Source organism: Anoplopoma fimbria, chromosome 15 (genome assembly GCF_027596085.1).
Source record: "Anoplopoma fimbria isolate UVic2021 breed Golden Eagle Sablefish chromosome 15, Afim_UVic_2022, whole genome shotgun sequence".
NCBI lineage: Eukaryota > Metazoa > Chordata > Actinopteri > Perciformes > Anoplopomatidae > Anoplopoma > Anoplopoma fimbria.
Genome location: NC_072463.1, coordinates 2,878,622 through 3,003,537, shown reverse-complemented (window position 1 = coordinate 3,003,537; position 124,916 = coordinate 2,878,622). Strand labels below are relative to the sequence as shown.

Sequence of the window (124,916 nt, the reverse complement as noted above, 5' to 3'; positions counted from 1 at the left end):
GTAATTAATTCCACATTTCTTGTTACTTTAGTTTGTTTGACAAATACGCCCACATTAATATATCAATGATGGCTAATACCAGATAACAGCCAGTCCTTCCCTCCATCTCTAATCGTGATCTTTGCCGTTGCATGCCGTCTTTAAAGCGCCGTGTCAGGCTGATTTCCAGTCAGCTCCTCTCCCTCTGACCGCTCCTCTCTCCTCTGAAGGATTTTCAACGAGGCCTACGTGCCTCACGGTCTGAAGGTGGTGCGTGCCAGCGCCGAGCGGGGCCTTCAGGGCCTGATGGAGCTGGAGCGCCGCTGGAGGCAGCACTTCCTCGCGGCCATGCAGCCGCGCCACCTCCCTCCGCTCTGGGCCATCGACCACAACCACAGCAAGTTCCTCCGCAAATACGGAGAGGACCTGCCCATCAAACTCAACTGATCCACTGACCACAAGCTGCTACCGACCACCACAGGAAGCTACATTTTCCTCATCTGCCGGTTAAAGAGCCGGATGGATTTGAGACTCCTGCAGCCACTCCGTTAATTCTACAAGCCAAATCACTTCTTTTTTTTGTTGTGAGTGGATGAATGAACTATCTACCAGCATAAAAAAAACAAAGGAAACGTTACCAGCATGTTCAACTTCCCGAGATGAGTGCGTGTACGTGAATACACTATCTGTGTTGGACGACGTTTCACTCTTGTGTGTAGTGTGACGCTGCTAGGCTGCCTGGATCCTGAATGAACTTCAAGCAGAGACTTGTGGGGGGGGAAATCCAGTACTGAATCTGAAAAAAACAACATAATGTGATTGCATATGGACACTTTTTTTATCATGAAAAATGTATAATTATTTATGAAAAGTTAACACTATATTAAATTTATGAAATGATTTTTAGAAGAAGCTGCAGCCTGCTCTTAATATCCCCCGCCTCTACATTTAACTACCACCCCTCCCCCCACCCCCTCCTGCAGGTTTGCAGCTATCAGTCTGAGAATAAATGCTTTGCTTTGCATAAAGGGGTCATCTTAATAGGACCTTTAAATTATCTGGCGCTCCACTCTGCTTTCGTTTTCAGTCTATTGTCTGTTTTAAGTCGATAGATGAAAGTTTCCCAGAAGCGTCTTGAAATCAAACGTCGTCTCGTTTCCTATTTAAAGAGACGAGTTTTGGTCTCAAGGTGCCTTTTGCAGGGCGGAGACGAACGCTGATCACACTAGCGCCGGCTGCTCCGGTTCATCATGTCAAACTCCCGATTGTTTGCGTGGTGCTGCTGCTCCTCCCGACGGTTGGGACATCTTCCTGGCTCGTGTTTTAATGGGCCTCTTAATCCCCAAACCTGACCGGAGTCCCGCCGCAGCATCTCGTTCTCACTTTACAGCCGTTTCACCACGACGTCGTTTTACAGAATCCAAAAATGCACAGTGAAGAAAATAAGCCGACTCTAATGTGATTTTAGAAAGTTAAACCCCTTTTTTTGATTTATCTTTTTTGAGCTGATGATACATTTATTTACAATACAGCTGCTCTGTCTGCGTATTTTTCTGGATGTAAGCCCTGAAGCTGTTGTGTTTTCCTAAAATTGTGAATGATGCAAAAAATTAAAGTCATGTTTGTATTAATCTTCTGTGACTTGTTTTTTTTTGTTTTTTTTCACATGCAGTTAAAAGAAAAAAAACACAACATTCACTGTTTGTTTTTTTTATTTCTTACAAAATCACAGTTTAATAAATAGTCTGTAAAAATGAGTACAAAAGCGGATTTCTTAACATTTCATATATGAATCACTCGTGACTTTCAGGTCAAAGGAGTCTTTAGTTGGACTTTTTTTTTTTTTTTTTTTTTTTTTGTCAGGAATGACATTTATTATTATTTTTTTACAATCTAGTTTTGCTGAATTAAGGCCTCTTGATTTTGGCATCAGAACAATCTGTCAGTCAAATGTTTTGTATCTGAAGTTGAATTGGTGTAGAGTTATGAGCTCCCCTGGTTTCACAGTTCAGTCAGGAAAACAATAGATAAATAAACACATTTACAAATAAATACCAAAATGGCTCAACATGCAGATGTGATCCCTTTGTTCTAGAATGCTGACAAAACCAAGCACATTTCTAATGGTCAGTGTTGGACACTGCAGATAATAACAATGGCACATGAGGCTGCTTCATCCAAGGGGATTCCATCAACTTGAGAATTTTATTTGTTTTCCTTCTCGAGTGTCTTTTTTTTGTTTATTTTAAAGTGTTAAAGAGGAGAAATGTGTTGGGAAATACTTTCTAAAAAAAAAATCAACATTTTGGTGGAATTCCCCTTGTAAGAAGTTTGGCGGTGACGAGGAGTGCAATCCTGTGTTTGTGAAAGACACTCTGACATCTTTACTGCATTACAGCGAAACCTCTTTGGGTGGAAACACACACCAAGATCTAATGATTTATTTCAATATTTATTTCAGGACAAAATCGGTTAAAGGAATAGATGATTCTTTTGAAATAACTGGCTTTCTTGCCAATAGATGTCAAAGATTCATACCGCTCCTATGTCTGTTCAATGAGATGCTAACATTACAGCCTGTTGCTAGCTGGTTAGCTTAGCATAAAGACAGGAAACAGCTATTGGTAAATACAAATATTGATTATAGCCATTTAAAGGTATAGTGTGTTGCATTTAGGGGGATCTATTGGCAGATATGGAATATAATAAGTATGTATTAGTGGATAATCACTTGAAAATAAGAAATGTGTTTTCTTCAGATTAAAATGAGCTGTTTGTATCTACATACTGAGCAGATCTGCCACATTAACTCTAGATGGGGCTATTCATGTTTTCGTGACGGCCACCGTATAATTATAGGTGCTGGTTAGCAGATTTTGGGGGAGTTCTCTTCCCCATACTACTGTTTCATATGCCAGAAAATGATTTAGTATGTTCCGTAGGCAGTATTCCAAAACAATGCCGTGCATCTGGTCACATTTTGCAGTATGCAAGCCAGCATGCTGTTCTGGATAATCTGACCCACAATGCTCTGCACAGGGCAAGATGCATCCCATCGACTGAGCCAACGGAGTACGTACTGTACTTAGTAAGGGCAGCTGAAGTACTTGTAAAAAGAGAAAGTATGCACTTCCTTTGGACTGAGCATGGCGAGCAGTTTCAACCTGTTTCCGGTCTTTATGCTAAGCTAACTAGCTGCTAGCTCTGTGTCTAGCATGCAGACATGAGCGTGGTATCAGAGAGTTTACTTCCCAAAATATCAAACTAGTGCTTTTTTTTTTAAATCTCCTAGTGTGTGTGTCCACCCGAACTGCTGCAGAGGATTTCAACACTAATATTACTGCATATTATAACTCCTTTTGTTCGTTCCAACAAAAGACAATTTCACATATAAAAAAAATGACAATGCAATTCAAAGACATGAGAAGGCCTGTTTGATTTAGCCCCAAATCTCTGGAAGTTTTTTTTGTTCTTCTTTCCTTTTGAAGTGAGTCAGTTTCACATTTCAGAACACCAGATGTTACAGTATTTAAAAACATCACATCATGAATCTCTTCTTTGCAGATTCCACCTCCTTAAAGGTACACTGAATGAACAATAAGGCATATTCTAAACATTTCCAATTCGCAGGTCAAACCTTGACCGCTAACAGTAATCTTCAAAAGCTAAATTTTGAAGCACATTTTCAATTTATATTACAAAAATTAAAGACATTTTGCAGCTTTGAACTTTTTGACCTTCAAGGTTAAAAATCAGTCTACAAAGAATATTTTGCACAAGTTTCATGAGGGAGAGTCGTACATCTCAACTCTCTCTATTTTCATATGAACAGAATTCACATCTCCACACAGACCGATAAGATTGTCACATTAACGTAAGATGTTTGCAAAGAAATCATATTGCTCCACGATGGCTGCGTGAAAATAAATCTTCGGCTTTTGTAAAGCGAGCTTTCAAACCAATAAATAATAAATAAAGAGAATTTTAAACGTGAAGCGGATGATTCCTCTAGTCTTTTTTTTTTTTTTTTTTTTTGGTCAAAGGCTGTTTGATGATGCAGAGAGGCTGTTCTGTGAAAACAACTGCAGTTTTTTTCTTTCTCAAACTGGACATTTCTGCCGTTAAGTGACCTTCAGCCATGTTTGAAACACAATTTTCTAAACTACGCAGGCTTCAGTGACAAAACAAGCTTCTCTCTCTGCTGGAAAACAATCTTCCCGGCGATAAGCAAGACGGCAAAGATCTCCCTCCTCCTCCTCCTCCTCCTGCTCCTCCTCCTCCTCACTGCACCACTGCTCCTAACAACCCCAACTCATTATTGCTTGCATGTTAATACATAAAGTATGAGAAAAACATTCTCTGAAAACCAGAATAATTTCACAGTCTCTCCAGCACGAATGACAACAAGGGTCCAGAGTTAAAAAAAACACAACAAAAACAGCACGACTCTGCCTAATTTCTTTCTGCTTTTAACGAGGACAGACTCCAGTTTGTGGGAAGAGACGCGACGTGGACGTTTGCTGGTGTATTCAGGATGTAGCAAGTCACAAATTCTTTGGAGGTTTCATTCGATAAGCCGAGATGATGGAGCCTGCCGGGTCTTTATGTACCGTCCCGTCGCAGGATGCAATGTTTTCACTCACACACTCACTCGCTTCAGATCCAAATAAAGACACACACACACACTCACTCGTCGCACACACACACTCTTGCTGCCTTTCTCAATGCGAAACACAATTGGCACAGATTATCAAAATAAATACCCTGGAAGCTTGGCACTATGCAAAAAAGGAAACTTCACATTTTTTTTGAAAGAAATCTTATAAAAAACTATTGAATAATCTCAGTCTACTCCACGTTGTCGTTGTCCTCACTATTACTTATATACTATATGCTGATGAAGGTTACACCAGTGTCGTAAACCTCTGAATGACTCAACTACCACTGAAACAATATAGCTCCTATTCAAATAGATTTGATTTTTTTTTTCCACAAACGTACATCGAAATGAAGTATCTAACATCTATGGGACTACAGATAGTGCTGTGGTCTGGTATGCATCTCTTTATAGTGCCTCTTCTTTTTTTCCATTCAAACAATCAGTCCCTTAAAAGTAATCTCTGAAACCCAGAAACTAAATCTCCTTTAGTTCTGTTGAACAGATAAGATGTTTTTTTGTTTGTATCCCACCTCAGACAGATGTTTCTACATCTGTGCGGACGTCTGTCGGGACGGATTACCTCACAGGTGTCCCTCCAGGATGCTGGTGACAGCCTGGTCCAGTGAAGGGCCTGACGTGGCCCTGGTCGGGGCTGCAGAGGGGCCCTGCAGGCGCTGGAGCTCCAGGATGCTGTCGATGGCGCTCTGTAGATGCTCACTGAGCATGTTGTCCTCCTGGAGGTGGGGGGGCGGCGGGCTGAACCGACGCTCCGGCCGAGGCGACTCGTCCAGCCGGTAGCATTTCAGTTTGGGGGCGCTGACATCTCTGGGAGGAAACTCGAAGCAGCCAACCTGTGGCTCTGGCATAGAAAGAGGGCTTGGGGCTTTTATTTTGGAAAGGAGTTCTGTCTGTGGGACCTCCTCCGCAGCGTTACACAGCGGGGGCCCGTTGGAGCCCTCCTCGTCCCGCTGAGGACGCCGCGGGGCTCCGTTGGCGGCCTCAGGGTGGCGTTCGTTTGCAGCTCCGCCGCCGTTGGTCAGCTGACCCGTGTGGTCCCTCTTCAGTCCCGGGTCGCAGGCCGAGTTGTGGACCACCTTGCGGGAGCCGGACTCCTGCTTGATGGTGAGCCTGAGGGCCCCGCGGGAGCTGGAGCGGTACGTCTTCAGGCCCGGGGCCGGTCGGAGAGTCGGGTCCAGGCTGGTGGAGAAGAGGGGCTGACGGAGGAGCAGCGCTGCGAGGAGCCGGAGGTGAGGGCCCCGTGGGGGGAAGACGCTGATGTAGCCAAAGCTGTCATAAAAGACTCTGGAGAAAAAGAAAAAGGAACGAGCAGAAGATTAAACAACGTCACTTATTTTGAATGGTTGTGCAAACACGTTTTAAAAGCTAAAATGTGTTTGAAAAAGACACAAGATTATACAGAGAACATGTGTGATGGTGTCACACAGTGTGGACATTTTTTTTTTATTTAATACCGAAGCAACTTTAAAAGATACATTTAAGAGAAATCTGGGGAAGATGAAGACATAAATCTAATATTTATTATATATTTTAAAGTTTAAATATTTTCAAACACTACAAGAGCTAGTCGATAATTCAATATGATCATGTATAGCCTTTCTAGTGAATCATATTGTGATGAAATCAAATATTGAGATATCCTAATACACTATTACGTTGTGTAAATCGACAATAAGCACATAGTTACTCAAATTTCTGAGAAAATCTTATTATTTTTCCCTAAAGTTCTTAATAAAAGAAGAAACTGCTCAGTACTTTTCATTTGGTGAGTATTTAATCCACACAAAAAACGTGGTTATGTCATGTAGAGTATTTATTTATTGAATTACCAGAAAACATTTAAATATATATAATTATCAAGATATAAAATAACCTGTGGATGAGCATTAACTTGCCTCTAACAATGAGTCCTGGTCTTTTAGCATCTTGCTGTCAAATCCTATAATTTCCCCCCAAAATCTGTTATTTTTTATGTGCTATATTAGCATAACTATGTAACAAAAGAAACCCATTTGCACCCATGTTTATTAATGTGCACTGCTATTGAAATAAATAAATGTTTTTGTTTCAGCTGGCGTTAACTATTACTTGTGACTTGTATAATCATCGTTCCTTCAGACCTCCAGCAGCAGCTCAGTCTGACGTTTAACAGTTCACACCAGCCTCCTTCCCCTTTTCCAACTTTTTTTAATTAACATCACAGCCCTGCTTTAATTTGATCTTAACCTCACACATGTAATTTTCTCGTCACCATGCAGAGTCTCTCTCAGCACGACCCCCCCGCTCCACATTAACTCAGCTTAATTACACGTTCACACCTGGGAGCTATTCTGGAGCAAATATGGAGGTTAAGTGCCGCGCTCCGAGGCACAAATAAATTAATTCAGAGGAAAGAATGAAGGGGGAGTGCTGCTAATTCACTTTTTTTTTTCTTTCTGTCTCAGTCTTGGGATTTGAAACAGCATTCTTCTTGTCTTAAAAACACATTTACACACACACACACACACTTAAAGCAGTAGGTGTTGATGGTGGTCGACACTGACCTGGGTCTCTGCGGACTCTCCGTCTGTCCTCTGCTAAAGCACAGCGCTCAGCCTGGAGGAAGAGACGCTCCAGCATCACCATCTCTGCTGACGGACTCTCCTGCTGTGGAAACCAGTTCAATTACCATCAAACACACATAAACACACACACACGGATCTCCATCTGCTCCAAACGGTCCTGAATAAATGATGCTTCATAAACAAAAGAAGTCTGGTCTCAGAAGTAGTTTTACTGGACGGTTAGTGTATTCCGTTTCTCACCTGGGCTTCTCTCACCAGTAGCTGCCTGTATTTGTTGACCATGTCCTTGGTGCGTTTCAGCAGGAAACCGGACACGGAGTCAAACTCCTGGTCCACTGTGAGCAGAGAAACATCATCATCATCATCATCATCATCATCATCATCATTAACTGTTAGTGAAACAACCAAAATCATTTTTCAAGCAAAAATACCAAATATCTTCTTCTTAAATTTGAGGATTTGCAGCTTCTCTCCGTCAGATGTGATGGTGAATTAAATATACTTTTAGTTTAATTCCCATGTTCTGCATTAATCTTTAGATTTGACTTGTTTCCTTAACAGGTGTAATTACCACTTCATGGTTGTGTGCCTCTGCCATGTTTAGAGAGGTCACAGCGACCTTGAACACCAAAATGCTTTGAGTCTGCTTGAGTCCAAATTTGAGAAAGAATTCCCTCCATGCATTCAGACAGACAACCCGTAAACATAATACATACATAATACCTCTGGCCATGTCTATCGCCAGCGCGAAGGCATTTTATTGTTTGCAAAGTATGTCTCTTAGACAAGTGGACATTAAAACTCTGAGAATGATTTTAATCATAATCATTTAAAGCACATTTCAGTGCGTAATGCAGTGCATTCCATTATGTTCAGATGGCATTCTGTCTGTTACGTCACGGTGCAGCTTTTTTCTGTTTTCTTCTTCACATGGGTGACTCATGTTAAAAAAAAACCCATCAGGTTTATTCATTGGTGCCTCCATTGTGATGAATGTCTCTTTGAAGGTGAGTTTGTTGGGTCGTTTTTAGGTGTTGCTTTTAGTGGAACAGTCTATTTAGGCTTTAATAATTCAGTTTTGTGCAGCCACTTTGTCCTGTTTAGAGAACATCTTTTTGTGTCAGTGTTGATATTGTAATTCCTCTTCCACCATGTAGACGTAACACTATCCATCATATTTTAGAGGTGGACACGTTGACTGGCAACAAGTTTTAATTAAAAACTAGATATATTCTGTATCCAAGGTTACAATTGTTATTTGAAGTGTGTCTATAAATTGTTGTAAAATGTTCTTTTTTTAAATCAACAAAGCACTAAACTTGCTGCTGTCACTTGATTCAACAACAGATGTTTTTTTTTTTTTTAATAAATCTATTTATTCATAAATGCTTGTCAGTCATGAACCAGAGCTCACTAACCTATATTGAAGTCCTCCTGAGTGGGCAGGTGACCGGAGCAGCTGTGGTACGGCAGCAGGCGTCTCACGGCGTCCTTCAGCGTGTTGAAGGCCGGGCCGCTGACGGGGGTCTGAACCGCTGCGTGGTCCGAACAGATCTGCTGCTGGAACCTGGAGAACCACAACGAGAACACTCTGAGCTGCTACAGACGGGTAAGTCACTGATTAATATATGTTTTCACATGAATGTGTTGCATTTAAATTGTTTGGTTAGCTTCTACTTAAACTACGTTTCTACTCCTTCATGTCCATGACATCCATTTAAACTCACATTAATCAAATCAACATATTAAATGACATTATGTGAGTCTGAGACTGAACTGAAGTCTTGTTTTCTAGTCCACGGTTTCCTCCGACATCACAGAAGCTCTTACCTTTGCCGGCGTATTGCTGGTGTGAGCCTCTCCTCTCTCTGCTGCTCCAGAAGATCTGCCAGCTGGCAGCCGGAAAACATTTTGGGTGAGATCAAAGGATGGAGAGACAGGGGTGCGATTTTCAAATCATTAATAATTACATTTGCTGCGTTTAACAAATAATCATTTCAAAGCTCTGTTTTCAACACCGGAGCCAATTTAGTGTCATCCTGGAGGGAAATGATTTTGACTCATTAGAAACATTTTAACACCCGTTTATTCTCAGTGTAAGACAAAAGTTATATAATTAAGTTTTTTTATAATAGACGCAAAATGTACAGGTTTCAGCTTCTAAAGCGTGAAAATGTTCTGGTTTTCTTTGCTGTTTGTGATTGTAAATTTAATATCTTTGGGTTTTTTTGGTCGGACAAAGCTAGACACTTAAATATGTCAATTTAAGCTTTGGAAAATTGTAATAATAATAAATAATATATCTTTATATACAACATTTATAATATATAATATTTTCGATTACATAAAGATAAAGGACATCTTTTCCCACATCAAACAATTTTTTTAAATATATGATTACATTTTTGACATGCCAAAAAAAAAACCTTTTGTATTTCTCACCTTGGTGTTGGTGTTCTGGCTGGTCTGGATCTGGACGGGGGCCCGTGGACCTGGGCCCCCGGGGCTGCAGGAGAGGATGGATGGACATCGAGAGTAAACGCTTTACTCTCCACGACCAAGGCAGCTGTTGGCTCTGAAAAAGGGGGGACACAGTGAGAGATGATGATGATGATTGTATTGCAGATCATAATAATGATTACAGTGCTGGTGAAGTGATTATTGTTTGATTGAGTGCCATATTTTATTGGAGACTCACTGTTTTGTGTGTGCTGTTGAACAGCGGAGTCGTCTCCTCCTTTGGGGAGACAAACGGACGCAGCTGTGGGATCAGACTGCTGCTGAGGCACCGAGACACGCAGAGGGGGGGGGCTGCTGTGGACTGAAGCGGAGACAGAGGACTGAGGCTGGGGGACGGACGACTGGACCTGGACCTGGACCTGGACCTGGGGTGGAGGTGGATGCTGAGAGACCGACGGCTCTATCTGCACCTTGTTCTGGGCAAACAAGGCCTCTGGGACCTGGAGCTCATGAGGGACCTGGTACTGGACTTGGGGCTCGATTTGAGTCTGTGGAGCTGTGACTGAACCCTCAGGTCCGGGTGGAGGGATCTGAGGGGAGAAACTGGGTGGAGCTGGTCCATCTGGGTCCTGGGCGGGGGAGGGGGAGCAGATCAGCGGCGCGTCCACGGGGTCTGAGTGAAGCGGAGAAGCATCGACGCACTGGTCGGCGTCCTGACCCGAGACTTCCTGGGTCGTTGGTTGAGTCTCTCTCTCATTGGCTGACGGGGAGGAGAGCGACTCCAGCGGCACCACCGGCAGAGAGCCGACCAGCAGTTCAGACGTGATGGGAGGACTCAGGTCTTGCTGCTGTGGTAGAAATGATGAAGAAAGGTTTAACTTTATTCCACTTAAACCATTTTTCTTTAACCTCTATATCGTATTTCAAAGTGTTTTTTTTACTTTACTTACTAAAACCTTGCATTATATCTTTGTTTGGAAGTCTTGATAAGGATTACCTCGTATCAGTGGCAATAGTTGTTTCTCTTTTTAAGTTGTCATAGTTGGAAAAGCACAGTTGTTACTGTTAACACTAATGGTTCTGTTCAAGTGTCCCAGTGAGAGTATAAGTCAGCCAGCATGCACAATACCAGGGAGATGAAATCAAAGCAACTAAATGGAATTCAGCCTCATTCATTTAATTTACACCTGTGCTTTTCCTACTGTGACTTGTCAAAATGTCTTCTGCAGAAAAAAGGCCTTTTGTTATTTGTGGACATCTGGAAAGACTTATTACTACATAGGCCAATATGATTTAAACATTACGTTTCTGAAAAATAACTCTGCATGTCTTTTTTTTTCAAATAATGTTCAATGCAGTTAACTGTGTTTCACTGTCACGCATCATATTGGAGACAATTCTGCACCAGTGAAGTTTTATTGTCAGCTTTAAAGTGAACCTGTGAAGTTTCTGGTGTGGATATGGGGGGTGCAGCCTTAGCCCGGCCGGTGCTAGTGTTGTGAACAATACAACAATGCACAATAAGGAATTCAAATAAAGAATCACTTCATTTTGGTTTAAGGATGTACCTCAACGTGTTTAAAGAAAGGTTGCATCTAACTCAATCAATCACTCATTTAATGCACCACCCGGCAAAAAACGCTAAGTGACACAAATCAAACACACCCATGATGATGCGGGACCAACAGATGCATGCAATCATGCCAAATGCTGAAATGCTCCTGGTGATCCGTAGTTGTGATCTCTACATTTGATACGTCGCTGAGGGACTTCTACCTTCACTGAGGTGTGTAAGGACTTCCTACTTTTTCTTTCAAAGTTTTGACTGAAGAGTTGTAGTAATTTATTTCTAACTTTTGTTTACGGTATCTCATCATTTCTATTATTTAAACACTATAATTTAAGTTTCTTGGGGTTTTTAATCCAATAGGCCTACTTCACAGTTTGTTTCCATTCAACACTTCAAAAGCTAATAACCTTTATTAGAAGTGTGTTTAGTTTGCTGCATAGCTGTGAAACTGAACACATAGTGAGGGCTGAAGAAGGATCATATCTTCCTTATATGATATCTTACTGAAACCATTAGAAACACTAATGAAGAGCACTGTTGGCAACATATAAATGTAAACCATCATAAGCGCTTCAGCACTGAATCAGAATCTGAATCAGCAGAAATCTGCAGGAATATGTTTTAGCTCTGACCTGTTGCAGATGTTGTATAAAGGCCTCGTTGTGACTCATGGAGTGGGTCACCTCCTCCACTACCCGGGTCATGTCTGCTGGGGGCATCAGGAGTTTAGGGATCTCCACAGCTGGATCGGGGGCCAGAGGTGGATCAGGAGGAGGCTGCAGGACTGTGACCACAGGGGGAGAGGAGGACTGCAGCCCTGCAGAGGTGGGCTGCACCGAGACGTGCTGGAGGACATGTCCATAGGGCTGCAGCCGGAGAACGTAGAGACATCAGAGAAGAGGAGTTAAAGAGGAGTTCACACGCAAAATACCTGCAAACATCACAGATGGAGGTGTGGCCAACACTGAGGTTAAAGGACAGCCTGCCAAATCCACTGATGCACAGCCACCACCAGTATATTTAGTAAGATTTAGGTATTTAACTAGAAATTCAGTTTTTTTTCTGACCGTCTGTAAAGGCACCTTGTACAGGTTTAGAGTTTTTGGACATTCTTTTCTGCTATTCATACATACAAAAAACACTTAATTGACACTTGAAATTTGTTAATCCATCATAGTGGACATCAATTCTGCATGTTTAATATTTTTCAACATTGCATAATCATTGTTTGGATAATGAAGTTTAGGTGCAGACAGATTTGACAGGAGAACTTCAGCGATCTAGTATGGCACGATCATATCCTGACTTCCAGCTTTAGAAACGTTGGATCCTATATTTCCCATAATGCAACTCAAAAACATTTTTCCATTCATTTCTTACTGTTAAAAGCCGACGTCTCTCAAACACTATGTTCCCAGTTTGTAACAGACTTTCTGCTGAGTGTTTTTCTTCAAGCCAAAGTGAAGATGCCCCTGATATTATTATTGATTTTCTCAGATTCTGGATGGATTCCCTCTAGAGCTACAGATGACGCGATAAGACTGTTTTCATCGGTTATGTAGGATCGATCTTTATCTTCACGTACCTTACTCAATAATGTTATATTGACCGAAAATAAAGGCAGGGTTGTTAATCTTCCTCAAAAACACATTTTTGGGGAAAATCTCATCACATCCTGACAGCAACCAATGAATCAAATGCTCTGACAACAAAGAAAAGAAAAACTCTGGTATATCTGAGACTTTCGCAGGACTGTAATAAGACTGTCCAATCATTACATCCGACCTGAATGTAATGATTGGACAGCCTCCCTGTCTGTCTACCTGCTTATTTTATATGTGAACTCAATGCACGTCACTGGAGTAATGCCACAAGTTTATAGCTTGACCTCTGCGAGTCCTATAATAGCCACGTTTGTTGTTTACCTTCATAATGATGATATTTAGGGGCGTGGCTTTAGAAGGAGGCCTGAAGGGACGGACTGTCAGTGTTGGGAACTTTCTCGCTAGATTACATTTTTTGATCTAGTGAACTCTTGCTAGTTTCTCAGGATTACCAACCCTGCCTTTAATGCAGACTCCACTGATGTCCACTGTGATGGATTACATCATCAAAGCAAGTTTCATGCACAGAAATGAAAGTGTGCCTGCAACATTGAGCAAAATAGACCCCCCTCAAATAGCAGCATGGTCCGTTATCACCATGTAAAATAACACACTCTGTGATAGAAGATGGACAGACGTGGCAGCTCACCTGCGTTAGCTGGTGGAAGGTCTCCTCTGGACCGGCCCTCTCCTCCTGAACGGTTCTCTCTGGCAGCAGCACCACGGAGGCCTGATGGAGGCTCAGATGTCCGTCTGTCACTCTCGTCTGAGGAGCCGGAGCCCGGGTAGTGAAAGGCAGACCCTGAACCACGGAGGGCCCGTTGACGATCGAGATGGAAGTGAGATCTTGGGGCAGCACCCCTGAACTGTTGATCAAGGTGATGTGGTTTCCAAGGGCAGGACTGTGGACCAGGGTGGTGCGCTGCCCCTGCCCTCCTGGAGTGTAGGTTCCAGCCAGCTGTGCCGGCATCTGGAAGACAGTAGGGGGCGCTGACTGTAGCTGCAAAGGTCCAGAAAGCACGGTGGCCTGTCGGAGCGCTAGCTGCCCTGAAGGGGTGGTGAAGACGGGGCCGAAGTTCAGCTGTCTCTGGGGCACAGTCAGGATCTGAGAGCCTTCAACCAGCTGCCCGGTGGAGGGGTTCACGCCGTGGAGCGACGGGCCGTGGTGACTGGGGGTCAGCAGGGGTCGAGCTGCGCTGGCGGACTGGGAGATCGTAACAGGGGACTGGCCTGGAAGAAGGAACTGGTTTTGGCCTTGGAAGAGTCCCTGAGGCTGGAGCACAAAGGAGCCCCCCTGGTTGACCAGCTGCAGGCTGACCGGTTTGTGGAGATGCTGGTTGGACTGCGGCGGGGGAGCTGCAGGCTTTTGGCCTGGAGGCTGGGAGAGTAAGATATTTGGCGAGGCAGTCCCAGGGACAAATGTAAGACCTGGGGGGTGTTTTTGCCCAGAAGGCTTGGGGCTAATCTGAACCAGTCTGGGCTGAATGCTGATGGGCAGCTTGGGTTGGATGTGAAGAGGGGCCCGCTGCAGGACGAGGCCCGATGCTGCTGCTGCTGCTCTCAGGGTCGGGGTGATAAGGGGACGACTGGTCACACTGGGAACAGTCTTGTGGATGATCATACTGGACGCCTGGGCCGGACTCAGAGAGAAGGAGGTCTCCGGTGAAGCAGCGGGAAACACATTTCCAGGCAGGAGCCCCATCAGCTGAGGAGGAGCAGCGGGTTTTAGAGACGGGCAGCCCGGTCCGACGGCCAGGAGGGAGGGCTGGGGAGGCTCCACTGCTGCCTGGGTGTCTCTGGGCAACGCGTGGGCGATGGGCAAGGTCACGGATTTGGGTATGAATGGTACGGAGGGTGGGGGGAGGAGAGGGGCGGGTGAGTACAGGGACAGGCTGTCCCCGGGTCCGGACAGCCCTGCCTCCAGAGCCATGGTCTGCTCCGTGATCTCGGCCTCCTGCAGGCTCTGCTGCAGGATATCGCATGCCACCTCCGCCTCCTCCACCTCCCCTTTCTTTGCCTCGAATGCGGCCTCCACGGGCGTCCCACCCTGCACCACCTGTGGGTCTTCTCCGCCCTCCGGCGACGACAGGAGGGCCTCCTCCAGGAAGGACAGGTCCACGCACCCGGGCGGAGGCGTGTCTGGGGAATCCCTGCCGTCTCCCAGCAGAGAGACGGGGCTCTGGAGGAGATGGAGGGAGAGAGATGAAGAAGAGAGAGTTGTTTGATTAGCAGGAGATAACAGGAAGCAGTTTCAGGCACAGAAGGAGAGAGAGAATAAGGAATGGTTCTCCTGGGGGAAATAGCTGGTTGTTGTGACGCTGCTGGCTGTGGATCCAGACACTCACCGGGGCATCTGTGAAGAGGGAGGGCTCCCCAGAGGAGGAGCTAATGAGCAGGTCTTCAGTCTGCAGCTGTTGGGATGAAATCAGTGGATTTATATATTTTTAGGGTCGGGCTGACAAACGCAGTGTTACATTAGGACTCTGTCTTTCCACACTGTCAGCCCTCCTCAACTCATCTCACACCACTGTGTGCCAAGAAAGAAATTCCCATCTCGAATTTATCATTTGCAAATTATTTGAGTCCCTCTCTATTTAAGACTCTTTTGTTACCTCATTGGTCCCATGAAGGAAGTCGTTCAGGGCTTGGGGGTCACTGCGAAGACGGAGAGAAATCACAATTAAATTCAGTTAAATCCTTTTGAATTTTCCAAACCAAGTATTTTGAACATAAAACGGGACATTAGACCACTTTAAATCTAAGACCCTGTCCAGTTTATTTAATATAATAATTACTTCAGATCATGATGACAAAGTTTATTCTGTTGGATCCGAGTACGAGTCAAACGGACTCACCACAAAACATCAAGTAGACAAGTCCCATCTTCATCCTCCATGTCAACTAAGAGGAAGAGGAGGACAAATGCATTCGGGTTTAAATTACTGGGATGAAGGATGAATCGGTGAAGGGAAAACCAGACGTTTTTCATGGCCGCAACTACTTTCATCATCGATTAAATGATCTTTGTGTTGGTTATTATAGAGGGCGACTTTAATGAGAACTCGCAGTCTCTTGATTTAAGATCCTCTTCTTGGCGTACAGGCTCCTAAAGGTCTTCCTTTTTATAGTTCACATTAGACACCATCTTAGTTCAGAAACCCAGCAGATCTCTCAGGTCTCAGGGAATCTGAATCAGACTGCACTGGCACAGAGTTCATTTAAATACAACTCAAAGACCTTTTTATTTGGTTTAGCATTCTTCTAAAGCATCTTTTTTATGTATGTGTACGGAGGTTTGTGCAATATTTGCCTTTCTGTTCTGTTCTTTAATCCTGTAGACCTAAAGCTGAGATGATTTTATAGAAATTTCCTCATTCAATCAATCGTTTGATCTATAAAAAGACAGAAAGTTGTGAAAAATGTCCGTCACGTAGTTCCCAGAGTCAGAGGGGCATCTTTAGATAGCTTTTTGTGTCCGACCAACAGTCCAGAATCCAAATAAATTTGAATTTGCGACGATTTAAATCCGAGACAAATGGTAAATCCTCACGTTTGAGAGGCAGCAACTTATTGGCCTCTTATGCTTGATAAATTGACTAAGATGATAGATTGATTTATTATCAAAAAAAGAAACTGCTTCAGATCAGTGTCTCCCAATTTTTTTGACCTGCCTTTAAAATAACCTGTGACTCCTTATTACAACTACTGACTACTGCGTTGACATGAGTTGTTCAAAAGAGGGATTTTCTCTCTTACATTGTTTCATTTGAAGTATTTTAGATACCGGAAGAGGTGAATGTATATATCCAGTATTTTGCAAGAAATTTATATGAAAAATATAGATTTTTTTTAGTGTAAAAGAAGTCTGAAACTTGTCGGACCCAACCGACAGGATGGGAATCAGTGGATGTAACATTTAAAAGATAAAATGATGAATCAGATTGTCATCATCCTCTCTCCATGAGTGTCATTCATGTTTCCCACTCCCCCAGACCCCAACGTGAACCTACTTCATATGTGAGAGGCCCCATACAGAGCGGTCGAGCTGAGTGCTGCTGGTGGCTTCATGGGAAGTCGTGGCCGGGCTTCAGTGTCTGGAGGCGGGGGGGTGCTAGACCGAGGCGGCGGGACGGAGACTGGTCCTCCCTCTGCGGCCGGAGCATCGCTGCGTCTTCAACGTGGAGAGGCTGGAGGGTGAGGAGGAGGAGGAGGAGGAGGAGACACAAACACCACCACCACCACCACCACATGCTGTCAGGTCACTTGAGGTTACCAGCACCCAGAACACATTCACATCTCAGCAGTGAGACACGAGATCAATACATGATTCATCAGTTTTCTTCTCCTCAGCTGTGCAGCTTTACTACTACTGCTGCTGAAGGTGTGACAGGACATGTGGGGGAGTCTGTTTTACCAATAATGGCATCAATTATTGCCATATGATGATGATGATGATGATGATGATGATGATGATGGAGATGATGGGGATGGAGATGATGATGATGATGAAGGAAAAAATGGAAGCTATTGTTGTGGCCACAGCAGACATGAGGATGTGAAGGGCTCCCCCTGCGTCTTGGATGTGACTCCTCATGGCTGGGTGGAAAAAAAAAAGAAAAAAAAAAAAAGCCAAATTCTAACATTACTCACTGCTCAGCTTCCAGGGGAGGTGACCTCAGAATAAACCAGACCAACCCTCTGCCATCACACTGGCTTTATCATATCTGTGTTGTTGTTTACACCACGACAGCCCCGCATGAACAGCCCCGCATCAACAGCCCCGCATGAACCGCACCGCCCAATGAGATCCACGCAGACGACCCCCTTCATCTAAACCTGCAGCGGCAAAGTGCGCTCTGTTCTCCGGCCACAGCAGCTCCGGGAGGCACCGGTGCGTCTGCAGGTTACATAAGGTGAAAGTGTGCTCATGTGGAATGAATGTGATATATATTTAGTATTATTGTTATTTATTATTATTATTATTATTATTATTATTGTTATTTATTATTATTATTATTATTATTATTATTATTATTATTCCTCCTCCCTGGATGGGACCTGCAGCTGCTCTTCTGTAAATCATATCTCGGTAACAAAAGATGCCTTGTGTTTAAAAAAAAAATATCATTTTCCACACTGCCAGCCTCGAGCGATCCCCTTTATCCCGCTGCCATGAGGAGGAATCCCGCAAACCAGACACAGAAGAGAAAGAACCAAGAGGAGGGAGAAGAAGGAAGAAGGGAGGAGAAAAAAAAACTCACCCCTTCTTTGTGGTTTATTGTCCTGTCAAGCGGGCCTCTGCGCCATCGATTCTCACTCAGTGGTCTTTTCAGATGCTAAAAGGAGGAGAGGGGGTGGAGGAGGAGGGAGGGAGGGATGGAGGAGGAGGAGGAGGAGGGGTGAGGAGAGGAGGAGGGGTACTGGGGTGGGTGTGAGAAACAGACTGGGAGAGCCGATCACAACACAAAGGTGGAGAGAGAGAGAGAGGGAGAGAGAGGAGGAGAGAGGAGGGAAAAATACAACTGGGGAGAGGAGGAGGAGGAGGAGGAGGGAGGAGGAGAGGAGAGGAGGGGAGGAGGAGGGAGGAGAGAGAGGGGGAGAGGAGAGGAGAGGAGGAGGAGGAGGAGGGAGGAGGAGGAGAGGGGGGGAGGAGGGGGGAGGAGAGAGAGGAGGAGAGAGGAGAGGGAGGAGAGGGAGGAGAGGGGAGGAGGAGGAGGAGGGAGGGAGGAGGAGGAGGAGAGGGGAGGAGAGGGGAGGAGGAGAGGAGGGAGGGAGGAGGAGGAGGGGGAGGAGAGGAGAGGGAGGAGGAGGAGGAGGGGAGGAGAGGGGAGGAGGGAGGAGAGGGGGGAGGAGGAGAGGGGGGAGGGGGAGGAGAGGGGGGGAGGAGAGGAGGAGGAGGAGGGAGGAGGAGGAGGGGAGGAGGAGGGAGGGAGGAGGAGAGGGGGAGGAGAGGGAGAGGGAGAGGAGGAGGAGGAGGGAGGAGGAGAGGAGGAGGGAGGGAGGAGGGAGGGGGAGGAGGAGGGGAGGGGAGGGAGGAGAGAGGAGGAGAGGAGAGGAGGAGGAGAGGAGGAGGAGGAGGAGAGAGAGAGAGAGGAGAGGAGATACAGATGTTTTTTCTCCTCCTCTGTACATTGTATTGATTTCTCTGTGAATACTTTGAGAGGTAAAGAAACCCAAATCAATATTTGGAGACGCGCTAATTTGCCTCCGTCACTGCGCCTAAAGGAGGAGAACCACCATGTGGAGCACATTAGCATCCTAATAACTCTATAAACTGTTAAAGGGGAGGGGGGGGAATATGACACAGAAATGAGGAATAAAATAGTAAACAGGAAAAAATAAAAGATGGAGAAAAGGCAGCACAGAAAGAAAAATATTGAATATATTTTTTATGTTAATCCCACAAATGTCATCTATTTAGAGAGCTCAGGAAACCAAAGATTTCCAGGCAATCTACCACTTTATTCAGCATTTAAAGGCGGATTAATATGTGTTCTATATAAAGACAAACAGAAGCACTTTTATACAGAATAATTAGCCGATACTTGAAATACAAATATGAAGGAAAAAACAAACGACAGTGAAAAACTAAATATTCGTTCAAGGGAATTATAAAAAAAAAAAAAAGATTTCCAGACTTGCTTATTTATCACTGTTTTGAGTAAAAACTGCAAAGCAAAATCTTCTCCTCATTCACAGGTTTCTCTAGTCAGCACTTCACTGTCAAAAAGGAACAAAGGGTGAAAGAAAAAATAACAAAAGAGAAAAGACTGAAACCAAAAGAAAGAGAATTTCATTTGTGCTCTCATCACACAGACAGTCTGCTGTGATAGTCGAGGAAATTGAAAATATTTTACTAAGGCAGTTAGAGAAGAAAAAAAATAATCAATATTTGAGACGCGCTTGTTTGCTGCTGTATTGAGTGAAAAATGAGGAAATGTAGACAACAGCAAAGCAAATTTACATCCTCAGTAACTTATCTACAGTCAACAGCAGATTCTGAAGAGGGAGGAATAAAATGGGTTTAAAAAGAAAAGAGCAAAAGGAGGAAAGAGAGAACAGAAAGGAAACTGTGGAGGGAACATTTCAGGCTTTAGGTCAAATGTTCAGGGAACTGGAAAAAAAAATTCCCCAGGCAGTAAAATAAAATAATCAATATTTCAAGATGCTCGTTTTGAAAAACTAAAATGACCTTGAGCGAGACTGCAAAATAAATTGTCATCCTCGGAAGCAATTTTCTGCAGTCGACAGTGGAATTGGTGGAGAATGAAAAAAAATAATGAGAAAAGTAATAAAGAAATGAGGAAATGTCAAAAGAGAAAAAAACTCATTTGACAAGAAAAATAAAAGTTAGAAAGGAAACCGATGGAAGAAGCATCATTTCATTCCTACAAGGCCCAGCAGTGTTTTAAAAAATAGAAATCTGTAAATCATTTATTTTAAGAAAAAGAGAAAACAAACTTGATTTAGAAAGTTTTTTTTTTAATCAAACTTTATTAATAAGGCAAACATTAAAATACACCCTCCTTGATGAGAAAAAAAAACAAACAAAACAAAAACTTAGAAAAGAAAACGTAGTCAAAAACCTTTCAAAACATGTTACTCAAACTATTTGAACACAAGTTACAGATCGTAAAATAATAGACCCCCCCCCCCCAGGACTTCACTTGGCTGCCTGCTGGGCCTGACGGCGGAGCAGCACGTAGATCTTCTCTTTGATCCAGTCCTTGTTGTACGGCTGGTACGTCTGTGTGTCGGCGCGATACCTGAGACAGACGGGAAAACCAGGATCAGTTTCAGATTTATTTTTTGGCAAAGAAACATTTAAATGAGACACTTTCTGTCTCAGTTTCTGTTTGCTCGTCCTCTCCTTGAGGTCAGAAGTCAAGTTCTGCTACGGGGAAGGAAAAAAGCACCAAAGGCTCAAGGGCACTTTAGCAGAGTAGTACTTGTAAACACAGGGGCTTAAAGAAGTTCCACCCTGAGCCTTCCTCGTAGCACGTATTGTATTCCTATCAGTTCGCTGCACTTATTGAATTCGTATTCGTTTACTGCACTTATCCTATTCGTAGTAGTTTGTAGCACTTATCCTGTATTAGTTTGTTGCAATTATTGTTTTCGTAGTAATTTTCTGCACTATACTTTTGCTCTGGTTTATGCTTTAAGATGCTTGTTTAAGAAAGGAGATGCACTTATGACTTCTGGTGACTAGTAGTTCTCTTGAATACCTATGTTGAATACACTTCCTGTAAGTCGCTTTGGATAAAAGCGTCTGCTAAATGACTGTAATGTAATGTAATGTAATGTAATGTAAACCTCCAAACAAAATGACCCAAATTAACAAAAAATGCCCCAAATGAACTGGGTTGGAGGCAGAGAGAGAGGGGTTGAATCCTGGCTGGCTCTGAATCTCTCTGAGGCTAAACATGTTCTGCCTCACTGCAACAATAATAATGACCTCTTGAAAACAAGATACAAGAAATATTGGTAAAAAATAATGCAAAGGTAGATGTATAATACACCAACAGAAAATGTATTTTAACAAAATAACCATGAAACAATTCTAAACTGTGCTTGTTTTTTGTTTTGATTCTGTTGCTTCTAAAATTGATTTAAATTATTCAATACTTAAACAGTGCATGACCTTAGTGCCCTCTTAATAAGGTTCACACAGAGAATTTCACTGAATTTAGTCGACATCTAGTGTTTAAATTAGGATGTGCAATGTACACACAGCGCCTTTTATTAGAAATATGCTCACACTACATTCTAGTTTGGTTTTTTTATTCACTGTGGGCAATTTGAAAAACAGGCAGTGGGCCTCAGATGACCCACGGTCCGTAGTTTGGCCACCCCAGGTATAAATAAACAGGTACACTGTTGTAAACATGTGCCGAGCTCTCTTCCAGGAGCAGGAAACTGCAGTTACCATGGATACTGATAAAGACACGCCTCACCCTGCTGTTATGTGATGTGACTTTTTCCTGCAAACGGTGTCGATTGTTTAATTTTTAAAACTGATGCGAACATGAAATATTTTCCTATTTTAGTTGGACTGAAGATGCAGTGTTATGATAATTGAGACAATAGTTATGTGCACAACTTAATTGAATATATTCGACTCCTCCCACTGGTTTGGAACGCTCCGCATGGTGAACCCTCTACGTGGAAGTGCCAATGGAGGCAGAGACTTTAAACCTCTGTAACATATCGTTTTTACTCATTACTTTGTTATCCAGTGAGGAAATGTAACTAAACGCTGAGTATTCTATGGGGCATGTTTTGACATTTTCTAAATTACAACACGTGTATTACGCTCAACAACAACAACAACCCTTGACACGCAACGTGTGGTTAATGTCATTAGTTAGTCTCCTTGTCAGACTTACACCAAACAGCTGAGGTCGGCCAGGTCATCGATGAAGTCAAACAGCTGGCTGATGTCGTACGTTATCGACGGACTGTTGGGGTTCATCCTCTTTAAATGCTCCTCGTACATCTTGCAGACACCTGTGCAGGAGACAGAAGATCCAGTAAATGATACTCATGGATGTGAAACATGTTAACCCAAATTATCTACATTAATCAGATTTTTAAAAAACAACAAATATAATGCAAAAAATGTTTTAGGAAGTTGTTAAATTGTTGTGCCGTTTATGTCAACTAAATATATGACAAATGTAGTTAAAAATCTATGATCAGGAATATTCTTCAGTGATAATGACATGACAATGTGTATAACTAATAATTATTACATCTGAGGAGTTTAATATATTTTTTTCTTGATTTTGTTACTTTTGGTTCACTTTCATCTTTTATATTACATTTGCTCGACAGCTACTAGATTTGTAAAATTAGTGAAAATCATCTTTTTGAAGTAATATTATTAAGAATATTGATGGTTGATTATATTTAAACTGTCTTCCCCAGAATAAAATTATTTCCTGATGTGCGTGTACACACCGGTGAATATAAACAGATACAAGTCAACTCTTCACCGATACAGACTCAAGCTAGAATGGATTTTCTATTACAGAAATGTTAAACTCAGTAAGATTGCGACTTTAAAAATGTACGCCTGTAAGTGACGAGTGTAAGTGTTGCAATAGAGGGACATGCAGCTACCATGTGTAACACAGTGAGAGTAATCCAAAGAGGAGTGGAAATGTCTTAACACGTCACTGGAGGAGTGTTTGGGTCCCTCAGGAGAACGGAGAACGATCGCTCCATCAGCTTACCTTCCATGCACTCGTTGACAGATTCATAGTCGGCGTACGTCCTCCCCTCTGGCCTCTTGGTGGGCTGAACCAGCAGGATTGTGTGAGACTGGAAAAAAAACCCCAAAACAGACACAAACATTACATTTTGTTGTCTTGATTCCAGGTGTGACAGCAAATGTATCATGCAGGCAAATAACAAAACACATATCCACAGAAATGCTAGTTATATCAGTATAAATAGTAGGTCCAGATGTTTGTACAGACTAACTGATTGATGAAAGATGGTGGTTAGTTAACTAATCATGTGTGATTGTGATGATGTTTCAGGTCTGGTGGATGAATACAAGTAGTTAATAATACGCTTTATTAGTCTTATTTAAAAGCAATATATATTTCTGATAACATTTAGCAACAATTGTAAGATAATAGTTTGTATCATTCAACAAAAAAGGTGTTTTTTTCTGGTTTCAAGTCATCTTTCCTGTGCAAACAGCTGCAGACTCACTGTGTGTGTGTGTGTGTGTGTGTGTGTGTGTGTGTGTGTGTGTGTGTGTGTGTGTGTGTGTGTGTGTAGATTAGCTACAGGTTAAAACACTTATATATGATAAATAATAAAGTATTCCACTGGTTGAGTAGCCAACAGAAGCCCTCATAGCTGCAGCTGTGGACGCTAGCACCTCCATGCTAACGTTAGCCGATAGCATTTAGCTGGATTAAAACCGACACACTGCTTGGATTAATCTTTGTCTTCATTTATACACACACTTATGCACTTTAAACATTATATCACGACGTACTAACCATGATTATAATTGTGTTTTTTTTTTTTTTTCAGTCGGTGTCCGTAATTTTTCCTTGGATTCCCTGCTTCTTGTCGGACGAGTTGACCTGTGACACCGGAAAAGCACAACGCTTTCCGTTACTTCCGGTTCTGCTTTTTTTTGTCGCAATTTATTTTTTGTTTTTGTTTTTGTCTAAATTGAATCAAAAACATAAAACGTGTTATATTTATACACCATTAGAGCACAAATATTGTTTTAGGATTAAACAAAATTAAAAATTAATTAAAAATAAAAAAAAAAAAAAAAATCTAGACACCGCGACAGCAGGAAGTAGTTCCGTTACTTCCGGTTCTGCTTTTTTTGTCGCAAATTATTATTATTTATTTATTTTTGTCTAAATTGAATCAAAAACATAAAACGTGTTATATTTATACACCATTAGAGCACAAATATTGTTTTAGGTTCAAACAAAATTAAAAAAAAATTAAAAAAATTAATAAAAAAAAATAAAAAAATCGAGACACCGCGACAGCAGGAAGTAGTTCCGTTACTTCCGGTTCTGCTTTTTTTGTCGCAAAAATATATATTTTTTTGTCTAAAAATAAGAAGATAAAATTGAATCAAAAACATAAAACGTGTTATATTTATACACCATTAGAGCACAAATATTGTTTTAGGTATAAACAAAATTAAAAATAAATTAAAAATGAATTAAATTAAAAGAAAAAATCGAGACACCGCGACAGCAGGAAGTAGTTTACGGCAGCGACCGGAAGTTCTGTGTGAAGACAGGAACAACAAAGACAGAGAACGCGCCCGGGTTTTAAAAGCATCTTGAGAACCCACCAGAACTCCAAATCAAAGAACCCATCCGTCGGTACCAGTAGGTGGGTTTATTTATGTTAAACTTCTCTTCAGGAGCGAGTGTGTGTCTGATCTGTGGCGGGCAGAGAGCAGCCCGCATGCCGCTAACGAGCTCCTCCAGCCTTCCGCTGCCGATGGAACACATGAACACATCTCTGAGGAACGAGAAGGTTCTTTAGATAACCTCACGATGAAACACATCTCTGAGGAACAACAAGGTTCTTTAGATAACCTCATGATGAAACACATCTCTGAGGAACAAGAAGGTTCTTTAGATAACCTCACGTTCCACTAGTTACCAAAAAACATGAGCTGTAAGTCATAGTTAATGGTTAATAGTTCACCAGATACAATTAATTATTATTTCCCGACGTTTAATCAGTCACCTGAACGTCTCATCTCTAATCTTAATTATGATCTGTGTTTCTCATTTTAATGTCCATATGATGATGTCTAATCATGTGTTTTTCCTTTTACATTACATACATTACATTATTACATTACATTACATTATTACATTACATTATCACATTATTACATTACATACATACATTACATTATTACATTACATACATACATACATTACATTATTACATTACATACATTACATTACATTATTACATTACATACATTACATTATTACATTACATTATCACATTACATTACATTACATTACATTACATTACATACATTACATTATTACATTACATACATTACATTATTACATTATTACATTACATACATACATTACATTATTACATTACATACATACATACATACATTACATTATTACATTACATACATACATTACATTATTACATTACATTACATACATTACATTATTACATTTACATTACATTATTACATACATTACATTACATTACATTATTACATTACATACATTACATTATTACAGGAAGTTATTAACATAGGTATTCATACTACTAGTCACATCATACATTATTAAACATTACATAAACCAGAGCAAAAGTACAGAAACAAATTACATAATTAACATTACATTATTACATTATTACAAACATTACATACATTACATTATTACATTACATACATTACATTACATTATCACATTTTAATGTCATATGATGATGCCTACATGTGTTTTTCCTTTACATTACATTACATACATTCCATTACATTACAGTCATTTAGCAGACGCTTTTATCCAAAGCGACTTACAGGAAGTGTATTCAACATAGGTATTCAAGAGAACTACTAGTCACCAGAAGTCATAAGTGCATCTCCTTTCTTACACAAGCATCTTAAAGCATAAACCAGAGCAAAAGTACAGAAACAAACTAATATGATACAATAAGTGCAACAGACTAATATGAATACAATAAGTGCTAATGGAAGACTCAGGGTAGTACTTCATGAAGAGGTGAGTTTTCAGCCTGCGCCTAAAGATGGGCAGCGACTCTGCTGTCCTGACGTCAAGAGCATAAACCAGTTTTCAAAAACAAACTAATATGAATACAATAAGTGCACTTTTAATGTCCATATGATGATGCCTAATGATGTATTTTTCCTTTTAATGTCCATATGATGATGCCTTATGATGTATTTTATTTGCAAACATTAAAAATATGCCTCACATGGCTTTACAATCTCACATATTAAACATTAAACCTCGATGTGATTCATTGTTGTCACTCATATATATATATATTTCATGTGCTTGAAGCTGAATTTTGTCTCCTTTTTCTTTTTCATCAGGACAAAAGAAGTTGGTTTGCATGTGAGGACAAGTGTCTGCCGAGCCAACCATGGCGAACAATACAGAAGATATTGAAAACAATATGGTGAGCATGAAGGAATGGGAACACCGTATCTGTAAATCTGTCCGCGTTTCCTCACAGTTTGAGCTGAGAGCAACGCAGTGTTTCAGCAACAAGTCAGTGATGAAAGAGTCATCTGATGTTTGTGACGCCACACACACACACACACACACACACACACACACACACACACACACACACACACACACACACACACACACACACACACTGTGGAGGAGTTTGAGTCTGATGACCTTTGTTTTATTTGGCCTGTCGTACAGTAAATCATAATTACAGATGGTTATGTTCTGATAAGGAAAGATTTTATCCCTGGAATGAAGAAGGTGAACGCCAGGTGCTATTCTTCTGTGTACATTAGGCTCTCACTGTAATCAAAGGCGTGGCCTCCCGTAGACTAGTGAAGTAGTCAAAGTCTCCCTTTACTGTCAACTTTACAGCCATATGCCTTGTTTACCCCATAACAATGGTGCATGTACATGACAGCAATATGTCTCTGTCTTGACAAACTACAAAAGATTTCATTTCTGTCCATTAACTGCATATTATGGTCTCTCTATTATCAGCTAGCTCATCAATCAGGTCAGACAGCTCAGCCAGGCCAATATGACATGTTTGTATTGATACATTACTACAGTATCCCCCAAGTAGCTGGTTAATATGACACAAATTAAGCAGACTAGTCTAAATCTCTTGTGGCCTTATTCCCAGGACCAATGTACAATGTTGTGCTCTACAAATAAACAATCATGAATGTGGTGTACCACACAGTGAGGTTTATGAGCTGAGGCAGCTTTCACCACTCTCTCTCTCTCTCTCTCTCTCTCTCTCTCTCTCTCTCTCTCTCTCTCTCTCTGTGTGTACCCGGTGAGATTGCTTCATGTCGGGGTTGCTGCATGTCTTGACTCGCCTCACCAGCTTTACTTCACACAGTCTCCTTGATTTTCCTTTTTATTTAATCCTGACGAGTGTAAACAAGTGCAGTGTTATAATAATAATCAAGCCTTTATTAGTCCCACAATGGGGAAATTATTTCTCTGCATTTAACCCATCCCGGAGGAGCAGTGGGCTGCAATGAAGCGCCCGGGGAGCAACTTGGGGTTAGGTGTCTTGCTCAAGGACACCTCGGCATGTTGCCGGTAGAGGGGTTTGAACCACCAACCTTGTGGTTACAGGACAAGCACTCTACCTGGGGGGGGAGCTGGTCAAGTGAGCGTAAATGTTAAAGTTAAGCTCTGAAATACAAACGTGGATCGTCTGAAAACACTTTGCTTTAGCGTACGTTTCATTTCAAGTCATTTGTTGCCAATAAATGCAAGTTAAACGCTCGAGCTAAATGCTTAATCTGATAATGCCCTGGCCTTGTTGACACCACAACAAATACAGAAAGATAGATGAAGAAAGATAGATTTGGACTATTTTGTTGGAAAACTCTAGTGTCCGACGTTCAGAAAATCTCTGGTTTCATAAGCTCACATGGCCTCTAAAGATAGAGTTTATAGTTGAAGATTGATTAAGGGGCCCACTGTGAGACGCAATGTTACTGTTTTGAGTCTTGGGCTCATTTCATAAAAGCGATCTCTGTCTTCAAGAACTACTAACATGCAGATCGCAAAATTCTGGCGCAATCATGTATCACAAATGAAACAAATTGCTACACTTGCGAGTCCTCGGAGGCTCTTGTGTGCTCCTGTGTGAGTCACAAGTATGGCTTTTTGTTTTAGTGAAATTAATCTCAAAGAGTGTAACAAGAAATGATCTTGTGTTGCAAATCACTTTGACAACTTGGTGTCTTTTGTGGCACGGCCTTCCTCATCTCTCAACAACTATTTCTTGTCACCTCCATATTATTTAGTCTCAAACAAAAGCAATAAGAGACGCCAAAATATTTGAAAAATATTTTAAGTGCGAGATTGATCATTGTTTTGGTATTTTTTCCTTTTTAGATAGTTCACAGTTGGGAGTGACTGGAGACATCGGGGGTCATTTAAATTTTGTTTAATATTTATTGACATTGTAATCTACCCATGATCCTCCTCATTGTCAGTGTTTTGGTACATTTTGTAAAAAGAAAAAAGTTTAATGAAATCTTAAAGAGGTAAAAAAAAAAAAAAAAAAAATGGAACACCAAAGTATGAGATACATTTTGTAATACCTTGTCATTTACAAGTTCGATCATGATTTTGTCACAACTGAGGAGTGACAAAGCTGCATCACATCTTCTACGTCCTCTGTATCTTACTCTATGTTTTGGACCAGGTTTCAGACCATTAGCACGTCAGAAAATCCCCAAATCACTCCTAGTTTATCATCGGTGTAGATCATAGGACCACGCCTAGATGGAATATTTGATCAACAGGCATGTTCTTGTTGACTCTTTAACTCCCTGAGTGGTGTTTGCTATGCTCAGTTTACCATCTGCATGTTTTGAACTGTTGGACTTTTGATCTTAATTAATGTCTGTGTGTATTATATCACAAGTTCCTAGCAAATTTAGAAAATAAAGTGACTCCTCTCAACATTCAGGACGAGCAGGAGACCAACGTGGCCTCTGAGCTGACCCAGCAGCCACAGGAGGCTGCAGTGACCAGAGCTCGGTCCAGAGGAGGCTCAGGAGGTGGAGGAGGAGGTGATGGTGGAGGTGGAGGTGGCAATGGTACCGGCCCGGAGCAGAACGGACAGCCGCCCGCTGCCCGGCCTCCCCCCCGCGTGGAGGAGAACGAGGAGGACGAGGACGAAGAGCTGACCTTGAAATACGGGGCCAAGCACGTCATCATGCTGTTCGTTCCCGTGACCCTCTGCATGGTGGTTGTCGTGGCAACCATAAAGTCCGTCAGCTTCTACACGCAGAATGACGGGCAGAGATTGTGAGTGTTTTAACTCTTATTGAAAGGATCCAAAGCTTTATTAGGTGTGTGAATTAAACGCAGTACAGTCGCTTTGGATAAAAGCGTCTGCTAAATGACTGTAATGTAATGTAATGTAATGTAATGTAATGTACAGCCGCAGTGCCACTAGGTGGAGTTAATGCAACATGCGTACATCACAGCTGCATAGTTTGAATACCAAGACGGCACAGTCATTTCATGAGGTCATTAGAGCAGAGTCTGAATCTGGCTGAGGGCGTTTAAACACAATTTCTACATCTTTAGCCCTTATCCAACGCAATTTAACCTCCCTGAAGGCTTAAATGACATTATGAAGAGAATGGTCTAGACCTGCTCTGTATGAAAAGTGCCCTGAGATAATGTCTGTTATGATTCGACGCTGTATACATAAAGAAAATTGAAAAAATGTAATTGCCAAGCTAACTAACGCTTAGTGCAACCTGCTATAATGAGATCCACGGTATTTTTCTTCGTTGTTTTTGTTATATATTCCATTCTTTGCTGTTTTGACCGAGACGCGTGTCGTCCCACAGGATCTACACCCCGTTCCCAGAGGACACGGACACAGTGGGACAGAGAGCCCTCAACTCCATCCTGAACGCCACCATCATGATCACCGTGATCATCGTCATGACTCTGGTGCTGGTGCTCTTATACAAGTACCGCTGCTACAAGGTACACGCTAAAACCACGTCACGCCACACCAGCTGCTGTCCCATTTCACTACAGACCTGATACCTGAATAATAGAATGTTTTTCTGTTTAAACTAGATTTAAATAGCATTTTCGCAGCAGACGTTTTGACTCTTTATAATAGGGAGAGCCCAGTTTACTAATGATATTATAGATTTTTCCATTTTATTCAGGTGCTCTAGTCAGCTTAGCGTGCCTGCATGCAATATAATGCAATATTCAGTAAATAGGGTGTGATTTCAACACAGCCAGGGTGTTTCCCTCCCAATCATTAGACCTCTTGGATGGAGTTCTCCGGCTGCTATTAGACCTTTTTTCAGAGGAGACGTTTGGACTTGCCAAACACAGCTGTACCTGCTATTAAAAAAACGGCTTCATAACAGTTAGGTGTGCCAGTTCTAACCCCCTGTTCTCTCCTGTTCTGTTTGCTTGTTGGCACAGTGTCATGGCTTACTTGGACACCTCATAGCTAATACTATTAGCTTCATTTCTTTAACCTGTCAATGAAAATGTCTGCGGTAAAAAGTTTGAAGAATGACAGATGTGTGTAAGTTGTTCTTGGAGGGGGGGGGGCAACAAGTTAATCAACAGATTAATGTGGAAAATGTCAATTAAGTAAAAATAAAAGAGAAATGAAAACACATGTAGGTGCTTTACATTCTGGTGGTTTGGCTCACATCAGTACACTGGATTTTAACTTTGTCCGAGCTGTGATGCTCGCTGTGTTTGCCCTTTGTTATAACTCCACCCATCCTGGTTGCCACGGTAGTTTGAAGCTGGCACTGTTAACAAGTATTTGCATGCGCTGATCTGCTGAAACATGAAATCTCACGACTCTGATGTTTGCGTTCACAGGTTATCCAAGGATGGCTCTTCCTCTCCTCCCTCCTCCTGCTGTTCTTCTTCTCCTTCATCTACCTCAAGTAAGCTCTAAACTTTTTTTTTTTTCATCTCACTCACAAAGGTTTCCACACATTCTCCTAAATGTGGAGTTTTTCTATCATGTCTCCTGTTCTGTCCCAACAGAGAGGTTTTCAAGACCTACAATCTGGCCATGGACTACTTCACCCTGGCGATAATAATCTGGAACTTCGGCGTGGTGGGCATGATGTGTATTCACTGGAAGGGGCCCCTGCGGCTCCAGCAGGCCTACCTCATCATGATCAGCGCCCTCATGGCCCTGGTTTTCATCAAGTACCTGCCAGAGTGGACCGCCTGGCTCATATTAGCCGTCATATCCGTCTACGGTAAATCCTCCTCCTCTCCTTTCTGCTCTGTGTGCTTTTAAGAAGGAAGATGAACTTTCCACCCGTCCTTTGAACATTCAGTGATCTGGTACCTTGTTAGTGCTTTAGGAAAAAGCGAAACAAAGTTATATTCTTTCAACATTTTAAAGAAAAGAATGGATTTGGAACCAAAGCCAAACTAATTAACATGTTAACAATGATGTGAACCTTAACTTAAACAACAATTCTTATTTATTGTGAGGATTTAGTATTGTTTTCAGCTGTATATGTGTCAGCATTGTTGATAAATGTCGTCATTGGTGTTCTAAAAAGAAGAATTTGTCTCAAGACCTGAAACTGACCTGGGTTGAAAGACCAGTCTGTGAGAAAAAGGAAGTCTGGGTTAACAACTGGACAAAAATAGCAGTTCTTTTCTATAAGCTGCTTTCTTGGTGATAGCTTTATTTCCTCACTGGGGATTTTACTGTCGACACATCAGGAAAGGGTTCAGATAGAATAGGCATCAGTCATAAAGGCGTGTTGATGATTATCCTTTACTGTCAAGGGGTTGTAAATAATTAATATACTTGCTAAAAAAAACAAGTTGAGTTGTCAATATAATGGATGTTATGTTTGAGGTTCAGAAGCTGCCATGTTGTGTGAATGCAGCACAATCAACGGCTTATCTTCCAAAAGAAGGAGCATCAGAGACAACGACAGTTTTTACAACATTTTCAAAAGATGTTGCATAATTTAGGACTTCTAAATAAAACGGCAGTGACTTTTTTTGTTTCTGCTGTTGACTTCCTTTTCCAAGAAGAAACATCTGGCAAATCGACACAAGATCATAGTGATTCCATCGGCGCACGTATTTAATGTTGGTGGAAGTTAACCCTTTAGAGAAGACAGAGAGCGATGAAACATGTCGACCGGATCTCTGTTTTCCATGAACTCTGCCTCTTGTCATCACAGGTGTCACGTCACTGTCAGAGGTTTGTCTTGGGTCTCTCACAGAGCGCTCTGTTTAATAACTAACATCACTTCGCTTCTTTCTCCTTCCACAGATCTGTTAGCGGTGCTCTGTCCCAAAGGGCCTCTGAGGATCCTGGTGGAGACGGCTCAGGAGAGGAACGAGCCCATCTTTCCAGCTCTCATCTACTCCTGTAAGAAAGACACCGACAATAAACACAACATTATAAACATTTTATTGTAAAATCAGTTATATAGAAGACCTACAGAAGCTAAACTTGCTTTCACATTAATCTGCCACTTCAACTTCCATCAGAGCAAAAACAAAAGTCCAATTTAAAACAGACGCTTCAACTTTCGGAAACCTAAATTAACCTCTACTGACACGTCATTTCTTTTCAGCACTTTCACTTAAACTGAGAATACTTCTCCTGTCAGCAACAATGAAATTCTCGCTTAAACGCTTCACTGCTCCCCATTAAATTGCCACTTTAACTTCTATCAGTTCTAAAAACCTTCTTCCACTCTAATTCCCCAGTGGTTAGACATGCTTTATGTCCTTTCAGAAACCAGCTTTATTTTGGCGCTTTCACATAAAACAAAACAACCTTTCACACATTGACTTCGGCTCTTAAATCAAGTTGCTCTTAAATCCCTTTTCAGCTAATTCCCTTGACAACTCGTGTTCTTTAATCACTCTCACTTCATCAGACACCTCAATAACCTTTAGTGCAGTTACTGAAATGACCATTCAACTCCATTCATTTGACATTTTTACTGCTCAGTGTGTTTTCATTTAGAGTATCACTTAAGCTACTTTAAATGCTGAGACCTTAACTGACCCTTCAGCTCCTTTCAGACCCTTTTAAACTCTCTCAGGGCTTTCAATTCAACTGACTCTTAAACCCCTCTCAGCATATACACTTTAATTGACACTTCATCTTCTTTCAACTCAAGGTCTAAGTTAATGAATACTGCCATAAATATACAAGTCAAATAGCATTTAAAGTCATTTAGCAGCTTCAAAGGTTCAGGAATACATACTAAGATGAGTGGAATATTCCATTGAAACAGAAGCACTAAAAGAAGTTGAAGTGGCAGTTTAATTTTAGCAGAAGCAAGCACACTTTTTTGCGAGGGGATTTATTTTTCCATTTTTTTCTTGCATTTTGTTTGTAAACCCAAATAATGAAACCTTCAACATTCTGACTCTCTGACTTCTTCCACAGCTACAATGGTGTGGCTCGTCAACATGGCCGACACCGAGTGGCCGCCAAAAAGGAACTCGACAGAAGCTGCGCCGCCTCAACCAGAAGCTCCAGAAGGTGAGCGTGGGTGTCGAAGTGACCCGAGTGGGTTTTCCTTTTTCCGAACAGCGTTGTTGAGTCTAACTGGTCCCTCTTGCCTGCAGCCGTGGGGTCTCCGGGTCCCACCACTCTGTCACAGGACGACGGAGGCTTCAACTCCTCGTGGGTCAACCAGCAGCAGCACCAGCTGGGGCCGCTCCAGTCCACCGACCAGACCAGACGGGAGATCCAGGAGCTGCCCGACGCTCGCCCGCCTGTGGAAGAGGACGATGAGGAGAGTGAGTGCAAATATTCAAGCTTTATTTAAGTTATGTATTCAAGAAATTGTTGCCAGTGAAACCTCTGTGTCTGCATAAACCGTACTGCTGCTGAATGTTGTTTAAAGTTATGACATTTGAAGATGCATCCTATCTCTTTTAGTTTTGTTAGTTAGTTATTTCTGTGATCAATTAATTGTGCCTTCCGTTAACTAGAGTACAGTCTGCTCATGTCTCTCTATGAATAATTCATTTCAATACTGCACACTGTCCATTTGATGACTTATTAAGTAGCTTGAAGCAGAACAAGACACATGACTCTCTGCATGAAGGGTTTTAATTATTATTTGCTAAAATTAGCTAATTTGTTTCACATGAGTTGTATATTGACATAGTTTTATCTACAGTAACCCTTATAAAACAACAAAAAATGTCAAATTAATTAAATTTGGCTTTAGCTAGCTAGTATTTAATGTTCTTTTTAGTTTGTGTTGTCTTTATGGATGCTAATGTGTTTCTTTCCCATACAACTGTCCTTCCATGAATCTCTTCATGTACTGTAAAGCATGTGTATTGTTATATCATCACATACATTGGTAATAACTACATTATGATCCTTTTTTTAAATGTACCTCCCAGCACTAATATGAAGCCGAGCTCTGTAATTCAAACTTGTGAATTCCCAGATAGTCTCAGTGTGTAATCATCATCATCTTTCAGTTCCCTTTACTCCGGAACACATAAAACATTTTTGGAACACTTTCATGTGTTTCCCCTTTTCTGTGAAATTAGTGCGTATGCCAACGCGACAACATGTTTGGCTCTGGACTGTTTATAGTCACATTAGGAAGCGATTATTCATGGCAATTGCTAGGTTTCATGCCCGTGCTATTTGAAGGGGCCGCTCTCGCTCTTTCTTAAAGCCTCGGTAAATACGGGGTCGGAGCTCTTGTTTGTACAGTAATTACAGTTGAAGAAAAAGGGCTTTCTGTGGGGGTTGGAGGGCGTGGGGCTTGTTTGAATGGACTCCACCCTGAACGCGGTGGTCCTCCTCTGTTCTCAGGGGGCGTCAAGCTGGGCCTCGGAGACTTCATCTTCTACAGCATGCTGGTGGGGAAGGCCTCGGCCACAGCCAGCGGCGACTGGAACACCACGCTCGCCTGCTTCGTGGCCATCCTCATTGTGAGTGACCGCAGCCGCTTATTATGGTGTCACGCTCGAGTCGCCGCCAAACCTCATCCCTGTCTCTCAGCACAATATCTAACCCGGCAACCGCTTGATTGTATAACAGGCTGTCTTTTATTCTTTTTTTTTTTTTGTTGTTCCCTTTTTAGAGCTGATTTCTGTTTGGTACACAATCGTTCAAAGTGCTATTTCCGCCGTGTTTCATTTTGTCTCCCTCTTCCCACGCAGGGTTTGTGTCTGACCCTGCTCCTCCTCGCCATCTTCAAGAAGGCGCTCCCCGCTCTGCCCATCTCCATCTTTTTCGGCCTGGTCTTCTACTTCGCCACGGACAACTTGGTGCAGCCCTTCATGGACAGGCTGGCGCTACACCAGTTCTACATTTAGCAGGACGCTGCCCTGATAACCCCTAATCCCACATAACCCTCCGGCCAACAACACGACAGCGGGCCCTTCACAGCTTTTGGGGGGAAACAAAAGGGCGATGCAGGGGCCCCTCCTAAGAGCTCACGTTGACGGGGGACACACGTTGTTTTTGTTCTGCCTTTTTTCTTTTCCCGGCGACAGGGGAGGGTCTTCCCCACCAAAACTGTTCTTAGATATTTTATTTCAGTTTTAAAACAAAGTAGTGACATTTCTCGCTCGGCCTGGGAAGTCATCTTCAAACCGTCAACCACCGAACTCGGGCTCGAGTATTTGACCTTTTTTTTTTTATTTATCCACGGAGGCTTTACAAGAGCTCGTCTGCTTCTTCTCAGCAGCACCCTGCTTCACATTCACACAGCATCACATCTGGGAGCTGCCCAATACAGTCCTCGACAACTGGGGGCTTTTACAGTAGGTGCCTTGCTCAGGGACACCTCGGTGGTAGCTGTTGAGCGAAGAAGGGAGACGATTTCATTAAATCTCCCTTCAAAGACTTTGTTTAAACATCTTTCATTTTTTTTTTTTTTTTTTCGACTTCTGAGCTGCCACCGCCTCCGCCCCCCCCACCCTCCCACCACAAAACTAAACCCAAGATTAAAAAGCCTTCATCAAACTAACGGACGCTGTGCGATGATATTGATTCTAGATTGGTTGTTGTGTAGTTTGATTGTGTATGAGCTGTCGGTCACCAGACGTGCTTTCCTCACCGCTGTTAAGAATGGTCACGACGTGTTTTGTTTTTCCCACTTCGGCCACATGAGAACCAAAACCCCGAAACCAGAGGGCGACTCACACCCTGAAAGATTTACACCGGGCGGGACGTTTAGAAGCTTGTGAATCTTTCTCACGGGAAAAAAAAAAACCGGGACAAATACATTGTCTGTAGATTTAAGAGTCACCACGTTTCCCCGTCTTTAATTTTACACATAACGTTTGAAGTGAAAGCCCGCAGAGGGAGGGACGTTCACACAAACACTCACACCTGAGACCTGCCTGCCACGTCAGTCACGTATACTGTCAGCCACTGAGCAGCTCTGCTGGAGCAGTCGGAGGTTCAGTGCCTTGCTCAAGGGCATTTCAGTAGTAGTTGTTGTTGTTATTGTTATTGTGGGACAGAAATGTGCTTTTCATTCTCTTCCCTGACTGACATTTAATTTGTTTTGTTTTTGTTTTTCAATCTGTCCAGGGATTGTAACCTGTGATCATCTGGTCACAAACTCTGAACCTTTAGGCTATAGCTGCCCTCATGACGCTCGCCTGGTGCTGTCTGGAACTATGCTACATCAAAACACGTTGATTATTTCCACTATACACAGAATCCCGTTGTGATTTTTCAAGAAATGCAGAAGAGGGACTTTGTACTTTTTGAAACACGAGGGTGAATGTCAACGGCGTTCCTACAGAGATCAGGAAAATCTTGGAAAGAGTGAAAACAAACATAACTTTTGACATAAATTCTGTTCATGTTTTGAGATGAAATCACTCAGTTTTGATGAATGAGGGAGTTATAGATCTAGTTTGATTTGATGCCTGATATTTTTGGAATTATTTGCTTAATTGTTACATTTCAATTAAGTTTAAAGCAAAGCAAAACGTTTTAAATCAATGTTAAAAAAAAACAGTTTTGTGAAATAATGATGTGTATGAACCCAAAATTTTGTAGCTTCTCATATGTGAGGTAATGCAGATAGATTGATGGAGGACGAGCTGCGCTGGTTGCTCTTTTGTTGTTGCACTCGAGTTTTATGCTTTCAGAGAAGAAACCAAGAGGGAACAATTAAGTGATTATTATCCTTTTTTTGTTTGTTTTTTTAGGGAATATGTTGGGGGACTGGCTTTTTTCTGTCCTTCACATGCATATGTGTGTTATGCAAGGTTATTCAATTCACATTTTGTTTTTTAATAAATAATGAAAGTAAAAGTGCTCTTTTTTTTTTGGTTCGGCTTTAAATTGAGTCTGACAAATTCAAAAACATTTGAATAATGTCTTCTGCCCCTCTGGAGGGCTCTAAGGTCAGAGAACAACCCCGATGATGTCATCAAAGTTTGGGCCTCTAGCAGGTACTCCCAACTACTACTTCTACTAGGTAGCATAGAGAGATGGATGAAGAACTACGTAGATCCTTTACTTGTATACAAGTACAACAATAAACCTATTCCGTTACAAGTGTAAGTTTATACATTAAAATATCTTTATTAAAAAGTGCTGAACCCAAGTAAATGTACATAAATATTATTAGCTACTATTAAAAGTACTCTAGTGCTATTACTAGGGCCTGCTAGAGTTATTATTATTGGATCATTTCCACTGATGCATGCATTTATAATCGGCATTATAATGTTGCAGGTGGAGGTAATAAGTACAAACGCCTCAAAAGTGTACTTAAGTACATTGCTTAAATACATGCATCTACAGTACCAGTCAAAAGTTTGGACACACCTTCTCATTCAATGGTTTTTCTTTATTTTTTATTTTTATTTTTTTTCTACATTAAGAAGAGATTAATATTGAAGACATCCAAACTATGAAGGAACACATATGGAATTATGTGGTAAACAAACAAATGCTCAACAAACCAGAATATGTTTTATATTTTACATTCTTCAAAGCAGTTGAATGAGAAGGTGTGTCCAAACTTTTGACTGCTACTGTAGTTGCTTTCCACCATATATAGTTGATGTACAACTCTAAACTTTAACCTGTATGAAATGTGAGGTTTTACTTCCGTAAAGCTGGACTGATCTCTCTCTCTCTATTTGCACCCCTTGAGACGGAGGTCAAAGGTCAGGGCCGACCCCCTTGAACTGCTTTTTCCTTCAGCACAGTCACAAAACACTGTTGTCCCTCCCGCTTCCCATTGAGCAAACCCTCCCGGATGTATTGACGCAAAGCATCCCGTCAGACGGTGGGAACATTGTGGAAATTCCTCGGCGTGCTGATGCACTGGTATCCCGCGCTCGCCGTCCCGTCCCCCCCGATGCCAACTGGCCCTTGCGATGGCTGTTGGCGCTCTGCCTGGTGGCACTGGACGCATTAGCTGTCACCATGGGGACCGTTTGGCCTCGCTGGCCGGGACACTGGCACAGTATGGCAGTTTACCCAGCATGTTTAGCCTCATACTGTGACTTACCTAACATGCCCTTTGGCGAGGCCTCTTTTCTGGCTCATGTGGGCCCCGCTGCTTGGCCGGTAAACTACACAGTTAATTCCATGAGGCTTCTCTCTGCATCGACTCCAGACACCTGTTCTGTTCAGATTACGTTACACCACGCACTTGAAGCTGCTTTCCCAGAAAAAAGATTAACCCCATCTCACAAAGACGAAGAATCCCCGTTGAGAGACATTTCAACCTTCTGTTTCTGTTTTCCTTGCAGATGTGAAATTAGACGTAGTATTTCTTTGTGGGCCTTTGAACTTGCTCACTGACAAGTGGATGAGACTACAAAGTGAGCTGAGGTAGCCTGTCAATCACTGTCATCCTCTGTATGGAGTGGACTTAAGCAGGAGATGATGTGGCTGTGTGTCACACTTTGTGCGTTACAGGTTTCCAAGGATAGCTCTGCTAAGGGGATTACAGTTCAGGGAGGGACGTCTGCTCCATGTGAGACATGTAAGGAATTGAGGATTAGACTTCAATAATCGCAAAGAACAAGCGCAGACACTCAACCGTACGGGAGAAAGAAGCTAAAGCTCAAGACGAAGAAGAAGAAGAAGAAAAAAAAAAACCCACAAAGGTGAATAAAAGCATTTCAGAAATGTCAAAGGACAAGCTGGAGGGCCTGGTGAAGCGCATGGAGGAGACACTCTCGGAGATGGAGCAGCTGAAGGTGCACTGCGGGAAGCAGAGCGAGGAGCTGAGCCAGCTGGTGGTGGAGCTCCGGAGAGAGAACCAGGAGCTGGTGGAGAAGTACAACCAGCTGGCCGTGGAGATGAAGGAGGCCAAGGAAGTCATAGAACAGCTCATGGACACAAAGTACGCCTTTAATGCAAAGGAGAGGCAGGCGCAGAAGCTCAGTCGGCAGCTCTGAAGGCCCTTAAGGAGGATGGAAACACGACGGGCGCTGGAGGTGACCTGCTGGAGTCCTGGAGGGAAAAAAAACTGGACAAAGCGGATGGAGGGGAAAAAAATGCTTGTTTCAGAAGATTTCTAAATACTGGGTGGGCATGTAGTCTAAACTGGGCACAGCTTTTTTCTTTAACGTATAGAAAGTGTGGTTTTTTTTCCGTCTGCGTGTGTGTGTACATTTAAGGCTCCGAGGGGATGGATGTAAAGTTTAGTAATTTGAATGTTCACTTAAATCCTGTGGCTTAGGGCTCCGGTTAAAGCCATGGATAGACTTAATGACCAGGAATCACAACTGTATGTCTCCAAGAAATGTGGATGTGGAGGACGTGCACTCTGTGGGGGGGGAGGCGGTTTCAAAAGTGGGCAAAGGCATTGTGCTCATTAGGTTTCTATAATTGAATCTAGAGCATACCTATGCCAGGCTGCACTGCCCCTGTAAAGGTTTTATTTGATGATGTTTATTTTTAGCCCTGGAGAACTGGGTGGCCATCCTATTTTTGTAGAGTCAGAGTGCTAAAAATATCTGATTATCCCTCCTTACTCTTGACCCTGTGAAGTGTGAGACTTCAAGATGCCTCCCTTTCACACTTAGTCGCAGTATATAAGTGTATTATTCATGTACTCCAATAAAGGTTAAATGCTCAGTCGATTTCTGAAACTGACAATCACTTGTGTTGAAGGATTTTTGCACCACGTACATCTTTAAGACTATGAACACTAAGGCTGTGGTTGATGTTCATTGAACTTCAATCCACCCATTATTGAATCAGAACCTCATTGAATGCTTTATTTGTGGTTGTATATGTATAAATAACTTAAAATACAAAAACTCAAATGAAAAAGTAATATTATTTTCTTTCTTGCTGAGCGTTAGATGAAAAGATTGACACGCTCATGTCTGTTAGTTAGCCCCAGTTAGCAGTTGATTGGCTTACTTTAGCCTAACTGAAACGAGTAAAGAACGAGCTTAGCTTTGTCGTAAGTTAACATAAAACACCACCGCCTCTAAAGCTTGTTAATTATTTCTTTATTTTTTATAAATCACAAAGTGTCAGGTGCTCAGTTATAGTTTTACAGGAGGTTATGTGCTTGACTATTTCTTGCTAGTTGTATCTGGCTAGCCTCGCTTTCCCGCTTCCACTCTTCATGCTAAGCTAGGCTAACCGTCTCCTGGCTAGCTTCTTTTTCTGTCAAACAAACATCGGAGTGGTATCAATCTCCTTATTTAACTCTCAGCAATAAAGCAAATGAGTTAATAAGTGCTAGAAGAAAAAGAAAGTGATTCGCTATTCATAAATATCAATACCTTAATACTTTATACGTTGCTCTTTAATAATAGAAAGAAAGATATTAAAGATTTGGAACTAAATTCAAAATGGTTCAGCTGTTATCTCCGTACCCATGAGAGTCCCAAACTAATCTTTTTCCTCTTAATGCTGATTAATTATTTTATTTAGACCCAAAAAGAATAAAACATCCTTTACATTTCTGTAAAAGGGTCTCATATTTACTCCACTATCACCTGACTCTTCTATATAGCAATGGCGGAAGTAACTAAGTGTATTTATTCAATTACAAATTGAACTGTACTTCAGTATTTCATATTTGATCAGACTTTTTACCACTGCAGTTCAGAGGTAAATATTGCACTTGTTACTCAACTACATTTATCTACAAATGAAGATTTCAAACACAAAACATATAACCAGTTGATAAAATGTGATGCATTTGTATTGATTAAATACCTCAGTCAGCTACACTATTGAAATTAGTCCACACTGATAATATGATAATAGCCTATATGATATAAAGGGCATTTTTCACATTGAGTGCTTTTACTTTTGACACTTTAAATACATTTTTACTTACAATTCTTGTAAGTTAAACTTCTTCTAACTGTGTTTTTTACCGTGTGGTATTACTCCTTTTACTATTGTAAAGTATTTCACTGCCTAATACTGCTCATGAAAGCATCCTTATGCACTCACCATTTTGTGGTAAACATTGTGCATATGCTACAAACCACTTGGATTATGCTGCACAAGCTGTTTGGAGATAATGTATGGACATTATGTGCTGTTTAGGAACTATAAATAGGGATTTTCTCTATGAGACGGTTAAGCCGAGACTCAATTTGTTTTTGATGGTCCATTGAACTCAAGTGGAAATTCGACTCGCATATGACGTCTAGGACTTTCCTTCCCTTTCGAAAGGTTATAGTTACCTGTGAAGTGCTTTTAAACATTTATACTGACTGAGTCATTCAGTCTGGCCTAAACATGGAAAATGATCCTTCAGTGTAACCATATGAACAAACATGTGGCTTGAATTGGTTTTGGTGGCAAAAGTGGCGTTAAAACAGATTTTCTTGCCAAAAAATCTTGGAGCCACTGTGGCTGTCTAGCTCTTTCACACACCCTCGTGCATGAATGAAACAGTAGAAAGTTCACATTACACCCAAGATGTGTTTTTTTTTTTTAAAATCTGACCAAAATTACATAACGCTGCACAATTTCAGCAGTTTTGTATGTTTGTTTTTAGAAGCCAGTTGTTTAAAAAACCTCACCCCCACCAAATGAGAAGACAGAAGAGGGGAGGAGTAAAAATCAGTTTGGGAAACATATAGGCATATAGGCAGATGTTTAAACACAGCTTTGGTAGTGGCCGTGGCGGTTTCCTCTTTAAAACCCCAAAATAATCACTTTTCTATGTTGTTCTCAAACATGTTCAGGGTTATGCAGCAATTAAACTGCAACATTCTTCAAAGAGCCTTTGTTTGAGATAAGTCTTTTGTATTATTGAGAAAACAACTTCAGAGATTGATTTAAATTTATATTTTGCTTTTTTTCTTTAACCAAAGTGTTCTGGTTGTGGAGATGACGCTCTTTAACAGCTCCAAAACATATAAGCTTCTATATATGTGATTCATAGCAATAGTATAGCAGCAAAACATATTTGCATTGTAATTATATAGTGGAGTAATGTCTACCTGAGTGTGTGTTGTTTACTCCAGTTCCTGCTCAGGTAAACACTGTTAGCTCTCTCAGCACTGTTGCCTTGCGCTGTTAGCACTGTTGGCACTGTTTGCTCTTTTTGCTCTACGACTATTAAAATATTAGATTTTCATCTAAATATTTGACCAAATAGTGAATGGATTGCTGTGGAATTTGTTGCAGTCATTCGTGGTCCCCTCATGATGACTTAAAAAAAAAAAATGTTGCTGCCCTACTCATTCAACACAGTCTCACGACAATTCATGAAATAGTCACAAAATAAAAGATATTTGTTTGGTGTTCAGGGACACAAATTGGGCGTTTTTTTGTTGTTCTCCCAGCACAACTTTCTTTTTGGACGACTTTTGTTTAGGCAACTAAACCACTTTGTTAAGTTAAGAAAAAGCATCATGGTTTATCAACGGTTAGTTTTAGTGTCTCCTGGTTGACAGTCTCGGTCAATACTTTGTTTTATGTCTAAATACCTGCAAAAACTAACAACTTTTTTCAGGTGTATTCTCTTGTTTGAACACATACAGCAGTAAGGAGAAAGTAAAAGCGTCATGTCAACAAAACACTAGGATTAAATCATCATATAGAGTGTTACCAAACATACAATCTTCTCTTCTGACAAAGTAATTTAACATGTGGGACCTGTTTCAGCTAAATAATTACAACCTTTCCCCTCACATTAGACCCAAACCCTTTAAAGGATCTGTCTGTGGATGGTTACCCTGGTATTACATGTACTGTATGTATAGTGGGAGAACATTATAATGACATATAGCACAGTGGGAATAAACCATTGGAGGATGTATGCTTACTGGGACCTTTGTAAGGTTGATTAACTGTTGTCTTTACAGGCTGAAATGACAGGCTGGGACATGGGGGGGGCATGTGGAGCTGCTGGATAAAGAAGCGATGACGCAGTGGAGGAGGTTCAACAGAAGAGACTTTCTCTCCTTCTCCTGCTCCTGCTCGGTTTCCTGTTGGGTGCAAGACAGATAGAAAAGGAGAGAGAGGCAGAGGTTGCAGCCATATATCTCTCCTCATAGATCCAGGACTCTGCAGCTCTTCTTCAGACTTCCAGCCAAAGCTCCCGGAGAGGAACCAGCTGTCATTCCCGGTTCCTCCGCAAGGATCCACCGGTGGTTTGGGACTCCAAGAAGCCGCATTTAAAGCCACTAAACACGGTAGAGTAGCTCTGTTTTCTGCCTATGTCACATTACTTTTTAATGACAGATTTTTGATGCAACAATGGCATTTCTTTGCACTGCTGACAAAGACATGTATGCTCATTAGAGGAGATGAAAGCTAAGTTGTATACTGGGAGAAGGGTTAAAAAGAAAGTTTATAGGTTGACTGAGTCTTATTTTGCATTAACTTTAAGATAAATAGCAAATTAATCGTGTAGACAAATGATATTACGAAAAAACTCAACATTAAAGGGGCACAATATGAGATTAAAAACTAACCTGGAGTAATATAGAGATTCTATAGAAGATAAAATAGGTCTTTATGTTTAATAAAGTTAGAATAAACCACAATGTTAAACCCACAGAGACACTTTTGGGCAACACAGGCAATAAAACAAAACAGTTAAATCTTTATATAAATATCAGAAATATATATGTATATATATATTTTAACTCCATTGATGATTTTCCAAACTGACCATGTGCCAGTGTACAGAGCACAAGACACTGCCTGCCCTCAATGACTAACGATAATTGTTGATCTGGGTGGATAAAAGCTTGTATAGCCTGAGGAGAAAGGCTTTATGAGTAGGTACAATAACAAAGTGACGGGATGCAGGAATATCATTTAATTAGAGGATAGATGGCTATTTATAGGTAATTATTAATTCAAGCCATTTATTTCGCAAAAAAGGCCAAACATTTGCTGATTCCAGCCTAAAAAGTGATGAGCTGGTGACTTTGATGGGGTTTTATTGCTTAGCATCTTTAATGTATTCTTTAAGCATTCAAGGTATGTGATGACTTTAACACTGATTTGTATCTGAACCAAAACCTATAACTCAGACATTTAAGGTCAGCATTTAATTAGGCTTGGTGCTGTTCCATTAATGGATCTGTTAATGGGCATAACATGAACAATTTTGGCATTCAATTCAACTTAGAGTCATTAATCAAGCAAAAATGTCAAACATTCACCAGTTCCAGTTTCTCAAATTTCAGAATTTGCCACTTTTCTCAGTTTTCTTTCATTTTGTATTGAACATATTTTGGTTTTGGTCGGACAAAACATGCAATTTGAAGACATGTAATGGCATTTATGACATTTTTATGACACTTTATGGACTAAACGATTCATTGACTACTGTTAGAAAACAGCCAACAGATTAACTAGTAGTGGAACTTATTAATCGGGCAGCTCTAGTTATTAGCTGCCTTAATACTCACTTTATCTGTAAAGTTATTGAGATGTTGATAAACGCTGCTTGCCCAGACAGGAGATTACCACCACTCAGGGAAGATGAAACCATTATGTTGCTCAATTCTGGGCGTCTGTTGCAGCGAGTGTTTGTATTTGAGACGGATCAGACATGCTGACTGCCCGTCTTCTCTCCTCTCTGACTTCTTGCCTGTTGACCGTTTGGTTAAACCGTCCTCACTGTCGGGGCATCTGGTCGTCCTGCAGACGGGGTCAGAGGTTATTTGGCAGCTCCGGCCGACCCCCCTCCTCTCTCTCTCTCTCAGGGGGGCAAGAAACCCTCCGACTGCCCCGGTGAAAACAAACAAACAGCCTCTCCACATGCAACAAAGGAGACATGTTTAGCTCAGTTAAGCAATTAGGTGACGAGACAGCGGAGGGAAACCATAAGGCTGCTGTTTAAGTGTAAAATGATCTCACAAAAACGTTTTTCTTACAGAAGTGAGGCTTTAAAAAGTATTGCTAATAATACATTTCAGCACATCATCAAGACTTATTATACATGCTGTGTTATCTTTGTTAGAATTTTAAATCCACATAACTTTAATGACTATAGGGCTGCAACTAACTTTTTCTCAATCAATCTTTTAGTCCCTAAAATATAGGAAAATATACGACCCAAAAAAACTAACATATATTAAGATTTGAGACACCGAGGCCACTTAATGTTTTAGTATTTCTGCTTAAAAGGTACAGTAAAAAGGTAAAAAGATGAATAAATGAGCAAAATTGCTGCAGATTCTTTCTGTCCATCGACTAGTTCATCAACTGACTGTCACAGTCACACCTGTTCACTCTTCCTGCACTATTTCTCTCAGCTCACAGCCCCCCCCCCTCTCTCTCACCTCACTCTCCCTCACTCACCTAATCAGCCTCATGCAGTGCACCTGTCTGCCACACCCACCTCATCAGCACCATCACTCTCACCTGCTCACTCTGCTGCACTACTCACCTCAGTATAAATACCCCAGTCTCACACACACTCACTGCCAGACCTTCCAGTGTTATTCCCCGGACTGACTTCCCGTTGCCGACCCTGCTTGTTTGGACTTCTCCGCCTTGCCTCTGCCCCGGTTAACCGACTCAGCCTTCTGTCCCCGACCACGAGATTTGCCTTTGCTCCTTTTGGTTTCTGTCTACCTGCTGTTTGTTCCGCTTTGCATAAAGCTCCTGAACATTACTCTGTCTCCTGGTCGTACTGCACTTGGGTCCACACACCACCCGTTACACTGACAGATTGTTTCAGCCCTAAATGTACTCTCTCTTCTGTGGATTCATTACGAAAATGAGCAAAACAAATATTTCCCCGCTCCCAGACCTCTTGGTTTTCATCAGACATAAACCTTTCTAACTGAAACCACAGAAGCAGCTGTTGATTATCTGCTGTGGTCGATGGCTGCTAACCAAACCACAGAACATTCTGTCGAATCATTCATCTCCGCGTACGTTCATCTAAACGATCTGCTTAAACACACTCTGATGATCTATAACTGATTTATATACTTGGCGATATTTCAGGAAAACGCTCCAGGGCAACAAAACTGAGGCTGATGTCTTTTGTGTTTGCTGTTTTTTGTGTTTGCTGTTGTTGGATCAGATGTGAAGAAATGTCTTTCTGTCCTCATAAATCCTGTTGTAAGTGTTCCATCAGTTACTCTTTCGACTCTTGTTGCCGTGGCTTGTTGCTCAATTTTTTTTAAAAGCCTCTATTAGTCACAGGGACTAACTCTGCACGTCTCCTCTACTGTTTTTTTCTTTTCCAGGGAACAATGAAGATGCTCCTGTCTCTGGTAATCTTCCAGCTGCTCTTGGCTCCAGTTCTTATGGTAAACTCCCCGTAGACGAAACTGAAAACAAATTCACACTAATACCAAACACTGAATGAATGAGAATGTACAAAGAAATAATTATACAAGTATTATCAGTTAGATTTGTTTAACAAAATAATCCTACCTCCAGGTCCATTTTCTCATCCATGTTGTATTTAAAATGACACTGAATGAGATTTGGTTTGAAAGAAACGATACAGCATTACAAGAAGGTTATGTTGTTGTTGGTTTACATTGTGATGAGTGTATAAACTGGTGTGTTGTGTTCAGGTGCCCAGTGTGGATCACTGGGACGCATGGGGTCCTTATGGAGAATGCAGCCGGAGCTGTGGCAGCGGAGTGACCATGAGAACCAGACGCTGTATCACACACAGGTATGTTTCCTACCTACCTACCTACTCACCTACCTACCTTTATACCCACCTAGTTACCTACCCTCCTATCAACCTAACTACCTACCTACCTACCTACCTTCCTATCAACTTAACTACCTACCTACCTACCTACCTACCTACCTACCTTAACCTACCTACCTACCTATTACCTTTACCTACCTACCCACCTAGTTACCCACCTACCTACCTACCTACTCACCTACCTACCTTTATACCTACCTACCTACCTACCCTCCTATCAACCTAACTACCTACCTACCTACCTACCTACCTATCTACCTTTATACCTACCTACCCACCTAGTTACCCACCCACCTACCTACCTACCTACCTACCTACCTACCCTCCTATCTACCTAACTTTAACTACCTACCCACCTAGTTACCCACCTACCTACCTACCTTTATACCTACCTACCCTCCTATCAACCTAACTACCTACCTACGTACCTATCTACCCTCCTACCTAACTACCTCCCTACCTACCTACCTACCTACCTACCTTTATACCTACCTACCCACCTAGTTACCCACCTACCTACCTACCTACCTACCTATACCTACCTACCCTCCTATCAACCTAACTACCTACCTACCTACCTACCTACCCTCCTACCTATACTCCGACCTCCCTCCCTACCTACCTACCTAATACCTTTCTCCCCCTCCTCCTCCTACCTCCCTACCTCCCTACCTCCCTACCTACCTGCATACCTTTCTTCCTACCTACATACCTACCTACCTACCTCCCCTCCCCTCCCTACCTCCCCTCCTACCTCCTACCTACCTACCTACCTATCTTTAATGCACCTTGACAGAAACATGCCTGTACAAACACATGCACCCCCACCCTCAGCCTCTCTTTGACAAACTCAGCTCATTGTGAGGCCCTGAATCAACATATGGGTTGTGAATAAAGCTAATTGTGAGGTTCATGGTCACAGACTGGATCTTGATAGTAAAAGAATGCCTTGAAGTCAGGAGGACGTGGGCTTGTCCTGCAGGGAGGGGCCCTTTAATATTATAAGGACTTTCCTGGGTGTTGGCTGCTTGTGAGGATGACTCTGCTGCACATGTTGTTGTTTTTTTAATGTATCATTTCTTTAAATATGGTTTCATCCATATATAGGTTGTTTTGTAACAGCTGACTGCACAGGACAGAGTGTTGTTGCCAGCTTATATTGTAAATGTTCAGAGCTGGAATCCAGCCGGCATGTCTCCTCATGTAACCCATAAAGTGATCTGTGTTCATGAGGGGGGGAGTGGTGTGCTCAAGTCATTCACAATCCTGCAAAATCTACTAAAGTATCAGAAGTAAAAGTACTCATTCTGCAGATTTAAAAAAAATAAAAATATGTTTGACATATTATATATTACACTATTCAATGTGTAAGCAGCTTTTTATTGTTGAGTTGAAGCGAGTTTCAACTACTTTATATCCAGTTTGGCAGTTTGGTCCAGTTGTTTTCTCCAGGGAGTCACAAGGTAAATCTGAAGGGTCGAGATGATTGATGGGGCTGGAAAGTCGACGATTTTTAGACTATGGGAAAACTCAGTCTGAAAATCTTCTTCCACCACTGAGTACAAGTACAGCATTCAACCTCCCGTCTAAAGTTACTGCTGCTGTGATTTCCTCCTAAACCTCCACTCTAACTTAATCTACTGCTTTAAAGAAGTCATCCGTCATCATTCATTAGCTGTGTTTTCTGTGTGTACAGTCTATTCGAACGTAAAATATTCAGCAGAATGTAGGTGTGTCTCAGATATTTAGCAATAACTCTGAGGGAGTTTGATAAAAAAGGAGATGTTTGATTTGCTTTTGCCCGTCAGGCAGAAGATGTCTATAATGAGCTGTTTCTTTAACATGTCCAAACTGTTTTCACATTCACCTGTTTGATATTTTGTTGCCTTCATGGGAAGGAGAAACTGTAGGACAATGTAGTTTTGTCCGGACACACCTCCGTAGGATTGGTGGAGCTTTCCATTGATCCCTATAAGATGCTGGTTTCCAACATGTTCAGTCAGTCATTTAGTGACTCAGACTGTCAGTCAGTGGGTTTCCCGTCTGTAGCTGAATGATGAGTAACCGGGAAGAAGTCCTGCCCACACTTACCTATTTGGACGAACTCTGTCATATCTTGTCTGCCAGAATCACACCTTTAAATACTATGATTAAACTGCTGTGGAATTGCTGGGTGCTTTACAGGAACTCCCATTTTAGTGTAAAATTACCTCACCTCATGGGCTATAATCTTTTTTACTTTTCTATGATCAATAATGTAGCTTCCCTGTTATGTGGCATTTTTAATTGAATATACAGTTTGATGCTCCAGATGTTTGTTTTCCGCTCTAAAGGTTAAAAGTTGAAGGCTGGATGTTGCCCCTGAGTGTTTGGACACGTTTTAGTTTCGGTTCTGGCGTGCTGGCAGGAGCGTGTCTTGTTTTTAAGGCTTAAGGGCAGGTACTTTAGGAGGTGACTTAATCATGAGTCATCAGCGTGGCTGCAAGGGGGGATGGCGAAACACTCCGATGTGTCTCACGGTTCAGCGTTTGTTTGTGTGAGTTTTGGGCTCAATGTTGACGATGTTTCTTTTTTATTACATGCAGAGATTAAAGAGGGAATGCCACTTAATGTCTGAAATTCAGACCGTCTGTTATTTAGACCATCTGAACTGACATTTTTATGCTTGAGCTGCAGCCTCGCCTATTCATTATCTGTTTCTGTGCCACGGTGATGACCCATGAAGTTTTAATGAAAGTTTAGTAAGAAAAAATGCAAAAGGGGATTTTTCTACAGCACCGATAAGGCTAATCAAAACACATATCTGTTGCTTAAAGGGACATTCCCCGTAAAAAACTGTTGTATAATGTCAAGGAGCTTTCCCCTTAATATGAAAAAATAACCCTGCTATTGTCATCTCATTTTGCGCGCGAGACTTAAAACCTAAAAACTAAAAAACACAGAAACTTTGAGTTACAAACTGGAGGTGAAAGAGGGATCTATTAAAATATACTATCCTCTTGCATTATGGGAAATGTGGGATCCAGCGGAAGTCAGGATATCTGCTTATCCTTTCCCCATCCTTTTTTAAAAATGCTTTTAACAGTTCCCCCAACTTTATAGAAAGTGCAATACTAAATCTCTGGAGTACCCCTTTAAAACTGAGTGGATTCATTTCATTTTTGACTCAGTTCTTGTAGCCTCACTAAGATAAATCACACACAAGACATCACAGATCACTTTTCTTCTCGTCTCTGTGTTTTAAGACGATAATGTGGAAAATTGTGCCTCCACATCAGCTCAAGCATCAGGGTTAATCTATAAAAACATCCAATCGCGTATCATATTGATGCTCTGTTTTTCTCTTACAGGACTGATGGAGGACACAACTGTGTAGGACCGATCAAGTCTTACCGCACCTGCAACATCCAGGTGAACAAACAAACCTGAAACAATGTTTTTTTTAAATATTGTGTGTCTTCCTTAATTAAATAAACCATATATATGATGTTTTGATTATATGTGTTTAAAGGATATTTAACTTTGTTCTCCCATTGTTCCGCTCAGGACTGTCCAGAGGGATCCAAGGATTTCCGTGAGGAGCAATGCTCCCAGTTTGATGGGACTGACTTCGAGGGGAAACTCTACAAGTGGCTCCCATATTACGGAGGTCAGAATCAAAGTCTTTTTGGATTTACAAGAGAATAAAATGGGCTTCAAAAACCCACTAAGCTAGTCCCGATTGTGTAACACAAAAATAATTGGTTATATGACCTTTGTTCTAAAGTGCTCCTTGTGTCTCTGACAGCTGAGAACCCCTGTGAGCTGAACTGCATGCCAAGAGGAGAAAACTTCTTCTACCGTCACCGCAGCTCCGTGGTGGACGGGACGCCCTGTCACCCTGGACGGAGGGACGTCTGTGTGGGGGGAGTCTGCAAGGTAGGATCAACAGATAGTACCACGCACAGGAGTTTAGATGAAATGTGATGCGATAAGAAAGGTGAACAACTAGACTACATCAAAAATGAGACAAGCGACGTCTATTGATAGTTTTAAGAAACTTATTTTTATGATCTTGATTCTTGAGATAAAGTACATTAGTTTCTAGTAAGCACATTGTGTGAGATGGGCACAGACAATCTCTATTTGATCTCTATATGATCTCTATTTCTCACAGGGTTAAGGTTACATTTAGATTTATGGTTCATTTTGGCCTCTCAAGTACTGAACACATATTAAATAACAGTGTGCTACAAGGTCAAGGTTTTGAGGACAATAATAATAAATAATGAGGACAGACCACATCTGGAGTTTGCTTATAAGTGCCCGGTGTAAATGTATCCAGTTACAGATCTTAATAGCACACATTTGGCCTTTAAGTGTAGTTTTATTGTCTAATAGAGTGCTGCATTTTTGTACTTCTGGTTCCCTTGTCTTGAAGTCAAGGTTAGTTTTTGTTTTTTTATAGGCTTTTTTTTATAGGTTATTTTCTGCAATAGTCCAAAAGCCAATTGTAAAATCCAATCTTTCCCAATCATTAGACCTTTGTGACAGAACTTTAGTGGCATGCTGCTCTCCGTCTGACGAAGAAGCATATGTTCAATGATTACATGACCGTAGAACTTTGAAATGCAACCGATCGCCTTATCAGTGTCGCACATTTGATCTAATGACACGATCAGTATGTCCATAAGTCATTTTATAAGTAAATCAAAGTGACAGGAATGCAACATGTCAGGGGCTCAGATGGTTTACAGCATCACCTCATTAACCAGAGTGGACACAGGGATTAGTTTCACTATGTGGTAATATCAAACACTTCTTCTGCTCTCATGTAATTACTGGGCAACCTTCTCCTCATGAAACACCTCCTTTGTTTAACCTCTGACATCATGTCTTCATCACCTCCTCTGTGTGGAGCAGCTGTCCAGAAACCCACTCTGCTCTCATGTCTTATTTTTGAACATTATGTCTCTTTTGCTTTTTAAAAACTTCGCGTATTTAACCTTCAGCTCCAGATTTTTGTTGCGTGGTTTTAAGATTGTTACTTTCACAGAAACGTTATGTTCCCACAGGTTTACTTCTCTCTTAAACATTGTTAAAACAGGTCTTGTTTTGGTTTGGTTTGGCTGCTAAAACCGTCAATTTTGTGACTGGGCTTTTGCCTGTTTTTGGGTTTGTGTAGTAAAGTTGATGGAGCACATTTTTTATGTGCAATTTCAATTTTTGTGTTGATATTCTTTGCTCGGCCACCTCGAACTTAAATAAACATTATGTGTGTTTTATCATCTGCATACCTGTAAGAGGACAGCTGCTGGATTTTGAAGACCAATATAAATACACTGGCAACAGACTACGTTTAAATTCAATATATTTAACCACACAGCACTTCTACTAAGTATTTCTATTTTTTTTATTTCTTTTTTAAACATTGTTAGGATGGAAAACCTTCAATTCCCTTCACAATAAAGCTCTCCAGTGTTTGACTCTGAATAATTAAATTCTTACAAATTCTTATTGTTTTTTACCGGTTTGGTTTGGCTGCTGAAGCCGTCAATCATGTGACTGGACTCTTGCCTTTACGAGGGTTTATGTGGTAAAGTTTACTCAGCACATTTGTTTATGTGCAATTTTGATTGTTAGTGTTGATATTCTTTACTTGGCCTCCTAACACCATGTGTGTATTATCATTACTATACCTACAGGTGCACAACTGTTGGATTTTTTTACTAAAGAGGAACGAAAGACAAACTAAATTATTACAATTTATTTTTCAAGGTTCTGCAAACTGAACATTTAGATTATTTGTGTTACATTTCTGCATAGTCATGCACGCAACAGAGGTTCTTACTCCTTGTTGAACCAAGTCTTGTATTGTTTGGTTCATGCTTGGAACAAAAAGGCCAATATTGACCCAACATCTGTACAAGACTCTGACACCAATCAGCATTTTTTCTGCTAAATGTTTCCCTGCTCCTTCCCTTCTCTCAGCGTCTGGGCTGTGACAACATGTTGGAGTCTCTCCAGCAGGAGGACCCCTGCCTGCAGTGTGGGGGCAACGGACAGTCCTGCTACCAAGTCAAGAGCAGCTTCACCATACGCGACCTGCCAACTGGTACGCTGCACACTCATAACCACCAGATGTTTTCAGTCATCACATTTGTCACACCCATAAAAATAATCCCCCTGACGTAAAACAAAGCTCAGAGAGAAGCTAAGATTTCTTTAGTCTGAGTTTGCAGAATTTTGTAGATTATGTGTGTGAAATGAGTTGCGTCTCATTTTCATCTCAGGTTACAACCAGATGTTCATCATCCCTGTTGGAGCGACCACCATCAGCATCAGAGAAACAGTGGCCACACGCAACTACCTTGGTGAGTTTGTGTTTTCAGTTAACAGACTGTTAGAAGATCAGAAGGAACAGTTTACAGCCTGATTGTATTCTGTATGTACTCTGACTGTAACCTCTGTGCACGGCCAGCTATCAAGAACCTGCGTGGTGAGTACTACCTCAATGGCCACTGGGTAATTGAGTTTTCCAGGGCGACACCTATTGCTGGGACGATGCTGTACTACCAGCGAGGAGCTGAGGGTGACAACGTCCCCGAAACCATCATCGGCCGCGGCCCCACCACTGAACCCCTCGTTGTTGAGGTAACATTGATTCGTTTCCTTGTCCTTTAAATGTTTTACTCAAAATATCTCCTTAAAGGTGATGTAATCAATATTTTTTTAGAATAACACAGGATCAAATGACCATGTAATGTGAGTCCCCTCAGCTCGACTGAAACTTGTACCGTCTTTAACTCATTGTTTTGGATTTACAGCCTGCAACTTTTCTGTTTTGGTTCACTCTCACTGTTCAAATAGCACAGTTTTCGCCCACAGCAGGCAGCTGTTTTCAGCAAAGGAAGTATTTAAAACAATCATATGCTACCAGCTCAGCAACAAACAGAATATAGACAAGTTCGCAACTAGCATTTAGCAGCTAAAGAGCCAGATATTTCCCTCTGACGTGGGTGGAGAGCCAAACAGAGCTAAAAGGAGAGTAAATATTGGACTTACATTTATCAGTCGGACACAAATTGTTCCTTTATTGGATGTTTAAACATTGCAGCATTTTTCCATATGAACTTAAAAGGTGATAAAATGCCAGTGATGTGTTCACAGCTAGTTTAATGCCCCAGAGTGGCCCAAAAAATAAATCTATTATATTAGGTTAAACTCAGATCTCTGAAGCAGCGTTAATGTCCTGCAAAGGCTACAATTCGTTCATTTTTGCAGACGTTGGTGACGTTAGAGAATAAGTCAGAAAAAAGGATTGTTTCGTCCTCTAAGTACCAGGAATCTAGACAGACTAGCAAACAATTTGAGTGACTGATCTCAATCTTTATAAATGGAGTTTAATCTTAAATCCAACCCTCTCCTTTCAGCTGATCAGCCAGGAGCCAAACCAAGGAGTGGAGTATGAATTTTATCTTCCCAACGGACGCTCCAGACAAGGATACTACTGGAGTTTTGGATCCTGGACTTCCTGCAGCAGAGAATGTGGATCAGGTCAGAGTCTCAGATAAACACAGTCAATGATTTAACGCTTTTCTTAAAAATGAAACAAATCTGTTATCATTCTCATCCTTCATCAGGCTACCAGTCTCGTTTGGTCTTCTGCACCATTGACAACGAGTCCTACCCCGACTATCTCTGTGCATCTCTGCCAAGGCCTCAGACCAACCGCACATGCAACCCTCATGCATGCCCACAGATCCGCAGGTAAATACAGTCAAATTTCATCTGTAAAAATGTGACATTTCAGTGGATTTTAACGAAATTTTCCAAGTTCAATAGCATCCAGATTTCATTTTGTTCCATCAGAGGTGTTACTTTTTTGTTTGTGCTGGTAAAAATGGAAAACGCAGCCGCTTTTTGACTGTTGTTGGTGTGTTGTGACTGTCTGAAAGGATGGCGTACCTGTATCCACCACAGTTGTGGAGATCCCCAAAAAGGCCCAGAGCCTATGTGTTCAGGTAACAAAGGCTCTGTAGTCGTAGTGTTTAGAGCTTTAGCAAACACAGGGGGAGATCTAAATCATTTAGTCATTATTTTCTCTCATTTTTATGAGCATGCATGATTTTTGAGTAATTCTCTTAAGTGATGTCCATTCTAAACTTCACATTGACACCTGGAAAATGAAAAACATCTGTAGCAAAGTAGTAGAAGTGTATTAAATGTCAAAATCTCCCCCTTCAGATGTGTTTGACTCCGTAGCATCTGTGTTTAGCGCATAGCCTTGTTCCTCCATGTGGGGTGAGAACAAAGGCAACAGTCCAGCTCAGAGATCGACTTTCAGCCTTTTAATGATCCTCATTTTTCTTAAGTGTGTCTAGACACACTTAACTTAACGTCTCTCTCCAGGGTGACAAGTCGGTGATTTGACGCTTGATTTCCATCAAACAGACCTCCTCCTCCTCCTCCTCTTCCTCCTCCTCCTACATTAACCTCCCAACCCTGTACCTGATCACTGAGCTGGGCTGCTGCCTGATCGCTTTACCAAACTGTACAAAAGTCTTTCTTCTGTGCGTTAGTGTAGCTGGTGTTGGTCAAAGGTTAAAGGTCGTCATGCGGGGGGGTGTTGGGGATTGTGTACATTTCAATGGGACACAGCAGCAGAGTAAATAGCCGGGGCTTCAGTCAGTGACTCTCTGGTATTTCCTGCTTCTTTTCTTTGATGCTGCTGCTGTTTAGAAACCTAACTGGACCATCAATATCCCTCAATTGAAAGTTATAGACCAGGAACAGTAGATGTTCATGTATATGTGTGCTAAAGTTGGTGCAGAGATAAAAACCTGAGCTTCCTGGAGTGTTTTTCCAGTCTTTGTGATTAACGCTTCTAGTAATCAAACTAACCAGGAGGTGAAAATACTTTCTGTACTTCAGCTGCTGGTTTCTGGGTTTCCTTTAACACTGCAATCAAAAAGGATGTGTTGTTTTTAACGCATTCACATATAGTTTAGCAGGTTATTTAGTCGCTTTGTTAAAACAATGCATCCTTTTAATACCCTTGCATTTCATTTGAAAGGTTTTATTACAAAACACTGATGGGCATCAGATCTGAAGAATGGCTGTAACTGTGACCATTACGTGATTCATCGATTTGCTGATGGGATGTAACATAAATCGATAACTTTTTGATGTTATCAATTCATAATTCAAAGTTGTTTATTGAGCAAAAATGCCAAATATGATCTGCTTCCAGCTTTTCAAGTTTAAGTCGTTTTTTTCAGTTGTACTGTTGCTCAGACAAATTTTGCAAAAATCTGTCAATCTGTGATGGACATTGTTTGACATTACATAGATAAACAATAGCAAGATATCATATTTTGCATATGTTTAATACAGAATCCCTTTAAAGGTTAACCAAGCTGAAAAAACAGTGTTTCACTGCCCTCTCTGATTAAATATCACTGCTGCTGGTCGTTGTTGGTTTTGTGTTCTGTAAGAACAACAAACAGACATGTCACATGATTGTTTGGGACACTTCCACATTACTGTAGAAAGGTGAGACGTTAAACCACTGGATGTCAGCCGAAACCAGATTGTCATTGACAAGAAAAATACAAAGTTGGTCTGAGATGCTTTGGATTGCCAAGATTGTACTGTATTAGAAAGTGAAATATTGTCTCTTGTCCCTTTTGATAGGACAAGTTATACATTTTTTGAATGAAACATCTCCTGACTTGTGTTTTCCTCTTCCTCGGGTTTTTTCCCAGCTGGCAAAGCGGAGAGTGGAACACCTGCTCCGTTACCTGCGGTGGAGGCTCTCAGGTGCGCAGCGTGCAGTGCGTCTCCCATGATGCCGCAGGCCCCCGCGTGGTGGAGGATGCTATCTGCGCCACCTCCGCCGAGGCACCGCCCACTCTGCAGACCTGCAACATGCAGAAGTGTGCAGAGTATCAAGTGAGCAGATGGAGTGCGGTGAGTGAAACAGCAGACTGAAACCAAACAATGTGGGCAAAACACAAGATCCTAAGATTAACGAGCTATATTCACACTTAATTCAACAATTCAAAGTTTATTAACATATTAAGCTCACAGTTTAAACTCTTATATTCCAACTGGAGTGAAAATTATTCCATCTGCTGCAAAAAAACGCAGTTAGAAGGTGGTTGATCAAGAGAAAGTGAAGATAAGTAAAAATAGATTAATATAGAAAAATGTACCTGATAATAAATGGGTCATATGAGACAAGCAATGAGATGAGTTTGCTACTAGCTTCTGGGCTTAAAAAAGGTTTTAAAATCTTGTAAAACACATAAAAAATCTTATTTAAGCAGCAGACTAAATATCCTTCACTTCGGCTGGAAAGAAACATTTCATAGTTTGTCTTGTCTTTATCTATAAGCTTAGCTCTGCAATCTGACAGTAATCATGCATGCAAAAGTCTTAGATGTAAAACCCAGATAACATAATTATCCCAGACTGAAGCCAGGAAAGTCCTATAAACCTAAAACACTCGATGCAACCAATTTTGACTCTTAAGAAGAGTCAAAATTGCAGATTTAATTGCAGATTTAAGTCCAGGTTTGTCTTTTTACTTAAATTAAAGTGTATTTTCTCGCGCTTAGTTCAAATAACATCAAACAATATAGCTTTAAGGCCTCCACATTCATGAGCAATCCGTGTGCTGTCGTGTCTGCAGTGTTCGGTGACTTGTGGTTCAGGCGAGCAGACCAGGGAGGTCACCTGTGTTGGTTCAGGAGGAATGCGTCTGGAGGAAACTTCCTGCAGCACTCTGCTCCGCCCGACCGCCGTGCGACCCTGTGAGATGGCGGCCTGCCTGAGACAGATCAGCTGGCACGTCGGAGACTGGGGACTGGTGAGCGGCGATAGGAGACATCAGCTACAAACACCACCGGGGCGCTGGATACTTTATGCTTCTAATCATCTCTCTCGGTTTTCCTTCAGTGCTCCAAGAGCTGTGGTACCGGCTCAAGAGATCGGCAGGTGATCTGCTCCGACCGGGAGAGGAACCTGTACCCTGTGGTCCAATGTAACGCCTACCCCAAACCCTCCGCCGTGGAGCGCTGCAACACCCAGTCCTGCTACAGCCCACAGGGTGAGAGCACGCAGCAGCAGCCCCTGAATTAGACAACAGGCATTGTCATTTTTTTCTTTGCTGACACAACATCATTTTGCATTCTGTGTCTGCATTGTTGTCTGTCTGGATTAAGTACTTCACATGGCCCTTTAATGAGACTAAATGTTCCTTTTACCGCTCTACACACCTGATTCCAGCAGCTCTATCTTTAAATAAAAGTACACACAGAAGTTCAAGTTTTGAATAAATGACTAAATAAATAAGAACTAGTTAGGACGAGCAGAAAACACATCAAACTATCTTAATGCCTTCACTGATACAATTCGCTGAGCTGCTCTCATTGTTTTTGTGTTTGTGTGTTGTGTGTTGTGCAGTGGTTCCCAGCATCCAGGACACACGAGGACACGACAACACACAGACTGTTTTCCAGCCTTACGTTCCAGACCACGCAACAGGTTGGTCTCAAATCTTAAACTTGACCTGTGTCTCTTTAAAGCTTGGTTCATACTTGCTGGCTTAAAAAGTCAAAAATGAAGTCATATCAGGTTGCGCGTCTCTCCTTGGTCGTGCACCTCTACTGTTTTCTGACTAGGCGCTTCCTGCATGTGTGCTTTGAGCTTTTCAGACATGACATCACAAATAGTTCACTGCTAAAAACACTATTAATACTTTGGGGGATTTTACAAAGACAGCCAATTGCTTTTTAATTGCTTTAGAAATAGGAGGTCTTGAAAACCTACATTTCAGTAAATATTTTGAGCCTAAATCAAATTGTTTACAGGATATTCGACCTTTGTTTCATTATAATTCATTTAATATTTGACTTCCTACTTTACAGGGCTCTTATAAAGGCAATAAAGTAGTCCATGAAAATGAGATATAAGTGTAGAGTTAAATACAGTTCATCCTCTGCATTGTGGAGGCTGGTTTATGGCGTTTTGCTGGTTTCACTCGTTGTCTTCTTGCTTCTTCAGAGTACATTTTGTTTGTACGCCCTCTGGCGTTTTGGAGAATACTGTATCCCTCTGATGATAATTAAACCACTCACTCTCTAGAAAGAAATACGAAGTTTTAGACCAAACAATATATGTGTTAACAGGAAATTTATAACTGAACTTATATTTAAAAAAACAAAAAAAACTTTTCCATTATTGGTTTAAACCAAACAAAAAAAGCTATAAGTGTGATTGCTTCCTCTCAGTTCTCTTGCACCCCGTCCTCTCTGCTGATATAACTCCTGTCACTTTGTGCCCATCAGCCCCCCCCCCAGCACTAATTATCCAGGCCTGATTGACATGTTTTCAGGCGTCCATGGACATTGTTGGCCTGATTAAAATATTTCCGAAGCACTGAAGTGTGCAAGTGCTGGCTGTTGTGTTTTTGGCATGTTCTGGCATTCTGCAGCAAGAATTTCAAGTTCCTCATTTCCTGTGAGTTTGTTTATTCTGACGGGTGGAACTTCTTGTCCCAGTTCATTCTCCTCTGTTCCCTGCTTCGTCTTTCCACAAACAAATGTTTCTGGTTAATTGTATGCACGTGTGTTTTTTCTCCTTTATGTGCTCTTTTGTGTTGCAGCTTCCCGTGAGGCCTCCAGCACAAAAGCTGAGCCTCCATTGTACATTTCTAAAGCGATGTGTGAACTTCTCTTTTGCGTCTTTTGTGACGTCTTGTGCGTATGTTCATTTGCCCTCCTGCTCTGTTATCCTCACAGCCCGCAGACCGGAGACGGATCCGAGCCAGACGAACACAGTCCAAGACCCTCACAGCAACGCCCCGGCCCTCCACTGCAGCCAGTCCTATTATGGCTGCTGCCCGGACGGACGCACTCCAGCCGGAGGCCCCCAGGATCTGGGCTGCCCACATGTCCCAGCTCCCACTCCCGTCCAGCCACACTGCGTCCAGACCAGGTATCCAACCTGTCATTTGGCTGAGGTCACATCTGGATCCTGTTTTAGAGCCTTTGTCTGGGTGTCACTTTTTGTGGCCCTCTAACCAGAGATTGTTTGCCGTTACTCCTGACCGCAGTAGTTCCCACTAAGTGACCAGAAGTTTTTCTTAGAAATGTCACGTTTTTGTTATTTTTGTACCTCCAGTACAAAGTGTTTTATTGTTTGTTCCTGCTCCCTTCTTGTTCTGTGTGTCAGTTACGGCTGCTGCCAAGATGGAGTGACGGCGGCTCAGGGCCCCAACAGGGAGGGCTGTGTGGAGTACGCGGCGGCCCCTGCACCCACTGTGAGCAAACATCAGAATTCATTTATTTCACATGCTTGCTGACAAACTCCTATTTTCTGAGGTGACCCGACAATGCCATAAAACCTTTCTTCTAATCGGTGATGTCACGTTTCCTCAGGCTGTTCCTTCTCTTCCCACTGAGAATGCAGTGCAGTGCCGCATCACCACCTACGGGTGCTGTTATGACCGCACCACACCTGCAGCAGGACCCAGCGGAGAAGGCTGCCCCAACCCACCCAACCACAGTAAGAGATTGAGTAAAGCATTCATTTTAAGTTGTTTTTCTCATATTTGAGAAGAATCCACATGTGAATCTGTTCAGTACGACCACAGCCTTTTGCTTTTGGCCACTGAGAAGCTCCACTGCCACTGAGGAAATATTATTGTGAGCAGGGGAAAATATATATATATATATATTCCTGCCCAAATATCCCCAGTGGATCCAGGAATTCTAGTTTCAACTTAATGCTTGTGATCAATATTTAAATTTCTGGTTGTGCCAAAGAAATGTAGCTGATTGTAATGAAAGCTTGGGCGTTAGAGAAGTGTTGTCAGTCTAGAGTGTGTCAGGTCATGGGCTTGGATCCAATTTATATTTATTAAAAGGAAAATGAATGAAAAAATGATTCCTAGAAAAGTTCATTCTTGATCCTAAAAGTAGTAGATCCCACCTCAGGGCCCCTCACTAGCTCGCTCTGTAGCTTTACATTGTATCACATGTTCTTCACCAGATGATGATGGCAACTGAGCAAACTCTATCCATTGATGAAGACCATGTGATACAGCTGACAGTGCAGGAAAAGTTAGTAATGAGTCCTTGAAGTGCAGCCTGGAGCCTTCATGTTGCTCTGTTTCTGTGCTGCAGTCGAGCGCTCCGTCTGCTCGCTGCCCCGCGCCGCCGGCTCCTGCAGCGGCTGGGTGTCCCGCTACCACTACGACGTCATCGCCTCCAAGTGCGTGCAGTTCTGGTACGGAGGTTGCCACGGCAACAGCAACAACTTCATGACCCGGGCCGAGTGCCAGAGGGGTTGCCGGGGGCCCGCAGCTCCCCAGCAGGGCCCGGGGCCGGTCGCTCCCGCCGCAGTGCCGACTGCTAGAAGAGAGTCCACCGCTGTGAGGACAGCATCTGGAGCAGGACCAGCATCTGGAGCAGGACCAGCATCTGGAGCAGGTGGATCCACATCTGGAGGGTCAACAGGTGGGGGGTCACGCAGCATGGGGAGGATTTTCACAGTCCAGGGGGATCGACCAGCGGCACCAGCAGACAGGCCATGAGCGCCGCCAACCACGCCCACAGAGCCAGAGTCCTTCTGCGCCCTCGCCGACCTTCCCACGCTAACGCTGCACAGCACACCGGCCCAGCAGCGAGGTAAGACCCCGAAAAGACCCAGCCCCCTCCCTGTCCCCCCAAGCCCCGCCTCCACTGGCCCCATAAAGCCGTTCACAGCCGTCCCCCCTGCTCACGGAGCCCCAGTCCTCTCAGCCCGGCTCCGAGTGAGAGGAGGGCCAAAGAGTGAGCTGAAGGAAACATCATCTGCATCATCATTCTCTCACCCTTAAAATAAGATGACGACATCAATGTTAAAGTTGTTTATCATTTTTCCAAATATTCCCAGCCTGTTTGCACGACAAATTTATACAAACCAGATCCAGAATTAATATTATTATGATATTTTCAATAATACAACAAAAAGTCAAAATAATGAAGGATACCCGTTTACATTATTCACACATTATTCACAATATCTGCAGTAAAATGTATTAATAACTAATGAAGCATCTGTAATTTGAGAAAGCCAGGTGAAGACTAAATAAATAGTCCATCCTGCCTTCTTTAACAAGCTTTCAAACAAACTTAAACAAACTTTAAGAGTAACTTAACACTTTGGCTGTGTTCAAAATCGCATACTAACATACTATTCATACAAAGTGTGACGTAAAATTGAGTACGTGGTGCGTTCACTCTGCATTGTATGTGGATTTTGTGTAGGCCCAGATGTTTTCATGAGAGCAAGTAACCTTTAAGAAACAAGTTTTGGAAATTTTGCAATCATTTTCAGAGATGAGAGAGTTACATTGGGGTGTGTTTGAGCACACATAACTCACCCTTATTCATCATCTAGTAGGCAGTTAGCAGAACACACTGATTCAGTATGTAGCATGTAGTACGTTAGTATGCAAATACAAACACAGCCGGCTTGTTTTTGCTGCAGTGATGTAGAAGTGTACTTCAGGGTGTGTCATGTACATTGTGACATCACTGTTTAGTGTTGTAACAGGTGCAACAAACCCAAAGCGTTCAACCATTTAGGGCTCTAAAACAGACAGTTAAGTTACTCTTTAAAGACAAATATTATATACATATATATATATGTGCTTTATTTCATGCAACATGCTCTTTCCACATGTAGACGCACATGATTCTTGTGACGCTGATATAATCTAAACCCTCGCTTTGTAAAGCTCAACCACCGCCATGCTGCTGTACCTTCAGCTCCACAGACTTTTACTCTCACGCTTGCCACACCTCGTGTTTTTTTTTTTTTTTCATTTAACCTCGACAAAACAAAATGTCTGGAGAAGTCGACAACCTCACAGCGACCCTAAAAATGGACGTTTCTTCTGCTCAATGCTTCTGGGACTTTTTCACTGTCTGTCCGGAGTTCGTGTCAGTCGTCGTCTTGTGCTTATTTGTGTGCGCTACCTCACTGTGTCCACCACCTTCCTGCTTTGTGTTGTCCCCTTGATGTCAATTAGATCAAACTAATAAAGGTTCTGCTGTGACGCTCCATGTTGTTGGTTTTGTCTTGTCACTAAAGTTTGTCTTTTTCCACCTCACATCCGTGTAGTTTGGTGTTTTAGCTACATCTTCGGGGGATTTCGTTGGTCGACTTCTTTCTGGGAAATGTGTCTCTGACGTAGTTGTTTTGCAGGTGAAGGTTGCATTGTTTCGTCTCGTCACTTTACATGTTGCATGGGCCATTTTGTGTGCCAAAGCTGGGTTTCCTTTTCCTGTCTTTTCTCTTCTAGAGCCAGGTTGTGGGCAATCTTTATGCTTGCTTTGGTGACTACTAATAAAAGTACCAACGGTGAAGCATAAAGTGACTCTTTCATTCTCTTCCTCCCTTCAATCTTCCAACTTCCTCCTGATCCTCCATCCTTTTTTCCCCCTCCTTTTCCTTCCTTCTTTCCTTCTGTGCTTGTATCCTCCTCCTGTTTCCTCAGTTTGACCCTTGGAGAAGTGACCATCGATAAGTCCGACCCCTCCACAGTGGAGGCTTTGGTGGGCCAGACCGCTGTGCTGCCCTGCAGAGTCAGCCCGCCGCCGTCCTCCACCGTCAACGTGGAGTGGAGAAAAGATGCCGTCCCTCTGTCAACTCACAGGTCTGTAGGAACACACACACTTATCACATACTTACATTTCTGTCAAGGTTTGTGATTATTTCTTCATTTATATGTTCTTTAGGCATCACCAGCAGCCCAACGGCTCCCTGTTGGTTGGTCCTCTCACTAAGTTGGACTCTGGTTGGTTCTTGTGTGTGGCCACTCGTGAACAGGAGAGAGACCATCGCTACATTTACCTGTCTGTCTCAGGTAAGGCAGTGCATTTGTGTGAAACTAGTGCTGCGTCAGTTCAAAACCTGCATGTATGCTCGGCCTGTTGTGTTGCTGCTTGCAGCTTGCTTGTGAAACTATAGAACTTCGACCTTAACACTGTACTTTTTAAAATCCTGAGTAATACACCTGCCATGTCATAGTACACACACACCCAAGTTGCAGCTACTCACGATCAGAAACACCGGTGAAATTCAACTTAAGCCCTCGACTTAAAGGGCCCTAAACAGCTATAGATTTATTATGATAATAAGTTATGAAAAATACTGAATTATGTTACCATTCTAACTCATTGTACCCAAAAAATAACTTATAAAAGGACCCTAAAACACGCAGAGGTCAGGGTCACTTACCTTCAGAAACATTGGTGAAAAACACTTAGTTTTAAATTACAAATAGGCGTATTAGTTGATTATTTTAACATAACTAATGCAGTTAGATCAGAGATTTAAATCCGTGGAGCTATTTTTGCTGGTCGTAACATTATTGTGTTTTTAAATTAGTATCAAGTCGTAAAGCGTGGAAATACAGTCTTTTTCACAGGGGAAAAACTGTGGTGAAGCATCTGCTTTTATTGAGTCCAGGGAAGTGAAAAAGAAGTCTGGTTGTAAAGTTTGATCCAGCATCCATGTGACATTAGCAGGCTTTGTCCAGCATCCAGCAGCAAAATGTAATGTAGTAAATTTAAGTTGGACCCACTGCGGACGCCATGCTGGACTCAGAGTCCTGAATCTCTGCCCATGCTGCTGCACAGAGCGCTGTTTGCTTGTTTATTCAAAGTTTATTAATATTGAATGTGTCCAAATCGCACTGAATTTGAGAAAACACGTGCCTAGCAATACAACCCCCCAAGTGTGAAGTAGATTGGATAAGCGGTTCACAAGATATGCAAACAGACAGACAGACAGACAGACAGACAGACAGAGATTCATTGCTTCATTGTTAATTGATAATAGATAATTTCATGTATCTAATAAAACCACAGGAGATTCCTTTTACAAGAATTCCTCTAAAGCTTGAATAAAAAAAAGTGCTGTTTGTACCTGCAGTTGTTTTTGATGATCACTAAAGATATACACATTTTTGATTTACATATAAAAGGCATGTGTGGATATAAAGAATGTTTAGATCGTCCAGTAAATCAAGAATTCAAAGAAAGCTTCTGAGAAAAAAAACAACTTTCTCCCTGTGTGCATATGGCTAATTGGGGCCAGACTCGGTCAAAACCTTAATTTGACCGACTTCAACCCCGATTAGTCCGTCACACGGTAAATCCTGAAGATCATGTTGAAGCTGATGTCATAGATGATGTCAGAGGTTGTGTCAGAACATACTGACCTTGAAAAAGTGCTAATGTGACATTATGTAAGTGAATTATGACAGGAGCATTGACCCGATCGTGTGTGTGTGTGTGTGTGTGTGTCATAGAGGGATCCCCCCCGCTGGTTCCTACCTCACTGCCCGGAGACGGTCCTCTCCCTCGGTAAGAACAATCTCTCTTTCTCTGTATTCACAAAAGTTCATCTTCCTTAAAATATAAAGAAGGGAAATTAAAGATTAAAGACACAAAACACCAAAATGCTTAATAATGAAGCTTAATATTTGTATTCTTTCAAATGTCCTCCGATTGTGTAACTATAAATGATGTCACTGTTTCTGTTATTTTTCTCTCAGCTTCAGTATCGAGCGTTCCAGTTCGTCTTTGCTGGAAATGCGAGCCGGACAAACTGCCAGACTGTCCTGCACCATCGTCCCTCCGTCAGCACTTCAGTCTGTCAGCATCCAGTGGACCAGAGACGGACAGACCCTCAGTGACTCCAGGTCATTATCACACTGCTCCACTGATTTATGCACTAATTGGGATTCTAAGGAACTTTCTAGAGAAAAAAAAATTTAATGTGATGTACAATGTGTTTTATCTTGTTAACAGAAAAATCACAAATAAGTTGTCCTATATTCTTTTAAGTAGATTTTTTTTCTGATACTAAAATAAGGTTTTGAATGCAGGATTTTAACTTGTATTGAAGTATTTTCACAGCGTGTTATCGCCTCTTCTACTTCCTCACTTTATTGTTGCAACTGGTAAAGGTGGAGATAATTTGAATTAATTGATATACTTCTAGATCTAAATTTGTTGAGTTTATTTGCAAAAACAGATAAAGGCCATTCCTAAATTTAATAAACCAAAACCATCTGGGTAGATTTTTCTCTGTTTTTGCAAAGAAACCCTTCACATTTTGGCAGTATTTTGTATAATTAATCTGAATCTGCCAAGTACTAAATTTAGTCCAGTAAAAAGTACAATATTTATTTTGTATAAGTATGAATTTGCAACAAATGCAAGATACAAATAGCTCAAACTGTAATCAATAACAGTACTTGAGTAAATGTACTCTCCGGCATCTTTCATCGAACTATTAATGTATTCTTTATCAGTTAAGACCCCAGAGGGATTCAAAACTATACTGTAGACGTATACACATGTAATGTTGGGGCCCTCAGTACAAACAGGTGTCTTGACTCCCTGCTGCGTCGTTGCAGGATTACCCAGCATTCAGATGGAACTCTCACCATCGGCGTTCTGAAGTCTTCAGACTCGGGCGTCTACACGTGCACGGCCTCCTCTCTGCAGCAGCTGGAGCAGAGACAGCTGCAGCTCAGAGTCCAAGGTGACTTCCATTGTTTGCCTTTAAGCTCAACACATGATATGCATTTTGTTAGCATGATCATTGGCACCTGTATTGATGCTGTAATTTCACTAAAGCACCAGCAGAGATCAGTATTTGTGAATGTCATGAAATAGACTCTATAGAGGAGAAGCAGAAGCATTTGTGAGGATTTTTTAGGTTGAAAAGAAACATTTTTTATCTCGTATTTTTTACTGTTTCTGTCGTCCAGCCGACCTGAAGATCACCACGGCTCCCAATAACATCAAGGTGTCTGAAGGCAGCACAGCTCAACTCCCCTGTGTGGTGTCAGGAGACAACGTCAGCATAGGCTGGTCCAGGTAATCAGAAGTATGATATGTTAGACATGATTGTAAATATATGTTTAATCTTGGGCCAAAGAGAAAATCAGCACAGCAGGGAACAACACGTACTGCACAATATAGTGGAACTAATAAAATACTGATACTTTTTAAAGGCTTTTTCCAAATAAATAAAAACCTTAAAGTTATTTGTTTTCAAAAAAAGTACATAACTACCACTAGAGGCAAATATAGAAATAAAAATGCTATCAGCTAGATTTTTTTTATAGTTAGTTTGATGTTCAGTTCCAGATCATTTATTAATTACTTTGAATTTGATGTTCAGTTCTAGATTTATTTAGTTATTCATTTAGGCATAATTACTTTGACTTAGATGTTCAGTTAAACCGTTATCCAGATTGTACAGTCCATAACAAAGTCAGAGATTGCATTTGACATAAAAACAGATTCAGTTTCAGATAGTTCTTTTGTTCTTTATTTGTGTAGTATGAGTAGCAAAACAAATTAAAAAGGTAAAAAGTATAAAAGTTATATCATCATCTGTTAACTTACTCAAAAAGAAAATCTAAAAATGATTCATAAGAACATTGCCGTATTATTTTAACTATACAAAAACATAGATGGTTGATTTGCTAAAAGAAGATACACAAAGCTCATGGGGCCTTAACCCCCCCCCTCTCCTCTCCTCTCTCTACTACAGAAACGGCATTCCAGTGCGTCCAGACGGCCGTAACATCCTGACGTCCTCTGACGGCAGCCTGATCCTGAAGAACGTCAAGCCTTCAGACGAGGGCACGTACACCTGCAACGCCTACACCGGCATCTACTCTGTGAGCGCCACGGCCGAAGTCAGAGTCATCAAACACACACAACAAGGTGAGGGTGATGATCTGATGTTTTTATGAACCCGTTCACTACAGAATATACATCACATGATCATGAGTGTTACAAAGACATTGTTTGTGAGCTTTTATATTTAGATGAGAATGACCTTTAGGTTTTGGTTTATTAGAGAAAGAAAAACGGTTCAACTCTGACTGAATTACCACTCAGTTTCACTTAATTATCATGCCTTCTACTATGTGAATATTTGAAAGAAATTGGAGATGAGGGCAGCAATTTATGGATCTGGAACCAGACCAACGAGGCCTATATTTTCACAGATTTGGGAACAAAAAACGAATCTTTTTCTGGCAATACAACAAAAAAAGAAAGTCAGATCTGCTCAGTGCAGGTGAACAAACAAAGTATAAAAGACTGACACGATGAAGTCATTTCAATAAATCAATTACACAACACACAATGTTCTGTGTATGAGGCACAATAAAAACCTAAATGTCTCTCGACTCTGTTCCAGGTGATGATGTGCCGCCAGAATGCGTGGACCACCCCGAACTTGCCAACTGTGACCTGATAGTCTACGCCCGACTTTGCTCCAACTCGTACTACTCCAGCTTCTGCTGTGCCAGCTGCACCAGGCACTCGCAGAAGAACGACAGGTTAGGCCGGCTGGGCTAGAGCGGCGGAGGTTTTTAAAAGAAACTGTGGGACGGATGGGAGAGGGGACAACGGCGAGACATTAAAGCTGCATTTCGAAAACCTGAAAACACTGAACTTTTGCCAAAAGTACTCAAAACACTCATATCTATTGTGCAGAATCACAATTCAAGAGTGCACCAGAATAAAAGGGATGATTACTATTAGATGTTGTTAAATCTGTGAACCTGGAGTTCAGGGAGTCTGTCTGTACACTGCTGCATTAAACACTGAATATGGAGACAATAAATAGGGGCCTTAAATATTAAACTATTAGTCGAATGTGATGAAGCAAGAGTCAAACTTTCTTTGTCGTTCTTCCTCCGCCACGTCTTTAAAAATAAGTTATTTACTCTTTGGACCTTCTGTACGTGTTCTCTGTTTTCTAGAGAATTGTTTTACTTTCAGGTTTATCAAAAGGATTTAACGTGTACATCCAGAGAAATTAAACTGTATTGACCACTGTTCTTTTTTTACGGATATTTTTGGCATTTCACTGATATAAAAAAAAAAAAAGTTTTATTTTCTCATCGTACTGTTTATTTTTATGTGATTATTTGATATTAAAAATAATATTTTGATAAAAAAAACGGCTGGTGGATTTACTGTGTGACTTGATGCTCCAGTTTGAACCACAAGGGGGCACTAAACATGACAAATGACATGTCTCATTCAGCTGCAGGCTTTTCCCTTTGCATCTAGTTTCTGAACTGTGTTGCCATTGAATATCACTCATCTAACATGACATTCATTAATTACTTTCTGTTGTATAATAGCAGCAGGCTGCTATTTACTGTTCTCTGTGGTTGTTGATCTCTTGTAAGTTCTCAATTGAACTCTAAAACCTTCATCAGGAGGTCGAGGTGTTTTGCTAATTGACAGCAGGTGTGCCAGATGATGTCAGGTCTAAACACAGGTGGTTTGTTTCACTCATGATTATATGAACAACTTCATTGCTTTCAAAAGTTGTGTATTAAAAAGCGTCTTTAGAGGATTATTATTAGCTTTAATTAGTTTTGAGATCAGAGAAAAGAAGGTAAGACTTTACTTTCACATGTTACAGCAGCACAACAAACAGTCTGAAGATGAATCAGATAAAGCATCATTTAAAATGACACACAGCAATATAAGACAATTAATATAAATTGCATTACTGACACATGACGTGACTTATTCTTTTAATATTGTATATTTGTTGTAAATGTGATTAATGGCAAAACTGGAACCTTTATTTGGAGATCAGTTTGCTCTTCTTAGTTATTGAATATCAGAGAAACACCTGGTTTGTTCTTCAAAATCAAGACATCAGGTTATTGTAATTTGCCTGTTTTCTTTTTTTCTACATGTCACAGTGGGAAAAGCAAAGGTGAAATACAAACAAAATCATTTCTTTCAAGGTTTCAGGCCAAGTTTCAAATAGAGTTTGTGTTTGTTATTGGAAAATTCCTCTTTAAGAAGAAAAATGTCACATATTTGGTTCATGTATAGATCTTTGTTGTATAATGTTTGTGAATATAAATGTAATGATGAGGCTGTAGAAATGTTGCTCTTGTTGAATATTTGTCTCTTACTCTTGTTAAGATTGACATTTGTTCATGAGGGCTCTGATCTACTGGAGGAGTCTGGTTGTTGTAGTTTGGCTTTGTAGTCGGACTGAAGTTTTTTAGCTTAGTGCAGTTGGTTGTTTGTTTTTGTAGTCCTGCTCTAATACAAAACTCCCTTATGAAAATCTCAGATTTATAAAGGAGCATTTAATGTGACCCAGCTTGGATATTGTGCTCTGGTTTTACTCCCAATTATAGTTTGTGAAAAATAATGTGTGCTATTTTGTACTGCCCAAAGTCATGCTAGTATATGTTTATAATGTAGAAGAATACAGCTGTTTTTTTAATTTATCAGACAGTTTAAAGTGTCACACAAACTTTGGAAATGTTCTTCAGTACTGCTCGGCACAAATACTGCTTTGTCGAGGAGTTTTGAATAAGTACAATAGATTTATTCATGTCTCATCTCTGTTTCCTAACAAACAGCAGCTTCTAGATAAATCTAAAGTTCAGGGTTTAAAGGAGGAGATATAATTATCTAGCTCACAGATGTGACACACGTTTCTGTTGCGGTGTCACACACACACACACACACACACACACACACACACACACACACACACACACACACACACACACACACACACACACACACACACTGTTTCCTGTTTATGTGACTCCGTTGAACACAAACATGTTTTTTAAGGAAACAAATGGAGGAAATAGAACAAACGAAGTTTGTGTCGTAGCTTGAATCCCTCTGGGGTCTTAACTGATAAAGAATACATTAATAGTTCGATGAAAGATGCCGGAGAGTACATTTACTCAAGTACTGTTATTGATTACAGTTTGAGCTATTTGTATCTTGCATTTTTTGCAAATTCATACTTATACAAAATAAATATTGTACTTTTTACTGGACTAAATTTAGTACTTGGCAGATTCAGATTAATTATACAAAATACTGCCAAAATGTGAAGGGTTTCTTTGCAAAAACAGAGAAAAATCTACCCAGATGGTTTTGGTTTATTAAATTTAGGAATGGCCTTTATCTGTTTTTGCAAATAAACTCAACAAATTTAGATCTAGAAGTATATCAATTAATTCAAATTATCTCCACCTTTACCAGTTGCAACAATAAAAGAGATGAACACATTAATGCATCAATTATTCATATTCTTAAACGGGCCATTTTGCATTATGTGTATTTTTTGTTGGTACCTTAAGTATATTACGATTCGTTTACTTTAGTACTTTTTACTTTTGTACAATTTTTTTGTGGTCTTTTACTTGTAGAGTACCTCAACACTGTTTTATTGCTTCTTTTACTTTAGTGAAAGGCTTGAGCACTTCCACCACTGTGTTGACGAGGGACTGTTTGGTCAGAAACATTTAGGTTTTAATTACAGTTAGTATAATATCTCAAATAGTGGTTCATATTAAAATGAGACTACAGTTACAGTAACACTAGAACACTCTTAACTGTTGATAGTTGTCTCAGATCTACCTGATACAGTTTAAATCTCTTTCACTGCAACTAAATTTAGTGTTCTCATTCTCTACGTAAAACAAAATCGAATGCGTATATGTCTGCACCAGATGAGAGTAAACAGCTGTTGTGACAGATATAACACACATTTCTGTTCATTGTGTAGCTTCAGTTGACACAGAAATGGAGGTTTTCACAGCTGTTTGCTCAGAGTTGCTTTGCAGTGATGAAGGGTGGGGGTTCTGTGCAGAGATGCAGCTGTGCTCTGAGAGCCGGAGGTTGGTGGTAAAGTGGAGGTTTGCACCTTGGTGGTTTCTCAGCACAGAGAGCGATGTGCAGGCTGCTCTGTGACCACATCCTCTCTCTGCTGTCGCTCTCTGCTCCTCTGCAGGGTTTCATGCTCCGGTTCGTCTCCCTCACCAACAACAGCTTTGACCTTCTTCTGTTCTCAGACGAGGACGCTGACTTCCTGTTGTCGTGTGGTCGACTCACACTCTTACATTTACTTTACTGCTGAACGCGTTTGAACTAAAAGGAACGACTTCTTTATTCATGAGGAGGAATGTAAACCGTCATAAGCTTCTCTCGCTAGATGCGACTAGAATAGATAAAACTTTAGTCACCTCTCAGTTTGCTCAATGGAAAAAACTTGTCGAGACCCAAATGACAGTTTGTGAAGTTTTTCTGAGCTGAGATGTTTCATCATTATGTATGGAGGTGGAAAATGGTCGCTTTCTCAGAAAACAGACAGAAATACCTCACACTGTCTGTGGAAAAAGTGATTTTCAGTGTTGGATGAGATATTGAGAGTGATGTCTGACTCTCTTATTTAAATCAACTACTTTAATTTGAACAACGTCTGACATGAAGTTGAACCCACGCCCTTTTAGATATAAACTGAATGTAACTGATGTCTGGAGATGTCATAAGAATCATAAACAAACTTATTTTATAGAGAAATGAAAGCACATGATTGACGAAGATCCTCTGAAATACTTTTATTTATAAGATAATTAAGCAAACAAGCTAATCAGGAACACAAACACAGAATTATTATCATAAGTATTTATAAGAATGTGATGCCAAAGTATTTGCATGGCAGTTTTATCAACAATATGCGCAGAACTGTTCTGTGAAAATGTAATGCAACGCAACATACAAGGACATATTTAATGTCAACCTTTATTAACAACCAAACCAAAACAGTCTCCTAGATTTTCTTTATTTTCTGTCCTCAGCTCTCAGTCGTTCCGCTTCCCAGCTGATCTCTGTAACAGACAGAAAAGACGCAATGTCATAACGTAACAAGCTCTTTTGACTGCTCGTTCATTCACATATTAAAGAGTACAAAACCTGTTTTTATGTAATATGCAAAATAATAAGTATGCAGTTAGGACATAAGGTGAAGGGACGGGAATCAACATGGAGATCATGTGGAACTAACCTGAAGCTTCCACACCAAAAACGCCACAAAGGCTCCATAGATGCTGCTCTTGACGATGAAAACACCGTAGGTGAGTTTGGCGCTCTGTGTGATCCTCAGATATTTCTCTGCAGAGAGTACAGACATTTAGTGAGAAGATTCAAAGAGGAAACATCCACGTGGAGACCCAACAGGACACTGAATCGTTGTAGAACTGATGCATTGAGGTGTTCAGAAACACAGAATGAGATTTACCTCTTGTCAGGGTTTTTCCTTTACCTGATGGAAGAAGAATACATGCATTAGACAGATGGTTGTTGATGTATCTCCAGTTGAAAAAAGAACAGTTTGAGGTCATTTCTGAGTTTCAAATGAAACCTACCTTCTACCCCATGAATTGATCCTTCATAAAGTTCAGTATGTGTCCCGTTGAAGAAGCTGACGGTGCAGGTGAACTCTAGGCCTTTTGTGAACCATTCTTTGGCAGTGACCCTCAGCCTGCTGGTGATTGTGTAATGCTTGCCTTCTCGGAGGGCAGCGTTGTCGGTCGCCACACCGGTGGCGACATTCTCCCCGTCGATCTTCCAGAACACACCGACATGATCAGGGTAGAATCCACTGGCCACACAAACAATGGTCTTCTTCTTCTGGTCGTCCTTCTGGTTTTGACACTCCTTTGTTGAAGGTGGAAGCACTCTGACTGTCGGTGCGGTGACCTTAAAACCCGTTTCTGCAAGGACAAACAAGCAAACCATGAATTAAAGCTTCTTTAGATCTACAGCAAACAAACGTGCAATACAGAACCTTAATCATTCATGTGACCTCTGACCTCAAGCCTTTAGACATGAACGGACAAAAAGACATTTTAACAACGAACCTTTGCACCAAATAAAACATGATCATCACAAGAGCTCACACTGAGAGACATTAAAATCTCATTTATACAGAAAATGTTGGTTTGAAATTACATTTAGCTTATTTCTTCTACAGCATTTGTGTCTTTCTCACAAATTAGACATAAAATACAGTCACTGTATCACATGGATCCCACTCATAAACTCATTCATGTAATTTGAATGCAGTGAAGGAAAAACTAAATTTCAACCATCTGTTTAGCAACTGAGAAAATGATGACATCCCATGAATGCCAATTTCGAGTCTGGTACTTTGACTAAACACGTAGAGATTCATCCTAATTATTTTCTTTTGCCGTTTTAAAGCACAGCAACACGATGCTGCTCCAGCCAATAACTAAACAAAATATTAAAACAACCCAAAACTCAAGAATGCTCAGATTTAAGTTAAGACAAGGTCACATACTAACATTTATACATATGATTTTTATCATTTTCTTACCCAACACCGTCAGTCTGGTGCCACTGCCAAAGTAAGCAGGGTCGTAGTTGTTCACACTGATACGAGGCTATACAAGAAGAACGTTCAGCACTGAAAGCTGCAGACTGTCTTTGTGCTCTTTTTCACGAAGTCAAACCTTTACGCACACATAAATGTAGAGGCAATACAGACTCGTACTGAATTAAATTAGTTCCAAACTGCATTCAACTTGAAGTTTAAGGTCTATTTCTATTAACATGAAGTTAAAAACAACCCTCACCTCTAACCTGAACGTTACCGTATTGAACATTATAATAGTTTATGTTCAGTTTGGTGATTCTTACCTAGAACGGTGAGTTTAGTTCCAGCTCCAAAGTAAGCCTCCGACTGTGAGCTCACAGTGTTTCACAGAGCTGATAAGAACTGGCTGTGAGAGGAATAATCTGGGCGTAGAGCCAATTGTTTTATTGCTGCTCTACTTTTACTGGAGAACACAGACAGCCATTGTTTTACTGCCACAAACTAACTTCTGCATTTACTTCTTTCACATTTTAAACTTTGCACACTTTCTCTCACAACAATCAAATCAAATGTCTAATAAATAAATTCTTAGTAATGCCTATAATCTGAACAAACAAACAAGCTGAGCATCTTCTTCTCTGAGATGTTTTTTCTGCAGGTTTTCTTACCTAAAACAGTGAGTTTAGTTCCAGCTCCAAAGAAAGCCTCGCTGAAGGAGCACAGAGACTTTCCACCGACACAAAAGCTCTTCCTGCTGCCTCTTTATCTTTTGTCACTATTTCAGTTTTTTCACTCTCTGACAAAGTCTGTAAAGACTTCAACTCAAATTTTACAAACAGTCAAATCCTACCAGACTTACTGTCTCCATTTGAATCTATTTGTGCTTTTGGTTGTCATAATATGATTATCCAGTCCAGTAATGGGTAAAACATTGCTGTTTAAGAGTCATTTGATTCTTAGAGTATCTTTACAGTGTCAAAAACATTTTATCCAAATCATACAAGAGCAGTATTGAATGAATTCTAAATGTTTTCTTACCTAAAACCGTTAACTTTGTTCCTCCACCAAAGTAAGCCTCTGCTCCACCACCAGAGTCACAGTGAACGTGATCAGTGCTCTAAACAGCCCAACATGCTGCTTTTACTTTAGTTTTGTAATAAATGGAACTTTCCTTTTTAAGACCAACAACTACAGTCTGTTTTCAACAAGTTCTATGCAATACACACATCTCAGTTACATCCCTGTTAGACTTGATTTTAACTTACCATGTTTAGTTCCCTGACTGAAACAGGCTTCGAACTGCTGTTTAAGCTTAAGAACAATAATCTCTGAGCAGAACTTAAACTAGACTTTAGTGAAGACATTTTCCAATGACTTTTTCCCATTTGTTTAGATTTCTTACCTAAAACGGTTAACTTTGTTCCTCCACCAAAGTAAGCCTCTGAACTCTGGGTCACAGTGAACTTGATCAGTACTTAAAACAGATGCTGCGTTTACTCTGTTTCATTACTTTTTAGTTTTATAATTAATGCAACTTTTCTTTAAACCCTATGACTATAACCTTTTAGACTTTATGTTGACTTACCAGGAAAAGTCAGGTTTGTTCCTCGGCTTAATCTGACATTTTTGTAGCTTCACGATAAAAAACACTGAGCTAAATTTAGACTGGGACGGGTGAAGAAAGTTTCATAAATCCACAATATCAAAAAATGTTTTGATTTCTTACCTAAAACTGTTAACTTTGTTCCTCCACCGAAGTAAGCTTCAGTAGCACCAGAGTCACAGTGAAGCAGATCAGTGCTCAAAACAGCCCAACATGCTGCTTTAACTTTGCTTCCTTACATTTAAGTTTCATAAAAAATGCACCTTTTTCTTTAAAACCGATACAGCCTGTTTGTTTTTTACGAGAATATTTTACTAACCTTTCAATAACTACTCTGTTGGACTTTATATTGACAGTCATTTTAGTGTCCTGGCTGAAATAGGCTTCAAACTGATGTTTTAGCTTAAGAACAAAAAGCTTTATGCAGAATTCATCTGGACTTTAGTGCTGCACATGTCTTAAAGAAACACACAATGTTTGTATTTTAACGTGTTTTGATTTCTTACCTAAAACCGTTAACTTTGTTCCTCCACCAAAGTAAGCTTCACCACCACCAGTGTCACAGTGAATGTGATCAGTGCTCAAAACAGCCCAACATGCTGCTTTAACTTTGCTTCTTTACATTTAGTTACTTTTTAAGTGCGTATTATATTAAAGTCACTTTTCTTTAAATCTCCAAAACAATATTTCTTTCACTGCAGTCTGGTTGTTGAGGAGGATTTTTATTTATTTATATTAAACTTGGAAAAACCAACCTGCTTGTACAGGTTTTACTTCTCTTACTGGTGATTTAATCAGAAGAAAGGTTTTAAGTCTTACTTACCGAGAACAGTCAGTTTAGTTCCCTGGCCGAAATAGGCTTCGTAATTGGCACAGCGCTTAAGCTTAACATCAAAAGTACTGAGCTTAACTTGAACTACAAAGTACATTCATTTAATGTACTTAACTTAATGCACCACCCTAATGACAAATCTTTTTACATTTGTTCCATTCAAACCATCGTTGACTTACCCAAAACAGTCAGTTTGGTTCCTTTTCCAAAGTAAGCCTCGTTTACATTGTCACAGTGTAGAAATACTGAACATGAAACTCCTCAGTCTTTCCAGAACTATCTTTGAAAGATTTTTTTACTGATATGAGGACTTTATAACAATGTGACATTTAACAAAACTCATTAATAAACTGAATATTTACCTAAAACAGTCAGTTTGGTTCCTTGGCCAAAGTAAGCAGGTTGAGTGTTGGTCACAGTGTTTTCACTTCAGCTCAATATTTCAGCTTTTACCAACAACTGTTTTTTTCTTTCACTTTCATACCAACATTTAAACTATTATAAGTTTGTACCAGTGAACTACAGCAGTGAGAGATGCTACTTACCCAAAACAGTGAGTTTTGTTCCCTTTCCAAAGTAAGCTTCAGATCCAGTGTCACACTGAATGTCTCCTCTACCAAAATGTCTCAAAACTTTCCATAACCCTCATGTTTAATCAGAGTGTAATAATCCAGAGGATGAAGAAGGTTTTAACGTGCAGGATGAGATTCATAATGTCCAAAATATGATGCTTTTGTGAAGATGTTTACGAGACTCATCCAGTGCTCCAGATATGATTAAAAACTTGTTTTTTTAAAACTAATTTTCAGCCAATTTTTCCATTAATGTTGACTTTCCAGTTCCAGTTTGTCCTGACAGCGTACACACCTTCAGATTATTGATTTTTCTGCTCTCCAGAGTGTCCCAGGTAGCATGTAGCAGTCTACACAATGGGTGTCAATGGGAGGAGGTTTTTGTACGGCGGCTCTATAGGATTGTATCACCGTGGCCCCCTGTCCCCACGGTGAAAAAGCATCACACAAAAACCTGAAGTCTCTTTGGTTCTCCCCTCCTCCCTCCTTCCCCCACCCAGCTCCTCCATATCTCAGCCTCCATCTCTCTCTGTGTGAGAGAGCAGCTGTTCAGGTCGGGCTGACTGACTGCTGCTATTTCTGGGAGAGCTAAGAAAAGAAGCAACAACGGTGTGAAGGAAGAGAGGAACTGCTCTTTGTTTGTTTGTTTGTATGAAGATGTTCAGAGGGAGGGACATCTCTGCTGGTCACACCTCTTTATCCACCCAGCAACCAGTGAACTGAGGAGACACACTTTTACTGACAGATGTGACTGGGATCTTTAAATTGCTCTTCATATCTTCAACATAAGTCTTTAAAAGGGAACTGGGTAAAAAATCTGTTATCAAATTGACCACCAAATCAACACCAAATTATAATATCAAATTTACAGTACAATGTTTTAAATAAGTAAAGTAAAAGTCCTGCATTAAAAGGTTACTTAAGCAAAAGTACAAAAGCATTTGCATCAAAATATACATAAAGTGAATGAACTCTTCATGCAAAAATGGCCCATTTAAAAAATCATATACAGCAAAAAATCATATACAGGGTAAAATAAGTATTGAACACGTCACCATTTTTCTCAGTAAATGTATTTCTAAAGGTGCTATTGACATGAAATTGTCACCAGATGTCGGTAACAACCCAAGTAATCCATACATACAAAGAAAACCAAACAAATAAGTTCAGAAATTAAGTTATGTGTAATACAATTGAATGACACAGGGAAAAAGTATTGAACACATGAAGAAAGGAGGTGCAAAAAGGCATGGAAAGCCAAGACACCAGCTGAAATCTATCAGTAATTAGAAAGCAATCCTGCCCCTTGTCAGTGCAAATTAATATCAGCTGGTTCAGTCCCAACTGATGGCCTATAAAAAGGTGTCTCATTACCAAGGTGTCACACAAGAAACATCTCATGATGGGTAAAAGCAAAGAGCTCTCTCAAGACCTTCACAACCTTATTGTTGCAAAACATACTGATGGCATTGAGTTTGGGGCCATAATCCGGAAAGAACATTCTAAACTTCCGGAATGTTCCAGTTTCTGACAGAGGACTGTAATTATCAGAAGAGGTCCATAAAGGACCACTCTTCAGAAAGACCTGGAAAGAACATTGTTTCAAAGAAAACAATTTCACTCATAAACCACGCAAGACTCCACTGCTGAAGAAAAAGCATGTTGAAGCTGCTGCACAACATTTAGACAAGCCTGTGAAATACTGGGATTTCTGACAGAGGATGCCATAATACACACCATGTTTGGAAAATGGCAATTATCAGTGAAGTTTGGGAACATCAGCATACGGCACTGGCAAACTTCATTTAATTGAAGGAAGGATAAAAATCTGCTGCCATCTAGCAGGATGATGAAGATGAAACGAGGGTGGACATTTCAGCAAGACAATGATCCCAAACACACAGCCAAGGAAACTCAACTGGTTTCAGAGAAAGAAAATAAAGCTGCTAGAATGGCCCAGCCAATCGCCTGACTTGAATCCAATAGAACATCTATGGAAAGAACTAAAGATCAGAGTTCATGGAAGAGGCCCACGGAACCTTCAAGATCTGAAGACTGTTTGTGTGGAAGAATGGGCCAAAATCACACCTGAGCAATGCATGCCACTAGTTTCTCCGTACAGGAGGCGTCTTGAAGCTGTCATTACCAACAAAGGCTTTTGTACCAAGTATTAAATACATTTCAGTAAGCGTGTTCAATACTTTTTCCCTGTCATTCCATTTTATTACACATAACTTATTTTCTGAACTTATTTGTTTGGTTTTCTTTGTATGTATGGATTACTTGGGTTGTTACCGACATCTGGTGAAAATTCCTTGTCAATAGCACCTTTAGAAATATATTTACTGAGAAAAATGGTGACGTGTTCAACACTTATTTTACCCGCTGTATTTTATTATTGGCTCATAATTATTGATGCATTAATATGTAAGCATCAATTCAGTGTTACAGCTGGAAACTACTCTTAACTCAATCCATAATAACAGAAAAATAAAATGTATCTGTGGATTTTATTTTGTTTTAATAATGTGAATCTGCAAAGTTACTAAAGCTGCCAAATAAATATAGTGGAATAATAATTAGAATATTTTCCTTTTGAAGTGTGGTGGAGTAGAAGTATAAAATAGCTAATGATGGAAATACTCGAGTAAAGTGCAACTACCTCAAAATAGTCCTTCAGTACATGAGTAGATAAACATAGTTACATTCCACAAATCCAAATTAGCTAAAGGCTATGATATGTTACCTTCAATGAAAATTCTATGTTTATGTATTTCTTCCTCTAAATTTTTTTTATTGAAAGCACTTCCTGTCTGTTGAGGTATTACAATAACATTTTTTTTTAATCTAAAATTAGTATTCAAACAAATAATTGGTAGGATAACCAGTGTGAATACAACCTTTTTATGGTCTTATATCTACTAAATTGTGAGATGAAGCATTTCTATGATGTTATGTCACCGTTGTTCTGCAGAGAACACTAATATGTTAAATGTAAATTTCAGCCTGCACTAAATTTCCATTTCAAATACAACTTTAACTATTTGACATATCTTGACTTCTGAAAAGCTCAAGCTGATCATTTTGATAATTAAAGTGTAATCCCACATGACCCCTGTAGAGAGCAGTGTATGATAACCTGTTCAACTTCATATAGTTTCATCTTGTCAGGATGCACAGAGAATAATAGTCATATAAAACATAACAGAGACTGAACTACTCCACGACACAGATTAGAGAAACTCTGTAGGAACAGAATACTGAATGTGTTTCTCTACCACCTTAACACCTGCTCACTTATCTCAACTGATCAGCGCTGTGGTGTTGCAGGAAACATTGTGACTTATGGAGAAGCATTCTTGTCCCTTTTTTAATGAATTAATAGATTTTTGAAAACAAGTTTTCTTTATTTTTTCATGTCACACTGATGTTGGTCTGTTGCTTTTACACAGAATCCTTCAGAGTTCATCACATTCACCCTCCTCATCATCCCTCCTCTCTGTCACCTCTTCCTGGTTTCCTCTTGAGGTTGTTGTTTAGCTGCTGAGGCTTTCTGAATCATTGTGTTCTTCTGGTGGCGCAGTAAAACACAGCTGAGTCTCCGGCCTCCACACGGTGGATCTGCAGAGAGGAGCTGAGCACCGCAGGCCGGGACATGGAGAACTTGGATTTGTTGAACGGAGCTTCGATGCTCCACGCGTTGTTACTGAGAGAATATGTGACCAGCTGTAATCCCCCACTGCTGCTTTGTCTGTACCAGTACATGTAGAAGTTGTCTTCTTCATCTTGTTCACACGGTAAAGTTACAGTCGGGTCTCCTTCAAGGCTGAATAAAGATGGAGGCTGCTCAATTTTTACCCCAGCAGAGGAATCTGGAAATCAAGAAAAAACAATAATGACAAATGAATTAACAACTTCAACGAGAGAGAAGAAGTAGCTTTCTTTAAACTGAATTTAAATGTTCTTACTGGTGAGGATGAGAACGACAACCAGGAGAAGCTTCATGTTTACCATCACAACTCTGTCTTTAGGTGGACCTCACTGTTCTGCTACAGTGACAACGTCTGACCTATAGAAGTGAGAGGGAGTTTCTCAGAACAGCCTCAGTCTCCTAGTGGACACTGAGCTGCAACTGCAGGATGAAGTTCTTTGCTCAAGAGCACTGCGAAGATTTTAAGATGATGTTTTTTTTTCAGTATTCATTGAAGTTAATTTCTGGACAACTTTTTATTGTCATGGTTTTTGGACTCTCTTTAGTTCCAGTTCTCCTTTGTTTTTGTTGATCGAGGTTTTGTTTTGGGTGCTCTGTTTTCTCTGCTCGGCATCGGTTAGTCCAGACAGTTTGTTAGTTTGTATAACTTGAGTTCCTCTTGTGTGCAGACTTATTTTCCCTCTGCACACCTGACTTGTGTTAGTCTTGTTTTCTCTGCTGGTGTTTTTGCTCACCAACATAAGATGAGATGAGTGATGCATCTCAAGAGGATTTACAGTGTTAGGAACAGTCAATCATTACAGCAGATTAACAAAATAAACAGAGGGGATGAACACTCACACAGAATGTATCATGATGGTTTCTGTCTTGTAACATTTTCAAAGTGAATTTTTCAAGGAATCATGTATTTTCATTATGCAACACAGGGATGCCCGACGAAATGCATTTGTAGCCCATTTGTATCACAAGAAAAACTTGACAAACAAAACAAAATCAGTGGTGTGTTCCTGTAGTGCATTTTTTAAAATTTGCATCAGGAGGAATGAATTCATTTTTGAATTTCAGTTTCACTTTACAGGCCCCGTCATTGACAGGAATGACTGAGCCCTTTGACTCTGGGAAAGAAAATGCATAGTTATTAACAGAAGCTTCAAGCAGGAGATCTGGTTTAGGGGTTTTCACTATCAATTAATCTGGCAATTACTTTCTTGAGTTATCGTTTAGTCCATAAAATGTGAAATGATCAAGAAATGCATTTCTGTAATCAAATGCATTGTCTGCTTACAAGATGTTTCATTATTATTGAATGCAACTACGGTGTTACAATATGCAACAGCTCTTATGCTAACATAACATACAATTAAGTAAGTCCCATTATTTGTGTTTAGTTTAATTTATTTATATTTAATATGCAACTTTAATAATTACATTTTGGTACATGATTTTGTTAATGATATTATTTATATATATTTTTTTGTAGTGAATACATTTACTAAATGTAATTAAACGTCCCATCAATCAGCAGAGCAATACATGAATCATAACCTGATAAACAGCATCATATTTTCCAAATAAACTCCTGTTCAGCAGCTGCTATGAGTCGCAGCAGGTTTTGAGTGAAGCAGTGGCATTGAACCACATCACTGTGTGCTGGCAGCGCAGAAATACACCGCTGAGTCTGATGAGTTCACTGAGCGAATGATCAGAGATCCTTTCCTTGTGTCTTCAGCCTTTATCTGGAACCGGGAGTCTTTGAACTGCTCCTCGTAGCTCGGTTCCCCCTTGAGGACCGTGTAGCCGATGAGGCTCATGGACCGACCGCTCTCTCTGTGTTGGTACCACAACATCACCTGGAGGTTGCTGTCATCATGACTGCAGCTGATCCTGAGCTCTTCAGTACCGGCCTTCACAACCTGAGAAGAGGACTGCTCAAAGGAAACGCTCTCCACTTTTCCTGTGAATAAAGAGAATTAATGTCATTAGTGGGTTAAAGTTTGAATTCAAGAAACACCATAAACACACTGCGGTGCAGATGTTACAGAGTCAACAGTACTTAGTCTATGTAACGTAGCCACAACACATTTAATCAGACTTACTTGTAAGCAAAAGCAGTAAAAATCCCAATGTGTATAAAGCTGGAGACATCCTTAAGCCAAGATCTGTGCAACAGTGACAAATAAACTCACAAATGTTTTCATCTTAAGTTTACAATTCCAGCATAAAGGCTGACTGAGATCTGCTATCAGAGGTGGAGCATTCACATGTTGCTCCGGTCTCAAAAATGAAATGAGAGATGACTTCACTTCTCCATACATCACACCTCCTCTTCCTCTACTTCCTCTGCTCGCAGCTGATCTTGTTAAAAAAAAAATTCTACCTGCTTCTCCTTCTTTGGTGCAATTTTATTTCTGATCAGAAATGAATTAATCATTTTTATGGATTTTCTTGGTGTACTGGTTGTAAAGCTTAAATTCGTATCACAATAGAAATGGCGAGTGATGTGATTTTTGGAAACATGTAAAGAATATGAGAAATGAAAGCTTGATCTTTTTCTAGGCCTGATACTTGAATTTCTTATTGTATTTTTTTTAATGCAGGCCTACATTGTTTTGTGTTTATTTGCCTTCAGCATACTTTTACTTCCAGCACACAACCTTTTTAAATTCCCTAAATAGTTTTTTTTTCATGAAGCCAGTTTTGTAAATTATGTTATTTAAAAAGCATAAGCAGACCACAACAATGCAGTGCTCGTTTTCAAAGTTAGACAGTTATCTGCAGGTTTTCATTCCCACTAAAGACGAGCAGAACTCATCTAACAGAATTCATAATAAAAGCAATGTTATTAAATGAATCGGAGCATATTGTCTCTCCAAAGACATTTTTTTCTAAATTGCCCGTAGGTGTGGAATAGTTTTTGATTATACTGAAAAACTTAATGTCAATTTATCCCTGATGATCATTTAATTATGTTAACTCATTTAATTATCTTTTTCTCAGTTCTTGCTTCTTGAATATTCTTTATGGCTCAAGTTTTCCTCTTATACCTCTTATGATTATTTAGTGTTTTTATTGTTGACAAAATTTAAATGTCTTATCCATCACCTGTAAATGTGTTGAATTCATGTGATTGGATGAAAACCTGATAATCGGTGGAACATGATTGGTCACTGCTTAATTGTGTGAAACACTGTTGTTCTAAACAAGTAAAGTGTGATTGCTTAATTGATTACTTAGCTCCGCCCACTCCTGTTGATGCACGCGCAAACTCCCACTGTTTTTTAGGAGAGTTATATTTTTAATAAAACACTACATTAGTGTGTAAAACTTGGGAAATGACTGCCCAAAAATCATCAATGTAAAGTGCATTTGGCTAAGCTAGCAACCGTTGACTAAGCTAAGCTAACGGTTATGACATTCTGACAGTATCTTGATGTAGATGAATAACATTAATATAGTTAGGTGTGTGTCTACTAACTTACGTTAGTGCGCTAAGCTAACTAGCTAACGTTTCTATTTGGGGTCCGTAGTTTTGGTCTCGTCAACGTTCGTCTTTTTTCTGCTTTTCGCTTCTTGGTACTTTTCTTAATAGTTTATTTCAATTGAGCTTTTCTTTTGCTTGTTTGGCACTTTTACGATACTTTTCATGCTTTTTATTTGGTGAAATATGAATGAATTGTATTGAATATTTTGAGGCTGAACTGGTATTTGTTGAGGTTGTTGGTTTTTGTCATTTCTTGACATAACTCACCTGTCTGTGCAAATAATGGTGTTTTCTTATTGGGAGTGGTCACAAAAAACATTTTTTTTAATCAACATCTGGTCTGTTCATGTGTCTGACTGAATGTACATTGAATGTTTATTATAATCCTATTTTTGAATACTCATTTTTTGTCCTGTCAGCTTTTTTTGTTGTAAATGGCAGCACTTGCTTCGTATAAATTGTGGAAATCTTGAAATTGATTTCGTCTGCTGAAATGAGTTAAATCTTTGCCAGTATATTTAATTCATAAATTCCATCTCACTTTTATGATTCCTAGAGAAAGTCCAACTGTTAGGAAGCATATTATTTTAATTTGGTTTTAAAATCAGCCTGTTGTTTCTGTCAGAGGTTTATTCATCCTGCCTCTCAGGATCTTCAACATGAAGACAACAGAGGAGAAAGAGAGAGAGAGCAGGGTTTTAGTGAGGGGCTGACTTTAACCACATCACTGTGTACTGGCAGCGCAGAAATACACAGCAGAGTCTGATAGATTCACACTGGGAATAATCAGAGCTCCTGTTTGGACGCCTTGTCTTGTTATCTTGAACCGATCTTCAAACTGCTTCTCATAGTTGGGTTCACTGCCGGTGAAGCCGTATCCAATATAGTTAATCAGACCGCTCTCTGTTTGCTGGTACCAGAGCATTAAAGTAAGACTGCTGTCATTATGACTGCATTTAATCTCTACCCTGGCTGTGTCCTTTACTATTCTGGGATGGGATGGCTCAAACGTCACACTCGTAGCTTGATCTGTGGAGAAAAACACAGATTTAAAAAGCAGTTGATACAGAAGCCACAGTGAAAAAACATTCATAGATTGTTGTGTTGCAGCTAAAGTATTTACATTGAAGCAAGATGAGAAGAAATGCTATCACAAGTGGTGCCATCCTTCAGGTTTATGCTGCAGCAGGAGGAACACAGCTTCCTCCAATGATGTTTTTAGAGAGACACCACCTCTTGTGCAAATGAACACATCTCATGGAACAAGATGAGGGTTTTTAGTGAGGGAGTGGCATCAAACCACATCACTGTGTACTGGCAGCGCAGAAATACACAGCCGAGTGTGACAGGTCTGCTCTGCGTACAACCAGAGCTCCTCTCACTGTGTCTGCTCTCGTCAGCTCGAACTGTTCTTCAAACTGACCCTCATAGTTTGGAGGGCTCTTCCCGTATCCGTACCCAATAAAGGTCATGGACAGATTTTCAGTTCTTTGTTGATACCAGAGCATTGATAGAAGGTTGGTATCATCATGGCTGCAGTTAATCTGGACCTCGGTGTTCTCCTCCACTATCTGGGGAGGAAATTGTTGAAATGTAACAGCGCTCACCTGACCTGTGGAGAAAAGCAGATTTATAAAATATTTATGATGCTAAACAAAGACAATAAAGTATTTTTAGCATGATAGTTAAATGTGTTTTATAAATGATGATATAAATAGCGACTACTTTTATGTAATTCAGGATGAGATCTTACAATAAGAACAGATGAAGAAGAAGATCAGCATGCATGAAGACATCATAAAGCACTGATGTGAGAAACCCTGGGAAGAAAATAAGGCTCAGGGTGAAAGAAGACGGGTGTTGGTGTGTGTGGGGGTTAGTTCATCACTACATCCTCATGATAAATGCTTCATATCATGTGCTGTGCCTCCACCTGTTGGTTGAATCTGTATGTCAGGGCCCTGCATTACTGTATTTCACTTTGCGTTCTTAATAATACTCATTTGAGGTTCAGCAAACTTTGTTTTCACAGGTATACTTCCTGTTTACACCTCTTTGTTCGTTTAAATTAGGAATTGCTGTTCAAGTGAGCAGTCGATCGAAAGAAAATGATTAATAATTGTTTAATAATTTACGTGATATTGATAGATATGTGATAGTGAATTGAATATCTTTGGGTTTTGGACCATAATTAGACATGTTATTAGAACAAACTGAAAAATAAAGTAGCTGATTAGTCAATAATGAAAGCCATTGTGAGTCGCAGCCCTAATGTGAACACAGAACAGAGCAGAACCAAGACGTCTGACTTTCTTTGCTTCATCCAGACCGACTGAAAAGCAGCCTTATGGTAACTCACAACAGGAAAACAAGGTGAAGACAACGAGAAGCAAAATATGTGTGTGAAGTTAAATAGCAACAGTAGAATTTGTCTCGAAACAAAAGTTCAACGAAGCAGTTCAATAGATCATTTTTGACTTTATCTGCACGCTGGAGAGTGCTGAGCAGTTTAAGACGACCTTTATGTGTGACTGTGAAGGTTGATGGCATATATTACATTATTATTCAATTTTGTAAATACATGAATTATCATGATCTTTATTATTATAATTATTATGATCTATTTGTCCTTTAATTTCTACCAGTACAGTGAAATAAAAGGAACAAAAGAATTTCTTCTAATCAACCAGTTAAAATGAAGACATTATTTAGTAGTTTGAGGCCGTGTCACATGGTTTCACTGGTTTCCTGTTGGTGTGATGGTATCTGCTGGATCATGATGGAGGTTTTTGTATGAGAGCGTCACTGTCTTCATCACTGTGTAATACTGGCTGCTCCAAAGTATTCTCCGCTCTCTTCAGGGTGTCTCGGGTTCAGGATGTGTAGATAAGCTGTTTTCTGTCCGTCTCCACTCACGTTAAAGTGGCTTTGAAATGTTGTCTCAACCGTAGGAGATTTAAAATACATGTAGGCAATCAGCTTTAATGAAGTGTTTCCTGCTGAGCGCTGATACCAGAGAATAGTGTTGTAGTTCGGGATTTCATGTCTGAGGCTCAGGATGACTTCACTATTCGGTTGGTGAAACAGTTCAGTTGGATCCTGAAACACTTTTTCATTACTGAGGTAAACTCCTGTAAAGAGATCAAGAAACGGTGTTAAGTAGTGCTGTAATATCTTCTAGTGGATAAAAGTTTGGATTACATTACTGGAAAAACAGCAGTAAGAAATCGTTGATCAATGATTGGTGGATTATAATATAAGAGTTCATTTATTTAAATGTCATGACTGTGCAGTACCTTTAATCCAGAGTACAGTGATGATGGAAACGATGAGATGAGATGGCATCATGTTGACTGTGAAGAACCAGCTTGAGTCGCTCAGCTTTGTGGCTCAGAAGGAGGGACAGGAAGTGATGTAGAGAAACCAGATTAGGTTGACACCAAGAAACTTTCTTTACATTCAGTCAGGCCGCTTTTTCCTGAAAGGCAGAAAAACTTTTCCTTTTATTTTTAGTTAAATTACAACAATTGCACTTGAGGATCATTTCTGAACAGATTTGCAATAAGCAAGTCCACCATTTAAAAATAAATCGTAACTTTATTTAGGCTGTGCTTCATTTTAGTTGCATCCTAAAATAAAGATATATAGATAGATCTCCCAGCAACACGCATAATGGCCTTGCATATAAAAAAAAATGTCATGTGACGCTGAACTTTTGGTGATGACTGACTGGTTACCTTGTGAACTGATATCCTACTTAAGTTTAAAATCAGTATGTTGTTGATGGGGGTGGGCAATGATAAAAAAAAAACAGACTGCAACAAGTTCAAGATCTATACCATAAAAATAGGCTATGGTGGCCTCTAATGTTAATAATTATTATAAAGGGTTTTTGCTGTTGTTGAAATATGTTTTTTCTTTCTGTAGCAAATGTTGTTGGCCCAGTACTGATGACTTGGCTGAGAATATATAAGTCTTGAGCTGTGAGGAGTAAAATACTCATTGTAGTTTATTCCAGAAAGGTTTGATGGAAGCTCTGTAGATGAGTGTCACTGTTGTTGAGTATAAAGAATGGTTGTTCATTTTTCTAAAGCAGGAAAAAGAAATAAAGTGAAACAAATTCAAAACGAGGCTGATCAGTTGGCAAAGCAGAGTAAAAACTCAACTAATCACGTGGGGGAGATAATGTCTTTAACCACATTTCGGGGTAAAGAGGTTTTTGTCAAGAGCAGAAGGATGTTTGATGCACTGTGCCTGACTGGCTGCACAAAAGTACGTTGCGGTGTGTTCAAGCGCTTTTAGATTGATTATGGAAAGTGAACCATGTTTTGTTTTTTGTCCACTCAAATCTCCGGCTAATCTGAAATGCTTTCTAAACGTCTCTTCCGCGCTGTCATTTCTGAACTGCGCATATCCGTATCCAATAAGCTTCATGGAGTTGTCTTTATGTGAGTGCTGGTACCACAGCATCACTCTGTAGTCAGTCTGTCCGTGGGTACAGAAAAGCTTCACATCATCTCCAGCCTTACTGATGAGAGCAGAGGGAGACTGATGGACCTGAACCCCCAGAGAAAGACCTGCAAAAGGACACAAAAATAGATTTTATCTGCTGGAATATGAAACAAAACACAAACTTATGTGATCCCAGAGATCCGCTCACATTACCTATAAGATGACAAGAAAGTAGTAAACAAATCATTTCAGTTCTTTGTCCCATGCCGATTTAATTGTAGAAAGGATAATGATGATGAAGGTTACGGATATATGACTAGACTGAATGTGGAAAAAAAAAAACGGCAGACACTTGAGGAAGTGAGGTAGAAATCACATGACCCAAAACTTGGCTGCAGGTGGCTGCTGAAGGTCCTTTAGAAACTCAAAACCACAGTTGATAAAGGAGGGTGTTTAGTTTGTGTCTAGTTGAAAGGAGATCTGCCTCAACGTGCACATCGAGCTGCGCAGTAGTACGCTGCACTGTGCTCGTACTCTCTCAGGTTCACTGTGAACAGAGAACCGCTCTTTGTATTCCCACTGAGATCTCCAGTGATGCTGACATGCTCTTTGTATGAATCCTCATAGCTTATTCTACTATATTCTACGTATCCGATGAGTTTCACAGCCTTGTCCTCATGGGGCTGCTGGTACCACAGCTTTATGGTGTAGTCAGCTTGTCCGTGGCAAGATGTTGATTTTTGAAGTGAAGGGAAACAGTAGAGGACATTTCTACTTAAATATGAGTCAGTTGTTGTTGTTACCTGTGAGGAAAAAGCAAAAGAGAAATCTAATCATCATGTAGAGAGCTGAAGTCGAAAAGATCTTTAAAGTCAGGGAAGAAATGCAGTATTAGTGAAGTTAAGATGCTCTCTGTTGTTTGTGCGTTCTCTCTAAACGGAGTCACATTTAATCAGGAAGTAAACATGATGTAGAAAGGAGGAGTGGCTTCATCTAGTTGAATATCAAACGGATATCTTTAAACGCTTCTCCTTTAACCCGATTCCCCCACAAAACATGTTTTGCTTTTGACAGATTTCATTAAATATTACATTTTACTCTCATAAAATGCCTTGTTAAATAGATTAAACCAGTAAAAGAGAACCACATTGTATTCGCTATTAATGAAACGATTGCATCAAACCAAAGTACAACCACAAAGCAGGTGTCTGGGAGCAGTTTACTCCATGTCTTATTATAAACCACTGATGAGAAAAGATGGTGCAGAGTTTTTGTAAAGATCAGAGGGGATTTCTGTCAGCGTGCTTCTCTTGCTGCACAGTAGTAAACTGCACTGTGCTCTGGTTTAAGTGAGACTATAAGAGAGCCATTCTTTGCTGTAGTTCCTCCCAAATCTCCAGAGATGTTAAAGTCATCTTTATATGACTCTTCCATTTTGACATCTTTAAAGTTCAAATATCCAATGAGTTTCATAGCTGTGTCTCCAGGTGACCTCTGGTACCAGAGCATCACTCTGTAGTCAGTTTTATCGTGGCTGCAGGAAATCTGCTCTCTGTCACCAGGTTTTGTGATGAGATCAGAGGGAGACTGACGGACATCTAGACCCAGACAAACACCTGGACAGAGAGAAAAATGCAGAACAAACTTGGTTACATAATGATTTTGAGGGGAAACAATATTTCCACTTACATATTTGCCAATTCTATTTGAAAAGGCGTTTACCTGCCAGACAGCAGAAGAGGAGAAAGCAGATCATTTTGACTAAAATAAAGATACTCAAAACTCTTTTCATGACATGTCAGACAGCATATGAAAGTTTTTTTCAGATGTAAGTCGCTGTGATGTCACAACACTGAGCTGACTATAAGGTCTGAAGGGGAAAAGGAAGTGATGGAGAAACAGCATCACTGTACATTAACTGGCAAAGACGAAAGCTTCAAAGAAAATGCAGCTGGGTGGGAGGGGTTTGTACATGGTGTCATTTATAACCAGCAATGGTGATGAGTGTAGTTCTTAATTAAAGGAGAAGGAAACTGCAACCACTGTGCTTTGTTAAAAACCATCTAGAAAAAAATGTTCAAATCAAACTAAAGATAAAGTGTTAGTAGTGAATGGTAAAAGTGATTTCCAATGAGCCAAGAGAAAAAGAATAATGTTGGGATGATGACTTCTTGTCTTTATCAACCCCCTCCTATCAAATCTACATCAGCTACATCGTATATATATTTCATATTGATACTAGTGTCAAACTGTAGAGACTTTCTGGAGCTCCATCTCCACCTTCTGGAACATTAAAAAAAGTCAAAATTCGGTTTCTAAAACACTCCACATGTATTTGTAATGACAAATAAATAACAAAGACCTGAAATTTATAAGAGATGTATTCTTAGAAACTACATGTTTGATTAAATGATCGTTGATTCTTGAACACTATGTAGTAAGGGTGAGCAATAATAATTTAATATGATAATTTATCGTCTTTAAATGGAATTGTATCTAACGTTCCAAATAAATGAGAAAATACTCAGAAAGTCGAGATGAAATGGAAAATGCCTTTTTAACCCTTGTAAATGACATCCGCAGTCATATTGTTCACCTATTTAACATATACATACATAACTATCCATTATTATTATTTAACATACCAGGTTATTAACTTTACAACTTAACATTTTTTAGTAATTCTTTCTCTGCAAAATTCTGTTATGAATCCAGCACAATTTTTACATTTAATTCCATCTATTAAATACCTTAATAAATACAAATGCTGCATGTCAATATTTACCAATTTAACTATCTTTTATCAAAACAGAAAAAAATATTTCTAATTGTTTTATTGTTTCCCAAAAAAGAAAACATCACATATCAAAAGATCTGTGGAGAAACACTGCCCCCTAAAGGATGAAACAAGAATCCAGCTGTGTCAGGGTGAGCCAGATGTCTGATATCAGTCATTCACAATGCGGTTTATTTCTTGTTCATGTGGTAATTTGTGTAACCGGCTGCATCACAGAGGGTTTTTGTCAAAGACTCAGGGTTTGTGCAGCACTGTGCTCTACTGGCACCACAGAAATACACCGCTGTGTCGGAGTGATTCAATTTAGGAATATGAAGATATGCCAGACTTCCCCATCACCGCTCACATCATGAGTGTCTTTGAATTTAGCTTCAACGGCTGCAGAAGTGAATCGTACATAGCCGACTAGGACCATATCATTTCCCCAGCAGACTGTTTATACCACTGGATCATATTAAAATCAGTGTTTGAATGGCTGCAGTTCATCTGGACTTCTTCTCCAGGATGTTTGATCAGAGCACCGGGAGCCTGATGAACACTGTTCTTTGAGAGTTCTGCAAGAAACGTACAGCTTTAGTGAAGAAAATTAAATTAATAGGCTGTAAGAATAAACATAGAACAATTTCTTTATGAGTTAAAGTGATATTACCTGTTAAACAGAACGGCAGAGCTGCTAAATGTACCAGGAGTCTAATCATGATCATAACGCAGATGAAAACAAAACTGTAATGATGACTGCAAACTGAACAGGATGTAAAGGAGGAAGAGGAGGAGGAGGAGGAGGAGGAGTCTTGATCAGTGTATTTGAACAGTATCCGTCTGTGGCGGTTCACACAGGTATCCTGATGATATCATGTTGATTTCCTGCCACAGGCTGCAGCTAGATGCAGCTGTTCTCCTCTTCAGTGTGAATTTATGAGGCTGATTATCAGAGCAGGTTTTTGTAGAAGCATTGGCGACATTGAGTCACTGTGTCTACTAGCTGCACAGTAATAAACGCCGCTGTCTTCAGGCTGTCTGGGTTTTAGAACATGGAGTTGAGATTTTGCCGAGCCGTCTCCAGTCATGTTGAAATGCGGTTTGAAGTGATCCTCAATGGTTGGGTTCGTATACAGAAGATGTCCAATGAGTTTAAGGTCAGAGTCACCCACCGGCTGCTGGTACCACAATATCACATTGTATGAACTGACTGAATGGTTGCAGCTGATTATTGCTGGAACATGAGGACTTGTTAATATTGATGATGGAGTCTGATGAACGTTGGTGCTCAGAGAACGACCTGTGTTTAAAGAGAAGAGCTGTGAAAACACAGAAATGGTAACAAAAGATTTTACTTTCAGCAAAGAGTTTTAATTTGAACCTACAGGAGAGGCAGAGAAGCAGCAGAGTGATCCCGTTGGTGTTTCTGATCATGATGTCTTTATCGTCCTCTGACTCTGCATCGACTGACAGACTGAACAGACGTTATGGGGTCAGCTTAGAGGGGAGGAGACATGGAGGAGACGTGGAGGAGACTTAGATTTCTCCTCCTGAAAATTGATTTTACATGGTATTAATAAGTTGATCAACAGAGAATTATTTTATCATGACAAAAAAGGCACAAATTCACTGATTCCCACTTTTGAAATATTTTCGGTGTAACTTCAATACGTTTGGTCTGAATAGATTTACTTTTCAAAACATGAACATTAAAGGTGTTGCCTTTGGCTCTGGAGAAGAACGATTGCAGATTTTCACTTATTTTTAACATTAACTGAATTATTAATTGATTTATTGGGAATATATAGTTGCAAACACAGACAAAACCAAATGTGGGTGTACTAAAATGTATTTCTTATCAAATGGTTTGAAATGGTCTTTAAAAAACATTGTTCGACCTTTCAAATAGAGTTTTGTCTTGTTAGTTATGTCAGTAGTTTAATGTTCTGTGAACAGTAATAACAACTCAAACAAAGCTCTTTCCTGCACTGACCCTAAAAGTATTTTCCACCAAGATCCTGACTGCAGTCCATCTCAGCATACCGAGCCCTCTTTACCAGTAACTCTGAGGTCTGGTGGACTCCAATACTCCCAGTAGTTCCAGGAACCAAACCATGAACCAATAGGTTTAGAGTCACAGCAGGGGTCACTGAGCTGAATAACTGATAAGAGTTTAAGTTGCATTACAACACATTTCTGACTAAAACTAATGAACAGACAGCTGTGATCATTATTGTGTTGTGATCAAAATGGACTCAGAGAGCAGAGTCTCTGTCAGCCTGTGTGATGGGAGGTGTGACGTTACCACAGATATGAACGGTTACAGCAGGGAGTGTCTCTGTGTGCTACCATGTTCACTGATTGTGCTTGAGGTCCCCCTACAGTACAGCAGATAAATAGACTCATAACAGATGTACCAACAGTGCACTGAGGTTTTTGTTCAGCTGTTGAGTGTCTGTATCACTGTGTTGACTCACAGCACAGAAATACAAGCCTTTATCTTCTGGCTGCAGCTTCTTCACTGTGAGCGTCCCACTCTCAGCGTTAGGCTTGGTGGCTGAAAACTTCTCCCCTCTGAAGTCCGGTTCAAAGACAGGTTTAGTGTTTGCAATAGTGAACACGACTAGTTTCATTGTTTCTCCAGGCCGCTGTCTGTACCAGTACATCTGGTAGTAGCCGCTGCCCTTAGTGTGGCTGCAGGTCATTGTTGCATTGTCTCGCTCATCTTTCCACAGTATTTCCGTCTGGGTGACATCATCCCCAGCAATCAGACCTGTGTGTAAACCATTCACCATTACCATTACATTTCAAACTGTAGAGCATGTAACATGATTTTCAACAGCAAAGGTTAAAGGCTATAATGTAGTTACCTTTTCTCCAGAGCAGAAGGACTAAAAGGCTCAGGAGGCCATGTTTAGTGACGTCCATGTTCTGTCCCTCAGAGACTGTACAGGTCTAATGTAGAGTCAGTGTGGTTAGAGATGTAAACTGCTGCAGCTGGTGGGAGTGTCACATGTGTGATGTTCAGACCTCCACATTGTGTAGCTGGGAGTATTTATGGTCCTCGAGGTCCCCCTACAGTACATGAGATCATTCTAACAGTTGTGTTAACAGCGCTCTGTGTCTTTGTTCTACTATATAGTGCGTCTGTATCACTGTCAACGTCTTCACTCTCAATGTCAGGCTTGGTGGTTGAATATTTCTCGCTGCTGAAATTCCCAAACAGAAAGTGTTCTCTTACTGGCTTCATTGTTTCTCCCGTCAGCTGTCTGAACCAGTACATCACGTAGAAGTTTAAACCCTTGGTGTGGCTGCAGGTTATTGTTGCACTGCCACCCTGTTTTTCACACAGTTTGGGGGTCTGGTCGACATCACTTCCATCAGTTAGACCTGTGTGTATAACAGTACATAACTGTGTTTAAACGCAGTGAACAATCTAACTCTCATACAATAGACCATTTATGAAACAATTATCATCTGCACATCCCCAAGAATTTTACATCTTGATTTCAACCACACTGCCCAGCCCTAAATCTTTACCTTTGTTCCAGAGCAGAAATAGCAACAAGCTGAGGAGTCCATGTTTAATAGAGTCCATGTTCTAAAGTTTCATATATGACTGTAGTTGTAGTTCGTAGTGTAGAGACGTGAAGAGCTGCAGGTGGGAGTGTCTCTGCAGTGTGTGACGTTCTCATTAGCTGCTGTATGAAAACACACACAGTGAATCAAAGTGTAACTGGGAGTGTTGGTGGTCCTTGAGGTCCCACTACAGTACATGAGATGGAGGGACAGAGGTGTTCTAACACTAGTGACATCACTCCCATCAGTTAGACCTGAGTGTATCATAAGAAAAGAAACCTTAATACCAGTTTGTTGTTGGATTCTACTTATATCCTCTGACATCAAATCAACACAATCTTAAATGACAAAAACTGCAAAAACATAAATACGTTCATGATAATGTGTTAATATGAATCAGTCCACTGTTGATTGTATTTTAATTTACCTGTAGTCCACAGCAAAAAGAGGCCTGGTTTATTGATGATTATCCCCATGTTCTGTCTGACAGTAAACTACCTCATAGAGTTGTTATGAAGAGCTGCAGGTAGGAGGGTCAGTGCATCGTGTGATGTCATCCTGTCGGCTGCATCAAAGTCTTCAGTGTCGTACAAAGATGGTAGTTGAGTGGTTTTCTGGATCCCCCTGCAGTACATCACAGTATATTAACTTTAACTCTGATCAGTGACTGAACACTGAGGAGCTGTAGAAACCAGGGGTGATCATGTGATGTGCACTATTCAGTCGTGTTACAAGTTGGAGACATTTTGCAACAGGAAATATAATAATTCTTTCATGTCCTCGAGATTTACAGAATTTACATTCAGATAAAAGCTTTGGAGGCCTGTGTTCTTCTTGTGTTTACCAAAGGATGTGATTATAAATGATGTTTTGTGATCAGTTGATCTCACTGGCAACAGACTCACTCTTAAAGGTGCAAATACGAGAATGGGAGCATTTCGATTCCCTAATCGCATTCACGTCTGATTGTCTGATTGTGACTTAAAGTCATACTGCTTGAAGTCACGTTCCCTGGTTTGTTCCTTGATTGTATTAAAGCTGTGACTTCTGTGTTTCAGGTTCCTCCAGCAGAGGGCTCCCTGAAGTCTCCAGACTCTGGTGACGACACATGTTCATCCTCCACTCAGCAGCAGCTCACCGCTCAAGGTGAGTGTTAGTCACTGCTTTGGCCTCATGATGAACACAATCTTTACATCAGTGACATGAATGTTTAAATAAACGTCAACATGCTAACGCTCTTCATCAAAGTAGAGAGACTGGACCTACTGAGTCTGAGCCCCACTAGTGGTAACTATGTAGGTTTGTGTAGCATTATACCTCAACACACCCAAAATAACACACCAGTGTAGTGTGTGTTCATCATGAAGTTCTCCAGCTGGGAACGAGTTCTTCTGATGTTGTAATTTCAGAGTCACCAGTAGAGGTCAGTAAAGGTCATAGACTGTGTGTTGCTTCACATGTATGTTGCATAAAGAGATAACGCCTTATCCGTATATCTGCATGTCTAAATATTTCCCTGTATTTGTGCACATCTGGATATAAAACTGAGTGTGAGAGGTTCAATTCCTCCTGGAGATAAAGAATACTTGTGAATATTTAATTAATTATGAATAATTGTGAAATGTAAACTGATGGTTTGATGCTAAAGAGATTTAAGAATAAACTTCTGAAGTCTGTTAAATATAATAAAACCAACATCAACCGTAAATTAAAAGTTGTTCACTGGATCTAGTGGACCCGTTCTGTTTTCTAGAGAATCACAAAGATTTATTTTTCAGATTACTAAACACGATGTAAAATGATGTGACGTTTCTCCATAATCTGCTGTACGGTGTGAACCTCTGTTTAATGACGTTAGAAGATACAGGGTTGTTCTTGTTGCTGATTTTTTTTTACTCTAACTCTGTGTCATTAAGCTTTTATGTCATTTTGTAACAGAAAAAAAACATTTATATAAAACCAGTCAATGCTTGAATTACTGCATGAATCCTACACATGAACTGATGTTCGGTTTGCATCACAAAGGGTCGTTCAACATGAAATCTCTCATTCAGCTGCTCGATACTGAATGTGTGTTTTTCTTTGTGTCTAGTGGCTGAAGTTTATAAGCGTACCACTGAAATCTTCAACATCTGCCTGTTTCTTGTTACAGTTTATTGAAGTTTCACTAAAGTATCTACTGAACTAAACGTCATGTGACCAGTAAAATAAGTTAATATCAACATTAAAGAGAGACTTCCTGTCTCGTATTTAAACTTCTTAAAAACGAAATGTGGTCACTCTAAATAATGACAGAGGCATGTTTGCTGATGATGTCACAGATATAGAAATGATATTCATGTTTGTTCAACCTTATCATTTTAATGACTGTATTAAATTGTTGTACTTTGTAATGATAAACTAATTATCAGCACTTAACCCTCATGCAAATATGAACAAATCGTTATTTCTTTAGAGAAATTAAGACCATTTAAAGTGGTTTCATATATATTTCAAAAAATATATTTACTTTTGAAGTATATTTATATTTTGTTTAATAATGTCTATAAACACAATAGTGATAATGATGAAATAAACAAGAAGATTTAAACATGGTTTATTGCATTTATCATGATATTTTATTATGAACCCATGAGGTGATTGTCTTTAAATTTAGAGTTAGTAAAACTATTTTCTAACTGACGGATGGAAAGCGACAACTTCTAAAGATCATGGTTTGCAGGAGGAGATATAATTATCCAGCTCACACACACACACACACACACACACACACACACACACACACACACACACACACACACACACACACACACACACACACACACACACACACACACACACACACACACACACACACACACACATTGTTTCTGTTGCATCGTCACACACTTAGTTTCCTGTTTATGTGACTTGATTAAGCAAAAACATGTTTTTCAAGGAAACGAGTGTAGAAAGTCAAACTTGTTATTCCTCAGTTTGAGTCCCAGGGGGTCTTAACTGATAAAACATTTTAAACATTATAATATATATATACATATATATATAATTTTAATTGAGAGAAGTTTAGACAGAAATGTAAATGTGCTTCAAATATTGTCCTCTATTGCGTCTTATTTTAGTGATTCATATGAAGATGATTTGTAGAGGATCTTATTATGAAACATCCTCACTTTTTTTATTATTTAGTTTATTTCTGGTGGTTTATTTTGCAACTGCAACAAAAAATGATTTTACACCCTAATCTCCTGCAAAACAAAAATATTAAAATGCGTATATGTCTGCACCAGATGAGAGTAAACAGCTGTTGTGACAGATATAACACACATTTCTGTTCATTGTGTAGCTTCAGTTGACACAGAAATGGAGGTTTTCACAGCTGTTTGCTCAGAGTTGCTTTGCAGTGATGAAGGGTGGGGGTTCTGTGCAGAGATGCAGCTGTGCTCTGAGAGCCGGAGGTTGGTGGTAAAGTGGAGGTTTGCACCTTGGTGGTTTCTCAGCACAGAGAGCGATGTGCAGGCTGCTCTGTGACCACATCCTCTCTCTGCTGTCGCTCTCTGCTCCTCTGCAGGGTTTCATGCTCCGGTTCGTCTCCCTCACCAACAACAGCTTTGACCTTCTTCTGTTCTCAGACGAGGACGCTGACTTCCTGTTGTCGTGTGGTCGACTCACACTCTTACATTTACTTTACTGCTGAACGCGTTTGAACTAAAAGGAACGACTTCTTTATTCATGAGGAGGAATGTAAACCGTCATAAGCTTCTCTCGCTAGATACGACTTAAATAAACCCACTTTGATGAAGACAGATGATTTCTAAAAAAATAATTTTGTAGATTTAGTTGATCAAGTGAATGTGATCAGAGACTTAAGTCACCTCTCTGGTTGTTTGTTGGAAAATGTTATGACTCAAATGAACCTGCTTATGAAGATTCTGATGCTGAGATGTTTCAACATCATGTAGGAGAGAAATAACGGATTTCTCAGAAAAGAGTCAGAAAGGTGTATCTCTCACCATCTGTGGAAAAAGTGATGTTCAGAGTCTGATGAGATGTGAGAGCATCATCACTGCATATCAGCAACGTTTGGAGCGACTGACTGATAATGATATAGATCTGCTTCATCCGAGCTTTAAAACTTTAGACTGGAATGAAGGTTAATGCATAAACTTCTCTGGTTTAGATTCATACTGTATGTAAACTTGATCATCATTGTTAAGACAAATATATATGAAAGTCAAACAGCCATTCAATCTGTTAGATCATGTGATCTACTTTTATTGAGAAGAAAGCACAGACGTACAGTAGGCGTGTTTTTAAAATAGTTTACATCTAATATACTTCCATGCCAGCAATAGATTTAATATGCAATAGGAATAAATCCCTCTGATGTCATTTGATTGGCTCATTTATATATGAATGCAAATACGCTGTGACACACAAAGCTGTGGAAACATAACTATGAACTCTATTTACAGAAACCGAGATAAAGATGGTCTGTTCAGGCTTCAGCTCAGCTCTCAGTCGTTCCGCTTCCCAGCTGAACTCTGCAACAGACAGAAAGGACACAATGTCATAACGTCACAAGCTCTTTTTATTACTCCTTCATTCACATATTAAAATGAACAAAGGTTGTTTTTTAAAGAACAAATAATAGAATCTGTGTGCATGTTTGGATAAAAGGTGAAGGGACAGGAAACAACATGGAGATCATGTGGAACAAACCTGAAGCTTCCACACCAAAAACGCCACAAAGGCTCCATAGATGCTGCTCTTGACGATGAAAACGCCGTAGGTGAGTTTGGCGCTCTGTGTGATCCTCAGATATTTCTCTGCAGAGAGTACAGACATTTAGTGAGAAGATTCAAAGAGGAAACATCCACGTGGAGACCCAACAGGACACTGAATCGTTGTAGAACTGATGCATTGAGGTGTTCAGAAACACAGAATGAGATTTGATATTTACCTCTGACCTTATCTGATGGAAGAAGAATACATGCATTAGACAGATGGTTGTTGATGTATCTCCAGTTGAAAAAAGAACAGTTTGAGGTCATTTCTGAGTTTCAAATGAAACCTACCTTCTACCCCATGAATTGATCCTTCATAAAGTTCAGTATGTGTCCCGTTGAAGAAGCTGACGGTGCAGGTGAACTTTAGGTCGTTTGTGAACCATTCTCTGGCAGAGACCCTCAGCCTGCTGGTGATTGTGTAATGCTTGCCTTCTCGGAGGGCAGCGTTGTCGGTCGCCACACCGGTGGTGACAATCTCCCCGCTGATCTTCCAGACCACACCGACATGATCAGGGTAGAATCCACTGGCCACACAAACAATGGTCTTCTTCCTCTGGTCGTCTCTCTGGTTTCGACACTCCTCTTTTGAAGGTGGAAGCACTCTGACTGTCGGTGCGGTGACCTTAAAACCCGTTTCTGCAAGGACAAAAGTACATAAAGCACTAAATTAAAGCCTTAAAGTCCTGAAGATCCATTTTTTACATCTAATAACAACAACATGGTTGTTTCTGTTCTCCTATTCAAAGCAATTAACAATTCTTCATTATCTTACCAAGAACTGTCAGTTTGGTTCCCTCTCCAAAATAAGCAGGATAACTGCCGGAGCACACCGCTGACTCACAGGTAGAAAACTGACTCCAACAGCTGGTTTAAAACCGCTGGTTTGTTTGTTTTAAACTTAATTTACAGGTTTTTCTTTTACCAACCAGTACACACACCGTACAACAATCACCATTTATGTCACAGATTCTTTTTATTGTTACTTTTTCTTCACTTCTTGACCAATGCAAGTAAAGAAGCACTGTTATATGAATGAGGAAATAATGGCTGTTGTGAATACCGTTAGAGCAAATGACTATATTACTATATATTAACCATAACAGCAGTTGATAAAGTATAACATAGTCTGGTGCCTGGAACAAATGTAACTTTTTCAACCGTACAGCTGAGAGATTTATCGAGTTAAGTAGATTTTACATTTTCTTTGGCAGTTTTTGACAGCAAACCTTCACAGCAATCACTAAATAACATATTTAACATATTTTTTCTCAATAATTCAGCAGATTTAGACCAATGAAGCTCAGGAACAAACATTTTTTCATATGATTTTTTATCATTTTCTTACCCAACACTGTCAGTCTGGTGCCACTGCCAAAGTAAGCAGGCTCGTAGTTGCTCACACTGATACGAGGCTATACAAGAAGAACTGCTCGAGCTTCCAGCACTGACAGCTGTAGACTCTTTGTGCTCTTTTTTTCAGGACTAACTCAAACCTTTAACTGTGTGCATAAAACTTTAGGAGAAATTCTAACACCAAATATAATCTCGACATTATTAAACTGCTGATTTAAGGGTCCATTTAAGAGCATACATTTAAACAAGCACAACTAGCAGCAGTCTTAATTTGATATCAATCTCTATGATATCTTTTGATTTATTAAGTCAGTATACATGGAATCATTTAAACTGTCTTACCTAGAACGGTGAGTTTAGTTCCAGCTCCAAAGTAAGCCTCCGACTGTGAGCTCACAGTGTTTCACAGAGCTGATAAGAACTGGCTGTGAGAGGAATAATCTGGGCGTAGAGCCAATTGTTTTATTGCTGCTCTACTTTTACTGGAGAACACAGACAGCCATTGTTTTACTGCCACAAACTAACTTCTGCATTTACTTCTTTCACATTTTAAACTTTGCACACTTTCTCTCACAACAATCAAATAAAATGTCTAATAAATAAATTCTTAGTAATGCCTATAATCTGAACAAACAAACAAGCTGAGCATCTTCTTCTCTGAGATGTTTTTTCTGCAGGTTTTCTTACCTAAAACAGTGAGTTTAGTTCCAGCTCCAAAGAAAGCCTCGCTGAAGAAGCACAGAGACTTTCCACCGACACAAAAGCTCTTCCTGCTGCCTCCTTGTCTTTAGTCACTATTACAGTTTTGACACTCTTTTGACGACTTCAAGAAATGAGTCTACTTAAGTTTGCAAAAGAGCCAAATGTTCCTTCACTAACATTCACCTCTTAAACATCCACATGCATTTGTGACCATTTTAGGATCATTTATACTGTTAACAGCTTTAATAATGGTTTAATGATTGGTTGTTAGGAGTCAATCAAGCTTGGGAGTGAATTAAAGGTGTCAAAAAAATCATACCTGAGCATTATTTAAGGACCTTTAAACGTTTTCCTTACCTAAAACCGTTAACTTTGTTCCTCCACCAAAGTAAGCCTCTGCTGCTCCACCAGAGTCACAGTGAACGTGACCAGTGCTCTAAACAGCCCAACATGCTGCTTTTACTTTGCATCTCTCTTCTGCATCTCAAGGCCCAACCTGTTAGGCTTTTATACGTTTTGCTTCTCTCACAGGTGAATTAACGTGAAGAACATTTTACATCTTACTTACCGAGAACAGTCAGTTTAGTTCCCTGGCCGAAATAGGCTTCGTACTGACACAGCGTTTAAGCTTGATAACAAAAAGCTCTGAGCAGAATGTCGATTACATCAAGTTTGTTAAACAACGACTCCAATTACAATACTTGTTACATTTGTTCCGATGTCTTTGCATAGACTTTATCAATGACTGTATATACAAAGTATATTTCTTACCTAAAACCGTTAACTTTGTTCCTCCACCAAAGTAAGCTTCATAACCACCAGTGTCACAGTGAAGCAGATCAGTGCTCTAAACAGCCCAACATGCTGCTTTAACTTTGCTTCTTTACATTTAGTTACTTTTAAATGTACTTTAATGTATTAAATGTGCATTTCTTTTACCATTTAAAGCCAACATTGACAGCACTACAGTCTGTTTTTTTTACAAGTTTAATGTAACATAACTTTTTCCCCCAGACACCAGACCTGCTTTATTTGTTTGACGTTTAATGTACCAGTGAATATCAGAAGGTTTGAAGTCTTACTTACCGAGAACAGTCAGTTTAGTTCCCTGGCCGAAATAGGCTTCGTAATTGACACAGCGGTTAAGCTTAACATCAAAAAGTACTGAACTGAACCTGAACTATAAAGTACATTAAGTGTCTTAATGCACCACCCCAATGACTATTTCTTTTACATTTGTTCCATTCAAACCATCGTTGACTTACCCAAAACAGTCAGTTTGGTTCCTTTTCCAAAGTAAGCCTCGTTTGCATTGTCACAGTGTAGAAATACTGAACATGAAACTCCTCAGTCTTTCTCTACCAGAATTATCTTTTGAAGGTTTTTACCAATACTTCTGTTCATAATAAGACTTTATAACAATGTGACATTTAATAAAACTCATTAATAAACTGAATATTTACCTAAAACAGTCAGTTTGGTTCCTTGGCCAAAGTAAGCAGGTTCAGTGTTGGTCACAGTGTTTTCACTTCAGCTCAATATTTCAGCTTTTACCAACAACTGTTTTTTTCTTTCACTTTCATACCAACATTTAAACTATTATAAGTTTGTACCAGTGAACTACAGCAGTGAGAGATGCTACTTACCCAAAACAGTGAGTTTTGTTCCCTTTCCAAAGTAAGCTTCATATCCAGAGTCACACTGAATGTCTCCTCTACCAAAATGTCTCAAAACTTTCCATAACCCTCATGTTTAATCAGAGTGTAATAATCCAGAGGATGAAGAAGGTTTTAACGTGCAGGATGAGATTCATAATGTCCAAAATATGTTGCTTTTGTGAAGATGTTTACGAGACTCATCCAGTGCTCCAGATATGATTAAAAACTAACAAATTTTCAGCCAATTTTTCCATTAATGTTGACTTTCCAGTTCCAGTTTGTCCTGACAGCGTACACACCTTCAGATTATTGATTTTTCTGCTCTCCAGAGTGTCCCAGGTAGCATGTAGCAGTCTACACAATGGGTGTCAATGGGAGGAGGTTTTTGTACGGCGGCTCTATAGGATTGTATCACCGTGGCCCCCTGTCCCCACGGTGAAAAAGCATCACACAAAAACCTGAAGTCTCTTTGGTTCTCCCCTCCTCCCTCCTCCCCCCACCCAGCTCCTCCATATCTCAGCCTCCATCTCTCTCTGTGTGAGAGAGCAGCTGTTCAGGTCGGGCTGACTGACTGCTGCTATTTCTGGGAGAGCTAAGAAAAGAAGCAACAACGGTGTGAAGGAAGAGAGGAACTGCTCTTTGTTTGTTTGTTTGTATGAAGATGTTCAGAGGGAGGGACATCTCTGCTGGTCACACCTCTTTATCCACCCAGCAACCAGTGAACTGAGGAGACACACTTTAACTGAGAAACATTCACCACCGACCATCGACTGTGTAATGTGAAAAGTTTAATTTTGTCGTGATGAATCTGTCGATAGTTTATGAAACATTTTAAAATCCTTAAGCTCAAGTCTTATGTTATGTTAAGTCTATATTCCAGCAGCAGGAAGCTATTTTCAGTATAAAAGTCCTGATAAACACACAATTTTAGCAACTAACTTATGAACATAGTGGAGCTAAAGAACCAGATATTTTGCTTGGTGGAGACCAAAACGTTGCTAAAAGAAAGTAAATATTGGACTGATATTCTCCAAATAAGTGCCAATGTTTCTCTGTAACTACTGGATGTGAAAATAGTTTTTCTGCTGCCCCCAAGTGGTCAAGAAATCTCTCAATGCAGGTTTAACAACAAATGACATGCAATCTCTAAATAAAATAAAATAAATAAATAACCTTACATATTGCTGTCTGACCTTTTATCAATATTAATATTTAACTACATGAACGTAAATAATAGTTTATGTCCCTTTTATTTCTACTTAATGAACGTCATCACACTAAAAGACATCATGAGCAGCTCCCTTTAATAACACTGTCCTCCTCTTTTACGTTCTCTATTTAACCTCTTTAACTGCCACATCTAAGTGTAATCCCTCATGGACCCTGTAGAGGTCAGTGCGTCATAACTTCTTCAACTTGATAAACTGAAGTCTTCTCAGTTCTGCAGCCAACATTAAATAATATAAGAGTGTAGACTTGAGCACAGAGTGACACAGATGAGAAACTGTACAGGGAAACGATGTTGCTCGGGATCTCTAAACCTTAAAGTGTTAACACCTGCTTATTTATCAGAGCTGATCAGCTTTGTGGTGCAGCAGGAACGTCACTGATCTGTGGAGACGCAGCTCCTGTTCCTTTAACCAACTAGTGGAGTTTGTCGGGCTGTTTTCTTTTCTAGCTTCTGTTTGAACCAATTGTTATTTCTTTGTCACATGGATTTAAGTCCCCTGTCGTGCTGTTATAGACGTTCACCCTCCTTCATTCATCCCTCCCCTCTGTCACCTCTTCCTGGTTTCCTCTTGAGGTTGTTGTTTAGCTGCTGAGGCTTTCTGAACCATCGTGCTCTACTGGAGACGCAGTAAAACACAGCTGAGTCTCCGGCCTCCACACGGTGGATCTGCAGAGAGGATCTGAGCACCGCAGGCCGGGACATGGTGAACTTGGATTTGTTAAAAGGAGCTTCGATGCCCGTCGTGCCTTTACCGAGAGAATAAGACACCAGCTGTATTCTCCCGCTGCTGCTGCTGCTTCGTCTGTACCAGTACATGTAGTAATGTTGATGGTCATCGTGTTCACACTGCAGAGTTCCAGCCGGGTCTCCGTCACGGCTGATCACAGATGGAGGCTGGTGAATCTTTACACAGGAGGAGAAGTAAACAAAGCATAGCTAATAAAAAAGGTTTTCATTAAACTCAATTTAAATGTTCTTACTTAAGAAGATGAGAACTGCTGCCCAGAATGTGACCATTGTCACAGTGATTGTATAGTTCAGAGTAAATCACATCTGACTCTATTGTCTTCTATCAGGCCGACCAGCTGCAGGTGTAACTCACTTTACTGCTCCAGTCAAACCTTCTGAAATAAGATCTCATCCTCCCCTCTTGTTTTTCTTTTAGCAGGAACTCATTCATATTGTTTCACAGGTTCATGCGGGTTTCTCTGCACAGACTCTTCTAGTGGACGCTGAGCAGCAACTGCAGGTTATGAGTTCCTGTAACAGAAGATCTCAGAGGTCTTTACAGGAGAGTTCATAGCAGTTGTTGCTTTCACAACAGACCTGACTGTTTGATGTAAAACACTAACGGAGAAAAGCTTCTCAGATCGTTACAATCTGTTGTTTTCCAGCTAGCTAAGCCACCTGAAAGGGATTTGTTCTGCTCGTATCATTGCTGCACTTTTCATCATCTTTTCCTCTCTTATCACATATATAATATGCATAAAAGATATATGACAACAAAATATCTTAACTGGCATCATACTTTGAGGAAAACATGATGAGTCATGCATCCATTGCATGAGAAGGACAGTATAAAAGTATTATCTGCAAACATTGATGCATCATTTGTTGGATAGAGACCTCTGCCATAGTGGTGGTTGTAGACATGAAAAAATACTCTTCTATGAATTAATATATATATTAGAGTTTCACAATATATAGTTTTTTTTATTGTCATTGCAATGTCAATTTGCACAATAAACAAATGATTTTCACTCAACTGTACTTTAAAATGTCACTCTATTTATTTTTATTTGTATTGGTGGCTTTTGTGTTTAGTTCAATTTGTTTAATTAAAGAATGTTGGAAATAATTCCCTTTTTATTTTTTTTTATAAATTTGGGCATTATATAGAAAGGCACAGCTGGGAACACTTGAAGATCTGTTTGTTTATCGCTGTAATATCATTAAAGCAATATTCAACAACGTTAATTATTATTTTGCTCATATCATGCAGCCCTTATATACATAAACATAAAGTAGTCCCAGTGTGTTTGAACTGGATCAATGATCATTTTTCTTTATTGTTTCACTAATTTAGTACAAAAACCAAACAAGCCACAGCTCCTTCCTGCCTGTGAGCCATCTGTGACTCCCACCCAGACTTCATATTTGTATGAGTGTCTGGTCCGTGTGCATCACTGTGACTGGCAGCACAGTAGTAGCTGCTGCTGTCATTCAGCAGCAGCTCAGCTATTTGAAGAGAGAACTTGTTGTTGAGCGTGTCGATAGTCGACTGGAAGTGCCCCGTGGTTTGGTCGTACTCTTTGGTGAGGAACTCCAGTGGAGCTCCGTAGTGGGTTTGTCGGTACCATAACATGGTGTAGTCGCTCATGCTCAACCCCGGACCCATGTTGCACTCAAAGGTCACAGTGAGTCCTGGGGGGGACGTTTGATCTCCAGACTGAAGAACTACAACCGTGAGACCTGCAGCACACAAATGATGATGTTTAAATGTGCCTCACCTCGATGTGCAGAACTGAAAATTCACATAAATATATGATATGTAGAAACTGGATCATTCAAGCAGCTGTTGGTGAGAACATCCATTATGAGTTCATAACAAAAAACCCACCTGAGTGTAAAAGAAGGGACAGATAAAGGGCTGTGATCAACATGTCAGCGATGAGCCTCCTCCCAGCTGAATGAGTCACACATCACTCTGTGCAGCACAAATAAACCATGAGGTCACGTGATCACATGACTAAATTGGGACTGACTGTTCTTCCTCATCACTGATTATGAAATGAGACTCTGGAGAATGATGTTTTTTTCTGTCCTTGTGTTTTAAGAATGAGGTTGCCAGCATTTTGTTTTGTCAGCGTGAAAAAGTATCTGAAACAGTATTTAGACCCTGATCATCAATGTGAATTCTACATTAAAACTAATGACTAATGTTTTTGGAGGAGAGAGAGAGAGAGAGAGAGAGAGCAGGGTTTTAGTGAGGGGCTGACTTTAACCACATCACTGTGTACTGGCAGCGCAGAAATACACAGCAGAGTCTGATAGATTCACACTGGGAATAATCAGAGCTCCTGTTTGGACGCCTTGTCTTGTTATCTTGAACCGATCTTCAAACTGCTTCTCATAGTTGGGTTCACCGCCGGTGTAGCTGTATCCAATCAAGCTCATCAGACCGCTCTCTGTTTGCTGGAACCAGAGCATGACATGCAGGCTGCTGTCATTATGACTGCATTTAATCTCTACCCTGGCTGTGTCCTTTACTATTCTGGGATGGGATGGCTCAAACGTCACACTCGTAGCTTGATCTGTGGAGAAAAACACAAATAAAAAGTAGTTGATACAGAAGCCACAGTGAAAAACACATTCATAGATTGCTGTATTTTTTTTTTTTTACACATTCCAATTGTTTTTTTAATTATATTACATAAAATAATTACATGGAAGCAAGACGAGAAGAAATCCGATCACAGTTGCAGACATCCTCCAGGCTTTGCTGTGCTGAAAGGAAACGTCCTTCAGTGAGAGTCTGCAAAGAGACGCACTGCCTCATGTGAAAAGGGTTTTTAGTGAGGGAGTGGCATCAAACCACATCACTGTGTACTGGCAGCGCAGAAATACACAGCCGAGTGTGACAGGTTTGCTCTGCGTACAACCAGAGCTCCTCTCACTGTGTCTGCTCTCGTCAGCTCGAACTGTTCTTCAAACTGACCCTCATAGTTTTGCTCGGTGCTCGCGTATCCGTACCCAATGAGGGTCATGGACTGACTGTCCTGTCTTTGTTGATACCAGAGCATTGATGGAAGGTTGGTATCATCATGGCTGCAGTTAATCTGGACCTCGGTGTTCTCCTCCACTATCTGGGGAGGAGATTGTTGAAATGTAACAGCGCTCACCTGACCTGTGGAGAAAAGCAGATTTTGGATGAAACTGTAATTGGAGACCATACAGTATTTATATTATTCATGTAACATGTTTTTTAAGGATTTCAACCAGTAGTTTCATGTGAAATTCTTGATAGAATTGTAGATCTTACATGTTAACCAGATGAAGAGAAAACCCAATGTGTGCACAGGTGATGACATCGTCAGGAACTATGTGAGTAAAGTTTCACTCTGAGAACAGTCAGGCTCAGAGTGATGAGGGAAGGCACTGAGTCTGTTAGTTCAGCACCATGTTCTCCTGATTACAGCTTCATGCCAGGTGCTGTAACGCCACCTATTGGTTGAATCTATTCAGGACAGTTAATTGCACAACTGCAGGTGGTTGCTTTTCATAAAAACCCAAAAGTAGATTTTTGAATCAAATGATAAATAATACATTTTTCATATTTTAGAGAGCAGTTTATTCATTATATCCTTTTTTTTTCTTTTTCTAACTTCCTTACTTCCATTTGCTATAGCCTAACGTGTGTACTTAAAGTCACTGATATGACCTCCTCCACAGTGTGGTTGACTTCCTTCGTATGATTTGTATTAAAGTGAGTCAGGTGTCAGAGCAACAAACAGCCTCTCCGCTGTATGTTTTTGCCACAGAGCTGAGGTCTGCCACAGCACTGTGTAGACTGGCTGCACACAGATAAACAGCCTCGTCTTCCTTCTGAACGCTGGCTATCGTCAGAGACCACTGCTTCTCCTGCGACCTCGCTGCCTCATAACCAGATTTGAATCCCTCTTCATAAGTTGCCGTCCCAGTATATACAGATAAAAGCTCCTCCATCTGTGTACCAGTACAGATAATCATAATCTGTGTCGTTCTGGAAGCAGTGCATTTCTGCCGACACATCTGGCAGACTGGAGATGTAGTGGGGCCACTGAGTGATCAGCACAGACTGAGAAACGCCTGAAACACACACAAGAATAACAGAGAAGCTCTTACCAGCATTGATAACACATTTGTTAAATCACTTCAATATTTCTTATATCTTTACGTATTTTTAGAAGTTTGCTTCAGATCTACACTTCATGAAAATGTGCATTAAACCCGGGAACTATTTCCATCACAAAATGGATGAGCTGAAGCCAAATTGTGTCTGTTTTTTTATTTTTCTAGATCTTAACTTTACCTGCAGCCCAAAACATAAAGAAAGTCAAGGCGGTGACGCCTGGAATCATTTTGATGTAGGAAGGGTAAATGAATGAAAAGAGAAGGAGCCAACACTTGAGATCAGTGAGGAGGAAATGACATCATAGTCTCTGCCGTGTTAAATAGACCAATGAGAAGAGGTGCAGAAGGGAGCAGCTGATCTTTGTGTCGGTGTTCAGTCTGTCTTCTGTTGGATTCACACCTCAGTAATTGTCTCCCACATTACTTTTATGCCTTTGTCCTCTCAGGGATGGAAATGGACAGCAGCTGAAATATGCCGCTGTCTTTATGGAGCAGTTCAGGTTTGATGCAGGTGCATGTTTGATGCTGTGGGCCACCAGCTTTTTGTAAAGCAGCCAGAGGAGTTGTACCACTGTGCTGACTGGCTGCACAGAAGTACTCGGCGCTGTCTGCTGGGTTCATGTTGGAGATAACAAGCTGAGCTCGGCCCTTTGAGTGGCCCGTTATGTTGAAACGGCCTTCAAAGTCCTTCTCAGGGTTTGGCTTTTCATAATGAAGCAGTCCGATCAGCTCCATGTCCCTCTGGCCTCCTCCAGCTGGTGCTGACTTGTGCCGGTACCAAAGCATGTAAGGGTAGTCGCTGTCGCCATGGTAACAGTCAAGATGGGCTTCTTCTTGTTCAGGTTTTATCAGAAGATTTACTGGTGATTGTTGGATCAATAGTGATGATATCACAATGTCTACAGGACAAAAAGAAGAAACTGAAGGTGAACATAAAGTTTTGTTGGTGTCTTTAGAACTTACAAACATCTTCTGACTCTTACCTGTGAGCAAAGACAGAGAAACAAACAAAATGACAATCATTTTAGAATATCCTCATGGAGACATAATGTTCTCTGTGGTGGCTCAAATCAAAGGCATTAATGAAAACAACATTAGTGTGACATCGTCCTTTATTATACGCCTGTAATGAGGAAGGAGGAGCTTACGTCTTCCCTCATGTCAGTGTGTTTTCACTGATCTTTGATTCTGATTCATACAGAGACGACCTGAAGGAATCTGTTTAACATGAAGAAAGTTAAAACATTATTACGGAGGTGAAAATTCATTCTTCTGACTTTATTTGTACGGTAGAGAGAGCTAATCGGCAAAAGATGACATTAATCAACCACTGTGAGCAGTTATGGTATTTATTATTAAATATTTTATTACAAAACATATATCAGTCAGTTAAAATTCCCATTATTTTTAGAAACCTTTTTCTCAAACCATTCTGAAATGTTCATAGAGCTGTATATTTAAAGAAATATTTCTCTTTTTCTTTTTTTTTTCTTAATGCACAAACTAAAGGGAACCTTAAATATTCTAATGAATTCAGATTGATCACAGACATCTTTCAGCAGTTTGAGGCCGTGTCACATGGTCTCACTGGTTTCCTGTTGGTGTGATGGTATCTGCTGGATCATGATGGAGGTTTTTGTATGAGAGCGTCACTGTCTTCATCACTGTGTAATACTGGCTGCTCCAAAGTATTCTCCGCTCTCTTCAGGGTGTCTCGGGTTCAGGATGTGTAGATAAGCTGTTTTCTGTCCGTCTCCACTCACGTTAAAGTGGCTTTGAAATGTTGTCTCAACCGTAGGAGATTTAAAATACATGTAGGCAATCAGCTTTAATGAAGTGTTTCCTGCTGAGCGCTGATACCAGAGAATAGTGTCGTAGTTCGGGATTTCATGTCTGAGGCTCAGGATGACTTCACTATTCGGTTGGTAAAACAGTTCAGTTGGATCCTGAAACACTTGTTTTTCTTTACTGAGGTAAACTCCTGTAAAGAGATCAAGACAGTAATAAGTCGTTGAGTACACAGAATTGTTTTTTAAATGTATTGGAAAAACCGTTAAAGAATATAAGAGCGCTGAAATGTTTCACCTTGATTAGTTGAGGTTTTTTAGTGTGGTACATGAATGTAAAATACCTTTAATGCAGAATGCAGTGATGATGGAAACAAACAGATGAGATGGCATCATGTTGACTGTGAAGAACCAACTGGTTTCTCCGTAGAGCTTTGTGGATCAGAAGTCGGGACAGGAAGTGATGTAGAGAAGTCAGAGCATCTGTTGACACTGAGAAACTTTCTTTCATTCAGTCGGTTTGGTTTTTAGGAGAAGAAAATCTTCCTTTCTGTCGTCCCCTGAACAACAGGAGGAGGATGAACCTGTGAAAATAACTGTTGAGGTTTTGCTCACTGCCAATATTTGACATATTCATAAATAGGTTTGCCTGCTGACTTTGGCGTGCTTCAGTTCAAGAATACGAAGGGAAGCATTGAGAGCTGCAACGATTAGTCGACTAAACGATAAATCGACTGACAGAAAAAAATTCTGACTAATTTGATAGTCCATTAATTGTTAAAGTAATTTATCATGCAAAAGAATGGCAGAAAATGTTGTTTTCAGCCTCTCAAATATGAAGATTTCCTGCTTTTCTCTGTTTTCTATCAGATTAATGGGTTTTGGACATTTTATTTCTTAAGCGATTAATCTAGAAAATAATAATAATTTGCAGACTCAGTGGCATGTATTTTAGAGCCTTCAAGGCTTTGGCTTTAAAAAGATAAAAACAGATAAACAGTAGAGGACATCTTATTTCAAAATGAGGCAGTTTTTACCTTTTGGAGAAAAAAAAAAGAAGAGAAATCTAATCATTATGTAGAGATCTGACATCAAGTGTGAGTTATTTACAGTCATGGACACAAAATGTATTATTAGATAAGTTATGACAGGGTCACTAAACTGAGTCACATTTAATCAGGAAGTAAACATGAAGTAGAAAGGAGGAGAGGCTTCATGAAGATTCATATCAAACTGATACGTATACGCTCTTCCTTGAACAATATGTTTTAGCTTTTAAGTGTTTTTATTAAATGTTGACATTTGAACTGTAAATAATGCCTTGTTAAAATAGATTAAACCAGTAAAAGAGAACCACATTGTATTAGCTATTAATGAAACGATTGCATCAAACCAAAGTACAACCACAAAGCAGGTGTCTGGGAGCAGTTTACTCCATGTCTTATTATAAACCACTGATGAGAAAAGATGGTGCAGAGTTTTTGTAAAGATCAGAGGGGATTTCTGTCAGCGTGCTTCTCTTGCTGCACAGTAGTAAACTGCACTGTGCTCTGGTTTAAGTGAGACTATAAGAGAGCCATTCTTTGCTGTCGTTCCTCCCAAATCTCCAGAGATGTTAAAGTCATCTTTATATGACTCTTCCATTTTGACATCTTTAAAGTACAAATATCCAATGAGTTTCATAGCTGTGTCTCCAGGTGACCTCTGGTACCAGAGCATCACATCGTAGTCAGTTTTATCGTGGCTGCAGGAAATCTGCACTTTGTCACCAGGGTTTGTGATGAGATCAGAGGAAGACTGACGGACATCTAGACCCAGACAAACACCTGTATAAAGAAAGAAAATAGTGCATTGTGAAGGTTATACATTTTAAACATCTTCATAAGAGCTAATTGTATTTGAACTAGTTTTTACCTGCTAGGCAATATAAAAAAAGAAAACGGATCATTTTGACTTCCTTAAAAGAAAAAAAAAGTAGTTACTGAAAAGCCTTTAAAAAGATCGTCCAAAATATTTATCAAAGAGTTTTGGAAGTTTAATTTGCTGACATTCAAATGAATCTGACTGTTGGAGTGAACAATGGAGACCTAACAGATTCCTCTACTGAGGTCTGAAAAGGGAAGTGAAGATGAAACGGCATCACTGGCAGAGACGACGGCATCAAACCGAGAGCAGCTGGCTGGGCGTGGTCTAATCAGGTTTTTATTCAAAGCCATTAATGTTGATAAAAAGTTGGTTCAGAGTTTTTGTACAACGTAGAGGGGATCTGCAGTCAGTGTGCATAGCTAGCTGCACAGTAGTAAACTGCACTGTGCTCAGGAGCCTTCAGGTCGTCTATGAACAGAGAACCGTTCTTTGCTCTTTCTCCACTCATATCTCCAGTGATGTTGAAATGTTCTTTGAAAGACTCCTTGTGGTCTATGGAGCCGTAATACACATGTCCGATGCGTTTCAGAGCTCGGTCTCCAGGGGATTTTTGGAACCAGTACATCAGTGTGTAGTCTGTCTTTTCATGGCTGCAGACCAGCTGGACTCTGTCTCCAGGTCTCCTGAGAAGTTCTGGAGGAGTTTGGTTGACTGTAACACTCAGACAAACACCTGGAAGGAAAGAGAATGAGTAAACTGTGTGGAAACTATAGACTAAATGATTATTCCTGAATGAATGACGTTATTACCAATGATCCAAGATAAAAATATGAATGTTCTCATGTTGACCTCTTGTCTGAATGAACACAGAACACTGAGTGGCTTTAGAAACCTGATTACACAGTTTACTATAGGCTCCTTTACCGTTCCCTCCTCTGTCATCCAGCTCCATTAAATGTCACAGTGGTGAATGTGTTGAACTGAAGAGTATTTCTGGAGCTCCAGCTCCTCCTACTGGAAAGATATAAAAGCCATCATCTGGATTCTTATACACTCACCAAATGTATTGGCAACCAGTTTTTGTTCAGCTGCTTTCACTTCTCACATCACTGTGTTTGCTGACGGCACAGAAATACACACCGCTGTCCTCAGGCAGCAACTCTTTCACAGTAAGAGCCCCGCTCGCTGAGTTTTCTTTGACGGCTGAATATTTGGTTTGAGGAAGTCCCCCGTAGTCCGGCTGTCCACCATAAACTGTGTAGACCACGAGGGTCATGGTCTCCCCTGGACGCTGTCGGTACCAGTACATCTGGTTGTGACCAGCATCTTTGTTGTGGCTGCAGTTCATCTCTGCAGATGTAGAAACATAACTCCAATTGATTTCAGGGTGCTGGGTCACGTCCTGGCTGTGACCTGTGGAGAAAATACAAAAGTTCTGTTTGTTTCAAATAGTGACATATTTATTATTTGTTTCAATTATTAAGTCAGTATTTCATTGTTCTGGGTTTTAAATAATAACAGTTATTTACTTTATGAATCACATGTAGGCAAAACCATTAAAAACAACGTACAAATATTTAACTTAAGTCCACTGTTACTGAAATATAGTCAGCCCTGTTTTTTTGTGTTCTTGTACCTTGAAGCCACAGAGACGAGACTACAAATGTGATGAGAACTTGACTCATCGTAGTGATCCTGTTAACATGAGAAGCAGCCACAGCCGACATGAAGAGTATCTGAGGCTGCTTTGTTTTATATAATGGGAGGTTAAAGACATTGCTCTGCAGAAAGGACCTCCCATTATGATCCCTGATCTCAATCAGAACAAAAGACAACCATTGGCTAGAACGGCTTATTCCAGGTGCACAGAGCCGTGAGCTGTAATACAGAGATGACATTGATATGGAGGTTTTTCAATGAGGAGCAGTGGTATGTAGCACTGTTTAACCAATAGACTGAATATAAGAACTGGTGTAGTTGTGGACTGGCGTTTTGGCCAACGCCATCTTGGCTTTCTGCAAACAGATAACCGAAGCGACCATATTTGGAGTGTGAAGGAGTGACTTAGAAACGCTGTATACGACTCTGTTAGCCACAAGGTAGCCCCGCCCTGAAGCATACCCTGCTTTATGGTCAATTTTACTCTTTTTACTCACTTTACTCTTGATTTTTAATGTATTTTTTTTCTGGTTTGTTGAACAAAACGTATATAAAATATATAAAACCCAGCTGAAATAGCAGCAGTACACGACAGATTTTGTTTAACACCTTCTCATCCTCTGAACATTATAACCATCATGTCAACTACGACTACACTCAGATGTACTGCCGCCTTATGAGAGGATGAGCACAGGTGCAGGGGGCTGTGAGCTTTAACACAGAGATCAAAGAATGTGTGATGAGGAGGTTTTTGTACTGAGGAGCAGTGATATGTAGCACTGTGTAACCAAGCAGCACAGAAGTACACCGCACTGCTGTTCAGGGCCAGTCCTTCAACTGTTAATGTGCAGATTTTGGTCTTTATTTGCACTCCCTTCTATCTTCACTCCCAGTCCAGCCTCTGTGGTTGCACTAGTTGCCAACATGTATCCCAGGAACTGAAGTTTTTTATCCCTGGATTGTTTATACCAGAGGATTCGATTGTAGGAGTCAATACTGTGCGAGCAGCTGATTTTGGCATTTTCTCCGGGTTTGTTGTACATATCAGCTGGAGTCTGGTGGACTTGCTCACTGAGAGAGGAACCTGTGGAAACAGCATCAAAAAAAATATTTACAATCATGGTATGAGTGAGTCCTCGTAAATGTTAAAGTAAAGGAATCAACAGGAGTTTAAGATGTGAAAATGACTTTAAACCATGAAGACATTAAGGGATCTAAAAGTAATGCAAAGAAGACGGTGATCATCTTGTTGTGTTCTCTGACTGATTCTTGATATTGGTTCTGTGTTCTCAAAGTAAATTCAGATCACTGGATTTGTTGTCTCCCATTGAGGAAACAGTTATTTTGTCAGGTGGTGTTATATTTCATGACCCTGAACTGCCACTCACACCACAGACATACTGTACTGCCACCATTAGTGGGTGAAAGTCATTGATAATGATAACTCATGGGCAACCAACTCAGGTGGAACAATACTGGCTCAGATTATAAGAGTATTATCTTTGTGTTTTGAAGATATACAGAGTTTGGCTTCAATGGGAGGAAGCAGCACATGTTTATGTATTTTATTATATGAGTTACTTTGTCCTTATAATAAGTGTTTCACTTTACATTAATTGAATAAACCAATAATGTGAATGACAATCTGTTGTTCATATTAATCATTTTTTTACAGCCCCAAGTTATGATTCTACTTTTCAAGGCACTGTTTCTATTTTGAAATTCATGTTTTATTTTTTTTATATTTATTTAAAACATTTGAGCTTTTTGACAAAATGTAAATATATGTTTGAATGTTTATTGTGAACAGAATTAATTTAGAATTTAACACAGTGTGAAACCAAGAAAGAAAATTATCATACAATTATCAGTAAACATGGTTTGAGAGTTAATTTTGCCTTACAATAAGAATGATCATCATTTATCTAAATAATTATCAAAATATGTATTAAAACTCTCACTTAAACATAGTGGAATCACTTAATGCGATTTTTGGTAATAAACATTTTTTTATTTTATTTCATCACATATGAAACACCCATCTCTTTTAATGAACATCCTTTTTTGTGAAATACAATCAAACAATCTTGTCAAAGATGATCATAAATCATAAGGTGCCCCTACAAAATAAAAGATACATTAATAAAAGCAAAATAATGTGAGTTTGTTCTTTTGTACATGATAATTCCTGTATTTCTGATTTTTCACTTCTCATCGTGACAATATTCACGGATGAGCACAGGTGCAGGGGGCTGTGAGCTTTAACACAGAGATCAAAGAATGTGTGATGAGGAGGTTTTTGTACTGAGGAGCAGTGATATGTAGCACTGTGTAACCTAGCAGCACAGAAGTACACCGCACTGCTGTTCAGGGCCAGTCCTTCAACTGTTAGTGTGCAGATTTGGTCTTTATTTGCACTCCCTTCTATCTTCACTCCCAGTCCAGCCTCTGTGGTTGCACTAGTTGCCAACATGTATCCCAGGAGCTGAAGTTTTTTATCCCTGGATTGTTTATACCAGAGGATTTGATTGTAGTTGTCAATACTGTGCAAGCAGCTGATTTTGGCATTTTCTCCGGGTTTGTTGTACATATCAGCTGGAGTCTGGTGGACTTGCTCACTGAGAGAGGAACCTGTGGGGAAATGGAAAAATATAAAATGTGAAGAAGAAACACAGCTGAAATACCAGCAGCAGATGTGACTGGATGTACTAAAGCAAATCTAAAGATATTTTGGTGAAAACTTGAATTCAAATTTCTTTAAACAATTATAAATACATTACCTGACACCAGGAAATATCTAAAAGTAATGCAAAGGAAGACGATGTACATTTTGTGGGTTTTTTTCTGGATGTTTGCTGATATTGCAGAAAATTAGATCTAAATAAATAAGATCACGGTTTGTTGTCTCATTGACTGAAGCAGTTATACAGAGAATTTCCAACCTCCTCCTCCTCCTTTGAGTAAACCCTCCCAAGTCATTAGTGGGTGGTGTCATTGTGATGATAACTCATGGGCAACCAACTCTACACAACACTGGCTCAGAATAAAGATCTGAGTGAAGATATACTGAGGGAGGAGCACAGGTGTGAGGAGCTGTGAGCTGTAATACAGAGATAACATTGATATGGAGGTTTTTTCAATGAGGAGCAGTGGTATGTAGCACTGTTAAACCAATACACTGAATATAAGAAGAGGACGTAGTTGTGCACTTCAGTTTTGAATCCTTGAGTTCGGCGTTTGGCCGACACCATCTTGGCTTTTTGCAAACAGTGAACCAAACTGACCATATTTGGAGTGTGAAGGAGTTACTTAGAGACGCTGTATACGCCTCTGTTAGCCAGAAGGTAGCCCCGCCCTAAAGCATACCCTGCTTTATAGTTAATTTTACTTTAAACAAGGCCATCATTTACTAAATGAACATCATGCTGTATTGAAGAAGACTTGAAAGTAGTTTACAATGTTTACTGAGGTATAAATCAAGTGAGAAGTAGGGCCATTTTCTCATAGACTTCCATACAATCAGACTTCTTTTTGCAACCTGCTGCTGGCCAGTAGAGAGAATGTAAGTTTAGGACACTTGAGCATTTGGCTTCCCTTTTCATTACTGGAGGTTGCTGCCTGGTTTAACCTGATCCTCTTAAGATTATAACCATCATGTTAACGACGACTACACTCAGATGTACTGCCGCCTTATGAGAGGATGAGCACAGGTGCAGGGGGCTGTGAGCTTTAACACAGAGATCAAAGAATGTGTGATGAGGAGGTTTTTGTACTGAGGAGCAGTGATATGTAGCACTGTGTAACCTAGCAGCACAGAAGTACACCGCACTGCTGTTCAGGGCCAGTCCTTCAACTGTTAATGTGCAGTTTTGGTCTTTATTTGCACTCCCTTCTATCTTCACTCCCAGTCCAGCCTCTGTGGTTGCACTAGTTGCATACATGTATCCCAGGAACTGCAGTTTTTTATCCCTGGATTGTTTATACCAGAGGATTTGATTGTAGGAGTCAATACTGTGCGAGCAGCTGATTTTGGCATTTTCTCCGGGTTTGTTGTACATATCAGCTGGAGTCTGGTGGACTTGCTCACTGAGAGAGGAACCTGTGGGGAAATGGAAAAATATAAAATGTGAAGAAGAAACACAGCTGAAATACCAGCAGCAGATGAGACTGGATGTACTAAAGCAAATCTAAACAGATTTTGGTGAAAACTTGAATTCAAATTTCTTTAAACAATTATAAGTACATTACCTGAAACCAGTAAATATCTAAAAGTAATGCAAAGGAAGACGATGTACATTTTGTGGGTTTTTTTCTGGATGTTTGCTGATATTGCAGAAAATTAGATCTAAATAAATAAGATCACGGTTTGTTGTCTCATTGACTGAAGCAGTTATACAGAGAATTTCCAACCTCCTCCTCCTCCTCCTTTGAGTAAACCCTCCCAAGTCATTAGTGGGTGGTGTCATTGTGATGATAACTCATGGGCAACCAACTCTACACAACACTGGCTCAGAATAAAGATCTGAGTGAAGATATACTGAGGGAGGAGCACAGGTGTGAGAGCTGTGAGCTTTAATACAGAGAAGAAAGGATGTGTGATGAGGAGGTTTTTGTACTGAGGAGCAGTGATATGTAGCACTGTGTAACCTAGCAGCACAGAAGTACACCGCACTGCTGTTCAGGGCCAGTCCTTCAACTGTTAGTGTGCAGATCTGATTTATATTTGCACTCCCTTCTATCTTCACTCCCAGTCCAACCTCTGGGTTTCCACTAGTTGCATAACATGTATCCCAGGAACTGAAGTTGCATATTCTTGAATTGCCTGTACCAGAGGATTCGATCATAGTCCTGAATACTGTGTGAGCAGTAGATTTTGGCATTTTCTTCGGGTTCGTTGTACATATCAGCTGGAGTCTGGTGGACTTGGTCGCTGAGAGAGGAACCTGTGGAAACAGCATCAACCAAAAAATATTTACAATCATGGTATGAGTGAGTCCTCGTAAATGTTAACGTAAAGGAACGTCAACAGGAGTTTTAGATGTGAAAATGACCTGAAACCACGAAGACATTAAGGGCTATGCAGAAGACGGTGATCATCTTGTTGTGTTCTCTGACTGATCAATCTTGTTATTGGTTCTGTGTTCTCATCACAGTATATTCAGTGGTTACTGGATATTGCTGTAGACCCTCCCATCAGGAAACATGTTATTTTGTCGGGTGGTGTTATATTTCATGAACCTGAACTGCCACTACACACCACAGACATACTGTACTGCCACCTTATGACAGGAAAGCAGATAACAAAGACCTGAGATGAACCCTGAAGGTCAGGTGGAACAATACAGGAGTATTATACAGAGTATTATCTTTGTGTTTTGGAAGAACAGCAGAAGTTTGGCTTCAATGGGAGGAAGCAGCACATGTTTATGTATTTTATTATATGAGTTACTTTTGTCCTTATAATAAGTGTGTTCACTTTACATTAATTGAATAAACCAATAATGTGAATGACAATCTGTTGTTCATATTAATCATTTTTTTTCATTAACATGGTTCATTGATTCCCTACAGCCCCAAGTTATGATTATACTTTTCAAGGCACTGTTTCTATGGTCGAGAATTCATGTTTTATTTCTTTCTATATTTATTTTTAACATTGAGCTTTTCCAGCCAAAATGTAAACATATGTTTGAATGTTTATTGCAATAAGAACAGAATTAATTTAGAATTTAACACAGTGTGAAACCAAGAAAGAAAATGATTAGAATACAACAAAATTGAAACAAGGACAATTATCAGTAAACATGGTCAGTGAGAGTACAGAGTATGCCTGGGACAATAAGAATGATCACAATATTATCTAAATAATTACCAAAATATGCTTAAAACTCTCACTTAAACATAGTGGAATCACTTAACGTATTGATTTTTGGTAATAAACATTTTTTTATTTTATTTCATCACATATGAAACACCCATCTCTTTTAGTGAACATCCTTTTTTAGTGAAATTCAAACAATCTTGTCAAAGATGATCATAAATCATAAGGTGCCCCTACAAAATATAAAAAACATTAATAAAAGCAAAATAATGTGATTTTGTTCTTTCATACATGATAATTCCTGTATTTCTGTTTTTCACTTCTTATCCCGATATTGGAGTTTGGAGTACATGCGGTGTTACATTAATTGTGATTAATTATCAGTCCTGTTAAAAACATTTCTCAACCACATATTGAAACAGCCACTAATAACACAATGCAAACAGTATTCTTTAAGTGCAGCGATAGTAACAGACATCAGTGTTGGTGCAGAGCTCCCTCTGTAGTGCATCAAAGAAACAGTTATCTTCTATTCACATGAGTATTTGTGCAGCTGTCTAAGTCACCTGTATCACTGTGTTGACTCACAGCACAGAAATACACTCCGCTGTCCCCAGGCAGCAGCTTCTCCACCGTCAAAGATCCAGACAGAGCATCACTCTTTGTTGCAGGAAATCTGTCCTGACTGAAGCCACTTTCATACGTATGAGGAGGACTTGGAGTCGTGAAAACTATTTGTTTCATTCTCTCCCCTGGTAGCTGTCTGTACCAGTACATCTGTCGATATGTGAGATGTCCTTAGTGTGACTGCAGGTTCATTGTGGCGGATTGATTCTTGACCCTCCACAGCAGAGAGGTCTGGGTGACATCACTCCCATCAGATAGACCTGTGGGGGTAAAATAAATCACATGTCATGTTACAGGATCACCAACATCAACATATCTGTTTGCAGTCAGAAAGATCAACATACAATCATCAGTATGAATGTAAAGTAACAGCTTCTTCATGTTCACCAGAATCATAACGTACAGTACCTACAATCCAGAGCAGAGCAGAGAGTTTGATCAGACCAGCTGTGATCATTATTGTGTTGTGATCAAAATGAACTCAGAGAGCAGAGTCTCTGTCAGTCTGTGTGATGGGAGGTGTGACGTTACCACAGATATGAACGGTTACAGCAGGGAGTGTCTCTGTGTTCTACCATGTTCACTGATTGTGCTTGAGGTCCCCCTACAGTACAGCAGATAAATAGACTCATAACAGATGTACCAACAGTGCACTGAGGTTTTTGTTCAGCTGTTGAGTGCATCTGTATCACTGTGTTGACTCACAGCACAGAAATACAAGCCTTTATCTTCTGGCTGCAGCTTCTTCACTGTGAGCGTCCCACTCTCAGCGTTGGGCTTGGTGGCTGAAAACTTCTTTCTGCTGAAATTTCCAAAATCATGATCATTGACGCCTGTTGTTGTGAACACGATTTGTTTCATTGTTTCTCCAGACCGCTGTCTGTACCAGTACATCTGGTAGTACAGACCACCCTTCGTTTGGCTGCAGCTCATTGTTGCATTTTCACCCTCGTCTTTCCACAGAATGTCAGTCTGGGTGACATCACTCCCATCAATAAGACCTGTGTGTATAATAGTTACCAAGTTATTAATTATAAACTGTCAGTCTGTTATCGGAAAACGCTGCAAACAAAACAACAATCAGATATAGTGAGACTTAAGTTAAAGCCAAGTTGTAATTATTAACAGTGGAGTTTATTGTAAATTACCTGCAGTCCACAGCAGAAAGACTGACCGTACAAAGACGTCTTGTTTGATGATGTTAATATCCATATTCTGTCAGACACAAACTACCAGAGTCACATGTAGGTACAGAGACATGAAGAGTTGTAGGTGGGAGTGTCACTGCATTCACACTGTCAGTAGTATAGTGACATAAGAAGTATAGATGGGAGGATTAGTGGTACTGAGGTAAGGTCCCCCTACAGTTCATCACTGTCATGGATGTCTGTTTCCTGGAAGTCAAGGCTGAGGAAGACCCATTGATGATGTCATATATTTTATAATTGAATATATTTCTGTACTGGCATGGCAAAAAAGATAATTTAACTATTAAGACTGAGAATGAAATTCTTGATAGGGTTGTTTTAAATCTTTTTACCAAAAGCTAGACGTGAGGCAGACTGTAGGAAGCAGAATGGTTTGGATGTCTGGTGTTGCAGCTGTTTGAAGTTTAAGGCACCATAAGTTACACATAATATCACAATATCACAAACATTATATTCTGCACATCTAAGGGTTGTGACGGCTTTATATTGTTGAGATCCAGATGGTCTGTCAAAATTAACGAGCCGTTCTTTGCTGTAGCTCCATCCAGATCTCCAGAGATATTGAAATGTTCTTTATATGGCTCTTCCATTGTGGCATCTTTAAAGTAGAAATCTGGTCAGTCTAGAGAATGCTAGTTTAAAACACTTCAGCATTGACTTGACTGTTCATAACCCGAGGTTGCCGCCTGGTTTAACCTGGCAGCACAGAAGAACACTGACAGAGTCATTAAACTGTTAATGTACAGGTCTGCTCTTTATCTGCACGTCCTTCTTTTTCACATCTCTGACTTTCCCTTGGTTGCTAACATGCATTCTAGGGGCCGTAGTTGTCTGTCAGGATTTGGTCGTGGTTGTCAATACTGTGTGAACAGTTGATTTTTGAATGTTTTTCTGGTTTGTTGTACGTATAAGCTGGAGTCTGCTCGACTTTTTCACCGAGAGGAACCTCTGGAAAAGCATCAACAAAGCATTGGACAAAATACAACATGATCAGAAACACTGATGAATTAAAAAACTGAAAAACACAAAACTATATGAAACCCAGATGAAATAGCAGCAGTACACGACAGATTTTGTTTAACACCTTCTCATCCTCTGAACATTATAACCATCATGTCAACGACGACTACACTCAGATGTACTGCCGCCTTATGAGAGGATGAGCACAGGTGCAGGGGGCTGTGAGCTTTAACACAGAGATCAAAGAATGTGTGATGAGGAGGTTTTTGTACTGAGGAGCAGTGATATGTAGCACTGTGTAACAAGCAGCACAGAAGTACACCGCACTGCTGTTCAGGGCCAGTCCTTCAACTGTTAGTGTGCAGATTTGGTCTTTATCTGTACTCCCTTCTATCTTCACTCCCAGTCCAGCCCCTGGGTTTGCGCTAGTTGCATACATGTATCCCAGGAACTGCAGTTTTTTATCCCTGGATTGTTTATACCAGAGGATGTTATTGTAGTTGTCAATACTGTGCGAGCAGCTGATTTTGGCATTTTCTCCGGGTTCGTTGTACATATCAGCTGGAGTCTGTTGGACTTGGTCGCTGAGAGAGGAACCTGTGGAAACAGCATCAACCAAAAAATATTTACAATCATGGTATGAGTGAGTCCTCGTAAATGTTAACGTAAAGGAACGTCAACAGGAGTTTAAGATGTGAAAATGACCTGAAACCATGAAGACATTAAGGGCTATGCAGAAGACGGTGATCATCTTGTTGTGTTCTCTGACTGATCAATCTTGTTATTGGTTCTGTGTTCTCATCACATTATATTCAGTGGTTACTGGATATTGCTGTAGACCCTCCCATCAGGAA

General features: G+C 40.3%; 5 protein-coding genes, 1 pseudogene and 3 gene segments (V, D, J or C); 3 read left to right on the top strand and 6 right to left on the bottom strand.

Annotated features, from left to right (window-relative positions):
• exd2 (exonuclease 3'-5' domain containing 2) overlaps positions 1 to 1,594 on the top strand; it is a 9,872-nt gene extending 8,278 nt beyond the window's left edge. For both annotated transcript variants that reach the window (XM_054613951.1, XM_054613950.1), the window contains exon 10: positions 210 to 1,594. In XM_054613951.1, the coding sequence (XP_054469926.1) occupies positions 210 to 426 (217 nt within the window). In that variant the 3' untranslated portion in view covers positions 427 to 1,594. The remainder of the gene's footprint in view (positions 1 to 209) is intronic.
• A 3,626-nt stretch (positions 1,595 to 5,220) lies between these two features.
• On the bottom strand, positions 5,221 to 15,751 carry si:ch211-168d23.3 (BRD4-interacting chromatin-remodeling complex-associated protein). The gene is given in 14 exon segments (XM_054614591.1): positions 5,221 to 5,813; positions 5,816 to 5,941; positions 7,201 to 7,303; positions 7,462 to 7,556; positions 8,640 to 8,788; positions 9,052 to 9,113; positions 9,664 to 9,695; positions 9,698 to 9,796; positions 9,920 to 10,526; positions 11,884 to 12,117; positions 13,505 to 15,034; positions 15,201 to 15,266; positions 15,468 to 15,510; positions 15,711 to 15,751. Coding segments are annotated over 14 exon segments (3,780 nt in total).
• A 4,605-nt stretch (positions 15,752 to 20,356) lies between these two features.
• On the bottom strand, positions 20,357 to 23,987 carry LOC129103813 (enhancer of rudimentary homolog). Its single transcript, XM_054614416.1, has 4 exons — positions 23,877 to 23,987; positions 23,094 to 23,181; positions 22,245 to 22,365; positions 20,357 to 20,621 (listed from the first exon to the last, which is right to left on the bottom strand). The coding sequence occupies exons 1-4, from the start codon at positions 23,877 to 23,879 to the stop codon at positions 20,519 to 20,521; spliced, it is 315 nt and encodes a 104-aa protein (XP_054470391.1). The 5' UTR covers positions 23,880 to 23,987; the 3' UTR covers positions 20,357 to 20,518.
• A 631-nt stretch (positions 23,988 to 24,618) lies between these two features.
• On the top strand, positions 24,619 to 37,425 carry psen1 (presenilin 1). 2 transcript variants are annotated; one of them, XM_054613835.1, is made up of 11 exons: positions 24,619 to 24,740; positions 26,459 to 26,544; positions 29,065 to 29,405; positions 29,960 to 30,101; positions 30,975 to 31,042; positions 31,146 to 31,366; positions 32,410 to 32,508; positions 33,544 to 33,639; positions 33,726 to 33,899; positions 34,942 to 35,060; positions 35,292 to 37,425. In XM_054613835.1, exons 2-11 carry the CDS (start codon positions 26,509 to 26,511, stop codon positions 35,445 to 35,447), a joined length of 1,452 nt encoding a protein of 483 aa, XP_054469810.1. In that variant the 5' UTR covers positions 24,619 to 24,740; positions 26,459 to 26,508; the 3' UTR covers positions 35,448 to 37,425. The 2 variants fall into 2 exon arrangements, with proteins under 2 accessions (XP_054469810.1, XP_054469809.1); XM_054613834.1 differs by having other exon boundaries at positions 24,619 to 24,744.
• A 6,144-nt stretch (positions 37,426 to 43,569) lies between these two features.
• paplna (papilin a, proteoglycan-like sulfated glycoprotein) lies at positions 43,570 to 69,146 on the top strand. Its single transcript, XM_054614122.1, is given in 28 exon segments — positions 43,570 to 43,739; positions 46,764 to 46,826; positions 47,100 to 47,203; positions 50,596 to 50,656; positions 50,792 to 50,894; positions 51,033 to 51,163; positions 53,216 to 53,339; positions 53,518 to 53,598; positions 53,706 to 53,878; positions 54,658 to 54,781; positions 54,868 to 54,994; positions 56,992 to 57,196; positions 57,921 to 58,097; positions 58,187 to 58,337; positions 58,694 to 58,774; positions 60,031 to 60,226; positions 60,464 to 60,551; positions 60,670 to 60,796; positions 61,417 to 61,799; positions 61,802 to 61,920; positions 63,777 to 63,935; positions 64,018 to 64,145; positions 65,595 to 65,649; positions 65,841 to 65,987; positions 66,708 to 66,835; positions 67,065 to 67,173; positions 67,856 to 68,031; positions 68,513 to 69,146. Coding segments are annotated over 27 exon segments (3,675 nt in total). The 5' UTR covers positions 43,570 to 43,739; positions 46,764 to 46,769; the 3' UTR covers positions 68,674 to 69,146.
• Positions 69,147 to 72,707: 3,561 nt separating this feature from the next.
• Positions 72,708 to 94,895, bottom strand: LOC129103332 (immunoglobulin lambda-1 light chain-like). The segment is given in 8 exon segments: positions 72,708 to 72,992; positions 73,169 to 73,275; positions 73,403 to 73,426; positions 73,530 to 73,877; positions 75,906 to 75,951; positions 93,640 to 93,653; positions 94,405 to 94,704; positions 94,802 to 94,895. Coding segments are annotated over 8 exon segments (924 nt in total).
• Positions 80,985 to 82,172, bottom strand: LOC129103334 (T cell receptor beta variable 29-1-like). The segment is given in 2 exon segments: positions 80,985 to 81,382; positions 81,479 to 82,172. Coding segments are annotated over 2 exon segments (360 nt in total).
• LOC129103333 (Ig heavy chain V region 93G7-like) lies at positions 82,777 to 83,536 on the bottom strand. The segment is given in 2 exon segments: positions 82,777 to 83,176; positions 83,319 to 83,536. Coding segments are annotated over 2 exon segments (363 nt in total).
• Positions 94,896 to 99,766: 4,871 nt separating the features above from the next.
• LOC129103331 (M1-specific T cell receptor beta chain-like) lies at positions 99,767 to 110,361 on the bottom strand (annotated as a pseudogene).
• Between the last annotated feature and the right edge of the window lie 14,555 nt (positions 110,362 to 124,916).

Bases quoted from the DNA above. Each gene is read 5' to 3' on its own strand.
- LOC129103813 (XM_054614416.1), bottom strand. The intron at 22,366-23,093 runs GTAAGCTGATGG...TCTCCTGCACAG, and splicing joins TGTCAACGAGTGCATGGAAG to GTGTCTGCAAGATGTACGAG. The intron at 20,622-22,244 runs GTAAGTCTGACA...CGTCTGTCTCAG, and splicing joins GCCGACCTCAGCTGTTTGGT to GTATCGCGCCGACACACAGA.
- psen1 (XM_054613835.1), top strand. From the start codon at position 26,509: ATGGCGAACAATACAGAAGATATTGAAAACAATATG. The intron at 26,545-29,064 runs GTGAGCATGAAG...CTCAACATTCAG, and splicing joins AAGATATTGAAAACAATATG to GACGAGCAGGAGACCAACGT. The intron at 32,509-33,543 runs GTAAGAAAGACA...CTTCTTCCACAG, and splicing joins TCCAGCTCTCATCTACTCCT to CTACAATGGTGTGGCTCGTC.